Below are 121,447 nucleotides of genomic sequence, written 5' to 3' on the forward strand. Positions count from 1 at the left end.
GCTGCACATTAAGTGCTCAGCCTGTACACCAGAAGATCATTTATTATTGTTTGAGAGTCTGCTTTTCTAGGTGACGGAGAAGATGTAACCTACTTCTTAACCTCTAGAGTGGTTTTCGTGGCAGAGGCCTGGGGAGGCATACTCTGGTTGGAGCAATTGTTTTAGTTGTGAAGGTCAATGCCGGGTTGTGACATGCCCGTTCTTGTCTGTGCTGATATTAGTCTACTCAACCTGGCTCTGTCCTTTTCCAGAGATTTCAAGCGAATGAATCATGCTTGGCTGCCATTAAAAGGGGAACGAGATAACTGCTGGATGTGAGGGGGGATATTTGCAGAGTCTGGAGTAAGGTGTCTTTACAGATAGACAGGATGTGAATTTAGCACCTGAAGAGCCCCTATGGTAGAGAACTAGACACAAAATCCCCCCATGCACACAGGTGATGCTGAATGTCAAGGTTTGGACCTCTGAGCAATAATGCTAGCTTTGCCCTTCTTCAGTGCAGGGGTATTAAGTCAGTTTTTCAACCAGCACAAGTCAATGGCTGGTGCATTCCAGGAAAATGGGTGCAAGAGAGAGAAACACATCCACAGATCCAGGAAATGTTTAACTTTTATTCCTGCCTCATATACAGCATATTGTCTGCCAAAATTAGGAGTTAAATATAATTTAATGGAGATAAAATACTGAAATATCATTGGGACAATTAAAAAAAATGTTATCATGAATACAGAAAGAAAAAGAGCCAGTAAACAAAGCTGAAACAGGTGAAATAAGAACAAAATCTCTCCAGCTCTGAGATAGTGCATATTCATTTCTCTTCTTTCCCAGGTTGAAGTTTCCTGGAGCAGCTATTGAGATCAGGCTGCAGAGTAGAAGGTAATTATTGCACTGAGAGCGTACGTGATTCACAGAAGCAAGCCTATGTCCCAGACAGGGAAGCCGAGGCTATTGGAGACTGCATCTAAGTCTTCTTCTGCTTTACTGAGGTCTCAGAGAAGCGGAAGCTTCGGGACACTTGTGGTCATTGCCCCAGGTGTGGCCGGACTTAGTCTTGCCTGAGTCCTTAGCTCTTACCGAGGTTTAAAAATGGGTGCTCTCATTGTCTGTGGTGTTCAGCTGCAAATACTCCAGGGTGCCCTTCTTGTAGCTGGCCACCCGGGTTGGTTTTCGGTTCCTTATCCCCAAGGCCTGTCTTTTCTGTAAAGAGCTGGCGATCATGTCAGCAAACTCAGCTTGCAAGCGCTGTTGATTCTCCCTGGAGAGACAGAGTATGGAGGGAAAAGGGAACTTCTCAGCCATTCAAATAGACTAGCCCTCAGCTCCAGAACCGCCTGTTTCGTTCACTGATATCTTGTTGAATGCCTACTCTGTGCTGCACGCAGGAAGTCCAGAGAACACAGAACGACCCTTGGCTTCCACCAATCCACCAATGAGCCTAAAGAACTGTCACCCTTGCTCTGTGTAGTTGTAGGGAAAGCAGAATATACTTCAAGCAGGAAATTATATTTCAATTTCCAAGTGAGACACCACAATGTGGAATTCAGAGGTGAGGTTAGGTTTACACATACCACTGGAGCGAGAGGAACAGAAGCCAAGAGGGTGCTAAGCCCTAGTGTGTGTGCTACGTAGCTTCAGTCGTGTCCGACTCTTTGCGACCCCATGGACAGTAGCCTGCCAGACTCCTCTGTCCATGGGGTTCTCCAGGCAAGAATACTGGAGTGGATAGCCATTTCCTACTCCAGGGGATCTTCCTGACCAGGGATCGAACCCGCATCTCTTATGTCTCCTGCATTGGCAGGCAGTGCCACCTGGGAAGGCCACTGAAGTGTCAGTCGCTCTACTAACACTTGGAGAGTTGTGTTCTACTCTTTGCAACCCCATGGACTGTAGCCTGCCAGGGTGCTCTGTCCCTGGAATTCTCCAGGCAAGAATACTGGAGTGGATTGCCATTCCCTTCTCCAGGGGCGCTTTCTGACCCAGGGATCAAACCTGGGTCTCCTGCATTGCAGGCAGATTCTTTACCATCTGAGTCACCAGTCTCCACAAAACTCTGAAACGTGGTCCCACACTTTCCTAGGAATGTGAGTCTTGTCTGGGGAGGGCTCTGAATGAGTGGAGGGTTTTAAGAGATTAGAATGGACCTGGGGTGCTCTTAGTAAGGGGCCAGGTCCCCCCATGCCATACGGATGGTCTGCATTGTTTTGGCATCTCTATGGTGTTGCCATCTGTCTGGGTCCCGCATCCAGGTGTCTGCACGACAGGGTTTCTCCAGGTTTCTCACAGCAAAAGCCATTCCAATGGCCACATGACTCACTGCAGTGGCCCAAATGCAACTGGAAGACCATTTGAGTCACCTTTAGGGAAACTGAAACCGGTTAATTAGACCTGCAGCCTGTTTTACTCATCTCAGGGAGAACACACTCCGTGTGGAGATCCCAAACCACAGTCCTGGTGCTGGGAGTTCCTGTTTCATCAGGTGACTCAGCAGAGAGCTGAGAGCAGGGGTGGAAATGCACTGGTCTCTTGTCCCTAGGGTGCTCTACTCTTGACCACATGTGCAGGGGGTGAGCCCTAAACTTTCCTCTGGTCTCCCGAGCGAGCCTGAAACACTCCAGCAGCCAGAGAAGAGGGTTTCCAAGCCTTTCAATGTGTGTTGTCTCTCACCTTGGATTCAATGCCTCATTGCCACTGGCAAAGCCCTCGCCAACAGTTAAACCGCCTGCACACAGTATAAGATACAAAGCCAAGACCTCCACTTCCCGGCTCCTCCCCGCCCAGCCAGCAGCTTACGCGGTTGGAGGGGTCGGCAGGTTGTACTCCTGGTCCTTCACCCCGGTCAGCCAGTAGGTGGTCTCAGTTCCTCTCCCCTAGAGAGACAAGAAAGGTGTGGACCGTGGAGGCCAACGAGGCAGTCGGCTCTAACCCACCGTTCTGACAAGTATCAGCTTCCAAGAGACGTTTCCCCTCTGAGTTTGTCATCAGAGCCTATATTTCAATACAGCACCTGTTCCTGGTATCATCTGTGTTATCTCCAGACCAATCTCTATTTCTAAGCATCTTCAAAAAAGTATCTCATCCACCAGACTTTTTTTTTTTTCAAACTAGAATTTTCTTTTATTCCCCAGAAGACATTTCCAAATATCACCTTAGCAACAGCACAAAAACTCTAAATGAAGAAGGAAGAAAATTCATTTATGATCCTGCTACTCCAATGAATCCAACTGGTTTCACAGCTGGAAATGTCACATTTTATTCTGGCTGTTTTTGCCACGAAACTTTTGCCACAGTTTCCCCACCTGAAGTGTGTAAATTACAAACATACGTGCCTCATAATAAAACACTCACTAACTGACATTTGCTGGGTACATCTGCAGGCTGTAAAATAAATGGCAGCAACAGGAAATTCAGTTTTTGGCTGTAGGTTGTGTTTGAAAAGCAGACTGGATAGTTATATTTTTAAAAACCACTCATTCAAAAAAAATTAGTGATTTGGGGCTGTGTTTGGACTGAAATATTTGAACTTCCCAAGTGGCGCCAATGGTAAAGAACCTGCTTGCCAATGGAGGATATGCAAGAGGCTTGAGTTCAATCCCAGGGTTCAATCCCCAGAAGTAGGAAATGGCAACCCACTCCAGTATTCTTGACTAGAAAACCCCACGGACAGAGGAACCCGGCGGGTTACAGTCATGGGGTTGCAGAGCCAGACACCACTGAGCCCATACGCCTAACCACTTGCACTGTAATAATCCACACACCACTTCTGTTTTGGGGGGAACACTGCAGAGAATGTGTTCACAGAGAATTAAAATAGCCAGCGTGTTGTTCGGACACAACTACCTATAGGAGGCTCTTTCAAGTTGCCGTCAGTGTAAGGGCCAGTGCTGCTATGGCTGGTGGGGACAGATGGTCTTAGCCGATCACTGGCTTCATATCAGTTGTGAGTTTGGTCACCTTCAACAGACAGCCTGGGGGCCACCTGGTGGCTCCGAAAGGCGGTTGCTCTAAATGTGTGGGATGGCAAGGCGTGTCTATAACAGGGACTCCCACTCTTCTCTATGCATCACAGTCACTTGATTTAAATACAGATCTCTGATCTATACCCAGAGACAGTTGGACTCAGCAGGTCTGGTGGGGCGTCTGTGCTTAACTGCTAAGTCATGTCCAACTCTTTGCAATCCTGTGAACTGTAGCCCGCCAGAGTCCTCTGTCCATGGGATTTTCCAGGCAAGAATACTGGAGTGGGTTGCCATGCCCTCCTCCAGGGGATCTTCCCAACCCAGGAATCGAACCCACGTCTCTTATGTCCCATGCATTGGCAGGCAGGTTCTTTACCACTAGCGCCACCCGGTGGCGCTATTAGGTGGCACTATTAATCTCGATGGGTTCCTTACCTTTAAGTAGGTTTCTCCTCTTACTTCATAGAGAAACTGGCACTCCGTCCTCTTCAGGATGGCTATGGTGGAGCCGCTGACATGGATTCTCAAAGCTGGAAATGCAAAATAGATCAATGAAAACCGTGTCCGTTTTGAATGCTATCATAGGGCCCCGTTTGTTTCCCCTTGAGCCAGAATATTTATTATGGGTGCTCTTGACAGCTTAGATATTGTCATTAAAAAAAAAAAAAAAACTTTAGAATAGCATCAGTGAGATGAGAACTATTACCAGACACGGGGAGAGGGTCTGGTGCTGGTTTTCAGGGTCCTGAGTAAGGAGGCTCTCTAGATTAAGCCCTGGAGCTTCTCATTCCAGCTCAGAGAGGGGAGCCCCGGGGCCTGGGTTTGGATTTTACTTTGTGGTGCTGAGCTAAAAAGCTGAAATTTGGTTTGGGGTCTCCATGTAAATGGCAACCCACTCCAGTATTCTTGCCTGGAGAATTCCATGGACCAAGGAGCCTGGTGGGCTATAGTCCGTGGGGTTGCAAAGAGTTGGAATAAGCAGCTAACACTTTCTCTTTTACATGGATCTAAGAGTATTCCGGGTAGAACATGCCTGAATGCACTGCAAACGAACCCAGACTAATAAGAACAGTCAAACTGAGCCATAAAGGAAGAAAAAAATTATGATCAGTAAATGGCAATATGTAGCAAGGACTGGACTGACCCAGGCTCACAGTCAGTCAATGTGAAGAGTCATGCTTCACCTCACTGGCAGTATTATGCATTTTTATCCTACAGTTCCCCTTGGTTGGGAGACAGAATCTTTGTCCTCTACGAAAAGTCCTCTCCTTTCTTACGGAGGCCAGTGGATTCCATCCGAGAGGCTGTGTTGACTGTATCTCCGAACAGGCAATAACGAGGCATCTTGATCCCCACGACTCCAGCAGCGCAGGGACCTGTGAGGGACAGAAAGCAAGAAGGTGGAGGCCACGGAAGTCATAGAGTGGTGTTAAGGTGGGTGAGCCTCTTCTCAAGATCACAACTCTCAATGCCTCATTAGATGGGAGAAGTGGTTTAAGGGGTAAAATGTGAGCTGTGACCTTGGCTCTAACTGAATGTATTTGTTAGGGGATAGCATCATTATCCAAATCACACTTTCAGGAAGTGTTTTGCTCTAGCATAGAAAAGCACATTTTCGAGAAACAAGAAGACATATTGAGATCAGCATGCAAAGGTGAAAAATGTTCCTTAATACATTACACAGAAGGCTCTCAAGAAGAATGGAGACCATCTCACCACCACCTTGCTGTGCCAGCCACACAGCCCAGAGCTCGGAACCATTGGTGGGCATAGTGCACTTGAAGGCTCAATGGCCCGTCTGTTTTATTTTTGGGCTTCCTTGGTAGCTCAGCTGGTAAAGAATCCGCCTGCAATGCAGGAGACCCCCAGTTTGATTTCTGGGTCGAGAAGAACCCCTGAAGAAGGGATAGGCTACCCTCTCCACTATTCTTGGGCTTCGCTGGTGGCTCAGACAGCAAAGAATCTGCCTGCAATGTGGGAGACCTGGGTTTGACCCTGGGTTGGGACGATCCCCTGGAGAAGGGTATGGCAACCCCTCTAGTACTCTTGCCCGGAGAATCCCCATGGACAGAGGACTCTGGCAAACTGCAGTCCATGAGGTTGCAAAGAGTCCCACATGACTGAGTGACTAAGCATGGCACAGCGCAGCATTTTAGGGATTTGTGGCCTGATGATGGAAGACCCAGATGACAAGGACTTGGAATCTTATTCCCTGTGCTTTTCATGTACCACGTGAATACAGCAGGAAAGGGGAGCCTACAACACAAGGATACCCCAAAAGGCAGAACAAAAGCCAAGGCCAGATGATGCACAGGGACATATTAGATCGGGAAGAAGGGCTGCTCAAGCAAGTATTTGTGTGGAAAGACTGAATGCAAGGAGTTAAAATTTGTAGAAGTTAAAGATTAACTCAGAAACTGCAAAACCAGGTTTTGTGTAGAGGCAACTACTGATTTTCTGGTTTGTTTATCAGGTTTTGATCTATATGAGTTTCTTTATAGATTTGTCCTTTGAACACTGTGTTTACAGACACTGAAAAAATAGAACATTAAGTTGTACATTGCTTATGTACACTTGAAAAAAAAATACTGAGTAATGAATCTTCCCTGTTAGACTCAATGCAAAAATACAAAACAGAAACAAACAGAAGCAGCAGCAGCTACTTGATTAGATCTCTGAGGAAGCTAAAATATGACACAGATAAACTTATCTACAAAACATATTCACAGACATAGAGAAAAGACTTGTGGTTACCAGGGGGTAAGGGAGGGAGTGATTGGGAGTTTGAGATTAGCAGATGCAAGCTATTTTATATATATGTATAACCAAATCACTCTGCTGTACACCAGAAACTAACACAATATTGTAAATCAGCTACACTCCAATTTTTTTAAAAAAGTCTCTAAAACTTCTCAATCACATCAGAAAGATAATAAAATCCATTTAAAATACTGTAATATTTTACTGAAAAAAAATTTACAGAAGTCAGAGATGGGGAGAGGGAGGGAATGGGGAAGAGATAAATAGTAAATGTGCTGCGCTGTGCTTAGTCGCTCATTTGCGTCCAACTTTGGAGAAGGAAATGGCAACCCGCTCCAGTGTTCTTGCCTGGAGAATCCCAGGGACGGCGGAGCCTGATGAGCTGCCGTCTATGAGGTTGCACAGAGTCGGACACGGCTGAAGTGACTTAGCAGCAGCAGCAGCTTTGCTACCACATAGAATGTAGCCTGCCAGGCTCCTCTGTCCATGGGGATTCTCCAGGCAAGCATACTGAAGTGGGTTGCCATGCCCTCCTCCAGGGGATCTTCCCAACTCAGGGATGGAAGGCAAGTCTCCTGCATTGCAGGCGGATTCTTTACCATCTGAGCCACCAGGGAATAGGGTGACTTAAATAGGAGGTCTGGAGCTTGTTATTTCAGTTTGTGGTTGGTGTTTATCATTCCATGAGTGCTGTCGTGACTGTTGTTTCCTAGAACTCTCCAGACACTTATTTAGGTCTAATTATGTCAGGATGTGTAACTGGACCTCGTATTTGGCAGGCGGATTCAAGAGTAAGCCTCATGTGAAAACTGATCTCGTCTGAGGATCCTTCAACCTTTCTAATTTAGTTGGTGTGCAGAGGGACACACGGTTCCCGACTGCTACAGTGCTCAGCTGCGTACCAGAGTGAATTCCAATCCGAATCCATATTGGGAGGCCAGGAAGATGCTCCAGCTCAAAGGTCCCCACGAAGCTGAGGAGGTCCAAGGCCATCTTGGCAATGTCTATTGCATGCCGGTTGCCGTTTCTCTTAGGCAAACCGCTGGCCACCATGTAGGCATCACCAATGGTTTCCACCTGTGGAAGTAGTTTCTCATCAGTGAATCTGTCCCTTCTAAAGGCACCAGAAAGTAAACAGAAGCAGTTCATTGCACATCAAATTCAGAAATGTTCGAGAACTCATATGTGCATAGCCCTGCACACTTATGCTGAGACTAGTTCAAGACCAGTACTATGCTAATTTCTTCAGGGTTTTTATAGCTTAGTTAGGATGTGGTGTGTGCATGCTCAGCCATGTCCAATTCTCTGTGACCCTATGGACTGTAGCCTGCCAGGCTGTGTGGTTGAAATTTTCCATGAAATTTCCAAGCAAGAATACAGGAGCAGATTGTCATTTCCTTCTCTAGAGGATCTTCCCGACCCAGGGATCAAACCCACATCACCTGCGTCTCCTGCATGGGCAGGCAGATTCTTTACCACTTCGCCACCTAGAAAGCCATAGCCTAGTTAAAAAGTTGATAAAACAACTATAAAGGATTTTAACTGAGTGAAGTACTTTATAATAATGTAAGTCATGCAGATATGGTGACAATTCTATAGTGTTGAAACAATCTGAATGGCTTTATGGAATTTTAGGAAACCATCTCTAATTACCAGAAAAGTCATGTTTAGCACTTTACTTTTCAAAAACCATTTGATAAAAAAATAATTGTAGGTTCCTCTAGACATAAAGGGGCTTCCCTGGTGGCTCAGGTGGTAAAAAATCTGCCTGCAAGGCAGAAGACCTGGGTTTGACCCCTGGGTTGGGAAGATCTCCTGGAGAAGGGCATGGAAAGCCACTCCAGTATTCTAGCCTGGAGAGTCCCATGGACAGAGGAGCCTGGTGGATTACAGTCCTGCTGCTGTTGCTGCTAAGTCACTTCAGTCATGTCCGACTCTGTGCGATCCCATAGACAGCAGCCCACCAGGCTCCCCCGTCCCTGGGATTCTCCAGGCAAGAACACTGGAGTGGGTTGCCATTTCCTTCTCCAATGCAGGAAAGTGAAAAGTGAAAGTGAAGTCGCTCAGTCGTGTCCGACTCTGTGCAACCCCATAGACGGCAGCCCACCAAGCTCCTCCGTCCATGGGATCTTCCAGGCAAGAGTACTGGAGTGGGGTGCCATTGCCTTCTCCAGGACTACAGTCCACAGGGTTGCAAAGAGTGGGATATGACTGAGCGATTTTTGTTTTCACTTCACTAAAGACATAATACACATTCTTGTACCGGATGCTTCTGAACACTTTTCTTGTAATAGGAAGTAGACTTCTATTAACATTATTCTTTGATATTCTCCCTTTTAATTTCATTTTCATAATCATATGCATGGTTCAAATGTGTTGGTTAGTTAATTTCTTCTTTCTCAATATCTCTAAAATGCATAATCACTTTCTATTCGACCGGAACTCTTGTTAGTAAGACTTTCTGATCTACACAGGGTGAGAATTTCAACTTCTGACCACTCTTACTCTCCCACTTCACTTGTCGCTCAGACTCAACCACTAATTTACTAACTCTTAAATGACAAAGGAAAAGAACTGAGTAAAGTCAGCTCTCTGAATCTATAGGTTCCACACTGTGGATTCAATGAACCATGATTCAAAAATATTTAAACAAAACTGTCGAAAGTTCCAAAAAGTAAAACTTGAATTTGCCACAACTCCAGCAACTATTTTACTTAGCCTTTACATTGTATTAGGTATATAAGTAATCTAGAAATGATTTAAGAGTACAAGGGTATGTAGGTTCTATACAAATACTGTATTATTTTACACCAAGGACTTGAGCACCTGGGGATTTGGGGATCCATGACAATCCTGGAAGCATCCTGAGGCAGAGGTGGTAGGGGCAGCGAAGGAGAACTGTAGTAACAGAAACAGCCAATTCTGGCTCTGCTGACCTGGGCCAAACCATCATTCAGCCAGTTAGGTGGAGCGGTTACCTTGTACACGTCGTGGTGGTCCAGAATGTGGTCAAAGTTCTTGTAGATGTCATTGAGCATGTCCACCACTTCCATGGGGGTACTGTACTTACAGATGGTAGTGAACCCGACAATGTCACTGAAGTAGACAGTGACTTCCTCGTAGAGCTCAGGCTCCACGAAGCCTTTCTCCTTCAGAGACTTGACCACCAGCCTGGATGAGGAAGGAAAAAACAGGGCCTTCAATTTCAGTAAATTCCTTCTTCCTCTACGGAAATCTTTGAGACAGTACTAACTGTTCACCAGGAATTCTAGAACTGAGGATTTCCAGTGAGTCGTGTGGCGAGAAACCAAAGACAGCTTGCAAATACCAAGTCTAGGAACATAGCACACACACAGAGCACATGTATGTGGCCTCAGATGAATAGGACGTTCAGTATTAATTTAATACCTGATTATAACTCTAATAAAGGTGAGTGTTCAGTTGTTCAGTCGTGTCTGACTCTACGCGACCCCATGGACTGCAGCCTGCCAGGCTCCTCTGTCCATGGAGTTTTCCAGGCAAGAATACTGGAGTGGGTTGCCATTTCCTCCTCTAGGGGATCTTCCCCACCCAGGGATTGAATCCGGTCTCCCACATTGCAGGTGGATTCTTTACCATCTGAGCCACCAGGGAAGCCTTCCTCCACTAAAGATGGCTCTTATTTTATTTTTAATTAATTTTTACGGGAGCATAGTTGCTTTATTAATAAATATAATGTGTTAGCTTCTACTGTATAGCAAAGTGAATCAGCTGTACATATATGTATATCCCCTCCACTTTGGACTTCCTTCCAGTTTAGGTCACCACAGAGCAGTAAATAGAGTTCCCTGTGCTATTCAGTCGATTCTCAGTAGTTACCTATTTTATGTGTGTGAGTACATGTTAGTCGTTAAGTTGTGTCCAACTCTTCTGTGACACAGTGGACTGCAGCCCAACAAGCTCCTCTGTCCATGGGATTTCACAAGGAGGAATACTGGAGTCAGTAGCAATTCCCCTCCCTAGGGGATCTTCCCAGTGCAGGGACCAAACCTGGGTCTCCTGCATTGCAGGCAGATTCTTTACCGTCTGAATCACCAGGGAAGCCCCAGCATCTATTTTATACATCATTGTATCAACAGTGTGAATCTGCCAATCCCAATCTCCCTATTTCTCCCACCCACCCCTTTCCCACTCTCTGTCCATACATTTGTTTTCTATATCTTTGTCTCTCTTTCTGCTTTGCAAATAAGCTCATCTATATCATTTCTTGTAATAGGGCCTCTACTATGAGGCTGAAAGAAGATGGCAAAGAAATTAATGCTTTAATTTTCATTTTTATATGAAGGAGAGACAGTGACTGGCCTAAGGTCTCAGACTCAGTAACAGTGGCCAACAGGTGCTGGAACATAGGTGACTCTAACTCTGCCATCCATGCTCCTCCCATGGCACTGGAAAACAATCTCTTTCTTTTAGCAATTTAGACAGTGCAAACCAGGACAAAGCTTAGCAAGAACATGCATCTTTAAACACAATGATCTGATAAAGAAAATGCAAAATGGAACAATCCTATATAAATGTAGAGAAGGGACTTCCCTGGCAGTCCAGTAACTAAGACTCTGCACTCCCAATGCAGGGGACCCAGGTTCGATCCCTGCTCTGGGAACTAGATGTCACATGCCCTAACTAAAATTTCACATGCTGCAAATAAAGATCCCCTGTGCCGCAACTAAGATCCAGCACAGCCAAATAAATACATAAAAATAAATAAAGTAAGAAAAGTACAGAGAAAACCAATGCTAGACAAATATGCTTTGGCTTTCCGCCTTAAGGGCTGAGACACAACCTGGAGTCCTGTATAGTCACATCCGTAGAAGGACTTCCTTACCTTGGGAGCAACATGAAATTAAGTTGGTCAGCCCTGTCCCTCTCTGCTTTGTACAGCTGTGTCCTTTCCTCCACCAGATGTTCCAGGTTCCGGGAATACAGCTGTAGACGTCGGATTAAGGTATCCATGTAACTTTCATTTTTTTGGTCATGGAAAAGGCTGTAGGTAGAAACAGATAAAGAGCTCTCCATATTATTAAGAAAACATAAATATTTATTAAAGCAATAGGCATACATTATGAACAGGTAATTAAATAAAGAATAAAAATGGCCAACAAATATGGCAAAAAAATTTAATCTCAGGAAGGATCAAAGAAATAGAAAAGACATTAAAAACAAAGAAAAACAAATGTTAGCACAATGGCAATCAATGTAAGATGGAGGAAAAAATACATTATAGTCTTCCTGGCGGAAATACGGCAAAACGCGTGATAAATCTTAAGAATGCTTATGTGGACCAGCCTCTCAATTCTACTTAGAATTATTCAAAGGAAACTATCACGAATGTGCTGTAAGTGAACTATAAAGAAAGTAGCAGTTATTCCTCACAAACAATCATTTAAAAATTACCCTAAATGTGTAACAAAAAGTAATCAAATTATTATGAAATGATGGACTATCAAATACAAATTAAAATCGCAAAGTACACAGAAAGATACTTCCTTTACATTATTTAAGTGAAAAAAGCCAGTTTATGTAACAGCAAACATTACCATCTCATTTTTAATTTTTGAAAACTGGTCATTACCTGTTGAAAAATAGGTGATGTTTTTACTTTTTTGTTTGCTTACGAGACTGCAAAAGAGACACCGATGTATAGATCAGTCTTATGGACTCTGTGGGAGAGGGAGAGGGTGGGGAGATTTGGGAGAATAGCATTGAAACATGTATAATATCATGTATGAAACGAGTCGCCAGTCCAGGTTCGATGCACGGTACTGGATGCTTGGGGCTGGTGCACTGGGATGACCCAGAGGGAGGGTAGGGGAGGGAAGAGGGAGGAGGGTTCAGGATGGGGAACTCGGGTATACCTGTGGCGGATTCATTTCGATATTTGGCAAAACTAATACAATATTGTAAAATTTAAAAATAAAATAAAATAAAAAAGAATCAACCTGCAATGCAGGACACCCAAGTTTGATTCCTGGGTCAGGAAGATCCCCTGGAGAAGGAAATGGCAACCCACTCTGGTATTCTTGCCTGGAGAATCCCATGGACAGAGGAGCCTGGAGGGCTACAGTCCATGGGGCTGCAGGAATTGGGCACAGCTGAGCGACTAAAGCACCACCACCACCACAGTATTATTAATTAATGTATAGATTTTGTTCAAATTTCAAAAAATTTTATGCTAGTATCCATTATTTGTTTTTATACCTTATTCAAGATTTCACATTGTATTTAGCTGCAGTGAGCAGCTTCAGCAGCATGCAACAAATTCTGGTAAATTCTCTCTTGTTTTTATTCTAAGTATTCTCCAATTTTCCTTGTTATACCTTCTTAGAAACACCCATCATTTAAAAGTGGACATTTAATTTCCAAATACATGGGGTTTTTAAAATATCTTTGATTTTAATTTCTCATTTAAATGATTTCTTCTCTGCAATCACTGTGTTTTTTCATTTTTCTGACTTTATTGAGGCTTTCGATGGCTATGTCTCTCTTGGTAAATGCCACATTTGGACTTGAAAATATGTGGGTATCTTCAAGTATCTTTTGATATTGATTTCTAACATAATTTCACAATGATAAGAAAACATACTTTGTATGATTTCAATATTAGATCATGAAAGGGAAGGCAATGGCACCCCACTCCACTACTGTTGCCTAGAGAGTCCCATGGATGGAGGAACCTGGTGGGCTGCAGTTCACAGGGTCTCAAAGAGTCGGACACGACTGAGCGACTTCACTTTCACTTTTCACTTTCATGCATTGGAGAAGGAAATGGCAACTCACTCCAGTGTTCTTGCCTGGAGAATCCCAGGAACAGAGGAGCCTGGTGGGCTGCCGTCTATGGGGTCGCACAGAGTCAGACACGACTGAAGCGACTTATCAGTAGCAGCAGCAGACCATGAAATGTTTGCACCTTGTTTTATGTCCCTGGATATGTTCCAGAGACTCCTAGTTTATAGTCTATGGGAACCTGAAAAGAATTTGTATCCTACTGTTGTATGAAAATTGTATAAATCTTAATTGTATTGAATTGGTTCATGGTGCTTTTCAGGTCTACTATATCCTTCTACTTTTCTGTATGTTCATTCTATTAACTTTTGAGAGTTTGACATTGAAATTCCAACTAAAAATCTTAATTTATCTGCTTAAAAAATAATTGTACTATATAGTGGAACTGTATGTAACTTTGTTCTGTATTTTCCAAGTCTCCTGTAAATGTGTTATCGTACTTTCATAATTTAAAAAAATAAAAAAGAAAGAGAAAAAAATCATACATTTCTGAGTTCTATCACAGACCTGTTACAACTGGAAACTGCTAGCTTTGGGAAGAAGAGAAATTTTTAACAAGGTCCCCAGGAAATTCTCACCAGAAACCATAAAGAAATCTAGCTGGGTAGAAAGAATGAGGGAGCAGGTGGAAAGGATGAAGATGGATAATCTGATTTCATGATGAATTGATTCAATTAAAACAGTTTCCTCAACCTTGGCTGTGTATTTTAATCACCTGAGGAGCTTATTTAAACTCCTGATGACACCCTGCACCCAGATCAATTACATCAGACTCTCTCGGGTAGGACTTCAGCATCACTAGCTTGCAAAAATCCCCAGGTGATTTCAATGTGCAGCCAAGTAGAGAACCACCACATTAAAGGCTAAATACCAGGGGCCTAGTTTTATCTTCATGAGCTCACATTTCATCTGTCACACATACAGTTTCATCTGCTCTTAGTAATAGATCTGGGAAGGAATGAAAAAGGGCAAGATTGAAATCATTTATTATTTCCTGCTCTTTTCCCACATTGGCTGGTTTAGATCAAGCAATCAGTGGCCACACTTTCATTATCTTCACTCTACCCCAGAGGTCCCCAACATTTTTGGCACCAGGGACTGGTTTCATGGAAGATAACTTTTCCATGGACTGGGCGGGGGTGGGGGTGGGGGAGGGTATGGTTTCGAGATGATTCAACAACGGTACATTTACTGTGCACTGTATTTCTATTTCGGAGAAGGCAATGGCACCTCCGTCCATGGGAAAATCCCATGGACCGAGGAGCCTGGTGGGCTGCAATCCATGGGGTCTCGAAGAGTCGGGCACGACTGAGCAACTTCACTTTCACTTTTCATTTTCATGCATTGGAGAAGGAAATGGCAACCCACTCCAGTGTTCTTGCCTGGAGAATCCCAGGGACGGGGGAGCCTGGTGGGCTGCCGTCTATGGGGTCACACAGAGTCGGACACGACTGAAGCAACTTAGCAGCATATTTCTATTTTGTGGCAATCTCAGGATACTCTGCCCTGACTTTAGGGTTAGGGTTCACGCTTCTATGAGAATTGAACGCTGCTGCGGATTTGAAAGGAGGCAGAACTTGGGTGGTAACGTGAGCAAGGAGGAACGGCTGATGAAGCTTTGCTAGCTGCCCCCCAACCCTGCCTCACCTCCTGCTGTGTGGCCTGGTGTGGGGGGTTTGGGACCACTACTCCACCCCATCTTAGTCCTGGGTTTTATTTAGCCTCACTAAGTGTCTGAGTCCTCGACTTAACGAAACTACAGAAAGAGCTAGAAGGAACTTCAGGAATCATCTACAGAAAATTCATTCCAATTTTACGAGCAACAAAATTGGTAACCATAACTAGCTATTATTAGATCCTAGCCTAGAAACTGGATCTCCGAGAGCTATTTTTCTCACTCCGCATTGTATCTACCTCCAAACATGGGAAATCTAAAATTCAATCTTACTGGGTAACTGTATGTTACTTTTCTCTTGATCCTGAATTATACTCTGATTTAGCCAAAGTTCATGATCTTATGATTTTTAAAACTCTAAGGAACTTGCTGATGTTAAGAATTATCCAGGGGTTTTAAGATCCTCAGGATTCTCCTAGACTTCTAAATCCTAATTACCTGCAGAAGAGTACAGGAACTATATTTTTTTAACAGATATGATCAGTCAGAATCTATTTTCTAATCAGGCTCGTTTTGCCCTTGAACACAGTACTTAGCTTTTCAAATTGATTATTTCTCGAAAAAATGGCCTGTTCATCTCCATATCATTTTAATTTTTTGGAGTCAGGTATTATAGTCTGTGATTTTTCATTAGAAAAGGCATTCTCATACTTAGCTACCACTGAATGTCAACTATTATTAGAAAAAACTGAAGTTAGTGGGGAAAAGTAAAAATGTCCGCCATACCCAAATATCTTGGCCAGCGTATTCTCAATTTTCTTGAAATCTGGCCTCTTTTCTGGATCTTCCTCCCAGCAGCTTTTGACAAGTAGATAGACCTGGAAGAAAGAAGAGAGCAAACTGAAGTAACTCAGCAAAAGACAAATGCCATATGGTGTCACTCATATGTGAAGTCTAAAATATGACACAATGAACCTATCTATGAAAGAGGAAGACTCACGGGCTTAGAGGACACAGCTGTGGTTGCCAAAGGAGCAGGGAGAGGGAAGGACTGGGAGTGTGGGGTTGGTAGATGCAAACTATTACCTTTAAAACAGATAAAAACAAGGTCTTATATAGATAGCAGAGGGAACTATAGCCAATCCCCTTGGGATAAACTATAATAGAAAAGAATATGAAAAAGAATGTATAAATGAGTCACTTTGTTGTACAGCAGAGATTGGCACAAGATTGCAGATCAGCTGTACTTCAAATAAGTAAATAAGAGGTGGATTAGCTTAGAGGGTGGTATCCTATACTATTCTGTTCCGTGATGTAAGCAACTGAAGCAGGGAATATTTTTAAAACATCTCAACTCTCACGAGTATGAAATGGCCCAGTTCCCTGCGGTCATCATTGCCTACACTACTTGGCCACACCCTTTCTTTCCATACTAGGCTAAGGAAAAACGGCACTATTGATTTGGAGGAGGTGGGATGGGAGAGACAAAACGCCTTACAGACATTTGCGGGGTTTGTGCTAGGGACGGGGATAAATAGCTGGGCTTGGTGAGTAGGAGGCGACTCTAAAATGAGAGTGAAGCTCTATGACATTAGTTTTCAACTGTGCCTGACCGTGGGATTGTCTGGGGAGCATTCACAAAATTTCTTAGGACTTCAGGAGCTTCTGAATTAATTGGTTTGTGAAGGGACCTTTTAGGGTTCTCAGATATAGCAAGAAAAAAAAAAGTTTAACAGGACACCCAGCTAAACTTGAATTTCAGATTTAAAAAATAAATAATTTTCTTAGCACAAGTATGTCCCAGGTATGACATGGGCAGAGGACATTAATGTATGAACGTTTGTAAGTTTCCCAGCTGCAGTGAAGAGAAACGAGGAAGGGGGGTGGTGGGGGTGGGGAGGTGGGGATGGGAGGTGGGAGGATGGGAGGGATGGGAGGGTGTGTGTGGGGGGGATGGGAGGGTGTGTGTGGGGGGGATGGGAGGGTGTGTGTGGGGGGGATGGGAGGGTGTGTGTGGGGGGGATGGGAGGGTGTGTGTGGGGGGGATGGGAGGGTGTGTGTGTGGGGGATGAGAGGGTGTGTGTGGGGGGGATGGGAGGGTGTGTGTGGGGGGGATGGGAGGGTGTGTGTGTGGGGGATGGGAGGGTGTGTGTGGGGGGATGGGAGGGTGTGTGTGGGGGGGATGGGAGGGTGTGTGTGGGGGGGATGGATACAGAGGAAGAGGGAAAGGACAGGAAACCCATGGAACCGTCATCTCATTTGATACCGCTTGTTTGCAGCTTTTGTGGAATCAAAAAGCATGCTGAAGACCATTTGCTTTAAGTTTGTTCTTCACTCTGAACACAAACAGGATCACAAATGGTACTAGATGCAGTCCCTGTCTGCATTCTTTTGCTTTACCGAAGAGTCCCCGGGGAAGGAGAGGACCACGGTATAGAACTGTAGTTGTCCGTATTCACCACTAGGTGGTACCCCTGCCTGGGAAAAAGATCCGCTGGCTGACTGCCTTAGAGGAAGGGACATAAGCGCCGACAAGGGAGCTGATACAGCGTGCATGCGTGCCCAGTTGCTTCAGTCGTGTCCGACTCTGCAATCCCATGGACCGTAGCCCACCAGGCTCCTCGGTCAACAGCACATGCTCTTTAGGCCAAGTCTTGGAGTTTCAGACCTGTATTCTATTGGAACCAGCTACTAGAAGACGGAATCGAATTCCTCATTTCCAATTCCAGAACCATCCAGTCGCACGAGTCAATGGACAAGGAGGCAGCTTTGGTGAAAGCTGTTTTAAACATGAGGATATACTCAGACTAGAAAAGAGGGTTTGAGAGGAGAGATGCTGATGTGCGGAGAGGAATTCCAGGATCCAGAAAAGCAGCAGGAAGGGAAGCGATGAGGACAAGGCAAGATAGGAGTGGGTGTAGCTCAGAACACCTTGGGGTACAACCTGCCTTTCATGTTGAAAAAACAGAAAGAAATAAAAAAGGCCCGTTCATGCTCAGTAGACTCTGACCATAAACCTCATCTAGCAGGTCACTTGCAAACTGAAACAAAATGTTTTTATCTTTATCCTGCAAGGAACAAAAGTTTTTAAAAATTTCTTTAACAACCATAAATATTTAACATTTACTTACCATATGCTGGATTATAAAAGCTCAGATAAAATTCTAAAGAAAAAATTAGAAATTTTTTCCCCCACAAGCCTTAAAGGCCTTTGTGAGGGATTATAAAACAAGCAAATACAGAACGTCTCCATTTTCTTTGGAGGAAGGATAGAAAGAGTGAATGTACATTTCTTTATTGTTTCTAGATATTGACATATTTATTTTATAATCAGGAGGTAGTTTTATAAGCCTAATAACTGTATCACACAGACATCTGCTCTTCTAGCTCCTAAATACTGAGAACGTGCTGTGTGCTGGAGGAGCTCTTTTGTGAGGTGGGAGGATGACAGGCTGATAATGGCTCCCAAGGATGTGTCCCAACCCCTGGAACCAGTGACTGCTACCTTACTTGGAAAAAGTCTTTAATCACACCTGCAAAAACCTGTCTTTGCAGGTGTGATTAAGGATCTTGCAATGGGAAGATAATTCTGGATTATCCTTTTAAATAAAGTTTTTTTAAAAACCCAAGATTCCTTAGAAAACTGGAAATAGAACTGCCTTATGACCCAGCAATCCCACTGCTGGGCATACACACTGAGGAAACCAGAATTGAAAGAGACACATGTACCCCAATGTTCATCACAGCACTGTTTATAATAGCCAGGACATGGAAGCAACCTAGATGTCCATCAGCAGATGAATGGATAAGAAAGCTGTGGTACATATACACAATGGAGTATTATTCAACCATTAAAAAGAATACATTTGAATCAGTACTAATGAGGTGGATGAAACTGGAGCCTATTATACAAAGTGAAGTAAGCCAGTAAGAAAAACACCAATACAGTATACTAACGCATATATATGTAATTTAGAAAGATGGTAACGATAACCCTGTATGTGTGACAGCAAAAGAGACACAGATGTATAGAACAGTCTTTTGGACGCTGGGAGAGGATGATTTGGGAGAATGGCATTGAAACATGTATAATATCATATAAGAAATGAATCACCAGTCCAGGTTCAACGCAGGATACAGGATGCTTGGGGCTGGCGCACTGGGATGACCCAGAGGGATGGTATGGGGAGGGAGGTGGGAGGGGGGTTCAGGATGGGGAACACGTGTACACCCGTGGTGGATTCATGTTGATGTATGGCAAAACCAATACAATATTGAAAGTAATTAGCCTCCAATTAAAATAAATTTAAATTAAAAAAATAAAAATTCAATTTTATTTTATTTTTTTAAACCTTTTTGGCTACATGGTATGTGGTATCTTAGTTCCCTGAGAAGGGACTGAACCATGCCTCCTGCATTGGAAGCACGTAGTCTTAAACACTGAACCACCAGGGAAGTCCCTGGACTGAAACTTCAGTACTTTGGCCACCTGATGTGAAGAGCCGGCTCATCGGAAAAGACTCTGATTCTGGGACAGATTGAGGACAAAAGGAGAAGAGCGTGGCAGAGGATGACATGGTTAGATCCCATCACTGACTCAATGGCCATGAATGAGTTTCAGCAAACTTTGGGAGACAGTAGTGAAGGACAGGGAAGCCTGGAGTCCTGCAGTCCATGGGGTCACAAAGAACTGGACACGACTTAGCAACTAAATGAGAGCAACAGTCACATGTATCCTCATATAGGAGAGAAGTAGAAGGAGATTAGACAGAAATGGAGAATGTGGCCTGGAGGCAGAGATTAGAGTGTTGTGGCCACAAGCCAAGGCATGTCAAGAGCCACCAGAAGCTCCTGGGAGAAGTGAGGAATGGATTCTCCTGTAGAGCCTCTGGAGGAGGCATGGCCTCTGACTGCCGGGAGCCGGCATATTGCATATTGAGTGCATATTGCATATTGAGTGCAGCACTTTCCACAGCATCATCTTTCAGGATCTGGAATAGCTCAACTGGAATTCTACCACTGCCGGTAGCCAGTGTGAGGAACTCCGCCCATGACAAAGGTCATAAGGAAGGAGGCTCGACATACGCAAAGGTGGGATCGAGCCTCAGGAGTCCCCCTGGAAATCCTCAAGCGTCTACCCCCATAACCAGAGCCTACCTACTTTACTACCTTGTGCTCTTACCTACACCTCTGACTTTATGGGGGGCTGTCCCCCACGACCTCTTTCGGAGAAGGAGTTAACCTAGAGCTCCAGTTAATAATAATTCCTGGGCGTGATAAGAGTGTTTTAACCTACAAACTCCTCTGAAGGTTCTCTAGCCTGCCTGACAGGCTTGTCCGGCCACATGTGATTGCTCACAGCCTCCCAACCGTGAGAGGCACGAGATGCTTTAAACCTTCTAAAAACAGGTTCCTTAGAAAAGTTAGAAAACCATTAGTATAAGTATAGTGGGCTGATTAGAAATTGTATTGGTGAAGGGTTTTTCATTTGTTGAGCCAATGTTTGTTGCTAAGTCTCCACATCCCCTGCCCTTACACACATTAATGAATATATAGAAGAAATAAGTATTAACCTTTGATATTAATCACGTTAGACCTTAGGCTAAGTAAATTCTTTCCTTAACTAAAACCCACTACACCCTCACCCTATAGGAATGTAATTTTATTTGGGTGGTGTCTGTTTTAAGAATAATCACCCCTGGAGAAATAAGTGTCCTGGTTGACTGACCGTTGTCACAAGGAGAGGGTCATAAATTGTCAGCAGGCCCCCCTGGCCAGAAGATGATGTAACACCCCTAAGACCTCTGTATATATTTGTATGAAGCACCTGACTTTGATAAAAGTCAGGACTGCTGACCCCACGTGACTTTTGCATAACATCTCAGTGTATAAAAGTAGACCATGGAAAATAAAGAATTGGGATCAGTTTCTCGAAATACTGGTCTCCCCATGTCGCTCTCTCTCCCACTCTGGCTGAGTCTCCATCAGGAGCGCGGAACCCACCATGCTTACTAATTATGCCTGGGCTTCTAAGATCCGACCGGAGAGGCCTCAGTGTCTCCTCTCCTTCGGGAGAACGGAAGGACGCCTGTGGCCTACGTAAGTGGTGCAAACTTCTTGTCTTGAAGTTTTATTGGTCTCCCGCGTAAACCAAGCCACTCAGCCTCTTTTCTCCACTGAATTTTCCTACTGAGCTATCCTCATTCTATTACTCTTTATATCCTTAATTAACATTTAATTAAGCAATTGTTTCCTGATCTTCGCCTACGCCGTCTCTCCTTCGAATACCCTGGATCAGCCGGGGCTGGTCCTCGGCATCTGACAACTCATTTCAGACTTTTGGCCTGCAGAACTATAAGTGGATACATTTCCTTGGTGTTCATCCACCGAGTCTGTGCTCCTTTGCTGCTGCAACCCCAAAGAAACTCATGTGGGAGACATACTCACTTCCAGCTCTTTTTCCTCTGCTGTTTCCAGGAACAGATCGGGGCGGAAGGGTTTCACTCCATTGCAATTCTCCACTCTGAAAATCTTCTCTGATGGGACGAGAACCATTCGAATTACAAGAAAGAATGCAGTGTGAAGAAATTTAGGCAGCAGCCTTCAGACTGAATGGGTTCCCAGACCTGGATGGGGAGCCGGTGGGAGTGTGGCAGAGCCTAGGCTAGCACTCAACAAACAGATGTGAATGAATGGATGAGCCACCAGGGGAAGGGGGCTTAGGCCCTCTTACACCCAGGGAGTACTTCAATTAAAGCTACAGACCTTTTAAAACTTAACTCAAAGACCACTGTCTTAGGGAGGTTTCCTCTGACCGAGATGCTAGCCTGTCCTCCCTACACCCTTCAGCTATCTTCATCCTCCATACTGGTAAGAGCTGGTGCACAGTAAGTACTCAGTGAATCAAGAATTGGATAAATGGAATGAAACATTTCCCCCTAACAAGGACCTACTGTATAGCACAGAGAACTCTGCTCAACGTTATGTGGCAGCCTGGATGGGAGGGGAGTCTGGGAGAGAATGGATACATGTATGTGGATGGCTTAGTCACTTCGCTGTCCACCTAAAACTATCACAACATTGTTAATCGGCTATACTCCAATACAAAATACAAAGTTTAAAAAAAGAATAGTCAAGTTTAATATTCCATGGGGAGTCAGTATAATCTCCAAATCAAAATTTAATAATTAAAAAAAGAACAGTCAAGTTTAATATTCCATGGGGAGTCAGTATAATCTCCAAATCAACTTTCTAGAATTTGATAAACTATGCTACCCCCCAACACACACACACACATACATATACACATGAGATGGATAGCATCACGGACTCAATGGACATGAACTTGAGCAAACTCTGGGAGACAGTGGAGGATGGGGAGAGCTCGGCATGCTGCAGTCCACGGGGGTCACAGAGTTAGACACGATAGCGACTGAACAACAGCAACAAACCCCCCAACATACACACAAGAGGACATGTGACAAAACTACTATAGATACTCTCTTAGTAAGACCTCAAGGATGTATGCGGTCCTGTTAGTGATCTAGTTCAGGTGTTAAAGACGCATATCTCTTAACGGAATCAGAGGGAAAGCAGGAAATTTTAAGGCCCAGCCCTTTAACTCAGTATTGCTGAGTGGTGGCGGCTGGCAGTAGGGTGTTGTCCTGTGCTTTTCAGAGCCCTCTGACATTCATACCGTCACTGAATCCCTCCAACCACCCTGTGCAGTGTGGAGCGCGGGAGTGACACTGCTCTCGCTGACAAGGGGACTGAGACGTGGTCACAGAATTCCTGCTGGCTCCCAGAGAAGGTCCTCACCTTTCTGGTCCCGACAGCTGAGCGTGTAGAAGGTTTCTCTTCGCTGGATGATCTCCTGGGCGATGATGCCGTAGCTGTACACGTCTCCTTTCTGCGAAACGCTGGCTACTCGGAGATGCTCTGGGGCCGTCCACAAGTCTGTGGGTTCAGCATTGAGACTTTGACTTTAAGGGGTTGAGTAGCCCAGAGATCCCCGACGCGCTTTTAAGTCCCTCCACCACACTAATGCTGGTGATGGGGGCAGAATACACACTTGCCTTCCAAGCTGACTAGGTAATGCCAGGATCTGGGTGAGGAAACACAGAATGCCTTCCCTAAAACTGCCTGGGTCATAGTCCTGAAAACCCTCAAGGTCTACCTAGAACAGCGCCTAGGGTTCAGGGAGTGCTCAGTAAATATTTGTGGGGTGAATTCAGTAGAATGTAAGAGGCCGAGGATTCAATAGTTTATGGAACATGCAACATAAAACTATGAAAGCCTTTATAAATATTTTAAAATTATATATTTAATGTAATATAAAACATTGTGTGCATGCTCAGTCACTCAGTCATATCTGACTCTTTGTGACGCCATGGACTGCTGCCCACCAGGCTCCTCTGTCCATGGGCTCTCCCAGGCAAGAATACTGGCATGGGTTGCCATTTCCTTGTCCAGGGGATCTTCCTGGTCCAGAAATCAAACCCAGGTCTCTTGCACTGCAGGCAGATTCTTTATCACTAAGCCACCTGGGAAGCCCATATAAAACACTGCTGCTGCTGCTGCTGCTGCTAAGTCGCTTCAGTCATGTCCGACTCTGTGCGACCCCATAGACGGCAGCCCACCAGGCTCCCCCATCCCTGGGATTCTCCAGGCAAGAACACTGGAGTGGGTTGCCATTTCCTTCTCCAATGCATGAAAGTGAAAAAGTGAAAGTGAAGTCACTCAGTCATGTCTGACTCTTAGCGACCCCATGGACTGCAGCCCACCAGGCTCCTCCATCCATGGGGTTTTCCAGTCAAGAGTACTGGAGTGGGGTGCCATTGCCTTCTCCATATAAAACACTACATATATATAAATATTTAATAAATATATACTTACAAATTTTATGTAATATAAAACATGTTTCTTTTAGTAAATATAAATGTATTTACTATATATATGTTTGGTGGTGGTGGTTTAGTCCCTAAGTCACGTTTGATCCTTTTGCAATGTAGTGGACTGTAGCCCACCAGGCTCCTCTGTCCATGGGATTCTCCAGCCAAGAATACTGGAGTGGGTAGCCATTCCCTTCTTCAGGGGATCGAACCCCTCCTGCATTGCAGGTGAATTCTTTACTGACTGAGCCACCAGGGGATCGCCATATATGTATAGTTACTAAAAGGAAATAATGGGCTTTCCAGGTAGCTCAGATGGTAACGAATCTGCCTGCAGTGCAGGAGACATGGGCTCAATCCCTGGGTAGGAAAGATCCCCTGGAGAAGTGAATGGCAACCCACAACAGTATTTTTACTAAAAGAAAATAAAGACAGCACACTTAAACAGAGAGACAGTCACTGATAGTTTCCAGATGTGATACAGTAGCAGCCACGAGGTCAGCTATTACACAGATGCGCTTTCTTTGGTTTCTGTGGTATTCTTTTTTAAAAAAAGCATCGGTTTACTCACATTTTGCTAGCATGCAAGCTATTACTAGTGCTTCGCATCAAGTTTATTTCAAGAGTGAAGCACTCCTGTGTCTGGCTCCTACAGCCACTTGGGTTTGGGACCCCCCCATTACATATCTTATTTTTAATAATGGGGGCATACAATTAATTATTCTCCAACATCCCTTGGGAGTTTTCCAGGATCACCTAGCACCCTGTAGACTTCTTAAGATTTCTACCTTAAGCAGTTTCAATTAAATAAATCAACAGATTCATGTGTTTAGGTATAGTGAGATGCTTATGATAAAGCACACTTTCCTCATTTGGCTTTCCATCCAAGTGTTCACTGCCTTTTCAGATTTATGTCTTGTGAATTGATGTGGCTTGTGATTCATTAAAAATGGATCCTAATGGTTGGGCTTGTAGGAGAGGGAAGTAAATTTACTTATGCTAAGATTTCAGGTAACCGACCCCACAGATAGGCTCATATAACTGGATGTTCAGGAGGGTAGGCTGGGATCTGCAAGTCATCTGATTTTGTGTCCTGGTGAGTCATTTCACGAAGGGGCTTTGCTCACTCCACGATGAACCTGGGCACACGGCAGGTTCTCAGTAAGCACTAACTGGATTTAGTCTAATGTCTTAGCATCCCTGACATAGCTAAAGAAGTGGGTGCAGGATTGTAATTTTTTGTCTATTATGGAAAACTAAAAGGAGTGCAAAAATAGGATTAGAGGTAGAATTTAGTTTTTGAGGAATTTAGTGGTATTTTGAGGCATATATGAGTCCTAGCCCTCTAAGGCTGTTTAACCCTGAGCTCTAATAAAGGACGGCAAACGTTCAACATGAAAAGCCCTTGATACTTTACAAATAGTTTTTTTTGACCCCCATCACCACTCCTGAAAGGGATAAATAAGAATATATTTTACTGATAAGACTTTTTTCTAAGCATCATCATTTCTTATCATTATCACAGATAAATGAATGATGTCTAGAATTTGGAAAGGGGTCTTCAGTCTTATACTCTACTTTTTTGGGCAATTCTCTTAGCCTTTCTGAACTTTAGTTCTGTCTTCTATAAAAGAGGAGGGTTCAATAAGGGGATTTCTGAGGTCTCCTATGGCTCTAACTTTCTGTATTTTTCCATACAGTCCTGCCTCCACAAGCCAATAACTCCTTCATGATTTCTCCCTTAAATCAAGGGACACACAGATGAAGGAAACCCACAGAGGAGATCTGTTCAACTTGACAAGCACACGCTGAACACGACAACGGGGTAATGCTGGGAAATGAGCCAGCTACTGCCTCTTACGGAAGTGTTTTTTCTGGTCAGTATCACCATTTCCTGAACACTTTACATGGACTTTTGCAAAAATTAAAAAAGAAAAGTGTTTAAGTGGGAAACTAGTGAAAATTTCATTCATGACAGACCTTTTCTTGGAGGCAAAATGGAATTGCAGCCAAAATCGGTGATCTTCACCACCATTCTACTGTCCACCACGCAGTTGGTCGATTTCAGACGGCCGTGGACTTCTGTCTTACTGGAGTGCAGATATGACATTCCCTGTAGTTTTTCAGATGACAGGAAAACAAAGAGATATGACATTGCTCAGCTGCTCTGTCCTTTTCAGGAAAGAGATGGCTTGGTGAAATCATTTCGACATGTGGACAGAATCACCGTCGAGTTTTAAATTTAACTCCATTAACTTTATAAAATACTGTTAAAGCCCTAATATTTGCCTAAGTACTGCATACAGTTTTGAAGGTCTAAAGACTCTGGTTAAGTAGCTGCAGACAATATGAAGCAAAGATTGATCGTTTTTTTTTTTTTTTAAAGTGTTTTTGCTTACCACTTATTCAGTCTGTGACCTTGGGTATGTCTCTGGTTCTCTGCTACCTCAATATGAATATGAAAATAATATGAATAATAAGGCTTTGCCTTCCTGAAGGGAGAGGTTAGGTTAGATTATTTCTTAAAATCTAATTGCTTTCAATCTATTTTGAAACAATTTTTCATTCAGTTTTGAAAGAGGAAGTTCTTTTTTGGCTGTTGTGTCTCCCCCTGGCGGCCAGAGGTGGTGGTACTGCAGACACTAGTGTTCAGCCTTGGTCCTGGGAGTGAACTGAGGCAAATAACATATAGTACTACGTTTTCTTCCCCAACTGATTCCGATGCTATGTGTCTTTCAGATGATTTAAGACTGTATCAGATACCTCACTCCTGGGACTGGTTTTTCTTCATTGTTGAATGGGGCCCTAGTTACTGGTATCCACTTCCTTTTCATAGCATGTCTAGGAAATATACATGTCCAAATCTTTTATTACCTCATGCAAGATGAATGCCTGCCCTTATATTTTCTCTTACATTAAGGTGAAGATTCAGTTATCTTCCCTGAAACTTTATGTGATTTTTTTTTTTTTTTACTTCCAGCATCTATGAAAGTGTGTGCCTGCAACTCAGTGTAGAAAGAATTTAATAATAAAAATAATAAGTCAGTATATATATATTGAGTACTTGCTTGTCAGGCCTTATACAAAGCCCATGTGTTGTTTCGTAAAATCTTCCCCAAAACCCCATGACACAGGCACTCTTTCATTATCATTTTACAGATGAAGAAACCGATGCGATACCTGGCTAGGTCTGTTTTCCAGATTTAACTTTCATAAATATCTTTCGTGTCTGTGGGTCTCTTACCTTAGCAATGTCATACAAGACAGAGATCTTAAACTCCCAGTCCATGAATGTACCATCAGGGTAAGAAATTGTGTCATTTAAAACTTCCTGAGCAGGAGAAAAAGAAAAGGAAGATGAGTCGTCTAAAGGATACCACTGTGGAGAGATTCTTACAGGCAAATAATGATCTTCTTTTGTTTTTTATTTTTTAACATTTTGATCACACCCCAAGGCATGTGGGATCTTAGTTGCCCAACCAGGGACTGAACTCATGCCCGCTGTGGTAGAAGCGTGAAGTATTAACTAGTGGGCCACCAGGGAAGTTCCAATAATGATCTTCTAATCATGAATTCTTGGGCTCAGGAACAAGCTGGAACTCCATTCTCCTGGTTTTCTTGAACATATGTTTCTTTTCTCTCTAAGAAACACTGGGTGGTTCTTTATCACAAGGAGATGAGCACGAGATGCCCACAGATCCCAAATCCTGGTTCTTCACCAGAGAGCGGTAAAGGAATGAGCAGGTACCTGCCAGGAGAGTGGGCTGGTGAGCCTGATTCACAAGTGCCTGGGTTGCAGGCTCTGTATCATCAAAATTACACTAGTGTTTTCCAACAAGGAATTGCTATCAGAAAATCCCTTAGGCAGGATTTCATTTTTACTTAGAAGGCCAATTGCATCAATTGGTTTAATAGCTCTAAGTGTTCCGTCCGTTTATCAAGTCCTCTGTCATTAAGACAGAGCTCTTGAATTTCTGCATTAACTATATGACCTAGAGTTTTGAACTCATAGTATTAACATGGTGATGGTTGTATCAAGATGCAGGGTATTTAAACTAAGCTAATTGTTCACAGTAAAACTCTAAGCAGGACCCTAACTGAAAACCTAACAACAGTTTCTTGTCTGGGGAAAAAGCCCAGTTTTAACTTAGGTTCTGTACCAGTAATTTCCAAAAAAGGGCCCAAAGTCATTGTTGTTTCAGATGAGGTTGCTGCAGCAGTGGGTAACCAGTCAGTTTAAGGGAGGGGAGTTATAAGCAGACAGACTCTTCCCTTAGCACCTGATATATGGCTTTTGTTTATTTGTTTATCTCTTCTCCTTATGAAAATGTCCTCTGTGATAATCTTCACTTACTGGTGTATCTAAATATTTTGTCACGTTGAAACCAAATGATTCAGATATGGTCTAGCCCTCATATAGAAAGTATTTCTAATTTTGAGAGACTTGAAATTATTATTATTAGGAATGTGTGTTTGTTTTATTGTATCAGCAGCAATTTAAATGAACATTTTCAGCACCAATTAAAATGATCTTATATAGCCTTTCTTCAAAGACCTTTTGATATGATGCATTAGAGTAATATTTTTTCCATTCATAGAACTAACCACATCTAACTGTATTATGCTTTTCGTATATGACTTGGCTTAGAGTTACCTGTATTGTGTTTATAATTTTTCCATTTATATTGATAAATGACATTAGTCTTTAATCACATTTTAGTATCAACTTTATGCTAGCCTTGTTGAATGTTAAATGAATTTAGAAGATGTTCATGTTTTTCTTTAACGTTAGAACAGTGTTTATATAGACAATGAGAATTATTCTTGAAGTTTAGAAAAATTAAACTGAATCTGGTTTTCTTTGTAATGGAAAGTTAATGTCTTCTACCATTATTGACGTCCTTAAGTTTTTACTTGAGTCAAGTTTTCATAATTATATTGTTTCTGAAATTTTTCCCTTTTTTAGACTTTATAATTTAATAGTCATGATATATTCTTTCATAATTGAAAGCATCTTTTTCATAGCTTTATTTTTTATTTTCATTTTATTTTTATGCTTGCTTTAAAGATTTAATTAGAAGTATAAGAGGCTTGTACATTTTGTAGTTTTTAAAAAATAACTCAAGAATGCACTTTAAAATTTTATCAGTTTTATAATAATTGAATTGTGGTTTCCTTTCCTTTAGGCCATAGTCATATTTAGATTAGTTTTTAAAAGAGAGAACAGCATTTAAGGCTATGATTTTTTTCCCTTGAGGATACATTTGAGTTTATGCCATACATACATTTTTAAATCTACATTTTTTTTCTAATAACCATCCAGTTTTCTCTTAATACAAAAGCAAATATGCAAGTAAAATAAAATGAATGGAGAGGCAATCACTTTTCCACATTTCCACATTTGTTCTTTGTTTTTTCAAGTCTACACTCCTGAATATTTTTTAGCTAGTTAGCTCAGCTGGTAAAGAATCCGCCTGCAATGCAGGAGACCCCAGTTCAATTCCTGGGTCAAGAAGATGCCCTGGAGAAGGGACAGGCTACCCACTCTGGTATTCTTGAGCTTCCCTGGTAGCTCAGCTGGTAAAGAATCCGCCTGTAATGTGAGAGTCCTGGGTTCGATCCCTAGGTTGGGAAGATCCCCTGGAGAAGGGAACAGCTACCGACTCCAGTATTCTGGCCTAGAGAATTCCATGGACAGAGGAGCCTGGCAGGCTACAGTCCACTGGGTCCCAAAGAGTTGGACACAACTGAGTGACTTTCATTTCACTTATAATGATATAATAGGGATAAATGGACAAAATCTGAGTGATCTAGTTTGATAAGCATATGGGCCCATACATTTTTCCTGATAACTCTCTGCTGTTATTATTTCACTGAGTGAGCATTTAAAATTTCTACTACACATTTTTTTTTTTTTTTTTGCACATGGTTGGCTGGCTAGGAAATTGGAAATGATTCTGGTTTCTTACCCTGAGGGATCCTCTCTCGCAGTACTCAGTCACCCCAAAGATCGTGGAATCAAGCTTCACTGTGCCGTAGAACTTGGTTAGGTTGTAATAGTCAATCTGAAGCAACTAAGACATAACACACTCATTTACAAAGCAGCTCAGCCAGAAAAGAGCACCTGGTTAAAAACTAATAATATACTAATAAAACATGCTGTGTCTCAGATCTCTGGGAAGATATACTACTGCTCTTGATGCAATGAAGCATCGGTGCATCTCCTTCTGCACTTGGCATTAATCTGACTTCATGGCCTTTCTTTTGTCAGCAAGAGGACCTGGATACAAACCTTTGACTACTCTCCCATCACATCAGGACCACTTTCTAGGATATGCCAGCATGTTCTGTACCATCAAACATCTTTGACAAAATTTGGGGGGAGGATTTTCAACAAGAAGTATGGTCACTCATTCCTGGTCAGCAGGTTTCTCTGTCAGGACTCCCTAATAACACCTTGCTCCACCAGGGACCTCAATGCTTGGGGAAAACAGAGTAAAGTTATTTCTCACTTAAAGGTCTTAAGTAAGCATACCTTGTTCAATTCTATCTTCTGTTTCTCAGTGAAGTTGCCATCATTGTGCTTGAGATCCTTTAGAATCACTCGCTGCAAAGATCAATTGAATTAAGGAGATAGTGTAGGATGACCGCTGTATGCATGTTATAATCATCTGCTCACATGACTATCTTCCCACTCTACTGTAAGCTCCTGAAAGTGGTAACATTCTTTTACTGCTGCTTATATCCCTGGTGCCTAGTGCCTGGGATGTGGCAGGCTCACATGAGAATGTTTCTTTAAAATAATTAAGTGAAAAAAGGAGGAAGGAAGGCAGGAAAGAAGGGAGGGAAGGAGGAAGGAGGGGAGACACAAAACCCTGCTATGGGATTGTCACATCCCCACCGCAGTGATTCAAAATACAAAACAGGGTTGCCTGGACTGCTCTGAATCTATTCTTTTTCCTTTTCCTTCCTACACTCTCCCCCTCTTAAAAATTTTATTTTTTCTTCAGTATACCCAGGACTTGAAAATATTGTAAGCGGTGAAGCAGAGCCCTACCCAGCCCTGTGAAAGGCTCTAATAGCACCCCTTGGGTCAGCTCCGGGACCCCGGCCATCACACCGCCGACATCAGAGCTGGGGCCACAACGAGTCAGAAGGCCCAGCACGTATCCCTGATTGGCTCTTCAGAAAAGCAAAGGAGACTAGTCACCTTTTTGTCGTATTTGCACTGTCGCAGTCTCTGGATTGTGTCTCGCCTCTTGTCATCATCGATCTGGCACAAGAACAAGCTAATTATTCCAGAGGCTCCACGTCTTGGCTCCCCACCTGCCAGTCAAAGGCTGAGAGAGACTGCCTGTGTCTACTGCAGTTGGTTCACAGCATGCCAGGCAGGCTCAGAAAAACTGTTATAATTGTCCTGTGTCCCCTCTCATGCTCCCCTCCCCCCTCCAACGGTACCTTCCTTCCAAGTATCCACCAGCCCAACACTTAACTCGGTTTTCTCCCCCTTCTTCTCGTAGCCTATTTCAGCCAGAACTTCCTTTGCTTCCTTCCTGCCCAGCCTCCCAGACTACTGGGAACCATTGCCTGTAGCTATGGACAGATGCTCTCAGGGAATCATGTTTGGCATCTGAGTTGTGAACTCATGCCTCAAGGCCCAAGTAGCAGTGCAAGTGAGGACACCTTGCTGGGGCTTAAGGAGGCAGCCACATCAGCTCGGGGTTCAGCCTGGAGTTGCGAGATCAGCTGGTTTGTCAACAGAAGCCAGTCATTTATTTGGTGGTGCTGGGTCTTAGTTGCAGCATGGGGGATCTAGTTCTAGGCGTGGCCTGTGGGATCTAGTTCTCTGGCCAGGTATTGAACCTGGGCCCCCTGTATTGGGAGCTCAGAGTCTTAGCCCCCGGACCATCAGGGAAATCCCAGTAATTAATTTGAAAAGAAGTTAAATATTGACTGAAACACAACACACACACACACACACACACACACACACACACTTGAGGCTCTTGGTCTGCTACTCGAAAGGCAAAAAAGATTATGAACCATTGCATCTTTCCATTCAATTCTTATAAAAACCTGTGATGTATTTTATTTGTTAAAAGTTACCTCATAGGGACATTTTGAAAATGTGAGTGAAATAAATAATATCCAATTCCATGCATGATGCCTGGCACAGCACAGATTAATAAACATCACTTGTCTCCCCTTCTCCTGTTTCTCATTTTATTTGTGAGGTACAAAGGGTTACATGGCACCATGTGTCACCCGAGAATGTATGGAACCTGAGTGTGACTTCTCGTCCAGTGTTCTTTTTACCCTCTCAAGCCTTGATTGTGTCATTTAAACCATTTGAACCTCAGTCCCTTATTTGGGCAATCCTAACTTACAGGGATACTTCGGGATCAAATGAGACCAAGGTGGTGACACTTTCTTACAAGCAAAGGTGTTTTATCCTCAAATGAATCCTCTGCATCTTTATCACTATTTTCTGTCTGCTGCCTTCCCCTCGAACTTTGCTGACATCTCTCCCTCTGGCTGCTTGGTTTGCTGACCCTCTCCATTCTAGCTTGGGATACGTTCTTCATGATCTCGCCCCTGACTCTTGCTTCCTGACCCAGAGCTCGAACCATTGCCTGTCCAGTCACGTGGCATTTTCCCCTCTCCTGACTCTGGTCGATCCCTGTGGGTCTTCTTCCAGTCCTGTCTTATTCTCAGCACTGGTAAACCTCTTCTTACAGCTAATCCCTGGTCGCCTGCTCCCCAGCTGGTCTGTAACTCGGCATAACAATGACTCCCCATGCTCTGAATCACTTCTAACCTTCCTCCTCATGGCAACTTGTCCCAAAGACCTCCTCCTTAGCCAGGTGAGTGGCTAATGATGAATTAACTCATAAAAATTCTGTCATATCCAACAAGGGGTAGATGAGTTATACTCTTAGGAGTATATTTACATTTTAATAAAACACATAGCAACACAATGTTTTAGGCTTAACTCAAAAGAACAAAGTGTAGTACAGGGTTCTAAGGCGGTGGGGGAGGCTTGTGAGGGGTGGAGCCGTGGTGGCACCTGGGCAGAAGTGGGTGGGAGCCCAAACTGGAGTCACACCAGAGACGGGGACCGTTCACTCCTTCTAGAGGTCTCCTCCTCCCTTCCTAGGGTACTGCCATTAAGTCATTCAGGTCGATGAATTCTCTCTTTGAAAATCCAATGATCTTACAATCGTTTACAATTACAGTCATAGGTTTTGATGAGAATCAAATGGAAAGATGCAATGTGAAATGTAAATGACTGTAAGATTATTGGATTTTCAAAGAGAGTATTCATTGATTTCTTCCTGACACGTGCCTGAAATAGATCTTTTCTTAATTTTAAAATTTTAAAAAATTAATTATTTTTTTGGTCACACTGCAAAGCATGGGGGAATCTTAGTTTCCTGACTGGGACCCAAACCTGTGCCCACTGCAGTGGAAGTGTGGAGTCCTAACCACTGGACTGCTGGGGAAGTTCCTGGTCCTTGTCAATAGCATTTTTATTTTTGTGGCTCAGGATGTAATAGGAGTGTTACTTTGGTGCATGGACCATTTCTGGAGGAAAGGGAGGCCTAGTCCTCACCCAAATCCGTGTGCAGGATTTGGGGTGGGGTGCCCAGAGAGGTGGTGGAAAGGCTCCAAACACAAACCTGACTCATGTGGCAATTTTATTTTTGCGATTCTAAGGAGGGAGGTGTCTCAGTCATGCTGTCCTGTCGGCTTGGCCCTATTCCAAGGGACCCCGCTCATTCCTTCATGGGGAGGTTCTGGGACTCCACCCCCTAGTTTGCTTTGGTATAAAACCACTGGGATTTCCCTGGTGGTCCAGTAGTTGAGAATCTGCCCTGCCAATGCAGGGAACACGGGTTTGATGCCTGGTCTGGGAGGATCTCACATGCCATGGAGCAACTAAGCCTGGGTGCCCCAACTACTGAGCCTGTGCCTGAGAGCCTGTGCTCTGTGACAAGAGAAGCCACCGCAATGAGAAGCCCGAGCACCGCAACTAGAGGGTAGCCCTCGCTCGCTGCAACTAGAAAAAGCCCGGGAGCAGCAGCGAAGACCCAGGGCGGTCAAAAATAAATTAAAATCCGAAAAAAACCCAGAAAAACCTCTGATGGTTAAGTGTTAGTGTCACACTTACAGAGGGTGGGTTCAGACTGTGCCCCATTCTTGAAATTCTAGCCCCGTTGCCTCAAAGAGCTCAGAAAAAATGAAACAGGTCCAGGCATCAGGCACATGAGAAATGCTCAGAAGAGCTGGCGGGTTACATCTGCAGTAACCTGATTCCCTAGTGTGTGTGACCGGGCCGCGCTGCTCGACTCTTTGTCCTTCATTTTCCTCATCAGCAAAGTTAGGGTGATAAAGTTCATCTCCTGAGGTCCTGGTGAGGAGGAGATAAGTCCACTCAGGTCCTGAATTAACCGCCGCCCATGGGAGGCAGTGTTGCTGGTGGCTGCTGAGCCTTCCTGGCTGAGCGCAAGTGTGGGCAAAGGATTCTTTCTTCAGCAGGGAGAAAGTGAGTCACATGTCCTGAGTGTGAGAGAGTAGTTCCCCAAGGTTTAGGGGAACTCAGATGCCCTACCCATTCCTACATCCCTTCCATGACAAATCCTCCCTGTCTGCACTCCTATTCTGGGTCACATACAAAAAACGAGTAACACACCATACCACAGCCTCCACCAAAGTGTTCACTGGATCAAGTAGCACCATGAAGAATCAAGGGAAAGGCAGGAAGCTGAGGATTCTAACATCTAGGTCTTGGATTCTGAAACAAATGACCCTGCCTGGCACGTTCTGTACCATGGACCAAAGTCTCCTCAGATCCCTGGGGAGTTGCGCCAGCCCGCGCATTCTTGCCCAGGTCAGGGGCGCCTTACCTTTAGGCTAACGTGGTTGGTCTCGTTGGACTCCAGGGGAAAAATGTCTTCAGGAGGAATGTGGGACCACTTCTTCTGACGAAGCGCGTGTTCTCTCTTATATTTTCTGTGAAAGGAACACAACCAACCCACAGGCTTTTATGATGCTCTTTTATTATGCCATTCCATTTCTGACCATTAGTTGACATCTACAGCTCTGATGGGGGGGCTTCCCTGATGGCCCAGCAGATAAAGAATCTGCCTGCAATGCAGGAAACATGGGAGACTCAGTTTGATTCCTGGGTTGGGAAGATCCCCTGGAGGAGAACATGCAACCCACTCCAGTATTCTTGCCTGGAAAATCCCACAGCCAGAGGAGCCTGGTGGACTACAGTCCACGGGGTTGCAAAAAGATTCAGTCAGGACTTAACAACACAGCTTCTTCAGCCTGAAAGTATGTAATACTTAACTAAATGCTTAACAACAACAACACTTAAATATTTAACTAAACAATGACAACAATACTTAACTAAATACTTAACTAAACAACAACAACAAAGCCTCTTCAGCCTGAAAGTATATAATAGAGCGACTTTGAAATTTCCCATAATGTATTAATAAAAGAGCAGAAATAGCCATTTCCACCTACAGAATGCCAATTCTATGGTCATTATACAGACTTTATTTCAATTCCCCACAACAGTTCAGATGAGGATACTGAAGCCAAGTAACATGTTTAAGTTGCCAATAACACAGTTAAGACTGCACAACTGGTTAATCTCAGAACTGAGATTTGAGTTCATGTGTCTCAGGAAGACTCCCTGGAGGAGGGCATGGCAACCCACTCCAGTATTCCTGCTTGGAGAAACCCATGGACAGACAAGCCTGGTGGGCTACAGTCCATAGGGACGCAAGGAGTTGGACATGACTCAAGCAACTTAGCACAAACACATGCATGTCTCTGATGGCAAGCTCTAATTCATCCGCTCAGTAGTCATCTGCCTTAGATAGACTTTTCGATGCAGAATGCCTTTGTAATCTTAGCTCTGTCCAGAGACCTTCCTGTGAATGTATACTATCAACAGGCATCAGATGCCCCGCTCTCACCCACCCCTCCGCCTGAGAGATGAGCACCACAGGTTAGCCGGCAGGTACCTGAGCACCAGGAGAGCGATGAGAAGCAGCAGGACCACTGTCCCCGCGAGCGTGAAGACGGCAATCATCAGCATTTGAGGGCCTGTGGCAGAAAAGACGGTGAAAACTACGCTAGGAAGGACCCCTGAAAAGAGAACAAATGCATTTCACAAGATTCTAGTTGTATAAGACAATTTCAGCAAGTGGAAAGGGAGAGATCTTTTAAGATACCTGTTTCTTAGAGAAAGACAAATGTCATATGATAACACTTGTATTTGTAATCTAAAAAAGCCAAAATGATACACGGACTTCCACTGGTGAAGTGGAAGACTTCACCTTCCAATGTAGGGGATGTGGGTTTGATCCCTGGTCGGAGAGCTAAGATCCCATATGCCTCGTGGCCAAAACCCAAAACATAAAACTTAAGTAATATATTAAAAAATTCAATAAAGACTTTAAAAATGGTCCACATCAAAATGATCTTGAGAAAAAAATTTTTTAAATGATACAAATGAACTTATTTACAAAATAGAAACAGACTCACAGACCCAGAAAGCAAACTTACAGTTACCAAAGGGGAAAGGTGGGAGGGAAGGATAAATGAGAATGAACATATACACAATACTATATATAAAACAGATAATCAACAAGGACCTACTGTATAACACAGAGAACTCAATGTTCTGTAATAACCTACATGGGTGAAGAATCTGAAGAAGAATGGATATATGTATATGTACAACTGAATCATTTTACTGCACACCTGAAACTAACACAATATTGTAAATCAACTATATGCCAGTATAAAATAAAAATTAAATTTAGGGGTGGGTTGGGATAGGGTGTGGGAAGGAGGTTCAAGATGGGTGGCACATATATCTACTTATGGCTGATTCACTTTGTTGTGTGGCAAGAACCAATACAACACTGTAAAGCAATTATCCGCCAATTAAAAATGAAAAATTTTTAAAAAGTAGGAAAAGTAGGAAGTACTTCAAAAGTAGGAAGTCAAGACATACCTGGAGTAACAGGCAAATTTGGCCTTGGAGTACAAAACGAAGCAAGTCAAAGGCTAACAGAGTTTTGCCAAGAGAATGCACTGGTCATAGCAAACACCCTCTTCCAACAATACAAGAGAAGACTCTACACATGGACATCACCAGATGGTCAATACCAAAATCAGACTGATTATATTCTTTGCAGCCAAAGATGAAGAAGCTCTATACAGTCAGCAAAAACAAGACTGGGAGTGGACTGTGGCTCAGATCATGAACTCTTTATTGTCAAATTCAGACTTAAATTGAAGAAAGTAGGGAAAAACACTAGACCATTCAGCTATGCAAGCTGCACAGTTAGTCACTCAGTCGTGTCTGACTCTTGCGACCCCATAGAAGGTAGCCTGCCAGGCTCCTCTGTCCATGGGATTCTCCAGGCAAGAATACTGAAGTGGGTGGCCATCTCCTTCTCCAGGGGATCTTCCCAACCCAAGGATCGAACCCAGGTCCCCTGCATTGCAGTCAGACTCTCCAACTGAGCTACCAGGGAAGCCCCCATTCTGGTATGACCTAAATCAAATCCCTTACAATTATACAATGGAAGTGACAAATAGATTCAAGGGATTAGGTCTGAAGGACAGACTGCCTGAAGAACTATGGACGGAGGTTTGTGACATTGTACAGGAGGCAGGGATCAAGACCATCCCCAAGAAAAATAAATGCAAAAAGGCAAAATGGTTGCCTCAGGAGGCCTTACAAATAGCTAAGAAAAGAAGAAAAGCTGAAGGCAAAGGAGAAAAGGAAAGATATACTCATTCGAATGCAGAGTTCCAAAGAATAGCAAGGAGAGATAAGAAAGCCTTCTTCAGTGATCAGTGTAAAGAAATAGAGGAAAACAACAGAATGGGAAAGACTAGAGATCACTTCAAGAAAATTAGAGATACCAAGGGAACATTTCATGCAAAGATGGGCACAATTAAGGACAGAAATGGTATAGACCTAACAGAAGCAGAAGATTTTAAGAGCTGGCAAGACTACACAGAAGAACTATACAAAAAAGATCTTCATGACCCAGATAACCACGATGGTGTGATCACTCACCTAGAGCCAGACATCCTGGAATGCAAAGTCAAGTGGGCCTTAGGAAGCATCACCATGAACAAAGCTATGGAGGTGATGGAATTCCAGTTGAGCTATTTCAAATCCTAAAAGATGATGCTGTGAAAGTGCTGCACTCAATATGCCAGCAAATTTGGAAAACTCAGCAGTGGTCACAGGACTGGAAAAAGTCAGTGTTCATTCCAATCCCAAAGAAAAGTAATGCCAAAGAATGCTCAAACTACCACACAATTGCACTCATCTAATATGCTAGCAAAGTGATGCTAAAAATTCTCCAAGCCAGGCTTCGATAGTATGTTAACTGTGAACTTCCAAGTGTTCAAGCTGGTTTTAGAAAAGGCAGAGGAATCGGAGATCAAATTGCCAACATCTGCTGGATCATCAAAAAAGCAAGAGAACTCCAGAAAAACATCTACTTCTGCTTTATTGACTATGCCAAAGCCTTTGACTATGTGGATCACAACGAACTGTGGAAAATTCTGAAAGAGATGGGCATACCGGACCACCTGACCTGCCTCCTGAGAAATCTTTATGCAGGTCAAGAAGCAACAGTTAGAACTGGACATGGAACAACAGACTGGTTCCAAATTGGTAAAGGAGTATGTCAAGGCTGTATATTGTCACCCTGCTTATTTAACTTATATGAAGAGTACATATGTGAAATGCCAGGCTGAATTAAATACAAGCTGGAATCAAGATTGAATGGAGAAGTATCAATAACCTCAGATATGCAGATGACACCACTCTCATGCCAGAAAGCGAAGAAGAACTAAAGAGCCTCTTGATAAAAGTGAAAGAGGAGAGTGAAAAAGCTGGCTTAAAACTCAACATTCAGAAAACTAAGATCATGGCATCCGGTCCCATCACTTCCTGGCAAACAGATAGGGAAACAATGGAAACAGTGGCTGACTTGATTTTTGGGGGGCTCCAAAATCACTGCAGATGGTGATTGCACCCATGAAATTAAAAGATGCTTGCTCCTTGGAAGAAAAGCTATGACCAACCTAACAGCATATTAAAAAGCAGAGACATTACTTTGCAACAAAGGTCTGTCTAGTCAAAGCTATGGTTTTTCCAATAGTCATGCATGGATGTAAGAGTTGGACTATAAAGAAAGCCGGGCACTAAAGAATTGATGCTTTTGAACTGTGGTGTTGGAGACAACTCTTGAGAGTCCCTTGGACTGCAAGGAGATCCAACCAGTCCATCCTAAAGGAAATCAGTCCTGAATATTCATTGGAAGGACTGATGCTAAAGCTGAAACTCCAATAATTTGGCCACCTGATGCGAAGAACTAACTCACTTGAAAAGACCCTGATGCTGGGAAAGACTGACAACAGAGGGTGAGATGGTTGGATGGCATCACCGACTTGATGGACATGAGTTTGAGTAAGCTCTGGGAGTTGGTCATGAACAGGGAATCCTGGCATGCTGCAGTCCATGGGGTCACAAAGAGTCGGACACGACTGAGTGACTGAACTGAACTGATGGAAAAATGAAAATAAATTTTAAAAATTAAATTTAGAAAAGATATCCTTCTTTTTTAATTTCTTCATTGGTAATAGAGATGCTGCATCTTTGTTCTGTGAAGAAAATTGTTTGGAATGTGCCTCCAAAGCGGCATTATTTCAGTTACTCTTATAGTTTATACATTTTTTTCTTATGGGAGGGCTTCACTGGTGGCTCAGATGGTAAAGAATCTGCCTGCAATGCAGGAGACCAGGGTTCGATCCCTGGGTTGGGAAGAACTACTGGAGATGAGAATGGCAACCCACTCTAGCATTCTTGCCTGGAGAATGCCATGGACAGAGGAGCCTGGTGGGCTATAGTCCATGGGGTCGCAAAGAGTTGGAAATGACTGAGCAACTGACACTTTCTAATGGGAATCATCGAATGTTAGAAGATAAAATAGTTTCCAGCACAGAATTTGGATGGGAAGACTATCTGATGTCTTTGAAACTGATATACCTAAGGAGGATTCATAAAGGAAGAAACTGACAACTGGTTTTCAATTCAGAGAACAAATCAGAGGAAAAGTAGGTCAGTGTGGAATGCACAGTAAATGACAGAGTTGCCTGCTGGTCCTTTCCAAGCTCAACCCCGTCATTGAGGGAAGTTAATGGGAAGTGTAAGGAATTTGATTTTTCAGTATGTAGGTGAAGCTGTATAGATGAAGGAGTTTGAGAGATTCACAGAAGAGTAAGTAAATTCAGGAAAATGTGGATTCAACCCAATGAAGCATTGAAGCAGAGTTCTGCATGGGCAGAGGACTAGAATGAGAAGGACAACAATAATAAAACTGTACAAGAAGGTCATTGTTCACACATGCCTCACAGGCTGCCTCTTGAATCCTCTAACTTCCTATTCTATTCAGAAGGCAGAGGGTTCAAGAAGAAGAAATAGGATGGACTCCAAGCAATAGACAGTGTATAAGAAGCTAGACGATAATAGCAATATGGTGAAGAAGACAGGTATTTTTCTTATAGCAAAAATATGAAAGATAGTCAAACTCTAAGGATAAATGTTCAAGGAAGGTGTAATCTAAAAATAAAACTGTAAAATATTTCGAGAATTTGGCATTTAAAAAATCCATTTGTGTGCACGTGTGTCACAAAGGAGAGACATTGGAGCTACACAGAGAAATGTTATTCTGACACACTGTTGGGCCTTAGAAAAATAATAATAATGAAAATATTTAATGATTTTCAATTTAAAGAATCAACTTACAGGTAAATGACAGAAGGCTTCCTGTGGCTAGCAAATAAATATTATCAGCCCTGACAAATAAAAGAAAAATACAGGAGAATTTGGGAGGTGAGAAGGAGGTAGAAGGAAGGATAGAGACATGAACATCTTCATCTTACAACTTTGGGAAGCAAGAAGCTTTATACATGTTTGATAGAACTCCAGGCTTACGCATATTAATTAAAATTACAAATGTAAAATTATAAACACTAAATGTATTGACAAAAAGACAGAACTATATTGAGAAAAGCTTAGAGAAAAGTATGCCTAATGAAAATGAACTAAATTTTAATTTATCAATACAAGAAATAGGTAACATCTAAATCTCATAAATCAAGAAACACATGCATATAATTTAGAAATATGCAAAAAACTAAGCAGAACGGACAAGACCAGGGATGCACAGAGGTGGGACTAGGTACACTCACTTTCTGTTATGAATATTTCTACTCTCAGATTTTAAAATCATGTGCATGAATTTTTCTACAATAAAAATAAAACGAAAAAAGTCATCTTATTAGTAGTGTTTACACCTTTTTTTTTTTGCATCTTTGAACATAAATATTTGTTCAAATTTAAACTTTTTTCCCTAAAAATTGATTAGTAATGTGGAATTACTTACTATTCATTGCAGAAAGCCTTGGCCAAGCCAGCCGAGGGCAGAGCGTCCTGAGACTGTCGCTCAGGAGACACTTGGCTGGCCTGTCTAGTGATAGTCAGGGTTATACACAGTTGTACTTCAAGTTGCACGGATGAAGGTCTGGCCCTGTCAGGGCTTTCATGACATGATGGGACCTCACCTCAGGTAGGTAGGTAACCATCGTTATGACCCAAGCATGTGTGCTCTAAGGCAAAAGGGGAGAATTTAGAGGTCAAGCTCACTGACCACCCCTCAGCCTGATGACATCAAGTATTCCTTGCTTGAAACACACTGAATACATTCCTTGAGTTTCCTGTAGTAAAATGTAAATGGAATAAGACTATTGTCTCTGTGTTCATTCTGCCAATTGCCAAACCTAGTTTTCTATAGGAAAATTTATGTCAAAGGGTGGATAGAACACATATTAAGGATAGGTGTAGCTAAAATAGAATGGAATATTTTCAGTGTTTTATCAGAACTGTAATACCATTCACTGGGCAGAGAAGTAAAGTCCGTATTTACAAATCTGGCACATCTTATTCAGACAATAAGTAAAACAAAACTAAACTAAACTAAACAAAACCACAAGCTAATTGCATAAACCATAGAATTTACTCTCCTCCAAAAAACAACTTCAGGGAAAGGAAATTCACGAAGGATCTCTTACCCTGGCCTGGAATATCATTAGGAAGTTTGTGGTTCTTCCAGATGAACGTGGGGCTCTTATCCACAGGGCTAGTCTGGTTCACACGGGTGTCATAGGTCAAAAGAACCTTGTACTGTGTCGGGGCATGAAAGAGAAGAAGGATGAACAGATAAAGACACTTTAGAATGACTTCTGATGAGATTCACCATCCTTCCCAGTGACATTTGAATTTTTTTTAATTAATTTTTATTGAAGCATAGTTGCTTCACAATGGCGTATTAGTTTCCACTGTACAACACAGTGAATCTGCCATATCTATTTCTCAGTGAAACAAGACAAATGATACACAGCTGGGAACTAGTTAGGATCTACTTGGTTCTCATCATGAACACTATTAGGCCAAATAGTTTTCTGTTTTTAATGACCATACATTATGCTTGTCCAATAGACATTCTCTGGGTCTTTAGAGAATTCAAGTCTTTCATTTTACTAATGTGGAAACAGAGGCAAGAAAAATTAAATGGCTAGCTCTAAGTCACATGACAAGGGAGGCACCAGTGTTTTCCACAATATTAAACTGCTATTAAAAATGATGGCTTGAGAAAATACACCATAGTTAAAATTCATTATATTTATACATGTCAAGGGGCTGCTAGAGAATTCTACATTTCTTAAGTTCTATCAATTACATGATTTTTGAATCTCTTCTATCTCTATGCTGTAATGTGCTTTCTTATAAAAAGTCTCTTTTTGAAGCAATGTGACAATAGAAATATTAATATATCCTTAAATTACTGCTGCATATATTGAGTCAGTTTTGTAAGAGACATCTCCAAAATGATCATCCTTCTAAAATTCACCACCACCAAAACATGCTGGACCAAAGTTTTACATTCTCAAAACTACACTCTTAACTTGACAGCAGAATATAAACTAATATTACATAGTAATATAATAATATGTATTACAGTCACACACAATACTATACCAGGTGTATATATAGTGTGTGAATATAAAGCTTAACATTACACGGCTATTTTTATGTGCCTGAAGGATCAAACAATTAATGATTCTCATGAGATTGCAGAGGGAGAGAACAGGGAATGTTTCATTGAAATTTTTAGTTTTGGAAATGAATAAACAATTCTTAGAAAAAAAAAAACAACCACCAAAAAGAAAACCTGTAATTTTCTCATTGGTACCCCATCAATAGTCTGGTCTTCATATCAGTGTTTTCTGGGTGGGTATGTTTTATATAGTAAATAGAGTGGATATTCTGAATAAGAAGTTCTACGGGAGAAAATGTTTAAGGAATATGGCCCCAAGAGGGGCATAATTGTAAATCTGAAATTAACTTGTAGATTCTAAATATAACTTCTCCTAGTCCTTCTCTATGACTTGCCTTTCAGGATAACCCTCCTCACCCAGTCACCTAATCCCAAGTTCTTGATAAGAACATACTTTGCTGGTGTCCACAGAGGTGTACAGAAGGTACATGGTATTGTCAATATCCCCACAGGCATCCAGAGTCACAGGACCCACATGCCCTAAGGCAAAATCAGAAACAGTTAGAGACCATCACTGACGTCCTGACTGAAAGACCAGTTACATCCTGACACGGGGCATAAAGCAGATTCCGAGTGTTCTATTTTACTGAAAAATTGTTGACCTTAATGATGTAATTAGAAGGCATTGGTTCTTGGCTCTGAGATCACTGAAGGATATTTCTATGAGAGACGCTATTTAGAGAGAAGGAAAACTCTCTTTCACTGTTTTTAGGATGATGACACTAAATGTAATTAGTCAGGAGATTTCTCCTGATGATTCGAGACAAGTTTTTGCTGAGAGTATTAACTAGTGGCACCGCGTTTAAGTCATTGCACAACCTAAAGTAGATTGCCAAAAGGTCAAAATCCCTTCACTATCACTTAGCTGAACACGCTGAGAAAATTAAGTTCTTGGAGCCTCAGTTTTCTCATCTATGAAATTTTAGCCACATAGCATGAGTCTAAGAAATGGTCGGTTAGGTTAAAAAAAAATTACCAAGTATCAACAATTTCACATGGTTCAAAATAAGAGCTAGTATTGTTTACTGTACCAGGCTCTGTGCTAAGTGCCTTATATGCACTGATCATTTTAATCCTCCTAAAACACCACGACACACAAATTGTTATTATCTCCATTTTACTGATGAGAAATCTGAGGTCAGGGATATTATTTAATTGCTCCAGGTTATAGGTACAGCTAGCAGGTGGCTAATTACTACTAATGATCACAGAGGTGCAAGTAAAAAGGTGGGGGCCGCTGTCTTTGCATCTTCTCACCCCCGGCCATTGCTGATATGACTGTCCCCCACTGCCGACGTGACTTTCTAGGAATGTAAAGGGTTGGTGCCCTCTTTGTTTCTCTCTTTTCCCCCTGGAGAGCCAGGCCTTGAAGACTGCAACGTTCAATCAACTTCATACATGGGGGAAACTAGAAAGTGACTGGGGGGAAGTCAGAGACTCAGAAAACCTGAGAAGACCTCAGGTTTCCATGTCAGGCTGATCCTCAGCAGAGATGGCCTACAACAATAAAAACAAAAAGCAAAACCAAGTAACAGGAAACCCTGAGAAGGAGAAAATTCACCATTCCCCAGATGATTTTCAGGATTACCACATTATTAGATTTGAATGTCCAGTTTTCAACCAAAATTATAAGTCATATGAAGAAACAGGAAAATATGATTTACTCAATAGAAAAAAATAAATAAACCAATGGAAGCTATCCCTGAGAAAGTGATGGTGGGTCTACTAGAAAAAAGGTTTTAAAACAACTACCTTAATGCTCAAATACCTAAAGGAAGACATGGGAAAAGTCAAGGCAGTGATGTATGAACAAAATGGAAATATTAGCAAAAAGATAGAAATCATAAAAAAATAAATTCTGGAACTGAAAAGTATAGAGGCTAAAATGAAAAATTCAAAGGCATATTTGAGAAGGCAGAAGAATAATTAGTGAACTTGAAGATGAAAAAGAAAGTGAAAGTGTTAGTCACTCAATTGTGTCCGACTCTTTATGACCCCATGGACTATAGCCCAACAGGCTCCCCTGTCCATGGAATTCTCCAGGTTAAAATACTGGAATGGGTAGCCAGTCCTTTCTTTAGGGATCTTCCCAACCCAGTGACTGAATCCGGGTCTCCCTTGTTGTGCACAGCTTCTTTGCTGTCTGAGCCCCAGGGAAGCTGGAACTAGAAGAAAGGACAATGGAAATCACCAAATCTGAAGAAAAGAAATAAAAAAGATTGCAGAAAAGTGAACAGACCTTAAAGGACCTGTGGAATACCACTAAGCAGACCAACACATGCATTGTGGAAGCCCCAGAGGGAGAAGAGAAAGAGAGAGAAAATGGTAGGGAAATAATGGCTGAAAATGTCCCAAATCTGATAAAAGATATGAATATAAACATCCAAGAAGCTCAACAAATGCCAAGTAGAATGAATTTAAAGAAATCCATGCCAAGACACATCATAATCAAATCGTCCACAGCCAAAGACACAGAATTTTGAAAGCAGCAGGGAGAGAAGTAATTGATAACATATAAGGCAATGGCACCCCACTCTAGTACTCTTGCCTGGAAAATCCCATGGGTGGAGGAGCCTGGTAGGCTGCAGTCCACGGGGTTTCGAAGAGTTGGACACGACTGAGCAACTTTACTTTCACTTTTCACTTTAATGCTTTGGAGAAGGAAATGGCAACCCACTCCAGTGTTCTTGCCTGGAGAATCCCAGGGACGGGGGAGCTGGTGGGCTGCCGTCTATGGGGTTGCACAGAGTCGGACACAACTGAAGCGACTTAGCAGCAGCAAGAGATATTTAGTAAGATTATAAAGCAGATTTCTCACTGTATATTCTGAAGGTTAGAAGGCAGTGGGCTGATATATTCAAAATGCTAAAAGAAAAAAATATCAACTAAGAATCTGTTATTCAACAAAGCTGTCCTTCAGAAGTGAAAGGAGAGTAAGATATTCTGAAATAAATAAAAGCTGAGAGATTTTTTACCAACCAATCTTCCCTGCAAGAAATTCTCAAGGGAGTCTAGGAGGTTAAAATGAAAGAACACTAGATGGTAGCTTGAAGCCATAGGAAGAAATAAACATTTCAGTAAAGGTAAATCAGCAAGCGATTACAAAAACTAGTATTATTATAAAAACAATGTGTTATTCCACTTTTTCTTTTCTATATTACTTAAGAAATGAATATGTTTAAAAAAATTAGTCTAAAACTTGTATTATTGTAACTTTGATTTGTAACTCTACCTTTTGTTTTTGACAATCTAGGAGACTAATACTTAAAAAATAATTAGTTTACTATTTGGACACAAAGTATAAGGATGTAGTTCTGCAACACCAATGTCTGAGAGGGATGGGAATGGAGCTATTAAAAGAGCAGAGTTTTTGTATTTATTGAGGTTAAGCCAGTATAAATTCAAATTAGAGGGTTATAATTTTAGGATCTAATCCCCATGGTAACCACAAAGAAAACAGCTAAAGAACACACATGAAAAAAATTTAAACATTTCAGTGTAAAGAAATAAATACAAAAGAAGACAGTAATGGATAAAATGGGGATGAAAAAGCTATGCAGTATATAAAAAATAAATAGCAAAATAACAGAATAAATCTCTCTTTATCATCAAGGAGATCCAACCAGTCCATCCTAAAGGAAATCAGTCCTGAATATTCATTGGAAGGACTGATGTTGAAGCTGAAACTCCAATACTTTGGCCACCTGATACAAAGAGCTGACTCATTTGAAAAGACCCTGATGCTGGGAAAGACTGAAGGTGGGAGGAGAAGGAGACAACAGAGGATGAGACGGTTGGATGGCATCACTGACTCAATGGACATGAGCTTGAGTAAATCCTGGTAGTTGGTGATGGACAGGGAGGCCTGGCGTGCTGCAGTCCATGGGGTCGCAAAGAGTGGGACACAACTGAGTGACTGAACTGATCAGTAATTATTTCAAATGTAAATCGATTAAATTCTCCAACCAAAGATAGAAATTGGAAAATTATGAAAAAGTGATCCAACTATTTGATGTCTATTAAGAGATTCACTTTTGATCCCAAGACACAAATAGTTTGAAAGCAAGAGGATGGAGAAGGATATGCCATGCAAGTATTAACCAAGAGAGCAGAGGTGGATATACTGACATCAGATAAAACTGATCAGACTTTTAATCAAAAAAGTTTATAAGAAACAAAGATTTTCACTGTATATATTAATAAAACACTCAATAGAGCAAAAATATATAAACAAGTACAAACATTTATGTACCTAATAACAGACCAACAAAATATATGAAGCAAAAATTGGCACAAAACTGTTCTACAATAGTGGTGCCAGTGGTCACGAATCTGCCTGTCAATGCAAGAGATGCAGGAGACCCAGGTTTGATCCCTGGGTCGGGAAGAGCCCTCAGAGTAGGCAATGGCAACCCACTCCAGTATTCTTGCCTAGAAAATTCCATGGACAGAGGAGCCTGGTGGGCTACAGGCCATGGGATAGCAAAGAGTTGGACACAACTGACCACACATGCACTGCTTTATACAATAATAGTTGGGAGATTTTAACACTCCACTTTCTCCAATGAATAGGATAACAAGATAGAAAATATGTTAAAAAATATAGAGGACTTGAACATAACAAGAAACCAACTAGACATAATGACAAATATAGAACATTCTACCCAACAACTGAACTTCTGCACATTTGTTGGCTCCAGTTAAGTTAAAGGTATTTAACGGTTGACCCATCTATTGCCATACCCTCTCTTTACTGTCTACAGGGCGCATATTTGGAGAAACTGTAAGTAAAGTGTAGTTTGCTCTTAGGCAACTGGTACCTTCAAAAGTGATGTTCCTGAAAGCATGAGCAAATTTAGAGGTGGTAACATCTTCTCCATTTTCAAGAAATATCTTCAGCATATGTCCAAAAAGCAAGACTCCATCCAGGTAGGCAGCAGCAAAATCATTTTTTGCCTAAATTAGAAAGGAAAAATCTTAAAATGAGTTCCAAAAAAAAAACAAGATTCTGGTCTTGAACTCCACTCATGTGGAGTCATCCCAACATTGTTGGGGTCAAGCAGGATAACTGGAAAGGTAAAAGAATATTAATGGAACTGCAAGGATGGGATTAAAGGAAATTTTGGAAAAACTTTCCTTGGACCAGGGCTCTTTCTCATCCCCTTATCACAATTCTGTCTTCTCTTGGGATCAATAAACTGTGAACACTGCCTTTAGGGAAGGAACTAAAAGTGGCCGTGCTTCCTCCTTCCCATGATGGTAAAATATTTTATTTCAACCAGGAAGAACAACATACAGCATTTCTCATACACAATTATGAGAATTTTCAATTCTCATAAGGTTCTATATAGAAATAACGTTTTCATTTAAGAATAAAAGAGAATGGCAACAAAAACAACCCCACTGCCTTTGAGTAGCGTGATGCGATAGGAAGAGTTTTGATCGGCTGATACCACTGTATTTGCTTTGGAGAGAGTCCTGGTTGGGTGTTAAGGGCAGACACAAATGTCTGCCCTGGTGAACATAAGAAGGGGTCGGGACTCCTCTGCCTCTGTGGCAGTTGTGTGGTGGTCTTTACAGAATTGGGCTGGATTGAAAGCTCAGTGCCCCTGAGACCGAATGAACTCAGACAGTTTGGCCCACCCACCTGTAAAGAATCAGACTTTTGCCTAAGCCTAGCAGCTGTGCAAGTGAAATCTGAACATGACACCCAGAAGTATATTTGTTAGAAAACATGAAAAGGGAAAAAGGAAAACATCTCTCATTGGCTTCAGTGACTTTTGCTGAAATCATCTTTTCACGAAATGAAAAGCATCAGTTAAGACCCAGCCCCTGAAGGGGTACAGCCCCAAATTTTGGCAGGGTTGCAAAACAGAGGGCTTAGAATTGCCAGTCTAGGCAAAATGGTGATTTTCTCAAAGGTCCCCAACTTTCCTTGCTGCTCTTTGGGCCTCGTCATCCTAAAGTTGTTTGAGGGCTTTGGGACTGACCACCCCTTACTCCCTCCCTTCTCCAAACCTGCTCTCAACCGTGTGTGAGGCCAGAAAACATCCAGTGACTTTAGCTGCGTTAAAGTGCAGTGACCATCAAAATCCAATGTGGTATTAGAGTCTGGGGTTTTGCATTTAATCAAGACATTAATCATTTAATGTCCAATTGGAGGCTCTTTTTCTGGGACAAATGCTAAACCAGATGGGATGCTGGAATAAAAGAAATAAACCAGGCCTCTCCTGTACAAATTCGGATGATAATCAACCTAATGACAATAAAGGACTGCATCTTAACCCGGGAATGTGTATCTTTAGAGGTAGAGCTCTGATACCAGGGCCAGGGACGTGGGGAACTTCATCCATTCTACATTGTCTAATATGTACCTCCCCTAAGTTAGCAGGGCTGCTTCCTATCATACCGCAATGTAGCTTCTGTTTGGATGTTATAGCAGCCTGCAGTGTGGTGCTGGACTACAGCCTAGCACAGTGACATATAGAAAGAGTTTGATTTTTTGCAAATTTATTGATTTATTTTGGGCTGTGCTGGGTGGGTCTTCATTGCTGTGTGTGGGCTTTCTCTAGTTCTGACACTCGGGAGTGACTCTCTTGTGGCTGTGTGTGGGCTTTCCACTGCGGTGGCTTCTGAGCACGGGCTCTAGAATTGCTGGCTCAGTAGCTGTGGTGCACCTGCCTAGCTTCCCCCATGGCATGTGGAGTCATCCTGGGGCAGGGACTGAACCCGTGTCTCCTGCACGGGTGGCCAGAGTCTTAACCACTGGACCACCAGGGAAGTCCTGGAGTTTTAATAGCAAGAATCCTGCTATTACACATAATTGGCTCAGTTAACATTTGCTGAGTAAACTGGAACCAGTGGAGGAACAATTTGCTCATTTTAGAATCTGGGTCCTAAATGGAAGAATGGTATCTTACCCCTGCCAGAAGAATAAGAGTATATATGTGTATGAAATTTACCAGTGATAGATTTTTGGAGGAGGAACTATTTGAGACGGAGTTTTCCGGAGGCAGGGTCAAAACAAGAACATTTTTCATGTAGTCAGGGGCTGTGACATTGTCCATGAAGTAGTGGTCACTGGAATAAAAAGCACAAGTTTCTCATGAAAATCAGATTGCTGCAAAAAATGGAAATGGAACTCCTACCGATTCGTACATCAGCTTTGAGATAGTTTAAAACATTTTTTTTCCCCTGCAAAACTTTCTACTTTCCCCAGATAAGTTTATTTTTTTATACACCTGCTGCCTTGAATAGCAGAACTTAGATGCTGTGGTTAACAAACATAAATGGAAATGGAAGATCATAATACAGATACTTGTTTTTTTTATAAAGTTTATATGAATTTTAATATTTTTAAAATAAATATTTTGATAGGTTATTCTGAAATTAAAATAAACATGAAGGATCTAGAATATACTAACAAACAGAGGTTCATTTGTTTCTTTAGCAATTCACTGCAGATAATTCTTTAAAAAGAAAGAAGATTTTGGGGGAGCCCTGGATATGTAAGCTTGTTTTTCAAGGTTTAATGACTCTTGGCTGATACCTGCACTTTCTCTGACACTGTATGCTTCTTAACATTAGCTAACTGGTCCTTGTATTCTCAATTCCTGGGCTTCCCAGTTGGCACTAGTAGTAAAGAAGCCACCTGCCAATGCAGGAGACATAACGTGCTCTTGCAATGTGGGAGACCTGGGTTTGATCCCTGGGTTGTGAAGATCCACTGGAGAAGGGAAAGGCTACCCACTCCAGTATTCTGGCCTGGAGAATTTCATGGACTGTATAGTCCATGGGGTTGCAAAGAGTTGGACACAACTGAGCGACTTTCACTTTCACGTTTGTTATTTGGGTTAGGAAGATCCCCTGGAGATCTGGCAACCCACTCTAGTATTCTTGCCTGGAGAATTTCATGAACAGAGGAGCCTGGCAGGCTACAGTCTATGGGGTCATAAAGAGCTGGACACGACTGAAGCAATGCAACAGTACACATCCTCAATTCCTAGACACATCTGGCACATTGAGGACCCTCGATGCTGTATCTATTTATTTTTAAGAAATTTATTTATTCGGCTGTGTTGGGTCTTAGTTGAAGCATGAGGGATCCTCATTGCATCACATGGATCTCTTGCTGTGAAGCACTGGTTTAGCTGGTCTGAGGCATGTGGGATCTTAGTTCCCAGATCAGAGATCGAACTCGTCTCCCCTGTATTGCAAGGTGGATTCTTAACCACTGGACCACCAGGGAAGTACCTGCTAATCATTTTAATGTTTTAATCTGCAAATAATATAACACACTTGAACTGCTGTTAGCCAGGATGACCATCATTTAATATTCAAACGTAGGTGAATATATCTATGTGCTGAGGACTGTGATGAAGAGTTTGTTTATATTACCACACCTCATCCTAAAGGACCCTTATAGATATTTTTATTCTCACTTGATAAATGAGAAGACTTAATCTCAAAATGCTAAGTAATACCCAAGAGGCAAACGAACTGAAAGTGTCAGAATTATAATTTGAAATCACAAGTTATGTCTAGTTTCAAATGAATCTCATATGATCTTCCCGAAACACAGCCAGGTGTCCTTAGGGAATAGTGATAAAAGGAGGCCAACACTTTGGCAGTAGATAAGGAGTTTCTAAAAATAAAGTTACACCAAACTGGTTCCACTGAGGCCTCCTTCCAGGAGGCAAAGCAGTCATTGAAAGAGGCTATCAATGTGGTTGCAGGAATAAAGTGTTGATAATTCTGCCCTCTTTCTTGTCTTCTGCAGCTAAAAGGCTCAGCTGACTATATTATCTTCAGAAACTAGATATGCCTGCAGTTCCCATGCTTCATCTTTCTCAACACTGAGACAAGTACATTCAAGGTGTCTGAAATGACTAATCAGATATGATACACTGCGGTAATAGCTTCTGCTCTGAATACAGACAGCAAATGATCAATGATCCAGACAGGTAAGTGAAGTCATATGATTCAGCCGATGGAGCAAGAGACACAAGATATACCAGCAACACCTTTTTAAAGCTTAATCTGACTCAGATATTACCTTGGCACTTTTTTTTTTAATGGGTTCTCCATAAAACTGTAACTACATTAGAAGATGAGTGGTAAAAAAGCAGGGATGTGATAAAAGATGCTTTCTGTTCTCCAGAATTTTCTCCCCTTAGTGCCAGTGAAGTGCAGGGGAAAATTACCACCCAGTGACTACACTGCAGAGGGCAAAGAATAATCGCGTCAGTCAAATTCACTTAATGGGAACTTCCCTCTTACCAAAGGTGGCTGAAGGAAAATAATCTAGGACCAAAGGCCACTAGCAATCAAAGGCACAGATACAGCCCATGTTCCCAGACATATGACTGGGATATTAGCTGATTTATTGCTGCCTGGGAAAAAGACCTTATGATCAGGCTGGAGACCAGGATCTTTGTTGAATGGGCATGTGGGTTTAATGTTTTGGTTTGTTTTGTTTTTAAATAAAACTTTTGTATTTATTTACTTATTTTTTAGTTTTTAAAATTTTATATTGGAGTACAGTTGATTAACAACGTTGCGTTAGCCTCAGGTGTACAGCAGTGATTCAGTTATACATACACATGTATCTGTGCTCAGTCGTGTTAGACTCTTTTGTGATCCCAAGACTGCAGCCCACCAGGCTCCTCTGGCCATGGAATTTTTTCAGACAAGAATACTGGAGTGGGCTGCCATTTCCTCCTCCAGGGGATCTTCCCGACCCAGGAATCGAAACAGTCTCTTGTGTCTCCTGCCTTGGCGGGTGGATTCTTTACCACTGCGCCACCTGGGAAGCCCATACGTGTATCTATTCTTCTTCAAATTCCTTTCCCATGTAGGTTGTCACATAATATTGAGCAGAGTTTCCTGTGCCACATGGTAGAAACCTTTCATATGGTCCTTAGACATGATAGCGATATCAAAGGTATACATCTCTGCTAAGGCTATACTGAATTAAATAAGAATGATAAAGAAGAAATTAAACATTGGTTAAAATATTATCTTTATACTGAATCCCATTTAAGGCTATGAAAAACACGAGAAAAGAGAATATCTTTTGGAAATCCTTATTTTCTTTCTGAAAGGAGAGGTCTTCCAAATATTATACCTACTTGAATAAATCCACTAGAATAATGACGATGTCTTCAGCCACTGCCCGGTTACCCCTGAGGTTTTGGATGGTTTCCGGTCTACCACACATAACAATCACTGCAGGAGACAGAGCAAGACAGAGAGAAAAATATACAATAATCTGTTCCCAAGCAAGAAGGGAACCATGTGATTGAATCTGAACCCAGTAAGTCTATGCTACATTCATGTTTTAAGATTAACACCAATTCCTCAAATTTATTTCCCCCCACATTTTTTTTTTTTTAACGGAGTCAGAGTAGAGCTGCATGGGATCTTAAAAAGGATCATCTAGTCCAGGCTTCCTTGGTGGTCCAGTGGTGAAGAATCTGTCTGCCAACTCAGGGGACACAGGTTTGATCCCTGCTCTGGGAAGATCCCACATGCTGCAAGGCAACTAAGCCAAAGGGCTACAACCCCTGAGCCAACGCCCCAGAGGCTGCGAGCCACAACTACTGAAGACTAAGTGTCTACAGCCCGCGCTCTGCAACGAAAGGAATCACCGCAATGAGAAGCCTGTGCCCTGCAACTAGGGAGTAGCTCCTGCTTGCCCCAACTAGAGAAAGCCCATGTACAGCAGTAAAGACCCAAGACAGCCAAAAAATAAACAAATATTAATACATGTATCTTTAAAAAAGAATCATCTAGTCCATTTCCTTAATTTTACTGATTTAAGGAAACTATAGCCAAGACGCCAATGATATAAAAAAAAAACTGGTAGATGACAGAAACAGCTCTGAAAATCAAGTATTTGCGTCTGTTTAGTGCTTACTCCACTACATAAGGCTGGAGTAGTTACAAAAACTATTTTCATTAATAAATGAAATGCACTACCCACATGTAGGGCTTCCCTGGTGGCTAAGAGGTTAAAGCGTCTGCCTGCAACTCGGGAGACCTGGGTTCGATTCCTGGGTCGGGAAGATCCCCTGGAAAAGGAAATGGCAACCCACTCCAGTATTCTTGCCTGGAGAATCCCATGGACGGAGGAGCTTGGTGGGCTACAGTCCATGGCGTCGCAGAGTCGGACACGACTGAGCACTTCACTTTCACTTTCACCCACATATAAGGTTGTTGGAAAATATATGTTAGTGTGAGCATTAATAAAATCTTCCTAAGCACCTTTCCTTGGGTTTTGCTTGCAGCTTCTTAACTCAGAACTCAGTGACAGAGTTCCAATCTGACTCTCTAAGCTCTCCAACGCATTGTAACCAGATTTCCGAAATGCATGGCTTGATGCTAAGATGAGTGAGTTGGGAGACACTTCATTAGATCTTTTCCTACATTGTGTTGTCCAGTTGAATTGAAAACATTTTAGGGACATGAATCATTTTATATTTCTTTTTTCCCATGTCTTGTTCAATGTTTTGCAAATGGTAGGTTCTTAATATGGCAAATGCTTGATAATGACAGCAAATGATATTTTGAGGGATACCAGGAAATCCTGCCAAGCAAGAACCTTTCCTGGTAGAAAATTTGACAGTTGATTCCTGATATATCCTTATTTGTAAAAAGAATCCTTAACACATAAGTATTCTGATATATTCTTATTTGTAAAAAGATTTCTGTGGAGGGTGAAATAAATCACTGAATTACTTGGTGAGAATGATTTTATACCATTCACTTTTCATACTTGGTCTATAAATGAGAGATCACTGAGCAAGTGAAATAAAGAGAGAATAAATCCAAGTGAAACAGTCTTGGCCTATCTTATAATTTTGCCTAAGGCTAAATATCAATAAATACGTCCTCTTGGTCACCGGGGAAACAGGATTCAGAATATTTGAGGATTCGTCACAGATTCAACAGTATATTAGATTGTGGCGAACTTTTTTTTTTTAATTTTATTTTTTAACTTTACAATATTGTATTGGTTTTGCCATATATCAACATGAATCTGCCACAGGTATACACGAAGCAGTTTATTGGGACTTCCCTGGTGGTCCAGGGGCTAAGACTCCACGCTCCCAACGCAGGGGCCCTGGGTTTGATCCCTGGTCAGGGAACTAGATCTCAAATGCCACAACTAAGATCTGCTGCTGCTGCTGCTAAGTCGCTTGAATCATGTCCGACTCTGTGTGACCCCATAGACGGCAGCCCATCAGGCTCCCTTGACCCTGGGATTCTCCAGGCAAGAACACTGGAGTGGGTTGCCATTTTCTTCTCCAATGCATGAAAGTGAGAAGTGAAAGTGAAGTCGCTCAGTCGTGTTTGACTCTTAGCGACCCCATGGACTGCAGCCTACCAGACTCCTCCATCCGTGGGCGTTTCCAGGCAAGAGTACTGGAGTGGGTTGCCATTGCCTTCTCCAATTAAGACCAGGCACAGCCAAATAAATAAATGTATTTTTAAAAAGCAGTTCACTGATAGTGTGGATTGTGATATCATTTTGGTTCATAAAAGCTGGCTTTTAGCCTTATCATTACCTTCAAGAAGCTGATATATTTTAAAAATTTATTTATTTATTTATGGCTGCACTGGGTCTTCCACATGGGCTTTCTCTGGTTGTGGTGCAAGGGCTTCTCATTCTGGCAGCTTCTTTTGTTGCATAGCCCAGGCTCTAAGAAGCGTGGGCTTCAGTAGCTGTGGTGCTTGGGCTTAGCTGCCCCACGGCATGTGGAATCTTCCTGGACCAGGGATCGAACCTGTGTCTCCTGTTTTAGCAGGCAGACCCCCAACTCCTGGACCACAAAGGCAGTCCCATGTTAATATACTACTTTTGCTAATTTCTCCAAGGATAAGGTTTGAATCTGCAAAAGGAACCATATAATGGAGTTGCAAGCAGCTACAGACCTTCCCAAACACACAAAATATACAGTATGATGACAGCTCTGGGGGTAGATTTGTCCAAATCACTCATAGGGAGGCGATGGTTGTGAGGAAGTAGCCGGCAAAAAAACGATCTTGCTTCATGTCCTCTTACCATTGCTTTTCCTGTTCTGATCCATTAAGATGTCCTGAAACTCGGTATCTCCTCTCAACATCTCCTTGAAGCCTAGTTTCTGAGAAAAATAGGAAACTCCAGCCTCCAGAGCATTGAGGTACCTAGAACAGAAACAAAGAGAAACTCTAAGCAATCAGCTTAGTTTCTTCATGGCTTTCCATGTCGTTTGCTCACTGCTTACAGATGTCTCCAGGGGACTTGTTCATCTAAAATCCATTGCCTCTGTTAACACAATGGACAATACACATCACGATCCCAAGGGTTAGGATGAATGTCTAATTTAGGAGGAGTATAGGGACAGTTTCAGGGGATCTTTGTGTATTCATACAAACAGGAGGTATTTCCCAGATCCCTTCTAAAGGCTTCTTGCTATTTGCTGAAGGAAGGCTACTCTGTTCTCATCCCATTATCACACAGAAATTGAAACTTTTGAATCTATAGTACAAAAATTCAGAGCTGATAGGAGTCATTTTTCCTCCTGTGTGAAACTGACTTCTGTTCAGCCTGAAGTTTCTAAGATGATGCCTTAGTATTGATTCTTACAGTTCCCTAGATGTGTGTTCTCAGGGGTACCCTATTTTAGTCCTCCGCATGCTTTGGTGGAGAGAGACTTCAGGTTCCTTCAAGTCATTCTTTCTGCCACCTTTGCTGGAGATGTGTGAGCTCTGTAGTTTCATTTTAGCAATGGTGCCTGATACTCTGTTCTCTCCAACAGTCTGATTCCTCTGAAAAGCTGTGAGAGAAATGATTTCTAACCTGTTGTGTAGGACAGGCAGAATGCATATTCTCTATCATGTCTGATTTCCATGCTCCTTAAACAGAGATCATGGTACTTGTCCTCTTTTCTACAGAGAGTTTACTGTGGGGAATTGATAAAACTAACATGAAAATACTTTCAAAACTGCAAAGAGTGTCACACATGCAATGTATGTCGATTATATTAATGACATCATGTTTCTTTCGGCCCCTTTGCCTTTACTTCATCAAAGCTGTATTTATTGCTACTTCACTTATGCCATTTGGAAAGAATTATGAAAATATTTAGTCAATGTATTTACCATTACATAGACACACTTTATGTCAATCACACTGAGGCAAGGAAAACAGATCATTGTTAACTAACAGACTCTATAAGAAAAGGCAACTTTTCAAAAATATGTTCAAAAAACATCTATTCAGAGTTCTCAAGACATATAATACACTCTATACAATTCCTTTTTATTATAATGAAACATTAGCTGTTGCTGTTGATTTATTTCTAAGTGAAATTTCAATTTGACCTGAAGTTAAGGGGTACCTACTTCAGAGAACTGTGTTTAATAGATCTAGTTCAAACAGGAGTAACAAACAGCCTTATCTCAATATATTTATAGCTTAGGAATGAAATCAGTTAAACATAAACTATGTACCAGTTGCATGTAAGAAAGTGGGTTGGTTTCCATTCCCAACGCTGTTACTTCATGGAACGAGCATCTGATAATAACTAGGGGTCTGCTGAGAGTTTATGGTTTCTCTCCATGGTTTATGGCTAAATGTCAGAAGGATATTAATGGTCTTGCTTACCAGAAACAGTCCTCAGTCTCTGTACTATTCTTGAAAACATACGCAGTGTTCCAGGAAAAAGGTTTGAATTGAAATTTGACTTTCCAAAACTCAACCAAAAAGTACATCAGCTTCCGAGCTGGAGACATCATCCTGGTTAAGGTTTCTTTGTAGTCACATGACAATCCAAAACTCCCAGCTGAAATCATGGGATAGTTTAAATCTGTGTCAAGGCTGTGCCAAGAGGTGAGAAATAAACCAATATCAGGATTAACTTAAGTAGCACAAGTAAGATCCTTCTTTAAGCTGTTTCAGCATGTGGGTGGAAATGACAAAAATGAAATAGGGTCATTCAAGCAGGTATTCGACTTACAATAGGTCCCTCTCACACAAGTGAATTTAAAGAATATTTACTGAACATATGCTACATTCTAAGCATACTCTGGAAGTTGTCTTATATATGTGGCTTGGTTTCCAGGTGGTGCTAGTGGTCACCTCCCAATGCAGGAGACATGAGAGACGTAGGTTCCATCCCTGGTCCCTGGAGGAGGGCATGGCAACTCGCTCCAGAATTCTTGCCTGGAGAATCCCATGGATAGAGGAGACTGGTGGGCTACACTCCATAGGCTTGCAAAGAGTCAGATACGACTGAAGCGACTTAGCCTGCACACACGCACTGCCTTCTCTGGGCTTCCCTGGTGGCTCAGATGGTAAAGAATCTATCTGCAATGAGGGAGACTAGGTTCGATCCCTGGGTCAGAAGATCTCCTGGAGGGTGTGGTAACCCACTTCAGAATTCTTGCCTGGAGAATCCTATGGACAGAGGAGGCTGGTGGGCTACAGTTCATAGAAATGCAGAGTCAGACATGACTGAAGTGACAGCATGCACAGGCACTCACACATGTGGCTTGGTTACTTTGATTTATTCTAAGATGAGTTTCATCAGGTTGCCCTAACATCTAGGCTAGGACATATGGACTTTGGGGCATAGGACTAAGAAAAACAGAAAATGGGCCACCACAGCTACTATAAATGTTGTGAAGCCAAAAAGATGTCCCTGAAATTCCCTTCCATGCACTGCTTTATTTTCAGCTCTTATATCCACTTCAGTATTCCTGCCTGGAAAAATCCCATGCACAAAGGAGCCTGGTGGGCCACAGTCCTCAGGGCCCCAAAGAGTTGGACACAACTTAGCAACTGAGCATGCAGGTGCTTCGGACCACCTTTGAGATAGGCTTCACCGGAGGACTTTATGGTTTTCCTTCTCCTGTTCGGCACATGGATCTACTCGTGGTTCCTTAAACATCAAGTCAGTTCAGTTCAGTCACTCCGTCGTGTCCAATTCCTTGGAACCCCATGGACTGCAGCACACCAGGCCTCCCTGTCCATCACCAACTCCCGGAGTTTACCCAGACTCATCTCCATTGAGTTGGTGACGCCCTTCAACCATCTCATCCCCTGTCGTCCCCTTCTCCTCCTGCCCTCAATCTTTCCCAGCATCAGGGTCTTTTCAAATGAGTCAGCTCTTTGCAGCAGGTGGCCAAAGATTTGGAGTTTCAGGTTCAACATCAGTCCTTCCAGTGAACATTCAGGACTGATCTCCTTTAGGATGGACTGGTTGGATTTCCCTGGAGTCCAAGGGACTCTCAAGAGTCTTCTTCAACACCACAGTTCAAAAGCATCAATTCTTCAGTGCTCAACTTTCTTTATAGTCCAACTCTCACATTCATACATGACTACTGGAAAAACCATAGCCTTAGGAGGAGAAGGGGACGAGAGAGGATGAGATGCTGGTTGGCATCACTGACTCGATGGATGTGAGTCTGAGTGAACTCCGGGAGTTGGTGATGGACAGGGAGGCCTGGCGTGCTGCGATTCATGGGGTCGCAAAGAGTCGGACACGACTGAGCAACTGAACTGAACTGAACTGAACTGACTAGGTGGACCTTTATTGGCAAAGTAATGTCTCTGCTTTCTAATATGCTGTCTAGCTTGGTCATAGCTTTTCTTCCAAGGAGCAAGCGTCTTTTAATTTCATGGCTGCAGTCATGCCTTAAACATATCAAGCTTTATTTTCTATCAGGGTCTTTACAAATGCCAGAAATGCTGTGCCCCTACCTCTTTGCCTGGTTGATTTTTACTGATCCATCAGGTCCTAGATTAAATCTCTTTATCCATCGGGAGAACTTTCTTTGATACCTGACACCAGGTAATCATTTGAGAGAGAATCTGTTTAATCTCTGTCTCCTCCACTAGACTGCAAGCACCATGAAGGTGAGGATCACACCTGGCTCATTCACCTCAGTATCTCTGGGCTGCCAAGTTTGTATGAAGATGTTTAATATGTATTTGAGAAAGGAAAACAACATCCCCTTCCATCTTTGGTGGTCTATTAAAGGTTTTCTCTGTGTAGACAAAGAGTGATCTTGATTCAGGGGGAGATGGAACAGAAAGAAAGGCATGTGGGAGGGATTTTTATTGGGGAAGGGTGATTTGGCAGAACGAAGTATTTTGTGGTGGTGAGAATTACACTGCATGAGACGAACAAGAGGGATGGGGGCGATTTTCCAGAAGCCAGAGAAGTACTTTCCCTCTAAAACATACTGGAAGATTTTTTCTTCTAAGTTGGGCACTGTGTAAAGTACTTTAGTATGTTATTCATGTAATCCTCAAATAGCACTATGAAATAAGAATCCTACCACTGTTCCTGTTCTTACAGACCTAAGGATGGAACAGCGCCCTGCCAAGGCCCTAGGGTGCTTTCCTTTGTGTTCGTGCCTGGGAATATTTCATTTATTCAATTTTCAAATTATCCAAGTTCATTATCTTCCCTGTATCTTGCCAGGAGTCTAACTTCATCTCTCATGCTAAGTCAGTTCAGTCATGCCTCTTTGTGACCCCATGGACTCTAGGCTCCTCTGCTCATGGGCTTCTCCAGGCAAGAACACTGGAGTGGGTTGCCATGCCCCTCTCCAGGAGATCTTCCTGACCCAGGGATCAAAACCAGGTCTCCTGCACTGCAGGCAGATTCTTTACAGACTGAACCACCAGGGAAGCTACAACCTCATCTCTACGGTTTTGCTTCTCATACTCAGATGTTAGTAACTGAACTGGAACAGCTACTGTCATTCGCCCCACATTGAACAAAGGCAGTTACCTGGATGAGGGCATGACAGTTATTAGAGAGGCTGCAGAATACAAGGGCCCCAAACTGCTGACTGTATTATCTGAACTAGACTGCTGTTTGATAAATCACTTAAATATTGATGATTTCGTCCTGACTTCAAGTCACAGGGGCGTGAAAACAACAACAAACCAAGCTACTTACTACATTTGGAAGGTGGAATAGGTACACGAGGGCCCCATGAGGACACAGCCCATCTGTTTTTTACTCTGTAGGAGAAAAAAACAAACAAACAACTAATCCCTAAAAATAAAACATGAATCAGTGCACAGGAAAGAAGCGGGCAAGGGGGAGGCATCGAGAAGGCTGGAAAGTGGGCCTTTCTCTCTCATTCTAACATCTCTGGGATGTCTGAGCTGGGAGAGGCTGTGGAAGGAGGCAAGAGAATCCTGCTGAAGGTGTGCTGCCCAAACATGAACCTGGACTCTCTTATCAAGGGGAGGATATCCAGTGGCTGAAGAGGCACCGGCAGACTGTAACATCAGCAGTGTCTGTAGGCCACATGGTGAACAGACTAGATTTGGAGGGGCTGTGGAGAGAGAGGGCAAGTTCCGGTTTTAGGGGAAGCGACAAGCAGGGCTGCAGAGAACAAACTGCAGTGTAACTGCTTTGAAGTCTACAGATATATTCCACCCTTTCTCAAGGGGCACCCGACTAGGAATATTCCATCGACGGTGTTGGAGAACCAGGTTACATCTTCCTCTGGAGAGGTAGAAAGAGGAGACACACCTTCGCAGAACTGCAAAGTGGAGTGTATTCAACTCCTCTTGCTCACTCCACATCCTCCACGATTTAAAATGGCGACTGTAATGAGCCATGCCCCCTGACATGAGTGTGGCCAATCAGGTTGATTCTATGTTATTGATTAGAGCTTCAGAACCATGCTCTGTGCCCACACTCTGCTTTATGAAGGGCTTTTTCTTAGGTTTCTGTCGTAGAGGGGCATCTCACAGCCTACTTGCCTCCAGAGAGCTTGGAACACTCTTCAGCTCCGTAAAGCTCTGGTTGGGGTTAGGGCTGGGGTTGGGAGGAGCAAGTAGGCAAGGATATCTCTCTTCCTATTTCTAGATTTTGACATTACAATTACTACTTTAAAGTTAGGTTTCAGATTCTGCTCTTAAACAATCCATCTGTGACCATGTATACGGTGATGACTTGCAATAGGTTTCTGGTGTAGGGTTTTGGGGGCCTCCCCAGTCGCTCAGCAGTAAAGAATTCGCCTGCAAGGCAGGAGCCACATGTTCAATCCCTGGGTTGGGAAGATCCCCTAGAGGAGGGCATGGTAACCCAGTCCAGTATTCTTGCCTGGAGAACTCCATGGACAGAGGGGCCTGGCAGGCTACAGCCCATGGGGCCCCAGAGAGTTGGCCATGACTGAGCACACATGTTGGAACATATTTTTGTAATAGGGCACCTCTGGTATTTCTTGAGGGGACACAAAGGCATATCAGTTAATACCAACACTGAAATTTTTTTTAGACTTTTGAAAACAAAATAATCCCCCTCCATACCACTGACTGTGTACAGACAACATAGCTAAGGTGCTCCCTACCTTTCTGGGTTCCTGGAGGGCTCTCTCACTTGGAAAATAGATGGGGAGAGAGTCAGAGCACCCCATCTCCAAATCACTCAGCTGGGTAGCTGGAGGCAACGAGGGAGATGCTGGTGGACAGATGGGATGCTGGCGGACAGGGGAGATGCCGGTGGACAGGGGAGATGCTGTTGGACAGCGGAGAAGCTGGCAGACAGGTGGGATGCTGACAGACAGCTGGGGTGCTGGCGGACAGGTTGGGGAGCCCAGCCACCATCCCCCCAAGGCAGGAGGGTGAAAGCTGACCCCGCAGAGGCAGGCACTCACTGAAATAGTCCTGAGGAGGTCGAGGCCTTCACAGGTACTGCTCCGGCAGTCACTGGACTTATAAATCACACCTTCTGAATAGATGAAGGTAGCATTCACGGTCACATTGAGGCCTGTTATCCAGAATGAGGGAAAAGAGAAGACTAGTGTTATTTCTCAGTAAGTTTATACTGGCTGTGAGATTTATCTTTTGCCAACTGATCTGGTAGTGGGGGGGAGGTGGAATTGTATATCCAGTTTTAAGCCTAGAAATATTTGAGTTCTGAGTTCTTATGTCACTCCCTGTCACTTCTTTATTATTATTACTTTAATGACTTTAGCATATTGTTTTTATTTTTATTTTGGGGCCACGCTGTGTAGCATGTGGGATCTTAGTACCCTGACCAAGGACCGAACTTACATCCCCTGCAGTGGAAGTGTGGAGTCTTTAACCATGGGACCATCAGGGAGGCCTCCAATAAACACTTTTTAGACAATGGGATGGGGACTTCAAATTAAAGCTTAACTTATAAGCAGTTCCTCGGGTGTCGTTTCAACCCTATCCTGCTTGCCATCTGCACACCATACCATGAGATCTCAGTGCTGGGAGGGTGAGGGGGATGTTATAGAATACAGGGTGATCTCAGATGCTTTCTCTCCTATAGAGAGCTTTGAGGATGGGATGGGACCAAAGTGAATCTGGATATGGGCTCTGGAGTCTAAGAAAGGGACCCCCTCAGCAGATGAGAGCATGTGGAGGGTATGGACCAGGGCGGGGGTATGGACCAGGTGGGGGACATATGGAGGGTATGGACCAGGTTGGGGGTATGGACCAGGCGGAGGATATGGACCAGGTGGGGGACATGGACACGTGGAAGGTATGGACCAGGTGAGGGGTATGGACCAGGTTGAGGCCATGGCACATACAACCTTGGGAAGTTGATTTCCTAAGACTGAAGGAATCTTATTTTCAAGTTTTTGACCAAGTCCTGTATATTCTTCCAAACCCACAAAGCTTTCCTAAGTACTTGGGGAAAATATTGCTCTCTTCCACTTGGACATCACCAACATTTGAAATCTTTCTATTGTTCAAGTTAGTCCTTAAGTATATTGTCTTAAATTTTTCCCGAGCATCAGTGCTTAATAAGCTTAGACCATGAATCCGTCTTCCCTTCACAAGCTGCATTTCTTGGGTTTACTATGCATGACCATTCATCTGACAAAATGCATCATCAGATGCAGAAATCTGGGCCTCAGTTTACTCTTTCACTTCCCCCTCCTTCAGATCCTCCTCTTACTGAGTCCATGCAAAGGCCTCTCACCATTATTGACTCTATTTTACAAATGAGATGACTGAACTTAGAATCAACAACTTACTCAGTGTCATTCAACTAGTAAATGATGGAGCAGAAGTGCAAATTCGGGTAATATGAGTTCAGAGATCAACATCTGAACAACACACTCTGCTGTTTACTTTATGTGCAGGGTAACTTGTTCTGCTAACAGCAGCAAGGACGCAGCAGCAACAACATCAACGTCCTTGACAAGAACAACAGTAAGAGCGGCCACAATAAACACAACGGCCATTCAGTGAGTGCACAGTACGGATCAGTCAGTGAATTAAGTGCTTTATGCGAATCTCTTCATTTAATTCACACCATACTCACCGGAGGAAACTATTTACTATGATTTTATAGGTGAAGGAATTGAAGCTCAGAAAATTTAAGTATAACTTGCTCAAGGTCACAGGTTGGATAAAAGGCTGGAACGTGAACCGGCCTCTGTCTGACTCCAAACCTCTACTTCTAACCACAATGTTCCACCACTTTATTTTAATGAGCAAGTTAGTTCATGGTGGGTAAAGCTCTTACAGTGGTGACATGCTACACTCTGTGGAATCAGACAGATACAGATTTGACTCCTACTTCAAACAGACAACTTGTATGACTTCAGCAAAATTATTAAGCCTCTGCTGTGAAACAGTGTCAGCAATGCTGATTGCACAGAGCTGTGGTGAGTAAAAAGATGATATATCTTACCTAGCACCTATGTGTGTGTGCTAAGTTGCTTCAGTCGTGTCTGACTCTTTGAGACCCCATGGACTGTAGCCTGCCAGGCTCCTCTGTCCATGGAATTCTCCAGGCAAGAATACTGGAGTGCGTTTGCCGTGCCTTCCTCCAGGGGATCCTCCTGACCCAGGGATCGAACCTGCATCTCTTACATCTCCTGCTTTGGCATACAGGTTCTTTACCACTAGAGCCACTTGGGAAGGCCCACCAAGCACCTGACAGGTACTTAAAAAACAAGAACACCGAGCTCAGGTAGATCAAGAGAAATAGGTCACAAAGAGAGAAAGCTCTGGAAAACGGACACCAATTTGGGTCCTCGGATTTCAAATCAAATGTTCTTTCTACTACACCACACTGCCCATAGAAGGGGGTTTTATTAAATGACCTCCTAGTTACATTATGGCTCTAGATAAGATCCATCCATTTATATATGAATCTGGACTCAGACAGTGTTGAAGCAAAGTATATTGTACAGAAGACAGTTATCACACATGCATGATATATGACAACTACTGCTGCTATTGACACAGAATTTTAAATAAAGAAAATTGAGACATTCTCTCCTTAGAGGATGTATCCTCATCCATAAATAACCATTAAGTTCTATGAAACAGTCACTGACTCAGTAATTACACTTACGGCAATCTCGTCTCAAAGCACGGGAGGACGGTGAAACAACGTATGTGAAAATGTTTATTGTTGTGAGTGCTAAGTCGCTTCAGTTGTGTCCAACTGTGTGTGACCTTATGGACTGCAGCCCACCAGGCTCCTTGGTCTGTGGGATTCTCCAACTGGAGTGGGTTGCCATGCCCTCCTCCAGGGGATCTTCCCAAACCAGGGAGGGAACCCACGTCTCTTACCTCTCCTGCATTGGCAGGCGGGTTGTTTACCACTGAGCCACCTGGGAAGTTATTGCAGTAGCTTTAAAATAATCATAAGAAACCAAAAAACAATGGAAGATCCCACTGTAGGGAATTACCAGATGATCTGGAAAGGTATCTAAGAGATACAGGACATCCATTCATATGATATACGAAGATTAAGCAACTCCAGGAAAGCCACTTGTAGAATAATGTGAAATGAAGGTCAGAAAAGTGTTTCTGTGCTGTAGTGACTCCAACGATGTTCTTAACAACAAAAACTTGGAAGCACATGAAAAGAATCTGGAAATGTCCAGGTGACTGGAAATTATCAGGGGTGATGACTTTCTCTTTATCATACATGTTTTACCTAATGTTATAATTTATTTTAAGAATTAAGAGATACACACAACTAGTATAGATAGGATGGATTAATAACATGGTCCTGCTGTATAGCACAAGGAACTATATTCAGTATCCTCTGACAAACCACAATGGAAAAGAATACGAGAAAGAATATATATATATGAACAACTGAATCATTCTGCTGTACACCAGAAATTAATACAACACTGTAAATCAACTATACTTCAATAAAACATAAAAAATAATTTTCCCATCCCCCTAAAACAGCAGTAAAATAAAGGACTGTTACACTGAATTTGGGGCTTCCCTGGTGGCTCAGATAATAAAGAATATGCCTACAATGCAGGAGACCCAGCTTCAGTCCCTGAGTGGGGAAGATCCCCTGGAGAAGGGCATGGAAACCCACTTAAGTATTCTTGCCTGGAGAATCCCCATGGACAGAGGAGCCTGGAAGGCTATAGTCCATGGGGTCACACCAGTCAGACAAACTGAAGGGATTTAGCATGCATACACTCACTTTGCAAATTTATTACATCGACTGCATCTTATAAGAATCACCACCAGAAATGCAGAGAGAGAATAGATGGATTAAAAATCTTCATCAAAGACTGAGCATCTGTAGGAATTTTACTTGATTCATCTTCTTGATAGACAACCCTGTGAAATCTCAAGTCCAGACCAAATTCTGTCTCTGAGATGATGCAGAAGGAAACACAAGGCCCTGACACTCAGTAGTAAATCCAGTTTTATTTGGAGGCATTTCACTGCTGCAAACACCTGGGTTGGACCCATTATTAGAGCAGAGTGTATCATGAGTGAACTCACTGAGGTAGGGCTCAAATCCTTCTTTCTGAAGATCTACTGCCTTGAAAGAGAGAAGGGCCCTTAGAGGACGTTGGGTGATCAAGCAAAGAACGTGAGGTCTTCACTTAGCAGCCCTCTGGCTGCAGAGGAGGTAACAGGGAGGAGAATTCTGTTACCGTATTCTTACCAGCTTCAAGCAGACGCTGGCTCACGATTTTCACTCCCTCCTTCACCACCTCTTCCAAGCTGTCCAGGGACTCTGGGAAGGCCGAGTTGTTCATCATCAGGACGCTGATCTCGTAGCTGCCATCCTGGCAGTTTCGACTCACGTGGGAGGTCCAGAACGGCAGCCCTGGCCGGAGGATCAGTGACCACAAAGCCAAGGCCAACAGTGGCGTCTTCATGACCTCCCTCACCTCAGCACCATGCTCCTTGGGCTCGCTGGCTTCACTCGGGACTCTCAAGGAGGCAGGAGCTCCAGCCCGACAGCCTGTCGCTGGGTCCCTCAGACTATTCTTCCCCACGATTCTCTCTGGTCACCCCACCGGTCACGTGGACCGTAGGAGACAGCCTGCCTGCCGGTAATTAGCAGCTACATTATAGTGGGAGATAAACCAAAGTTCACTCTGTGTGTTTGCTCACAGAAAGGTCAGAGTTATAAACGGGGAGATTACCTGTGCCTCACCCAATTAAAAAACATCAATCGGTGACACATCACTGAGAAAAGGGGAAAAGAGGAAGAGGGCGGTATTGTACACACCAAAAACGCTTTGGAAATGGAAAATAAAGGTCAAAGTGTTTAAGGCAAGCACAAATATGATGGGTTATTAGCTTTTAGGTTACAGCTGCGCACTGAAACCAAACTAGGACGATCTGTGTTTCAATCACCTAAGTCAGCAACTATTATTGAGACCTGACTCTCTGTGAGGCATTTTGGCAGGGCACTGGGTGTACAGCCATGAATGATATGGACACATTAATGTCTTCATGGAACCTGCATTCTGGTGGGGAAGACAAACACTAAATAAATCATTATGAATAACTAAACTCGATAATCAAAAACAGTGCAGAGTGCCATGGGAGCACATGACCAGGTGTTGTTGATGTTGTTCAGTCCCTAAGTCCTGTCTGACTTTTTCCATCCCCATGCCAGGCTTCCCTGTCCTTCATTATATCCTGGAGTATGCTCAAACTCATGTCCATTGAGTTGGTGATGCCATCCAACCATCTCATCTTCTGTCACACCCTTCTCCTTCTGACCTCAATCTTTCCCAGCATCAGAGTCTTTTCCAATGAGTCAGCTCTTCGAATCAGGTGGCCAAAGTACTGGAGCTTCAGCATCAGTCCTTCCAATCAATATTCGTGGTTGATTTCCTTTAGGATTGCCTGATTGATCTCCTTGCTGTCCAAAGGACTCTCAAGAATCTTCTCCAGCACTACAGTTTGAAAGCATCAATTCCTTGGTGCTCAGCCTTCTTTATGGTTCAACTCTCACAAGTAGTACAAGACTACTGGAAAAACCATAGCTTTGACTACACGGACCTTTGTTGGCAAAGTGATATCTCTGCTTTTTAATACACTGTCTAGGCTTGTCATAGCTTTCCTTCCAAGGAGCATCTTTTAATTTCATGGCCGCATGACAGATTAACCTAATCTATTCTGGAGAGTCAAGGATGCTTCCCTGAGGAGGTGTCCTTTGAGCTGAGCCTTGAAGGGTGAACAGGAGTTAGTTGTTCAGGAAGAGATGGAGAGAATGTGGGCAGGGGCAGAACTTGTGCAAAGACCCAGAAGCAAGATGTGGCATGGATGTTTGAGGAACTGAAAGAGATACAGTATGACTGGAGTGAAGAAAGCTAGTCCCGTGCAATAAAGAATGCCAGAGGAGTAGGCAAGGGTAAGCCAGGGAGTTTTCTGTAAACCATTAAGACTTTGGAACTTTAATCAACAAGGGAATGGATAAAAAAGAGGTGGTACATATACACAATGGAATGCTACTCAGCCATAAAAAGAAATGAAATTGTATCATTTGTAGAAACATGGATGAACCCAGAGTCCATCATACAGAGTGAAGTTAAGTCAGAAAGAGAAAAACAAATATCATATATTAATGCATACATGTGGAATCTAGAAAAATGGTATGTACTCAGTTGTTTCAGCCGTGTCCAATTCTTTGTAACCCTATGGACTGTAGCCCGCCAGGCTCCTCTGTCCATGGGATTCTCCAGGCAAGAACACTGGAGTGGGTTGCCATTTCCTCCTCCAGGGGATCTTCCTGACCCAGAGCACAAACTCTAATCTCTTGCATTTCCTGCATTGGCAGGCGGGTTCTTTACCAATACCTCCACCTGGGAAGCTTGAGAAAAACAATACAGATGAACTTATTTGCAAAGCAGAAACAGACACCCAGACATAGAAAACAAACATATGGATACCAAGGAGGGAAGACAGGTAGCAAAGCCAGTCTCAGACAGTGGGTTGTGGTGAAGGAAAATACAGTGTTTTATTACAGGTGCCATGCAAGAACAATAAGCAGCTAATGCTCAAAGACCAAAACTGCCCGATGGTCTTCAGGGAAAGGATTTTAAAGACAGTGTTGGGGTGAGGGTTGCAGGGTGTGTGATTAGCTCATGGACACTTTTCTGATGGGTAGAAGGTGAGGTGACATGGTGGCATTTCAGGAATCTCAATCATGCATTTTCCAGCTCCAACCAGGCTAGGATCTATATGTTTTGGGTCAGCAGTTTCCACCTAAGTCGGGGGGTGGTCTGGTTTCTCTAAAAAATAACTTAAGGACGTGTGTCAGACACTGTTACATGTTTTTCTAGAGAAGAACTAGGACTTTATGATCCCATGCTTCAGTTTTACTTATTGCTCAAGTTGTTATCACCTTCCTCTCTTGACTGACTCTTCTTAGCTCCCGCTTTTGCCCCTTCTTCAATGATTAGTTGCTTGAGTCTGTTTTCTAAACAGGCCAGGGAAACTAAGGTTTTTTTTTTCTAAAGGTAGGAAAGGGGAACACAGAAGGGTCTGCAATGAGGAAGGCGCTGCAAGGCTCTGCTCAGAGTCATATATTCAAGTATATTTCTAGACTTGTGTCTGGAAGATGAGATTGTTTATGTATGATTGTTTAATAATTCTGAAGGAGGTGAGTCATCGGCTGAGAATGAAAGGCGAGCTGGGCTAGTCCCAGGCTTGAGAAGGGAGGGACTTGAAAAGTTACTATGATGAGTGACAGAAGGGACTGATAAGAGGTGTGTCCTAAGGTTGGCTGGCGGTGGTGAGTAGGGAGATGAGGAGCTGAGTGACCAAATCTATGGTGGTCCTACTCAGCCTAGATTTATGATTTTCTCCAGCCATGCTGAGCTGCTCTAGAACAGGCATAGCAAAGTGAATGGCGGGGCTTACTTGGGTCTGGAGTTTTTCCAGGTACGTGCAATGAAAGAACTGCTGCTGCTGCTGCTAAGTCGCTTCAGTCGTCTGACTCTGTGTGACCCCATAGACAGAAGTCCACCAGGCTCCCCCGTCCCTGGGATTCTCCAGGCAAGAACACTGGAGTGGGTTGCCATTTCCTTCTCCAATGCATGAAAGTGAAAAGTGAAAGGGAAGTCGCTCAGTCGTGTCCAACTCTTAGCGACCCCATGGACTGCAGCCCACCAGGCTCCTCCATCCATGGGATTTTCCAGGCAAGAGTACTGGAGTGGGGTGCCATTGCCTTCTCTGGCATGCCATGAGGCAAAGCCAAAAAAAAAAAAACAGAGAGAGAGAGAGAAGGGGCTTGAAGGGTACAGTAGTGAGGAGTGAGGCAGAAGAACAGGTGAAAAGGGGACAACTGAAACAAACATCTGGAAGGGTACAGTCTGCCATTAAAGGGCAGACTTTCTGCATTAAAGGGTGGGTTTTCTGCATTACTGATTGGAGCAGTTCAAGGTGGCTGAGAGCAGGGGAGGGAAACTGTCTCTAAACAGAGGATCTCAAGGAACTCAGAGTCCAGTCTGTTAGACAGTCACCTCCTGGGTATGAAAATCAGCCAGATTGATGGCAGGCCCTTACTGGAGAGGAATCCTCGAGGGAGAACAACCAGGACTTCAGTAACTGACAGTGGTTGACAAAAAGGGAGAGTGTGTGTTGTGGCTGATGATACGGGCCTCAGGGGAACAGAGGTAGGTTTTATTTTTAATTTTAAATTATGAAGTATATCATATATGTAAAGGCATATCTGCAATAAACATACACCAATTAAAAGAACAATAAAATGAACTCACTTATATACATTATAGCCTATAAAACATTACTAGAGTCTTTGTACCGCTCTGCACCCCATTCCTAACACATTACCCTCCTTCTCTCAATCTAGCCTGGACATGTACAGAAGACTTTATGAAGCGATAAAGGGTATTGGGGCACTTATTGATGATGGTGTAGCAATATGGGGATGACAAAATGCTAGGGAAGGTAGGACACCAGGGCTTCCCTGGTGGTCCAGTGGGTAAGAGTCCGCCTTGCAATGCAAGGGACACTGGTTCTATTCCTGGTCCTGGAAGATCCCGCATCTGAGCCCACATGCCATAAGTACTGAAGCCGAGTGCTTAGAGTCCATGCTCTGTAACAAGAGAGGCCACCGCAGTGAGAAGCCCCCGCTTGCTGCAACTAGAGGAAGCCTGCATGCAGCAACCAAGACCCAGTGCAGCCAAAAATAACCAAATACATAAAAGTTAAGATGCCACACCAGGTGTCCACGTTTGAGGGGATGACTGATGTGGAATAAGGTGGGTTCAATCCTAGTGTCTCCTGGAGGGAGGACAGCAGATGCTCAGACTTCAGAGGAGTCAGCTTTGATTCAGAAGGAAGGCACTGGGGTTGTTTTATAAGGTGGGTGGAGCAGGTGGTAATGAGTGACTGACAGTGGTCAGGAGTAGGCACCCCTGGAGACTTTAAGTGGACCTCAGGAAGAATGGAACAGGAGGCTGCAGAGAGGGCCATCACAAGGCTGATTAACCTTTGCTACAGATAACAATTTTATGTGTTGCACATTGGGTGGCCAAGCATGGACTCAAACCTGGTTGTCTAACTGTTAATATGTTGCTATTCCCATTTCCTGGGGTAGGAGAAAAAGTAGACTGATTTTTTCTATTTCATCCGCAAATTGCAAATATGAAAAAAAAGCCATGTCGAGGGATGGAGGAAGTAGTAACTGTCAGGTGCTTTTAATTCAGATGTGAAGACAAAAGGCAGATGCAGTTCTGGGAATCCTCTGATTAGAGCATGAAACCAGGAAAACATTTTCAAAAGGGAAGGAACAAGATAACATTCCTTCCTGGATCCTTTAAGGTAAAAACTGTATGTCTTCTCTACATTGCAAAACTACTAGCATGTAGATCATGATTAAAGGGAGGGAGGTTCTGCTGGGAAAGTTTCAAGGGTCAAAAGCAAATATTGAACACCGAGTTGGCAGATTTATGAGATGCACTTTACAGTAGAACACAAAAGCCCTAAAGATATGAGAAAAAAAAAGGGGGGGAAACTATTTCACGTGGGAAGGAGCAGCTGAGCAGGTCACCGGCATGTGCCACTCTTTGATTTCTGACAACACTTTGGGGCTCTTTTGTATGTTTCCCATTAAGAGCCCCTGCTCACTCTTGGAACCCTTAGCATCTCTACATTCAGTAGCAGTCCTAGGCTTCCTCTGTCCCTTATTTTAGTGGAGATGCAAAAGTGAGTTGTTCAAAAGGGATTTTACGAGCTAATGTAACTGATGGAACCAAAACATGAAAGCTTTTTTAAAAATAAGCACAAAAGTAAACATTCTGATTTGAACTTGTTGAGGAAAACTGGCTACAGTAAAGTACTTCTCTTTTTTCCAGTGTTATTGAGAAATACTTCACATACATCACTATATAAGTTTAAGGCATACAGCATGATGGTTTGCTTTATGTATGTTGTGAAATGATTATAGTAGGTTTAACTAATACCCATCTTGTCATATACAGACAATGAAAAGAGTAAAATAATGAAAACATTCTCCTCGTGACGAGAACCCTTAGAATTTACTCTCTTAACAGCCTTCCTGTACATCATACAGCAGTGGTAGCTGTGGTCATCAAGTTGTACATGAGAGCATTTCTGAACCTATGATTTAACAGACTCACCAGATTAGCTGAAATACACCCCGAATGCCTGCAGCGACTGGACATGTGTACTTCTGCTTCCTCCAATCAAGTCATTTGTTTACCAAGGGTCCGTTGTGTTTGTGCCCAAATTTGCCAAAGTGATAAAGACTCCACCTGCTAATGCAGGAGACATGGGTTTGATCCCTGGGTCAGGAAAATCTCCTGGAGTAGGAAATGGCAACCCACTCCAGTATTCTTGCCTGGGAAATCCCATGGACAGAGGAGCCTGGCAGGTTACAGTCCATGGGGTTGCAAAACAGTGGGATGTGACCTATCGACAACAACAACAAACCTGATAAAATAATTTAAAAACTGTTGAAAATTTTAAACAAAGACAAAGTACTAAGAAGACAGCTGTGGAAAGACTGCTATAAAACACTGTTATTTATAAAATAACAAAGAAACCTAACAAACACTTTGTCCTTGGAGAGCTTGTCAATTACCTTAAAACATGTAATACCAAAAGTAGTATTAAGATGCATTTTGCTTAAGAAATCTGATATCGCGGGGAGGGAAAAATTGGGAATTTGAGATTAACAGATACATACTATTATATATGAAATAAAACAACGAGGACCCACTGTATAGTACAGGGAACTACATTCAATATCTTACAATAACATAATGGAAAAGAATCTGAAAAAAATATATATATACACACACATATATATACATACACACATAACTGAATCACTTTTCTGCAAAGCTACTACACTTTAATTAAAAAAAAAAAAGCAAGAAAGCTGATACAGAGGTTCAATCTAAGTACTAATGTTCAAAGAAAATTACCTGGCCTATATCAACCAGTGGGAGAATAAATAAACATGAATATGTTTTGAGATTTAAAAAAAAACAACTTTTAAGGTATAAATAAACAATTTTAAATGATTTCTACTTTACTGTCTTTCCTGTGGAGGAAATACTTACTGGTCCTATTCACACAGGATAACATGATGCCAGATGGGTTCAGGTAACTAAAAGTCTACATGGTTTTGTTGAGGACTCAAGAGTTAAGGTAGCTCAGATGGTAAAGGATCTGCCTGCCATGCAGGAGACCTGGGTTTGACCCCTGGTTTCGGAAGATCCCTTGGAGAAGTGAATGGCAATCCACTCCAGTATTCTTGCCTGGAGAATTCCATGGACAGAGGAGCCTGACAGTCCACAGGGTTGCAAAGAGTTGGACACGATAGAGAGACTAACATTTCCACTTAAGTGTGTTTGGTTATGCAAACCTTCTGAGTTAGGCACAGAGAAACATAAACTGCTTGATATAATAAAATAAGGAAATGTGAAGTTCCCAGGGCTAACCCAGGAACAAGGGAATGAGGAGGAGAGATGGAAAGAGATAAAAGGAAAGAAATGGGAGTTATGCATTGCATTGGCCAAAAAGTTCATTTGGGTTTTAAGTAACACTGTACAGAAAAATCTGAACAAAACTTTTGGTCAATAGAAAGAACTGGCCAACGTGATGGGGACTGAAGACTCTTGAGAACAAGGATATATAAAATACATAAGAGGTGGCAGGTTGCTTGTCTTTTCCTTGAGGAAAAGATGCCTAACTCCATCCATACGATAGATTATTGAGCCCCCTAAACCGTCTCAGCATTGGAGTTACACAAATGAACCCCAAATTCCCTAGAGGGAATGTAAAACTGGGTGAAAGTTCCTCAGTTATGTCTGACTCTTTGGGACCCACGGCCTGTAGCCTGCCAGGCTCCTCTGTCCATGGTATTTTCCAGGCAAGAATACTGGAGTGATTTGCCATGCCCTCCTCCAGGGGATCTTCCCAACCCAGGGATCGAACTCAGGTATCCCACATTGTAGGCAGATTCTTTACCATCTGAGCCACCAGGCAAGCCCACTGGGTAACTCTTCCCAAACCTTCAGTCAAGTCTGTGGCAGATACCACTTGCCTAACCTCTGGGAATTATGGACAAGTGCTCACATCTGTGTCTAGATGGATGGGGCAAGAACAGGAACGGGATGGCTAGGTGATTCTCAGAAGTAGCAGTCTCAAGTCAGAGATGATCATGGTAGTTTAAATCTTCAGGGCTTGATGAAATACCGGGGAGTGTTTTTGGACTTTCTACAAGGATGAGATGAGAAGTCATCTTATGTAGATTTCCAGGTCGGGTAACCCAACTGACACTCAAATCACTACTGTACACTAGGGCTGAATAGCTAAATTCAGCACCAGTGCCTGGGCGCTTCAGGCTGATAAATTTGTTTTTTCCTGGTTCCCGTTCCAAAAGAAACTCTATTTAATCCTTGAACAGTGTTTTCCTCGGGGCTTCCCAGGTGGTGCTAGTGGTAAAGAGCCCACCTGCCAATGTAGGTAGACGTAAGAGACACTAGTTCCATCCCTGGGTCGGGAAGATCTCCTGGAGGAGAGCACGGCAACCTACTCTAGTATTCTTGTCTGGAGAATCCCACGGACAGAGGAGCCTGGAGGGCTACAGTCTACAGGGTCACAGTCAGACACGACTGAGCAACTTAGCACAGTCTTCTTCTCCCTCCTTCCCCAGCCCATTTTGTACAGTCTTCTTATATGCTCAGGAAAGGCTGGAGTAGATAATTGTTATATATATGCAGGGGCAGCTGGAATTCTGTTCAGTTTCCCAGCGACTCTTGCATTACCTCCTGGGTCCAGGTGGCTATGTTTACATACTAAGGGAAATATGCGTTGGAGACAGCAGTAATGCATTTCAACTGTCATAAAGATCCCCGTGCTCTGGAAATAAATTTGTTTATTTTCTCTTACCTCCAACACACGGAAGGAAACAGACCCTAGGCTGCCAAAGAGTGGATATGGGGTTGACAAGTCAATTCTGAAAAAGGAACTCTGTATTCTCCTGTAGAGAAGTCAGAGGTTACTCTTCCCCACCCCTACCCACCCCCTACTCCCTCCCTTCAAGGGCAGCTGAAGAATTACTTCCTCATAATTATATGGGTTAAAACAATAGCTTGGGAAAGAAGGAAAAAAAAAAAAAAAACTGATCAGTTCCTTGAAGTGTAAACTTCTTACAAATAGAGTAATTGCCAGTTTTGTTTACTGATGCTTCTCTAGGTAGTAGGAAATGTCGGGCAAGCATTTAAACAACAGAATTGTGTATCTAGAGGTAAAGAATAGTTTCTTTGAGTCTCAGGAGGCAGTTTGATATTCTTAAACAAAAAATCCAAACCCAAAAAACTTGAAGCTGGATTTGAATCATGTCTCAGACCTTTGTTAAGCATATGAACTTGGGCAGACTACTTACATTTGCTTATCTTCAGTTTTCTTTATTATAAGATAAATTTTATTTCTATTCTAGCCAAGAAGCCTGAGCTGTGACCCTTGGTGGCATCTGGACGTGGATAGGTGTGCCAGGTGATGGATGGGATTTATCCAGACAATATTCACTCACCTGGAGTTCAACAGTCACACTATAGGTGATTCATTCTCAGGGAAACAGCCAAACTACAGTTGCCAGATTATTCAAGACCATCTTCAATCCAGTCCGTACATGCAGACCTTAGTTCAGAAGAGAAAAAGACCTGGAATACAAAACTAAAACCACCTGATACACAGCTCAGTAGAATACTCAGTCACAGATATAACTGCTCAGGGGCTCTCTAACAGACTCCTTCACACAAAGCAGAGGAATGTTGTTCTTCACTTGATCAAAAGTTGGCAGCCTATTCTGGAGCTTTGCGAATCCTCGAGGAATGCCTGGGGCTATGGGAGCTGTTGCTGCACCCACTGGGGGACTTCAGTGAATGAGCAGACTGTAGCCACCAGGGGGCAGAGTCCGCTGCAGACCCTCATGTCCATAGGACAAATAGACTTACTGGATAAAATTCAGGACATGCCTGGCAAGTTCCAGAAATACTCACAAGAGCTCCAACAAATGAAAATTAAGTTTCTACTAACTATTCTGTTAAGTTTCTAGTAACTACTGTTATTATGAACTTTGCAGATTCTTGTATGGGGAAGTTTGGTTTAATTAAAGCAGAAAATGATGTTATAAAGTTCCTGGCACCTAGTTGGCTTCCCTGGTGGCTTAGCTGGTCAAGAATCTGCCTGCAATGCAGGAGACCCCAGTTCAATTCCTGGGTTGGGAAGGTTCCCTGGAGAAGGGATAGGCTACCCACCCCAGTATTCTTGGGCCTCCCTGGTAACTCAGAGGGTAACCTAGTTAGTGATTGTTATTCCTGGATGCCATTCTATAAACGGCAGGATCAACGGCTTCTTCCTTTGTGTTATTTTTGTGTATAGTAGGTATATCTTCTCTAATTTTAACTGAAATTAATTGAAATGAAAAAGCTAAGAATATGACAACTTCACTTTATTAGAAAAGAGCAGTAGTGGAAAGAAATTTAAGTTGTATTCAGGAAATAACTGTGTAACTAGATGTGATCAAAACATTATCCCAAAACAAATATTTGGAATCTACCACAGGAACAAAAGTTTATGTTTATTTAGATAAACTTTTTTATTATTTGAAATATATTTACACTGCATTAGCAGGATATATTTGAGAGAAAGAACAAATTCTGAAATGTAGAATGGCAGATATTCCTTTTCACGTTATGTATCAGATTAGGAAAAGCAAATCTGTTGAATGTTTAAAACTTGGCAAAATTATTTGAAGAAGGAGCAAGTGCCTGGCGAAACAGGATTAGATGGAAAGGGATAAGAAGGTCAAGGGGAGAAAACTTAGTAATCCTTCAAGATTGAAGAAACTGGTTGCCTAAAGACATATCATATCAAATGTATCAGACATGGCTACATTTAACACATTCCATTTAAAAAAAGGTCTGTAAAAAATTGAAAGGAGTCTTACAGTTTTGCTACTGGATTTGAGCAAACTCTGGGAGATAGTGGAGGACAGAGGAGCCTGGTATGTCCTGTAGTCCATGGGGTCGCAAAAGGTCAGACACAAATCAACTAAATGACAACAAGTTGGAATAATATACCAGTTTTTTGTTTTTTGTGTTCTTTTTTTTTTTTTTGTATTTGGAGCCAAGACTTCTTTCTTTTAGGTCTCAAACACCTTTATAGACTTTTGAGATCTAGACAGTGATAGACTGTCCTTAACAAGTAAGAATGTAAAAACAGACTGTGAGAAAGAAACCAAACCCATTTACAGCTGGCACTCATAACATCCCTGTGAAATAGAAGGAGAGTATTTAAATTAAGGTGTGTGTCAGAGAAATGGAGGCCAAGAGCCAACAAGACAGAGTACAAAACTGTAAATTTGTCAGGGAAGAAAATATAGTCATATGAGGATGTGACTGTAGGGACGAGTAAGAATTTCTGGCATAAATTTCAAGAGCAAGCTCCATGAGCAGTCTGAAACACAAACCTGAAATCAGCAGGAACGATAATGATGCCGGTTTGGATTTTGCTATTGAACCAAACTCGGGTCCACCCCTACCCACATATGGCCACTGACTGGGTTGTGATGAAGGAAAGTGCAGTTTTTATTACAGGCACCAGACAAAAAGTCTGGGACAGCTAAGGCTCTAAAAACCCAGATTCCCAATGGGTTTCAGGGAGGCATTCTTAAAGACCAAGGGAGGCAGGGGAGTCCCAGGGTATGTGACCCGCTCCTGCAGTTCTCTGATTGGTTGGTGATGAGGTGACAGTGCAGTGCACAGGGGTTAATACCATCAAGGCTCAGGCTCCACTATGTCTGACAGCTCATGGTCATCAAATAGTTCATTTCTTCCATTTGGTGGGGATTTTAGCTTCTGTAAAACAACTCAGGAAATGTGCATCAGATACTGTCAGCTAGGTACTTCACAGAGGAGGTAGAGCAGAGGACCTGGGGATGGGGTCCATCCCTGGATGGCTCCATATGGTCCTGCTATATTACAACTTTATCATGAAAAAATGGAGGAAGTTGGATCAAGAAATTCCTGGTATCGAATATCTTGTGTATGGTTGCTAAGTATGCTTAGTCACTCAGTCGTGTCCAACCTTTGTGACCCCACAGACTGTAGCCTGCCAGGCTCCTCTGTCCACAGGGTTCTCCTGGCAAGAATACTGGAGTGGGTTGCCATTTCCTCCTGCAGTTTATGCTTGCTACTCAGGGTATACAGTGCTACTGATGGAGAATTTCTGCATGATTACAGAAGAACTAGAGGCTTAAAAAACAACAACAATAAAAAACAGGCTATGTGTTTCCTCCTGAAAGAAGGATGGTTAAGACAGATGGTTAGGAATAACAAAACATTTTCACAGCTTGGTTTTAAGTTGAATAAAGTAGGACAAAGTAGACAAAAATTGAGATAAATTTCAAATTCCCTCTTTCAAGTAGAGGACTTCTAGAAAAGGCATCTTCAGATGAAGAGAAAACAATCCCTAAATCAGAACATGCAAAAAGCATGGAATAATAGACTGGTTCAAAACTGGGAAAGGAGTTGGACAAGGTTGTATATTTTCACCCTGCTTATTACTTAGCTCACATGCAGAGTACATCATGAGAAATGCTGGACTGGATGACTCACAAGCTGGAATCAAGATTGCCAGGAGATGCTGCAGAAAAGTCGGCACGACTCTCCTCTTGGTCCTGAGGACTGAGGTCCTGAGGTTCCAAATGGTCCAAGGGACTCTACATATTGCCAGCCCATGTTTGGCCTTGACAGTTCATGCACAGTTCCAGCTAAATTCCTCTTACCAGTGTCAAGGTTTGCTTGTTCCAGAGATCAAGCCCTGAGCCTTTGGAGTGGAAGCACTGACTCCAAGACCCTAGACTACCAGAGAACTAACCTTAGGGAGTATCAAATAGTGAGAACTCACAAAAAGGAAACCACTTGAATACAAGACCAGGCATCGCCCAACCACCAGTAGCACCCTGTGTAGGACACCTCATCTAAAAAACAAACAAAACAAAAATACAAACCAAATCATCAGCAGACAGGATTACCACCTCACTCAGCCTTGCCCATCAGAGGAAAAACAAACAAACAAAAAACTCAGCACAAATCTCACTCTATAGGAAACTTATACAAATCACTGGACTAAACTTAGGAAAGCAGAAAGGAAGAAAGGAAGGTAGATTTCAACCTTGAAGCCTGGGGAAAGGAGACCTCAAACACAGTAAGTTAAAAAAAATTTTTTTTAAGGCAGAGAAATACTGTACAAATGAAGGAACAAACTAGAAACAAAGAAGTCAAAATAAATGAACAGGAAATACTCAAACTACATGAAAAAAAAAATTCAGAATAATGATAGTAAAGATGATTAAAAATATTGAAAACAAAATGGAAAAAAATGCAAGAATAAATTAAAGACTTAGAAGAATTAAAGAATAAACATAAAAACAACACAGTTACTGAAATTAAAAATACTCTAGAAGGAATCAATAGCAGAATATCTGAAACAGAGGAACGAATCGGTGAGCTGGAAGATATAATGGTGGAAATAACTTCTGAAGAGCAGAAAAAAGTAAAAAGAATGAAAAGAACTGAGAATAGTCTCAGAGACCTCTGGGACAATATCAAATGCACCAACATTCGAATCATAGGGATCCCAGAAGAGGAAGAGAAAAAGAAAGGGTATGAGAAAATTTTTGAAGAGCTTATAGCTGAAAATTTCCCCAACATGGAAAAGGAAATAGTCAATCAAGTCCAAGAGGTGCAAAGAGTCCCACACAGGATAAACCCAAGGAGAAACACGCCAAGAAACATAATATTCAAACTAACAAAGACTAAACACAAAGAGAGAATATTAAAAGCAGCAAGGCAAAAGCAACAAGTAACATACAAGTGAAACCCCATATGCTTAACAGCTGATCTTTCAGCAGAAACTCTGCAGGCCAGAGGGGAATGGAGGGTTATATTTAAAGTACTGAAAGGGAAAAATCTATAACCAAGATCACTGTACCTCGTAAGGATCTCATTCAAAACTGATGGAGAAATAAAAAGCATTTCAGACAAGCAAAAGTTAAGTGAATTCAATACCACCAAACCAGCTTTATAATAAATGGTAAAGGGACTTATATAGTCAAGAAATACAAGAGAAGAAAAAAGATCTAAAAAATCAACCCCAAACAATTAAGAAAATGGCAATAAGAACATGTGTATCAATAATTACTTTAAATGTACATGGATTAAATGTTCCACCCGAAAGACAGACTGACTGAATGGATAAAAGAACAAAAAGTACCATATATATGCTGTCTACAAGAAATCCACTTCAGACCTAAAGACACATATGGACTGAAAGTGAAAGGATAGAAAAGTATATTCCATGCAAATGGGAAGCAAAAGAAAGCTGGAGTAGCAATCCTCATATCAAACAAAACAGACCTTAAAATAAAGAATATTACAAGAGATAAGGAAGGACACTACATAATGATCAAGGGATCAGTCCAAGAGGAAGACATAACAATTGTAAATATCTATGTACCCAACATAGGAACACTTCAGTTCATAAGACAAATGCTAACAGACATAAAAGGAGAAATTGACAGTAACACAATAATAGTAGGGGCCTTTAACAACCCACTCACACCAATGGAAAGATCATCAAAACAGAAAATTAATAAGAAAACACAAGTCCTAAATGATACACCAGATGAGACAGATCTCATTGATATCTTCAGGACATTCCATCCAAATGCAGAAGAATATACCTTCTTCTCAAGTGCACATGGAACATTCTCCAGGATAGATCACATCTTGGGTCACAAATCAAACCTCAGTAAATTTAACAAAATTGAAATCATATTAAGCATCTTCTCTGACCACAGTGCTATAAGACTAGATATCAATTACAAGAAAAAAACTGCAAAAAACACAAACACATGGAGATTAAACAATACATTTCTAAATAACCAACAGGTTATTGAAGAAATCAAAAGGGAAATAAAAAAATTTCTAGAAACAAATGACAATGAAAACATGACAACTCAAAACCTATGCAATGCAGCAAAAACAGTTTTAAGAGGTAAGTTTATAGCAATACAATCCTGCCTCAAGAAACAAGAAAAGCATTGAATAGACAACCTAACTTTAAACCCGAAACAGCTGGAAAAAGAGAACAAAAAAACCCCAAAATTAGTGAAGGAAAGAAATCATAAAGATCACAGCAGAGATAAGTGAAAAAGAAATGAAAGAAATGATAGTAAAGATTAATAAAACCAAAAGCTGGTTCTTTGAGAATATAAACAAAATCAACAAGCCTTTAGCCAGACTCACCAAGGAAAATAAGAGAAAAGAATCAAATCAACAAAATTAGAAATGAAAAAGAAGAGGTTACAACAGACAATGCAGAAATACAAAGGATTATAAGATACTATTATGAACAACTATATGGCAATAAAATAGATTACCTGGAAGAAATGAACAGATTCTTAGAAAAGTTTAATCTTCCAAGACTGAATCAGGAAAAAATAGAAATTATGAACAACCCCATTACAAGCACTGAAATTGAAGCTGCAATCAAAAAACTCCCAAAAAACAAAAGCCCAGGACCAGATGGCTTCACAGAATTCTATCAAACATTTAGAGAGGAGCTAATGTCTATCCTTCAGCAAAATGTGAACCGTGAAATTCCAGATGTTCAAGCTGGTTTTAGAAAAGTCAGAGGAACCAGAGAGCAAATTGCCAACATCTGCTGGATCATCGAAAAAGCAAGAGAATTCCAGAAAAACATCTATTTCTGCCTTACTGACTATGCCAAAGCCTTTGACTGTGTGGATCACAATAAACTGTGGAAAATTCTGAAAGAGAAGGGAATACCAGACCACTGGACCTGCCTCTTGAGAAATCTGTATGCAGGTCAGGAAGCAACAGTTAGAACTGGACATGAAACAACAGACTGGTTCCAAATTGGGAAAGGAGTTCGTCAAGGCTGTATATTGTCACTCTGCTTAGTTAACTTATATGGAGAGTACATCATGAGAAATGCTGGGCTGGATGAAGCACAAGCTGGAATCAAGATTACTGGGAGAACTAACAATAACTTGAGACATGCAGATGACACCACCCTTATGGCAGAAAGTGAAGAAGAATTAAAGAGCCTCTTGATGAAAGTGAAAGAGGAGATGAGAAAGTTGGCTTAAAGCTCAACATTCAGAAAACTAAGATCATGGCATCCTCTCCCATCACTTCAAGGCAAATAGATGGGGAAACAGTGGAAGACTTTATTTTTGGGGGCTCCAAAATCACTGCAGATGGTGACTGCAGCCATGAAATTAAAAGATGCTTACTCCTTGGAAAGAAAGTTATAACCAACCTAGATAGCATATTCAAAAGCAGAGACATTACTTTGCCAACAAAGGTCTGTCTAGTCAAGGCTATGGTTTTTCCAGTAGTCATGTATGGATGTGAGAGTTGGACTACAAAGAAACCTGAGCACCGAAGACTTGATGCTTTTGAACTGTGGTGTTGGAGAAGACTTTTGAGAGTCCCTTGGATGCAAGGAGATCCAACCAGTCCATCCTAAAGGAGATCATATCTGAGTGTTCATTGGAATGACTGATGTTGAAGCTGGAACTCCAATACTTTGGCCACCTGATGCAAAGAGCTGACTCATTTGAAAAGACTCTGATGCTGGGAAAGATTTAAGGCAGGAGGAGAAGGGGACAACAGAGGATGAGATGGCTGGATGACATCACTGAGTCAATGGACATGAGTTTGGGTAAACTCTGGGAGCTGGCGATGGACAGGGAGGCCTGGCATGCTGCAATCCATGGGGTTGCAAAGAGTCGGACACGACTGAGAGACTGAACTGAACTGGATATCTATCCTTCTAAAACTCTTTCAAAAAACTTCCCAGGAAGGAACACTTCCAAACTGATTCCATGAGGCCACCATCACCCAGATACCAAAAGCAGACAAAGAAAACACAAAAAAAGAAAACTACACGACAATATCACTGATGAATATAGATGCAAAACTCCTCAACATTCTTCGGCATTGTCCTTCTTTGGGAATGGAATGAAAACTGACCTTTTCCAGTCTTGTGGCCACTGCTGAATTTTCCAAATTTGTGACATATTGAGTGCAGCACTTTCACAGCATCATCTTTTAGGATTTGAAAAAGTTCAGCTGGAACTCCATCACCTCCACTAGCTTTGTAGTGATGCTTCCTAAGGCCCACTTGACTTCACACTCCAAAATGTCTAGCTTTAGGTGAGTGACCAACCACATCATCATGGTTTTCTGGGTCATTAAGACCTTTTTTTTGTATAGTTCTTCTTTGTTTTCTTGCCACCTCTTTCTTAATCTCTTCTGCTTCTGTTATACACACTTAGTCACTCAGTCATGTCTGACTCTTTGCAACCTCATGGACTGTAGCCTGCCATGCTCTTCTATCCATGGAATATTCCAGGCAAAAATATTGGAGTGGGTAGCCGTTCCCTTTTCCAGGCGATCTTAGCGACCCAGTGATCAAACCAATGTCTCCTGCATTGCAGGCAGATTCTTTACCATCTGGATCTTCCTTTGTGGCTCAGCTGGTAAAGAATCTGCCTGCATTGAGGTTGACCTAGGTTCAATCCCTGGGTTGGGAAAATCCCCTGGAGAAGGGAAAGGCTACCCACTCCAGTATTCTGGCCTGGAGAATTCCATGGACTGTATAGTCCAGGGGATTGCAAAGAGTCGGACACGATTGAGTGACTTTCAGTTTTCCACTTTCTTTACCATCTGAGCCACAAGGGATGCCCCTGCTTCTGTTAGGTCCTTACCATTTTTGTCCTTTATCATGTCCATCTTTGCATGAAATGTTCCCTTAATGTCTCCAATTTTCTTGAAGACATCTGTGGTCTTTCCCATTCCTCTATTCTTTGCGTTGTTCAAGTAAGAAGGCTTTCTTATCTCTCCTTGCTATTCTCTGGAACTTTGCATTTAGTCAGGTATATTTTTCCCTTTCTCCCTTACCTTTTGCTTCTCTTTTCTCATCTATTTGTAAAGGCAAATATCATGCTAGTATTCTGAAAGTAGTTTAACTCTGCTGACCCTTTAAAGTGTCTTGAGGACCTTCACCTGAGGAGTCTACAGACTATGCTTTGAGAACTACTACTTTACATGGTAGTTATCTTATCACGTTGTAGGTCTCCTCACCTATCCTTCTCTGCCTTGCTAAACTGCACTTACTTAAGGACGGTTGCATCAACTGTTCCCCGGCTGGGAACGCTCTACCACTGGTATCTTTATTACCAGTTTTCAACTCAATGGCACCTCCTAGAGACACCAGTTGTGGTTAACCAGTTTAAAGAACACCTCTCTCCCCTAGTCACTCTCTATTATGTTACTTCACATTACTTTATGAGAGTTATCATCATTTGATACTATCTTGTTTGTTAATTAATATGCCTCCCTTATTAGAATTTAAGTGTGGTAATTCGAGGAACTGAGTTGTCTTATTTCTGTACCTCCAGCTCCCAGAAGACTGCAGTCAAAATTCAATAAATATTTTAAAAGACCTTGAGGAATTAAAAGAAAAAGTAGATACTGCAGCAATTTGAAAGGCACAAAGCCTTATAAGGCAGTTTATTATAGTTTTCAGTATTAATATTCCAAGGACTACTATCTCATGACATTTCTTCATTGTTCTCTCCACAACAGTATAGAACTTGCATTGTTCTGTTTTCCATTTCCCATTATTACACTTGGATGGAATGTAAAATACTTTAGGGCATAGACAAAGAAGCTAGAAAGGCACATAAAATATCCTTCTACTTAAAAAAAAGTAATTTTTTTCCATAGTATTTTTAGAGTATAGTGTATGTAAAGGTTAACATTTATGAGCAGGATCAATCTGGGATATTTGACATCTTTAGTGTTTTGAGTTTTCTTATTCAGGAACATGGTCTGTCCCTTTACTCACATCTTTATTGATGCATCTAAATGAAGTTTTACTATTTTCTATATAAGTATACTGTATATTATTTATTAGAATTATTCGTAACTATGTATTAACACTTTTGTTGTTCTTGTAAGTCAATTGTAAGTTGTATTTTTAAAATCTTACTGTTTATGTATAGAAATTTAAAACTTTTTGTATTGATCTTGTATCTGGCAATCTTGCTAAGCTTTTATTGCACACTAACAATTTGTACGGAGAAGGCAATGGCACCCCACTCCAGTACTCTTGCCTGGAAAACCCCATGGACAGAGGAGCCTGGTAGGCTGCAGTCCATGGGGTCACTAGGAGTCAGACACAACTGAGCAACTTCACTTTCACTTTTTACTTTCATGCATTGGAGAAGGAAATGGCAACCCACTCCAGTGTTCTTGCCTGGAGGATCCCAGGGATGGGGGAGCCGGTGGGCTGCCGTCTATGGGGTCGCACAGGGTCGGACATGACTGAAGTGACTTAGCAGCAGCAGCAGCAGCAATAATTTGTAAATCAGTTTTTTTGTATATAAAAGCACATCATTTACTAAGTGACATTTTTTTTTCTCTTTTTATTATATCGCTCCAAATAGAAACCAGGAGACTACGCATCTTAATTTGCCTAGGTGGGTTGGTAAGATTGCTTTTATATCCTTATTTTCCCCTTTTCTAACGTACTGCTTTCACCTAACAGTATCTATCTTGCTGTATTTCCTATTTTAAAGATAATGACATCTAACATTTCACCAAGAAATTCACTGTAGGAATTCAGTTTCTATTTTTTTAGATTATTTTATCATGTTAATGACATTTCCTTCAATTTGTAGGTCCCAAGTTTCTAAACATAAACAATGTTTTAGTTGTATTGTTTTCTCTACCTATTGATATGATCAAACGTTTTTTCTACTTTTATTTTTTCATGAGGAAATGATATCAGTATATTTATCATACTGAACTATTGCTGGAATAGTTGCATCCTGAAATAAACTCCACTTGGTCATGATATATACTTATTTTCTTATTTATACATTGCTAGATTTGGTTTGCTATTATTTTATTTGGACTTTTACATCTATGTCTTGAGTGATATTTATCCATAATGTATATTTATAACATGAGAAAGTACTGCCTATGTCAGGCTTTGGGGTCAAGGTTGTACCAATCTCATAATATATGTTGGGGAGCATTGTTTCTTTTTTCTATTCTTTGGAAGAGTCTGTATAAGATTAGAATAATCTGCTGAATATTCAGGGAGGGTGAGATAAAGTGAAAATCACAAAGGAAAAGCTAGGGTTTTTTTCTCCTACATTAGAATTATGAACTTCTATTCATCAAGTGCACTATAAAAAATGAAAATACAAGAGAAAATTGTAGTATGAACAACACCAAAGGGTTAATATACACATATTACCGTAAGACACCTACAAGTCAGTAAGAAACAATCAAATGTAAAAATGATGTACGTAATTTCATTCTAATCACTGTCCCCTGTATCCTGTTCTTCCGACCTTATGTAGGTAACAGTTTTTATTAATTTCATTTTAAATCATTCCAGCTTTTTGAAAGCATAGAGGAATATATATTCTTTAACTTTCTTTCTTGTCTACTGACATCATTTAAAGGCAAAAGTTCCTAGAACTATGCTCACATCTGTACAGAGATTTTCATTCTTATTTTTCAAATAACTGCACAATATTTCATCATGCAGCTGTTTTTTATTGTTTATTTAGGCAGTCTTATTTTATTGAACATGAATTTTTCCCAATCCTTGGGTACAAAGATTGCTCCAATGGGTAATCTGTGCATGATTTATACTTGGGATTTAATGTGGCATGATTTTGAAATTAACCTCCAACTAGAACCATAGCCCTCCATTGGTTTTTCCGGGCAACAATCTTTTTGGTTGGTGACTACAACAAATTTTACTGAAAATCCCAAACCCACCATACACCAGGAATTAGTGTGGGTCTGAATATATATGGCTTAACCAGAGACAAGGGCTTTTTGATAAGACATAAAGAGACTGAAGTTTCTGTACTGGGTTGTGTCTCTCCCACTGGAGATAATAAGTGAAAGTTGCTCAGTCGTGTCCAACTCTTTGTGACCCCATGGAGTACACAGTCCATGGAATTCTCCAGGCCAGAATACTGGAGTGGATAGCCGCTCCCTTCTCCAGGGGATCTTTCCAACCCAGGGATTGAACCCAGGTCTCCCGTATTGCAGATGAATTCTTTACTAGCTGGGCCACAAAGATACTGAAATATTAATATGCACTGGTAGACATAATTAAATGACCAAGAAGAAATTACAATTCCTTGTAAACAGTTTACAGACAACAATAAAAGGGAGATGTTAATGCTTCAGGCTAATTACAATATTAATCTCACTCAAATTATAAATTGCTGTTTCTCAAAATGGATCTTAAAAAAAATTTTAAAAAGTAATATAAGTGAATGATATCAAATCAAATAGAAAAAAATCTTATGATGTCCTTACAGATATGTCAGCCCCACTTCACATAGGAAATTTTAAGTCTGACTCCTGGTTTTTTAAGTTTGAATATTATTGCTTCTATCAATTGCCTCTATGGTTCCTGCATATCTTTCACTTCAACAGTGTAAAAGTTTTATTGCCAGATTGCTAACATTTACTTTCTACTCTGCAAAGATAAAGCAAAAATAGCCTGCCTTGTTACTAGCATAAGAATCTAGGTTTTCTCTTCATTTCTCATGAAATTATCTACCTTATGAATATAATTTTAATTAGCTACATTCTTATAAAGGCTTTCCTGGTGACTCAGAGGTAAAGAATCTGCTCGATCCTCTGAGTCAGAAAGATCCCCTGGAGAAGGAATGGCAACCCATTCCAGTATTCTCGCCTGGGAGATCCCATGGACAGTGGAGCCTAGCAGGCTACAGTCCACGGGGTCACAAAAGACCTGGACACAACACAGTAACTATACAACACCACCACATTCCTATCAGACTAGACACTGTTACAGAGTCCAAGATACATGAAAAGGCAAATTCTATGGTTGATAAAACTAAATGGGGTTGTCAATATCTAGCTTACACCTACAGCTGGTATTACATATTTATTTCATAATTCCAGAAAAAGATACATTATTTAATAGCAGGGTATCAACTGCATGATGATTTTGACTGAATTGATTAGTTATTTAAATCAAATTACCAGTACATTTTTTTAAATGCCCATGTTAACTTAATTGTTTCACTGCAAAGAGTAGGCTCCATTTTAGCAAATTAAAAGACCAATTTGATAAATATATTAAATGTTCATCTGAGAATAACAGAAGTATTTCTACATGTCTCAGTTCAGTTCGGTCACTCAGTTGTGTCTGACTCCTTGTGACCCCATGGACTGCAGCACACCAGGCCTCCCTGTCCATTACCAACTCCCGGAGTTTACTCAAAACTCGTGCACCTACATGTCTAGATGATACAAATATCAAGAAACTGTCTACAGTTAATTATACAACTAAAAGTGGAGATAGGAATGATCACACTGGGGCATAAAGAAATATAAAAGCTTAATGAGTTATTTAGCAGTTGTTTTTAAAGCTAAAAGTTTCATTCCTCACCTGGTATTTGTCTTGCTACCCCGAGCAGGTAAGTACCCAGTCAAAACCACAGCTCCATCTATCTGTGCGTGACAACAGTCTTCTTGGTTGGTTGTAACATAACAACATCCACAGTCCATGGGTAACCGAGATCCATGATTCACAAGGGTCATTACCTTTGTGGGGTTGAATACAAAAGTCTTTATCAAAGTCCTTCACTAAAGACCACTGGTACCTCAGTGAGGACATATCAGAAGATCATGGATATTGGATCATGTGGATTTTTTCTTCTGAACAGTACCTGACTTGAAACACCAAATTAAATGATAGTCAAAGTGAGCTAGGCAAAAGCAAAGTGCAGAATGGGAAGCTGATTTTTGTATGGGCAGTAGTAGAGAAAGTTTTCTCATTTCTTGAAGCATTTATATATAAACTACATCTCACATCTACTGGTCTAGCTAAAATGTACCATTTTACTATTAAGAATTCAACCACCAATTGTCTGCTGATTCTCTACAAATGGCTTCATGCAAAGGAGTCAATCTGTAATGATTCACATTTATGTTCCAAGTTTTAAATTAATTCTGTTGTCAGGATATGGCCTGGAATGAATGACAATTCTAATGGTTATTCTCACTGCTTCTGACTCTGTCCTATTTATAGCTATAGCATAAGTAAAGGAGAAAAAGATGATGTTTTGTGTAATCTTTATTTTTGTCATCTTCCTCACATATATTTTTTCTGATCATTACCACACAATCAAAGATTATTTAAATTTAGTGAAAGGAACAAAATTATTATGTTAAAAAGGAAGTTACTTCACTGAGTTTTTTTTTTAATCCTAAAACAATTTTGGACCTCTAGGAATAAGAAATGGAAGAGACAAAAAAAAGTCAATTACCAGATGAGAGGTTTGGATCTTGCTAGGAAAAGAAGTGAGACCTTTCATGCAAGTAAGACAAAAATGAGTTAATTACTTTTTAAAACTTTCCATAATTTTAAATTAAAATTATTATATAAACACACCATTTATGGATTAAAAAGCAAAAACGACTTTTGTGAATGTTTTACTCCTTTCCTAATAACACTGCTCTCCCAAAATAATGACTGGCAGTTTAATTCTTTCAGACCTTTTCATATTTATATGTATTTTTCTATTGTCCTCATTTCCCTTTTCTACCTTTAATTTCTTTTCATCTAATTATGCCAAGAAACTTTTCTTCCCAGAAGGAACAGTATCATATCTAAAGCCCTGATAGCATATTTACATGGCAAGCAGATGTATTAGATGGATGCTACCTTTGCATAAAACAAAAAATATTCAAGTTACCTAGCCATAGTAGTGTCATATATACATAACTGACTATATATATAGGTTTCTCTGGTGGCTCAGATAGTAAAAAATTTGCCTGCAATGCAGGAGACATGGGTTCTATCCTTGGATCGGGAAGATTCCCTGGAGAAGGGAATAGAAACCCACTCCAGTATTCTTGTCTGGAAAACTCCATGGACGGAGGAACCTGGTGGACTGTAGTTCATGGGGTCACAAAGAGTCAGACATGACTGAGCGACTAATATATAAGCACAATAAATGAAGAAGGTATTTTAGATCATTTTGAAGTGTACTAGTAAATTACTGGCTTGCCAAAATAATGAATCTATGTTAAAAACAAGTTCATAATTTAAAAAAGGAAGATAACAATGATAATGACTCAAAAAAATGTTTCAAGAAAAGCCAAATAGTTAACAATAAGCAAAATATACTTTTGCTTTTTAAGACATAGTTTAAGCAAAACATCATTATCAATTATATTAGATTTTATAATAACATACTGATTTATAGGTTTCTGTTAAGTAATTTATAAAGTCTGCTTTCACAGTGTCTTTAATATGAACTGTAAGCATGAACAGTAAGCATCTGCTATACTTTGACATTTAAGTAACATAAAAATCAAAATGTCTTAAACTAATACAAGTCTGTAAGACAGTTTTCCCTTCACTCAAATTTGAGAAAGGGCTTCCTCAGTGGTTCACGGGTAAAGAACCTGCCTGCAATGCAGGAGACGATCCCTGGGTGGAGAAGATCCCCTAGTGGAGAACACCGTAGCCCACTCCAGTATTTTTGCCTGGAGAATCCCATGGACAGAGGATCCTGGTGGGCTACAGTTCATGGGGTTGCAAAGAGTCGGGCATAACTGAGCAACTAACACACAGAACAGGCTGGTATAGTTTTTAACAAAAATAAAGAGACAAGTGGATGATCAGAAACAAGAAGGAAAAGCTTGAATGAAGATCAAGAAATATCTCAAGTCAACAACCTAACTTTAAAGCTCAAGAACCTAGAAAAAGGAACTAGATTGCTGGTGTATTAAGAATTGCAGGTGACAAAACAGCACATCAGATGAGGCAAAATAATAATAAATAAATGGAATTCAAGTTCATTGATACCCAAAGGCCAAAAAAATAAAATTAAACCAAAAGAGTTACTCAGAGGGATAAAAGGTAACAACCTATAAAGAAGGTATGGCAGTCATGAAGTTTAAATACCAAATCAGAAAAAAGAATTCTATAAAATAAATACTATTCAAAATATGAGGATAAATTGAAAGAAACAGAAACATAGGTGACAAGAAGATACTATCAGGAGCAATATGTATTGAGTAGATAAAAATAGCCATAGAGTCTATTTTGAAAATATAATAATTAGCAATATTGAATAAATAGATATAAACTGAGTTGTCATATGTTAAAACACATGTTATGCCTCCTTGTCCAAGATCCAGAAAACATTGTCAAAACTGGTCATATATGAAATTTCAATAATTTCCAAAAAGAAGAAATTACAGAGCTCACAAATTTCTAGTCCAAATTAATAACTAGAAATTAATACTGATAACTAAAACAGGAAAACATTACAACTATGGGTAAAATTTTAACCTCTTTAATAATTAGGTTAGGATGAGATGATATAAAAGTAAAACTTTATTATTATGACAAATAATAAAATATACTATAACATTTCAAAAGTTTGATATTTGTCCAAAGCTGTAACAGAAATAAATCCAAAGTCATAACTTACACCTTTATTTTAATAATTAAAAATCTAAAATGCACTGGGAATAACAGGTTTTGGAGAAGTGGTAAAAAATGATATTAAGGAAATTACAAAACATAATATAAGTAAAAGTTGTTTAAAGTTTTTAAAAAGATAAATTATTTTTGAAGAAGATAACAATAAACAGATTTCTGAAAAATATCAGAAAAAAGATAACACAAAGTCAATGTGTTGACTTTAACATGAATGTGTTGACTTTAAAATGAAGTGGTCTCCTTGCTTATTACTCCATCATCTTGGGAAGAAGTGAACGTGAAGTCGCTCAGTCGTGTCCGACTCTTTGCAATCCCATGGACTGTAGCCTACCAGGCTCCTCTGTCCATGGGATTTTCCAGGCAATAGTACTGGAGTGGGTTGCCATTTCCTTCTCCAAGGGATCTTCCCAACCTAGGGATCGAACCCGGGTCTCCCGCATCGTAGACAGACACTTTACCATCTGAGCCACGGAAGACACATGTACCTTAATGTCCACTTCAGAGCTATTTACAATAGCTAGGACATGGAAGAAACCTAGATGGCCATTGGCAGATGAATGGATAAGGAAGTTGTGGTACATATACACAATGGAATATTCAGTTCAGTTCAGTTGCTCAGTCGTGTCCGACTCTTTGCGACACCATGAATTGCAGCACGCCAGGCCTCCCTGTCCATCACCAACTCCCGGAGTGCACTCAAACTCAAGTCCATCGAGTCGGTGATGCTATCCAGCCATCTCATCCTCTGTCGTCCCCTTCTCCTCCTGCCTCCAATCTCTCCCAGCATCAGAGTCTTTTCCAATGAGTCAACTCTTTGCATGAGGCGGCCAAAGTACTGGAGTTTCAGCTTTAGCATCATTCCTTCCAAAGAACACCCAGGACTGATCTCCTTTAGGATGGACTGGCTGGATCTCCTTGCAGTCCAAAGGACTCTCAAGAGTCTTCTCCAACACCACAGTTCAAAAGTATCAATTCTTCGGCACTCAGCTTTCTTCACAGTCCAACTCTCACATCCATACATGACTACTGGAAAAACCATAGCCTTTACTAGATGGACCTTTGTTGGCAAAGTAATGTCTCTGCTTTTGCATATGCTATCTAGGTTGGTCATAACTTTCCTTCCAAGGAGTAAGTGTCTTTTAATTTCATGGCTGCAGTCACCATCTGCAGTGATTTTGGAGCCCCCAAAAATAAAGTCTGTCACTGTTTCCCCATCTATTTCCCATGAAGTGATGGGACCGGATGCCATGATCTTAGTTTTCTGAATGTTGAGCTTTAAGCCAACTTTTTCACTCTCCTCTTTCACTTTCATCAAGAGGCTTTTTAGTTCCTCTTCACTTTCTGCCATAAAGATGGTGTCATCTGCATATCTGAGGTTATTGATACTTCTCCCGGCAATCTTGATTCCAACTTGTGCTTCTTCTAGCCCAGCATTTCTCATGATGTACTCTGCATGTAAGTTAAATAAGCAGGGTGACAATATACAGCCTTGACATACTCCTTTTCCTATTTGGAACCAGTCTGTTGTTCAATGTCCAGTTCTAACTGTTGCTTCCTGACCTGCATATAGGTTTCTCAAGAGGCAGGTCAGGTGGTCTGGTATTCCCATCTCTTTCAGAATTTTCCACAGCTTATTGTGATGTACACAGTCAAAGGCTTTGGCATAGTCAATAAAGGAGAAATAGATGTTTTTCTGGAACTCTCTTGCTTTTTTGATGATCCAGCGGATGTTGGCAATTTGATCTCTGGTTCCTCTGCCTTTTCTAAAACCGGCTTGAACATCTGGAAGTTCACGTTTCACATATTGTTGAAGCCTGCTGCTAAGTCGCTTCAGTCATGTCTGACTCTGTGCGACCCCATAGATGGCAGCCCACCAGGCTCCCCCGTCCCTGGGATTCTCCAGGCAAGAACACTGGAGTGGGTTGCCATTTCCTTCTCCAATGCATGAAAGTGAAAAGTGAAAGTGAAGTTGCTCAGTCATATCCTACTCTTCGCAACCCCATGGACTGCAGCCTACCAGGCTCCTCCGTCCGTGGGATTTTCCAGGCAAGAGTGCTGGAGTGGGGTGCCATTGCCTTCTCCGTTGTTGAAGCCTACTCAGCTACAAAAATGAACACAGTTGAGTCAGTTCTAATGAGGTGGATGGTCCTAGAGCTTATTATACAGAATGAAGTAAGTCAGAAAGAGAAAGACAAATATCATGTATTAATGCATATATATGGATCTATAAAGATGGTACTGACAACCTTACGTACAGGGCAGCAAAGGAGACATAGATGTAAAGAATAGACTTTTGGTCTCAGTGGGAGGAAAGTATTCTTACCTTGAGAACCTCATGAACAGTATGAAAAGGCAAAAAGGTATGACACTGAAAGATGAACTCCCCAGGTTGGTACGTGCCCAATGTTACTGGAGAAGAGTGGAGAAATAACTCCAGAAAGACTGAAGAGATGGAGCCAAAGCAAAAACAACGCCCAGTTGTAAATGTGACGGGTGATGGAAGTAGTCTGATGCTGCGAAGAGCAATACTGCATAGGAACCTGGAATGTTAGGTCCACAAATCAAGGCAAATTGGGAGGTCAAATAGGAAATGGCAAGAGTGAACGTTGACATTTTAGGAATCGGTGAACTAAAATGGACTGGAATGGGTGAATGTAACTCAGATGACCATTATATCTACTACTGTGGGCAGGAATCCCTTAGAAGAAGTGAAGTAGCCATCATAGGCAATAAAGAGTCTGAAATGCAGTACTTGAATGCAATCTCAAAAACGACAGGATGATCTCTGTTCATTTTCAAGGCAAACCATTCGATATCACAGTAATCCAGGTCTATGCCACAACCAGTAATGCTGAAGAAGCTAAAATTGAACACCTCTATGAAGACCTACAAGACCTTCTAGAACTAACACCAAAAAAGATGTCCTCTTCATTGTAGGAGACTGGAATCCAAAAGTAGGAAGTCAAGAAACACCTGGAGTAACAGGCAAATTTGGCCTTGGAGTACAAAACAAAGATCAAAGACTAATAGAGTTTTGCTAAGAGAACGCACTGGTCATAGCAAACACCCTCTTCCAACAACACAAGAGAAGACTCTACACATGGACATCACCAGATGGCCAACACCAAATCAGATTGATTATATTCCTTGCAGCCAAAGATGGAGAAGCTGTATACTGTCAGCAAAAAATAAGACCAGGAGCTGACTGTGGCTCGGATCATGAACTCCTTATTGCCAAATTCAGACTTAAATTGATGAAAGTAGGGAAAACCACTAGATCATTCAAGTATGACCTAAATCAAATACCTTACAATTATACAGTGGAAGTGACAAATAGATTGAAGGGATTATATCTGATAAAGTGCCTGAAGAACTATGGATGGAGGTTCATGACATTGTATAGGAAGCAGTGATCAAGACCATCCCCAAGGAAAACAAATGGAAAAAGGGAAAATGGTTACCTGTGGAGGCCTTACAAATAGCTGAGAAAAGAAGAGAAGCTAAAGGCAAAGGAGAAAAGGAAAGATATACCCATTTGAATGCAGAGTTCAGAGAATAGCAAGGATCGATAAGAAAGCCCTCCTCAGTGATCAGTGCAAAGAAATAGAGGAAAATAATAGACTGGGAAAGACTAGAGATCTCAAGAAAACTGACATACCAAGGGAACATTTCATGCAAAGATGGGCATAATTAAGGACAGAAAGGTATGGACCTAAAAGCAGCAGAAGATGTTAAGAATAGGTGGCAAGAATACACAAGAGAACTATACAAAAAAGATCTTCCCGACCCAGATAATCATGATGGTATGATCACTCACCTAGAGTCAGACATCCTGGAATGTGAAGTCAAGTGGGCCTTACAAAGCATCACTACGTACAAAGCTAGTGGAGATGATAGAATTCCAGTTGAGCTATTCCAAATCCTGAAAGATGATGCTGTGAAAGTGCTGCACTCAATATGCCAGCAAATTTGGAAAACTCAGCAGTGGCCACAGGACTGGAAAAGGTCAGTTTTCATTCCAATCCCAGAGAAAGGCAATGCCAAAGAATGCTCAAACTACCGCATAACTGCACTCCTTCCACACGCTAGTAAAGTAATGCTCAAAATTCTCCAAGCCAGGCTTCAGCAATACTGAACTGTGAACTTCCAGATGTTCATGCCGGTTTTAGAAAAGGCAGAGGAACCAGAGATCAAATTGCCAACATCCGCTGGATCATTGAAAAAGCAAAAGAGTTCCAGAAAAACATCTATTTCTGCTTTATTGACTATGCCAAAGCCTTTGACTGCGTGGATCACAACAAACTGTGGAAAATTCTGAAAGAGATGGGAATACAAGACCACCTGACACACCTCATGAGAAATCTGTATGCAGGTCAGGAAGCAACCGTTGGAACTGGACATGGAACAACAGACTGGTTCCAAATAGAGAAAGGAGTACGACAAGGCTGTATATTATCACCCTGTTTAACTTATATGAAGAGTATATCCTGGGAAATGCTGGGCTGGAGGAAGCACAAGCTGGAATCAAGATTGCCAGGAGAAACATCAATAACCTCAGATATGCAAATGCCACCATCCTTATGGCAGAAAGTGAAGAACTAAAGAGCCTCTTGATGAAAATGAAAGAGGAGAGTGAAAAAGTTGGCTTAAAGCTCAACATTCAAAAAACTAAGATCATGGTATCCGGTCCCATCACTTCATGGCAAATAGATAGAGCAACAGTGGAAACAGTGGCAGACTTTATTTGGGGGGGCTCCAAAATCACTGCAGATGGTGACTGCAGCCATGAAATTAAAAGACGCTTACTCCTTGAAGGAAAGTTATGACCAACCTAGATAGCATATTAAAAAGCAGAGACATTACTTTGCCAACAAAGGTCTGTCTAGTCAAGGCTATGGTTTTTCCAGCAGTCATGTATGGATGTGAGTTGGATTATAAAGAAAGCTGAGTGCCGAAGAATTGATGCTTTTGAACTGTGGTGTTGGAGAAGACTCTTGAGAGTCCCTTGGACTGCAAGGAGATCCAACCAGTCCATCCTAAAGGAAATCAGTCCTGAATATTCATTGGAAGGACTGATGTTGAAACTGAAACTCCAGTACTTTGGCCACCTGATGTGAAGAACTGACTCATTTGAAAAGACCCTGATGCTGGGAAAGACTGAAGGCCGGAGGAGAAGGGGACAACAGAGGATGAGATGGTTGGATGGCATCACCGCCTGACATGAATTTCAGTAAGTTCCGGGAGTTGGTGATGGACAGGGAGGCCTGGCATGCTGTAGTCCATGGGGTTGCAAAGAGTCAGACACAACTGAGCAACTGAACTCAACTGATGGCTTATTTATCTCTGAATCTTCAAGTTAACAGTTCTTGGGATAAAAGAGGCATTAAATGTTCAAACTAGAAGAGATCTAGTTTGCTACAGGATCTAATTTCAACAGGACTTCATTCCATATTGCAAGAAAAGCATTTTGGAAGCAGTTTAAATTCTTTATTTAACAAACATGTATAGTAATGCATTCTACATTTTCTGAAGTTAACTCCCGAAAATCTCAGTTCTAATTTCAGATAACTTGTGTTCTCAAATTATGTGACCCCCTTTTGGTTTGGAAAATCATTTCTTCAGGACTGGATACTACCATGGGACTCAAACAGAAACAAAGACTTCTCATGTTCAAATAATTTGGTATTATTTTATAAAATACATAAAACATAAACAAAAATATGCTGTGCTTACAAGGGAAAATTTAGTTCTACTCAGTTCAGTTCAGTCATTCCGTCTTGTTCGACTCTTTGCCACCCCATGAATCGCAGCATGCCAGGCCTCCCTGTCCATCACTAACTCCCGGAGTTCACTCAGACTCACGTCCATCAAGTCGGTGATGCCATCCAGCCATCTCATCCTCTGTCGTCCCCTTCTCTTCCTGCCCCCAATCCCTCCCAGCATCAGGGTGTTTTCCAATGAGTCAACTCTTCGCATGAGGTGGCCAAAGTACTGGAGTTTCAGCTTCAGCATCATTCCTTCCAAAGAACACCCAGCCCTTTAGAATGGACTGGCTGGATCTCTTTGCAGTCCAAAGGACTCTCAAGAGTCTTCTTCAACACCACAGTTCAAAAGTTCTACTAGACAGGTTCAAAAAATATTGATGCTACCATCAAAAATATAAACAAAAAATAATCCCAAGTAACTTAAATACTTAAGGAATAGATATTTTAAATTACCATACGAATACTTATTTTCATGCTCCACTGCAGTCCCACCTTCATTCTCAATAATCTGATTCACACTAAATTTGGGGTTTAATAGGTACATTAACTATCTATTCAAATTCACACATTCACTCCCTCAACAAATATAAACGTACTCAAGTGTGCCATACCCTGATGCTTCTTTTTAGGTAACTTAAGGGTTTTCTTCACTTGAACTAAAGAAAGTTGAGCTTCTGGAACTGTCTCACTGCCTAGAAATTTAATACATAACCAGCACCACAGATACGTTTGAGTATGGAGAAGAAAGTACCAAGAAGTGAAATGTCAGCAAATGGGGGATGGGGGCTCCCTGGAAGCGGCAGTGGCACATAAGGGTTAAGAACAGTGCTGGGTTCAAATCCTGATTCCAGTACTTTCCCCCTGTATCCGTTACCTCGTCTATAAAATGGTAATTAATAATAAATAATTCACAGATTTGCTGGAGAATCGAATGCAAAAATGGAATACAATGTGTTCCAAAGTGGCTGATATTCATTAAACGGTATGATGCCAGTCTCTGCTGCGGGAACAAGGGAAATGTTTTCCTGGCTAGAGTTCATCTCGGATATATACGGCTTAAAATGAAATGTACATACATCACTGTCAAGGCTGGGAAACTACCCCACAGCCAATCCAGACAACCAGTCCATGAAGCTAAGTGATTTCACGATGTCCAGACAAGCCAGAGCTAGGAGAGATTTGTCAGGGTTCATGGGATCACACTGCATTTTGGTGTTCTAAGCCCCTTCCCAATTTCCATCACACAGACAAGCTGGTGAGGAAGGACACAGCCAGAAGTCGAGCACGGCCCTTAAAGGACTTCGGCTCCAGCCTCGCCCTTGCCGGCAGCACGCAGGTGGAGCCCCCTGTCTTCAGTCCCGCCTTTGACACCAGGAAAAGCCTGCAAACCGGCCCTCCTTACTCGGCCTCCTGGGCAGGACAAATGGGTAGGACTTCATGACTATACAGCTCTCTCGCTACATCATTTTCACCGAACTCTTTAGACTACAACCCGCCGCCCCACTCCTTCCCGCAGCCCCGGGCCGGGCGGTTCTGAACAGGACCGTCACTTAGAAAGCCAGGGTTTATCTCCTAGGGGCGACCGGGTCACAAGACCCTCTCTCTCCCGGGCAACAGTACTGCCTGAGCCCTGGCAGCGCTGCCGGTTAACTCCTGGATTCCCACGCCCCGGGGCTTGAGCACCGCCGCTGGGCAGTCGGGGGTTGGGATGCTCACCTGCTCGGCGCGACCACCTTTGTGCAGCCGACCCACGAGTAGCGCAGGTGCCGACGGTTTAGGCCTGGCCTTGCACTCGCCCACACGCGGCCGCCCTACATTCCGCGTCGGAGTTGGATTAATTCTCACTCAAACATTCCGTCAATATATAAAATATTAACGCTTGGCAAGACCCCTGCGCGCAACTCTAGGCCTGCACCTCGCGCTTTCCTATTGGACACTACAATAGGTCTCAGAGGTGGGGCCGGCCCCATCGGCGAGAACCACTCCCTCTGATACCTCCCGTCCAATCGGAGGCAGGGAGCCGCACTTGCCTTATTTGCATACAAGTTACTCTACATAAGCTCAGATCCCGAGGCATTCGCTCCCAAAACACCTATTTCTAAGTTGACGATACCTGTTTCCCAAACGGAGTCCAAACTCAGCACTTCAGCGTCTGAAACAAAGGGAAAGATCACTTACTGCCCTGCGATGCATTTCCCAAGCTACGTCCCTAGCGCGGGCCCCGGGCTCCCCACTTCGAGCTTTGCTGCTCACACCTCCCCCAGCCTCAAGCCTAACCCCGAATCATCCGTCCGAACAACTGCAATTGTAAAGCTTCCTCTGAAGCACCTATTAGCACATTCACCATGGAACTTAAGCGTGATCAACCCTTTTTTTGAGGTTTTGGTGGCCCTAAAAAGGGCCTTTTGGAATCTGATAAGCCGCAGGCAGAGCTCAGCCACCGAAGCCGTAGAGGGTGCGGCCCTGGCGTTTTAGAGCGTACACCACATCCATGGCCGTGACCGTCTTGCGTTTGGCGTGCTCCGTGTACGTCACTGCATCGCGGATCACGTTTTCCAAGAACACTTTGAGCACTCCACGGGTCTCCTCGTAGATGAGCCCTGAGATGCGCTTGACACCACCACGGCGGGCAAGACGGCGAATTGCGGGCTTCGTAATGCCCTGGATGTTGTCCCGTAAGACCTTCCGGTGACGCTTGGCACCTCCCTTACCTAGCCCTTTCCCTCCTTTGCCCCTGCCAGACATTTTCAACAAGAAAGAGAGGACAATCGTATTAAGCAAGCTCCTAACACTTCGGGACGCTAAGAACCTGAGCTAATATATCCTTATAGCGGACCTGGTTGAAAACCTCAAGATAGTGGGCGGAGCTAAGTCCCCAAAAGGGTGTTTTTTTTTTTTAATCCCCTCCCTACAAAATTTTTCGGTTGCTTATTTGGGAAAACTTCTTGTTATTTTTGCCATGAAATTGAGAAAAGACTAGACAGAAGTTATATTGCCGTTTCTCCATACTTAAAAAACGGTAGGCCAGATCCAGTGAGCGCTGAGTTTTCCTTGTCTCTTTCCTCCACCTTGTGCGCCCCCGCCTCTCTCTAGCGCGGGAATTCTAATTTTATAGTTTTCCAACGAAATGCACACTTTTATAATACTATTCTTAGACTAATTTGAAACTGAGTAGGAAGTGGGAATGCTTTACTACTTTTAAATTTCAAAGCAGTTGCTTTACACCTGTGGGTCTTTTTAAGTCACCAGTTGGGGTAGAGGAAATCTTTCAATCGTTCTTTTTCTCTTTTGTGGCCCCGCGAAGAAAAAATTAAATTTTCAAAAAGAGTCTAACCTTACCCCTTCCTCCCCGCCCCCACCCCCGACTTTTCTCTTGCAGCTTCTTCTGCACAATTTGTAGATTTTACTGCTTCCTCCGTCCCCCACCCCCAGCCCAAGCACGGGGTTTTGCTTCTCAAACGACAATTTCTGTGATTCGTTAAAATAATGTAACATTCTTATTTCATTAAAACTCTAAGTTCTTGTGAAATTCCAGTATTCTTGCCTAGAGAATCCCAGGGATGGGGGAGCCTGGTGGGCTGTCGTCTATGGGGTCGCACAGGGTCGGACACGACTGAAGCGACTTGGCAGCAGCAGCATGATCATGGCTTTAAATCAGACGGTTCTCATTTAAGAAATTCCTTGAGAAAAACGGAACTTTGAGTAGTGTCACCACTGTAGGAGACAGGACTGTTTCCCCAAAAGGTTCATACTACGAAAAAAGGCAGCAGTAACACCATGAGGAATGAATATTTTGGTAAATTGTGCTTCCTGTACCTAGTCCTGACGAATAAGCCTTTCCAGTAAGAAAGCTTTATGGCAAATATTTGCTTATTATGTACCTATCCTCATCCATCTCTATAGCACAAAAAAGATAGTTATTTTTGTTGTTAAAGCATAATTAAAAGAACCCTCAGAACACTGGATGACTGGAGCTGGGGTGGGGAGTGCTAAATAGTCACATTGTACCGCATGCTTTTAATGCTTGATTCCAAAGAAAGTTTGGAAGAATCAGGATTCTTGTAATGGCAAAATAGGGGTGTGTGTGTGTGTGTGTGTGTGTGTGTGTGTGTGTGTGTGTGTGTGTGTGTTTTGTTTGTTTTTTAGTATTTACTAAAAAATCAAGGTTAGAATATTTTCAAGTTAGAGATCTCTTTTGCTTACAAGGATTTTTTTTTTTAGTGTCAATAATAAAGGTAATGTGTCAAAAATTTCAGGCATACTCAACCAGAACTGCTAGAGGCATTTCTTGCTTGAGTGCTTAGTATTTGTTGACTAAGTTAACTAAGGAGAAGGGGTAACTCTCTTTCCTGATTTTTCTGTTTCTTACCTCGGTTCCTTAATTCTTAAGACATTCTTTTCCTGAGAGCGAAAGAGGACGTTGAAATCTCAGAATCTGCCAAATTCAACCGAACTCAATATATTCAACAGAACCCCAACCGCGGAGCAAGCGCACCTAGATATTCATATGAGCGGTTATGTAAATGAGGACTTAGCAGTTTGCTCTTTTGATTGGAGAGAGTTGGAGAAGGCCGTCCTTCTGCCAGCGTGCTAATTGGGAGCAGAGCCTGCCTGTCATTGGTCACTGGAGCCAAGGATGTTGCGGAGCCCAATGGGAAGGCGCTGCCTAGTGTCAGCAAAGTGTTGGTAGAGGCAGTTCCGGTGTGGTACGTTGCATTCTTGTACTAGGAACCGGATCGCTGGGTTTTTCCTTCTCGCTGGAGTTGTAAGCGAGAGACAAACATGTCTGGTCGCGGAAAGCAGGGCGGCAAAGTGCGGGCAAAGGCCAAGTCCAGGTCCTCCCGCGCGGGCCTGCAGTTCCCAGTGGGCCGAGTGCACAGACTGCTGCGCAAGGGTAACTACGCGGAGCGAGTGGGCGCCGGGGCGCCGGTGTACCTGGCGGCGGTGTTGGAATACCTGACGGCGGAGATCCTGGAGTTGGCTGGCAACGCCGCGCGGGACAACAAGAAGACCAGGATAATCCCTCGCCACCTGCAGCTCGCCATCCGCAACGACGAAGAACTAAACAAGCTTCTGGGGAAAGTGACCATCGCTCAGGGCGGCGTCCTGCCCAACATCCAGGCCGTGCTGCTGCCCAAGAAGACGGAGAGTCAGAAGACGAAGAGCAAATGACCCTGATGCTACCACAGGGGATCCGGCTTCCCCAGCAAGGGCTGTCTCCAGAGCCGCCCCGCCCGCAGTGTTTTTGAATATGCTTGATGTTATGGAGGGCCGGAGCCATCTAGTGGGGAGGTGGGCGGCGAGGAGACCAACTGGGTCGCGGGCCCAATAAAGTCGGTGAAAATCGTCTGGTCGAGAGAGCTGTGTAGTCGCGGGGCCCTACCGGGAGACCCAGGGGCGTCCGGGAGACCTTTGGAAGAGGTACTGGTGGGTCGGCTTGAGCCACTTTCTGGGCAGGTTTGTTCCGCAATCAGCCTCGAGGCGCTACGGGCGGATAAAGGGAGACCAGAAGGGACCCACTGGCGTGAAGGTGGGCAGAGTCGGGGGCTCTCCCTGCTCGCCCGGAAGCAGAGGCGACGCAGAGTAGGTGCGGATGAGGCTGGGCGAGTTGTTTTTACATCCGCCTTCTAGGGCCTGTGCTCCCCTGCCCTATTAGGGCAGTTCCGGAACCAGTTCTAGGAAAGAGATAGTGATGACGTTGTGGTCTTGGGCAGGAGGTTGTCTGTCCGGCCACACTTTTCAGAAGGGAGAATAACTTTACATCTTGGAAGGGTAGCTTTGACGACACAGTGTCAATTTAACAGATTTTTCTTGGCCTGACAGCTGTTGTGTTTTCTTGTTTGGGGTGTCAGATATTTTTGTGTGCACGCTTATGTTCACATTTCTTTAAAATGAAGGAACCATCCAGTAATATGTGTAGCACAGAAGCCTGAGTCATGAAGTTGGAAATTTGTTGCGCTGACACTCATGTTGTGTAATAGTGCAGGGCCTTTAATCATGAGTTACCTATACCTCAGTAGCTTTTAAAATGACTTTCTCAAGTTTCTAGCTTCATAGTGGTATTATCTCCACAATATCATAGCCCTTTGGAAAGGTAATTGATTTGATTTTGCTTTATAACAACAAATCCCCCTCTTAAGGTCCCTTACGTTCTACCACTGGGCCTGAGGTAATGACTGCATTCCAACAACACCTATTGTGTTTGTGTTGCTTAATGGCACAGTAAGGCTTTCATAAATATGTGAGATGTGAGAAAAGGCAAGGACAGATGGTATGGAGAGAAACATTTCTGCTCAGGAGTTTACGTTTAAAAGTTACACAGTAACAACCTTGGTCTGTCCTAGATTGACCCTTCCATTTCCCCCTTTTCTACAAGTTTCCTCCTGTCCTACAAAAAAGATCCTCGTTTATTTAGATTTCACATATTTGCATTCACCTTTTCCTTAAGTCAGAGTTGATGTCATTCTAGGGAAAAGAAAAGGATATGCCTTCCACCATCAATGGCAGGAGTTGGCCTGTTTTCTCAGCATGGACTTTTATTTTTTCCCCAGTATTTACTGAGAACCTCTTGTATGCTATGCACAGTACTGTGTAATGGGCTGCTGTGGCCAGAACAGCAAGTAGGGATCGAAAGTGGTCAACCGCATAGTTTGGGAAAAAGAAACTAGAGACAGAATTAAAGTTTTAAAGATGGGACTGGGGGACTCAAGACCTCTTGGGTCAACAGCCCTGTTCCTCAGAGCCACATCACTTTTATTTAGTGTCTTGGCAAGCAGAAAGTATCTGTTGTGCTACGATGAAGTCAGCCTCCTGTGTCCCCAGTCACGTCTCCCATTTTATTGATTACTTTAAACTATCTTTGTTATTTTCTTCTACAAAGGCTGTCACCTAGCTGGAGGTCATAGACCCGTATATGCCTTGGGAAAACATCTTAGTGTGTGCACAAGCAGCGTTCTGAACTTGCGCTGGCCCAGTGTTCCAAGGTCCACACTATGTTTTTCCTTAGCTTAGCAGGGCATGACAACCCCAACTGATCAACCCAATGTACTTTTATTTAGGTTGTGCTGCATTGCTATACTTTGCTTTTATTCTTTTCCCGTGGTGATTTTCTCATGGCTTAGCCAGAGCAATAGGTGGCTATTAACCCCTGCAGCAGGTGATGAGGATACCCTGGCCTATGAGACCAACTAGATTTCCACTCCTGAAACTCACTTTTTTTTTCTGGGTAACTGAAGACCGGAAAATAAACAAATAAGTGACCATCAAAGAAAGGATTCCCTTTCAGCTTCTGCTATTACTAGTGTCTCTCTATTGCTTGTGGAATGGATGTCAGGATTACTTCTCCCATGTGATCAAGTTTGAAGTATATACAAAGGTCAGGCCTCAAGTACCCCTTTTAGGAGGCAGATTATTGCCCCCTATGTCCTAAAGAGAATAGACCCCAAGGGTACGTACCTTGGGCAGTTTCCAAGACGTCCGACTGTTAATTCCACTTCCCGCCTATTCAGAAGTCTTCCTTGTGTAAAATAGTCACAATAGTTATTTTGATAACCGAGATTGTTCCTTTATTCCATGCCAGCTATTGTTCAGTTCAGTCACTCAGTTGTGTCCGACTCTTTGCGACCTCCATGAACCGCAGCATGCCAGGCCTCCCTGTCCATCACCCACTCCCGGAGTCTACCCAAACCCATGTCCATTGAGTCGATGATGCCATCCAACCATCTCATCCTCTGTCGTCCCGTTCTCCTCCTGCCCTTAATATTTCCCAGCATCAGGGTCTTTTCCAATGAATCAGCTCTTCGCATCAGGTGGCCAAAGTATTGGAGTTTCAGCTTCAACATCAGTCCGTCCAATGAACACCCAGGACTGATCTTTAGGATGGACTAGTTGGATCTCCTTGCAGTCCAAGGGACTCTCAAGAGTCTTCAACACCAGAGTTCAAAAGCATCAATTCTACGCTCAGCTTTCTTTATAATCCAACTCTCACATCCATACACAACCACTGGAAAAACCATAGCCTTGACTAGACGGATCTTTGTTGGCAAAGTAATGTCTCTGTTTTTTAATATGCTGTCTAGGTTGGTCATAAAAGTTTCCTTCCAAGAAGTAAGCGTCTTTTAATTTCATGGCTGCAATCACCATCTGTAGTGATTTTGGAGCCCAGAAGAATAAAGTCAGCCACTGTTTCCACTGTTTCTATTTTCCATGAAGTGATAGGACCAGATGCCATGATGTTAGTTTCCTGAATGTTGAGCTTTAAGCCAACGTTTTCCACTCTCCTCTTTCACTTTCATCAAGAGGCTCTTTAGTGCTTCTTCACTTTCTGCCATAAGGATGGTGTCATCTGCATATCTGAGGTTATTGATATTTCTCCCAGCAATCTTGATTCCAGCTTGTGCTTCTTCCAGCCCAGCGTTTCTCATGATGTACTCTGCATATAAGTTAAATAAGCAGGGTGACAGTATACAGCCTTGACGAACTCCTTTACCTATTTGGAACCAGTCTGTTGTTCAATGTCCAGTTCTAACTGTTGCTTCCTGAACTGTATACAAGTTTCTCAAGAGGCAGTTCAAGTGATCTGGTATTCCCATCTTTTTCAGAATTTTCCAGTTTATTGTGATCCACACAGTCAAAGGCTTAGGAATAGTCAATAAAACAGAAATAGATGTTTTTCTGGAACTCTCTTGCTTTTTCGATGCCAGCTATTGTATGCTCAGTAAATAGAATTACCAGTTTCTACGGGGATATGGGCTTACCTTTATAGGTTAAAGTAGAGGTAACTAATGAATATTTTGTTGTTTTTAATGCCCAGTTGTTAGGAATAGTTCTCGTTATTACTGCCTTGTGGCATGGTGAGCAGTGGAGAAGAAAAAAGTGTATCAGTTGCTGGTTTTGACATATTCGTCTTAATTTCCTAAATAATTTGAGGCATCTCAAAGGTTAAAACCAAACGGTAAGGAAATAAGGGTATGACATTTATAAAAAAAAAAACAAAAAAAAAAAACACCTTTTCTCTCTAAAGTTTCACAGGAGTCTAACCCTGTTACCTGAAGATAAAAACAGGCAAGATTCACAGATGTCAGTACACTGATGACCCCAATCTCACCCTATCTCAACCACCACTGTCCCAGAGATTCATAGGCTCCCCTCAAATACTTGCCCTGCTACAAGATTCAGTCAGTCCATTTTAACCTCACCATTTCCGTTTTTTGAGAGCTTTTTAAACCTGAATACTTTATTAGCAGTTAAAAATGCATTTGTTGTTTTTGTTCAGTTGCCCAGTCATGTCTGGCTCTTTAGGACCCATGGACTGAAGTGTGCCAGGCCTCCCTGTCCCTCACCATCTCCTGGAGCTTGCCCAGGTTCATGTCCATTTCATTAGTGATGCCATCCACCCATCTCATCCTCTGAGGAGGATACCCCTTGCCAAATCAATTCAGCTTGTGAATCTTCTATACACAAACAGTTCTTGCCAATATATGATTATTAACTTAAAAGGTCCATGTTTTTTTCAAGCATGAGACCCAATAGAAAAAGATTCAGGATAGAAACTGGTGAGACCTGAATTCTGGTCTTCAGTAGATTTCTAATCCATAGCTGTGTGTGTAGACACACACGTGCTTTCCCATGGAGATAAGCCATACAGTGTGGCATGTTGTGACTTGGCCAGGATTTGTTCCTTCTTTGCTTTTCCTGCAGGGCCAAGTCTTGTCTTTGTGTCTCTGAGAACTGGTCTGCTTAGTTTTATCTGCCTGGAATCAAAAGGTTTAGTCTGGCCCCATAATTGGTGATGACTATATGCAAACTCTTCACAAATTTATTTCCAATGGTTGAAAGGTCATATACAACAACATTTAAGAACTTACTCTCTTGGGATGAGACTTGGGTTCAAATCCACTCATCTCCTCAGTAGCTGAATGATTTTAAATGCTATTCAATTTCTTTAAAGGTCAGTTTCATCTGTTAACTGGGCATAATAGTAGAGTTACATCAGTAAGTTTGGAGGAAGATTAGAGATAATGTGAACGAAGGCACTGAGTTTCCCATATAGAAATGCACTCAACGAATAGTAACTAACAGTATGTGAAACTGGATTTAGAGCAAGTGGCAGTCGTGATGGGACCTACTGAAGTTAGTAAACATCTGGAATTCTAGTAATTCTGTGATTTTTCAGATCAAATCAGATCAGTCGCTCAGTCGTGTCCGACTCTTTGCGACCCTATGAATCACAGCACGCCAGGCCTCCCTGTCCGTCACCAACTCCTGGAGTTCACTCAGACTCACGTCCATTGAGTCAGTGATGCCATCCAGCCATCTCATCTTCTGTCGTCCCCTTCTCCTCCTGCCCCCAATCCCTCCCAACATCAGAGTCTTTTCCAATGAGTCAACTCTTCGCATGAGGTGGCCAAAGTACTGGAGTTTCAGCTTGAGCATCGTTCCTTCCAAAGAAATCCCAGGGCTGATCTCCTTCAGAATGGACTGGTTGGATCTCCTTGCAGTCCAAGGGACTCTCAAGAGTCTTCTCCAACACCACAGTTCAAAAGCATCAATTCTTCGGCGCTCAGCCTTCTTCACAGTCCAACTCTCACATCCATACATGACCACAGGAAAAACCATAGCCTTGACTAGACAGACCTTTGTTGGCAAAGTAATGTCTGCTTTTGAATATGCTATCTAGGTTGGTCATAACTTTCCTTCCAAGGAGTAAGCGTCTTTTAGTTTCATGGCTGCAGTCACCATCTGCAGTGATTTTGGAGCCCCCCAAAATAAAGTCTGCCACTGTTTCCACTGTTTCCCCATCTATTTCCCATGAAGTGATGGGACCAGATGCCATGATCTTCGTTTTCTGAATATTGAGCTTTAAGCCCACTTTTTCACTCTCCACTTTCACTTTCATCAAGAGGTTTTTAGTTCCTCTTCACTTTCTGCCGTAAGGGTGGTGTCATCTGCATATCTGAGGTTATTGATATTTCTCCCGGCAATCTCGATTCCCGCTTGTGTTTCTTCCAGTCCAGCGTTTCTCATGATGTACTCTGCATAGAAGTTAAATAAGCAGGTTGACAATATACAGCCTGGACGAACTCCTTTTCCTATTTGGAACCAGTCTGTTGTTCCATGTCCAGTTCTAACTGTTGCTCCCTGACCTGCATACAAATTTCTCAAGAGGCAGATCAGGTGGTCTGGTATTCCCATCTCTTGAAGAATTTTCCACAGTTTATTGTGATCCACAGAGTCAAAGGCTTTGGCATAGTCATCTCACCATAAAAACTAACTTAGTTCAGTTCAGTTGCTCAGTCGTGTCCAACTCTTTGCAACCCCATGAATTGCAGCACACCAGGCCTCCTTATCCATCACCAACTCCCGGAGTTCACCCAAACTCATGTCCATCGAGTCGGTAATGCCATCCAGCCATCTCATCCTCTGTCATCCGCTTCTCCTCCTGCCCCCAATCCCTCCCAGCATCAGAGTGTTTTCCAATGAGTCAACTCTTTGCATGAGGTAGCCAAAGTATTGGAGTTTCAGCTTTAGCATCAGTCCTTCCAAAGAACATCCAGGGCTGATCTCTTTTAGAATGAACTGGTTGGATCTCCTTGCAGTCCAAGGGACTCTCAAGAGTCTTCTCCAACACCACAGTTCAAAAGCATCAATTCTTTGGCGCTCAGCTTTCTTTACAGTCCAACTCTCACATCCATACACGACCACTGGAAAAACCATAGCCTTGACTAGATGGACCTTTGTTGGCAAAGTAATGTCTCTGCTTTTGAATATGCTATCTAGGTTGATCATAACTTTCCTTCCAAGGAGTAAGCATCTTTTAATTTCATGGCTGCAATCACCATCTGCAGTGATATTGGAGCCCCCCAGAATAAAGTCTGACACAGTTTCTATTGTTTCCCCATCTATTTCCCATGAAGTGATGGGACCAGATGCCATGATCTTAGTTTTCTGAATATTGAGCTTTAAGCCAACTTTTTCAACTAGCTTAGTGGCTGTTTACTAATTATAGAACATCTAGAACTCAGTCTAGAACAGAAAAGAGTCATAAATAGCAAAATTAACTTTGTGAACCTGAATTTGTATCTCCTGCTCCAAAGACAACCTAGTTTGGAATTAATAGGTTAAGTCTACTCACTCAGATTAAAAACGGAACCCATTTGTTCAACAGTTTATTGAGTGTAGATTACATGTTATACCCATGATTGATAATCCACTGTCAAGAAAAATGATGACAGTGTAATCAGAAAGATGATCTAGCAGACCACATGTTAAGAAAAGGAGATGCTCAGGGTGTTACAGGTACAGGGAAGAGGCACCTGTGTCCCTCAGCCTGGTAGGGAGGGTGGTGCCTGAGATGGGTCCAGTACAAGAGTGTGTCTGACGTGACGGTGTGCTAGGAAGACAGCATGCACGGAAGTACAGGAGTCAACAGAGAGTACCTGTGGCCAGATGTAAGCGTAACCAGAGGAAAAGTTCTGGCCTGGAGATAAGAATATGGGAATCATAATTAACAATGATCTGCGTGGGTAAAATCATCCAGAAGGAATATAGATCTAGAGAGTATATGTAGCGAGATGTATCAGTGAATCTCTAGGAAACAGCAGACAGGGCAAGTGAGGATGGGTGAGGTCTAATCCATTGTCAAGGAAGAGGAGCCATTCAGAGATGAGAGGACGTGGCCTGGAGAAAGCATCAAGGGACAGAGATTTTTCACAATTTGGATCTATCACTGTGCTCCCCAACTCTACCTAAGTTGCCTTTACTTTTACATATAACTGGGATATGTTCTATAAAAGTTACTACATTTTCCTACCCAGGAGCTTCCCTGGTGACTCAGCAATAAAGAATCCACCTGCCAATGCAAGAGATGTGGGTTTGATTCCTGGGTCAGGGAGATCCCCTGGAGGAGGAAATGGCAACCTGCTCCCCTCTTCTTGTCTGGGAAATTCCATGAACAGAGGAGCCTTGGCCAAGGGCTACAGTCCATGAGGTCACAAAAGAGTCGGACATGACTTAGAGACTAAACAAGAATTACCCAGTGAATGCTGGCCAGTTGGCTTACTTTACCAGTGGCCCTGGAATGGCAATGTACTTTTCCCCTTTGCATTTTCACACTGCACATACAGAAATTAAAGGTATATATCTGTGGTGACAAAAAACCATTTTTTTAAAAAAAAGCCCAGAAGAATATTGGCAAAGAAGCATTACAAAATACATCTTTTGTTATCATCCCATTTATTTAAATAGCTTTTTACATATTTTAACTTTAATCAGTGTTTTAATTGTTTTCATCTTAAAGAAGTTATAGTAACAGTGGCAACTTATTTTTTTATTGATGTAGTTGATTTACAGTATTATGTTAGAGCAACTTATTAATTCATAAAGCCAGTGTAGGTATTTTAGAATGATTAAAGCGTGAGAAATTTGACCCTGACAAACTTAATTCGTTGATGTTTAAATGTTTAGTTTGCCATGAGAGGGAAATGGAGAGTAAGAGAAAAAAAACAAAACTTAAAAAAGGAAACCAGCTGGCTTCAGGAAGATATGAAATTATCACTGTAAGGCTGTATTTTGCTTTCTCTACAAGGAGAGAAAAAAGAGTTTATAGGTGTTGAAAAAAACATTTTAATATATGTGTGCATGTTGGTCGCTCAGTAGCGTCCAATTCTTTGCAACTCCATGGACTGTAGCCTGCCAGTCTCCTCTGTCCATGGAGATTTTCCAGCAAGAATGCTGGAGTAGGTTAGGAAGTTAGGGGATCTTCGTAACCCAGGGATCAAATCCTGGTCTCCTGCATTGCAGGCAGATTCTTTACCATCTGAACCACCAGGGAAGCCCCATTTTAACATGTGTGTGTGTGTGTGTGTCTGTGTGTGTGTATATATATATGTATATACATGTATATATATTTTATGTTTGTGTGTGTATATATATATATATATATATATATATATATACAGGGAAAATTCTTAAAGAGATGGGAATACCAGACCACCTTACCTATCTTCTGAAAAACCTGTATGCAGGATAAGAAGCAATAGTAGTAACTGGGGTCTTTGATAATTTTATCAAGCCATGCAATTAAAAAGTCAGCACTACTTAGCTCCAAATTATGGAAACAAAGGAGGGATAAGCCCTACATTAAACAAAATTATCTTTCTTTTAGGCAAACCAGACAAGCAATCTGCCTATGAAGGTTTATTTGCTTTCTGTCTTAAAGTATTAATGCATCTCAAATGAGCTATCTTCATGTCAAAAGTCCAAGTGGTCACTGCTGCTCTAAAATATTCCTGATGAAATTGAGTCTATTAGAGAGGTCAGTGTACAAATTATTCTTACTAATGAGAAGACACAAAAGAAGCAGGTGTATGGCCTGGAGGAGGTGCGGTTTTGGATTGTGACAACGGACAAGGAGGAATAGAATGGTTTGTAAATATGTGTAACTTCTGATCCCCAGAACCTGACCAATGGCCAGTCATTACCAGTTGTGGGTCCAGGCAGACAAAACTAAATGGAACAGCTCTCAGACACACAAAAACAAGAATGAAGAAGTCTTCATCCGACTTAGAAATGCTGACCCGAAGCAAAATTGGTCCGAAGGTCATGATCTGAGGAGAACTTCTGAACTCAGCCAGCCCTCAGAGGTTCAGCTCCAAAACAGACTTATTAAGCCTCTAACCCTATGGACTGTGCCTCTTACACACAACACTGATTATTAAGCAAACTAACAATAATGAAAACAGGAAATAGAAGACTAAAAACAATTTTACTAAAGAACACTAATCAGTCAAATTCTAAGAGCTCTTATTCCCCGGTAAATAAAACAGACTCAACACTGCAGTGTTTCAGCAAACTATAGGAACTCACTTGCACATGAACTTATCAGCCCTGGCATCTCCTACAGAGGGAATCACAAGGTGTCCCAGATGTTCACAATATTGCTGAATTGAGGGTCCTGGTCCAAGTATGAGCCCTTTAGCTGAGTCTGTATTTTTGTCTTTACCCTCCAGCCAAAGCCCACCAAGAACAAACCTGTATTTTAACAAGTTGGGTTTATTGCTCTTTGTAGCAGGGAGCACACATACTGGGAAGGTGTGAGGTGTTTCGTTAAAATATTGGAAAGAGTTATAGGGCTGGAGTTTGTGTATAGGTTATAGGGCTGGGACTTTGCCCAGGATTCCATACTGTTGGAAACAGGAGATAAGTCTTAGATTTGGTGTCTTAAAACAGCTAATCAGGTACAAGGAAGGAAATGAGGCTAAAGGTCTAGTAGGTAAAGATGCTAATGCATATGGGCCTGCCAGGAGTCTCTGGTCATTTTGGGGGTTTGGACAATGCTCGTGTTTTTGTGATTTGGACAATGCTCATGTTTTTGTGTGTGTGTGTGTGTGTGTATTCAGCTATGATACAGAGGGACTTCCCTGATGGCTCAGATGGTAAAGAATCCGCATGCAATGCAAGTGACCCAGGTTTGATCCCTGGGTTGGAAAGATCCCCTGGAGAAGGGAATGGCAACCCACTCCAGTATTCTTGCCTGGAGAATCCCATGAACACAGGAGCTTGGAGGGCTACAGTTTGTGGGGTCGCAGAGTCAGACACGACTGAATAACTAACACAAACATGATACAGAGAGAGGGCTTCCCTGATGGGCTTAGCAGTGAAGAGTCTGCCTGCAGGAGACGTAGGAAACTTGGGTTCTGTCCCTGAGTCAGGAGGATCCCCTGGAGGAGGAGCTGGCAGCCCACTCCAGTATTCTTACCTGGAGAATCTCATGGACAGAGGAGCCTGGCGGGCCACAGTCCATGGAGTCGTAGAGTCAGACACAACTGAGCGACAAAGCAACAGTGTGATACAGAGAACTCTTGTTGTCATTTCAGTTTTTCATGGCAGAATGGCCATGTGTGGTGTTGGTGTGGTGTGAAATGGTTCTGTTCCACAGAATACCATGGCGCAGCTATGTCAGGCCAACTCCTAGCAACACCAAGATCTAGCTGATGGTCCAGGCCAGTTTCGAGCTATGATGGGCTGCTTGCCCCTCTCTCAAAGCTGAAGAGGAAAAAAAAACTGTGACCCAGAGAAGAGGGCTTGCTGACCAGCACAAGTAGACAGAGATATCCAGGGTAGATGTTGGCAGTGTCCAAGCACCACTTGAAAGAGGGAACTACTGACTGTGTGTGTTTCAGTCCCATGTTTAAGTACTTTAAACTTTAAAAGTCTCACTTTATGTACTTCAGATCCTCTGACACCATCCTCCTGTTTGTCAAGGAACTTTTTTTCTTGAATTTATCTTTTTGTGTGTTCATATAGGGGACACAAGGTCCTGCTGTTTTTCACACGGTGATCCATGTACTTCTAACAATAAATTGTTTTCAATTTAAATTACATTTATATATACTTTATATACATAAAATTGTGCATAATTTTTCTGTATTGGGTTGGCCAAAAAATTCGTTCGGATTTTTCCATCAGATGGTACGAAAAACCTGAACAAACTTTCTTTGGCCAACCCAACGTTTAAATAAACATATAAAGTAAATACCATAACCGCTCACTTTTCTCCCCTCTTCCAATATCCTTCTTCCCATTTTCCAGCCCAAATAGAAACCAGTAAGTTATTTTCATTTGAACTCATGCCAGCAAAAAAAAAAAAAAAGCATTCACACCAGTAGAAATATAGGCATTTATTTATAAGCTTGCTACGTCTTGGTTTTCTCATGTATAAAAGTGGAGTAAAACTCTGTCTTCCTTATCATAAGGCTTTTAGTGTCTAGTATGGTAAGAGCTCAATAAGTTATTGCTATTGTTGTATTAGCTTAGATTTTTCTCCTTCAACTTTTCCCTTCCCTTTTGTATTTATGGTGTATAACCCCCACCTGCCTCCTGAGCATCGTACTTCACCTGCCTACTTAAGATCACCACAGGTTATCTCCCTGGGGTTTCGTCCCCAGCTCTTCCACCCTAGACCAATTCCCGTCATTCCTCACCGCCCTCCCCAGCCCACTGCTGAGGTTTGAGTTTCTGCTCCCTTAGTTGTGTAACCCCGAACAAGTTATCAAATCATTCTTTACCTCAGTGGGCACATCTGTAAAATGACAGTAGCTGCCTCACGGGGCTGTTGTAAGGATTAAATAAATGAGTACAAGTAAAGCAGTTCCGAGCTTCCCAGGTGGCACTAGTGGTAAAGAGCCCACCTGCCAACGCAGGAGACAAGAGAGCCAGGTTTTATTTCTGGGCCAGGAAAATGCCCTGGAGGAAGGCATGCAACTCACTCCAGTATCCTTGCCTGGAGAATCTCATGGACAGAGGAGTCCAGCAGGCTACAGCCCATGGGGTCACAACGCATTGGATACGATTGAGCAACTAAGCACAGCAAACACTATTCTGAGAGTTTTATAACATTAGCACATTTGTTATCTGTATTCAATGACTTCTCTCTCTTGTATACTATTATTCAATACATCCTATATTTATTCAGATGCTAAGTCAGCCAGGATCCTGCCAGGAAACAGATGGCATGCCCAAATGTGGTGATTTGAGGACAATGTAATAAAAGGACTGCTTACAGTGATATAAGCAGCATGCAAGGAAAGCACATGGAAGGAATGGTGACAGCTGGGCTCCGCTCTCACCCTGTGGCTGATGGAGTGAAGGGAATGGCCGACAGACCTGGCAGGAGTAGGTAGGAGTAGGTAGTGTGAGGGGCCTGAGTGACAGGGAGAGTCAGGAAAAGTTAACCCATGGCAGCCATGCGGGGAGGGGCCAGGGGATTATCTATTCCATGACCTCATATTCCTCCCTCCCTCCCATACCCTGTTTATCCCCCAGCCTAAAAGGATGCCAAAAGCTAAGAAAACCCGTTGAGGCAGTCTCTACAGTTCAGCCTCCTGGGGACATAGAACACAGTGGAATTATGTAGACAGGGAATCTGGAGTGCAGACCCTTATTTGTTCAAGTATAACGTGAGCCGGCACCCTCTGCCATGGGCAATGTCACCCGAGCTTTCAGGAGACAAAGGTTACCCGAAAGTTTAAACAAAACCCTTGATACACAGTGTTCTAGTAAGAGCAAACAGGATAGATTGAATTCCCGTGTTCCTGAAGTTTCCAGCATAAGTAGCCCTTAAATGAAGTCCGTAACATTTATAGATGGCAGCCTGTTCTTCTGTTTTCATAGATATGCCAGTTGCCAGCCCTGCAGCAGTCCTTTCTGTCTCTTCCACCAGCACCGGGTTGGAGTACAGGGAACTCACACCCACCCTACTTTGCTTCAGCAAAGAACTAGTTCATGCTTAATCTCACCGCAAAGAAACCTGGAAAATGCAGAAGAGCACAGGAATTTTTTTAGTGCGTACCACTGTCTCTGTCAGAGTTTCTGAGTATTTATATTTTTTGCTTATTTCTCAGTTTTTAGCTTTGTTCTGTTTAACAACCCCCTAACAGAGTTGGCCAGTCAACTGCAGTTCTCTTGAGATTTTTTGAGAACAAAAATGACACACACACACACAGATTCTATCATTAGCTAATACCTGTAAGCTAATATGATTGCCAAGGGGTAAAGACGGGGAGGGATAAATTTGGAGACTGGAATTGATGTATACACACTACTATAATAAGGACCTGCTGTATAGCACAGGGAACTCTACTCAATACTCGGTAATGACCTATATGAGAAAAGAATCTAAAAAAGAATGGATATATGTATACCCATAACTGAAGCACTTTGCTGTACACCTGAAACTAACACAACATTGTAAATCAACTATACTCCAATAAATTTCTTTTAAAAAAGAACAAAAGTGACACACATAAATCTTATCATCAGCTAATACACCTACACTAGTGGCTAACTACCTGATAGAAAGAGCTGGAGCGATATTATATATATTTTCACGAAAGGAGGTTTGTGCTGACAATTTTATAACTAGGTTGTGGTAGTGGAAGTAAAAAGATTGAGTTTTCTTTATGCTCTCCGTGCCAGTTTTAAATGTATTGCCTCTGAGCCCCAAATTCCAATGTCAGTGTGGGCTCAGTAATAATAGTTGGCGTTCTTCTGGGCCAGTCTTCCTAACAGAAGCGCGATGCTAGGCTCTGTTGGAAGAGGGCACCGAGGGCCTTTGCAGGCGGGAAGGGTGACTCTCACTGGCTCAGGCTGCTGTGTGGTGCTGGTGGGTAAGCACTGAGGGGGAGAGGATATCCAATGGCCTCTGCTCCAGCCATGCGCCCAGAATGCACACTGTCTCCACAACCTGCAGCCCTGACTCGCCCTGGGGACCACCTTTCAAGACCCTGCCAACAGGAAAACTGAGCATGCTTGACGTCCAGCTGTCAGAGGTCCCCTGACTCCCTCGCAAGTCAACTTGCTCACGTTTCTCTCCTGGGTCCCTTTGTACGTGGCCGTGGAGTACAACTGGTCACCTGCCTGTACTACAGGTTTCACACTGCAAAGGCAGGTTCGTGGCAGCAACTCTGTAGCTCCTGGAGCCCCAAATTTCTATGGAAATTTTGCTGATCCCTGTTCTGCTTTATTGGTGGAAACAAAAATAAGAAGTAATAAACATAAAGCATCTTTTTAAACAACTTCTGTTGCTCTATTTGGTTTTTCTCTCCATAAAAGTGATATTTTCATGTCATACTTTACTTTCATATGTTACCCCTCAAGTTTTTTAAATGAACATGTATTTTATGGGTAAACTCAGTACAAATAAGGATTTAAAAGGACCTCCTCTGTGATCTGGGTTACTCTGCAAGAAGAGTGGTCCTAGAAACAGATGTTGGATTTGTTCTCTATACCTATATTTTAATTCCCTCCTCACATAAGGAAGTCAATAGATACTATTTGAAGGTATGGGTTTGCTTTATAGTAAGTTCTTAAATATGGCAACCTTTATCAACTCACTGTAAAAAGCCAGGCCTTTGTGAAAATAATAAGCCCTTTTCATTTGTCGGTGGTATATTTCATGAAACCAGGCAAGATTTCAGAAATAAACTAAAATTCTTTTTTTCCCCTCAACCTGCCGTAACTTTGGCTGTCACCTTCCTTGTTCCTTTACCTCACTCCCCAGTTTATTGGGGCACGGTTGCCGGGTGCAGTGATAATGAATAGTGTAGTTAACTCTTCTTTTTTGGACTGTAATTTTTCCTGAGATTCAGTGAATATAAACACTATACCATTCTATTTTTCCTTGCAAAATATTGTTACAAAAGATCCTTAAATCATTTTTTGCATCTCACAGTATTTTTTTTTTTAATTAAAAACATTTTTTTTGGTCCGTTGAGATCTTAGGTTCCCCAACCAGGGATCAAACCAGCATCCTCAGCAGTGAACGTTTGGATCCTAACTACTGGAACTCCAGGGAATTCCCTCACAGCATTTTTATAGCGTTAAATCTCCTACATATCAGTTACTTATCTCCTGCACATGTGGTATGATTCTGTGGATTCATTATGGTAACAATAGAAAACACCTTATTTTTAGGCTTCAGATGGTTAACAAGGGAAAATACTCTGTATAAGATAACAGGTCAAAGAAAAACATATATTTGGGGATCCATGGTTTTTTCTTTGAAAACTTTTAAGAAAAATGTTTTCTCTATTTGGTTGTAGCACCATGAAGGTAATCAGTTGATATTTAGTATTTTTAAACATTCAGAGAAACATTTTCAATAGCTTCTCTATAAAAAAGTAACATAAAAATCTTAAAGTTCTGATGAATATGTCTTTACCAGCACACAGCACACAGCACACAGCCCTCAGATTATTTTTTTCCAGATTGTTTACTAATGCAGGTTAAAAAAATAATTTAAAAAAAAAAAAATTTTTTTTTTTAAATTGGCACTGGTAAATACCATATGGTATTTACTGTTTCATACTGTAGGCGTGACTCAGAAGCAGTATAGACATTTGTTTATCTCCTGAAATTTCTTGAAGGCCCATGATAGTAGAGACATTATCCGATTTTCTTACTACTTCTTTCCCAGCAAGTGCCTAGCTCCCAGCAGGTTCTCAGTAACAATATGGAACAAAGAGTTTGTACTCCTACGTGCCTCCCCAGACTCTTAGGTACCTCAAACTATCAATTATCTCAATTATCTCATTCGCCAACCTCTCTCTCTACTGGTTATTCATCCTTAGTAAAATGAACAGGTTGATTAAGGAAAACCCCTCTGCTCACCCAGGCCTGGCCACTTGTCCTGTCCTGACTTTTCCTTCACAGCCAAGTATAAGCCTGTGCATGCGTGTATTTTGTTAAGTCACTTGTCATGTCCAACTCTTTGTGACCCTATGGACTGAAGCCCGCCAGGCTCCTCTGTCCATGGGATTCTCCAGGCAAGAATACTGGATCAAACCTGTCTCCTGCAGCTCATGAACTGCAGGCAGATTATTTATCGCTGAGCCACCCGGGAAGCCAACTACAGGCCTTCTTAGAGATAAAAGACCTGGAGTAGTTACTTTGGTTTCACAGAAGTCCCAATTCCCATCTTCGCCAAAAGTCCTTATTATCCAGGAACATAAAGATTCCCCACCTCACCCAGGACCTGGGAATGAAGTTATCCATAGCTCTGCTCAGGAACAGCTTTGAGCTCCACAAGTCCTGCCATCGGGTCTCTCCTCCAAACTGGTTCTGGCTGAGGAATACTGCCAGGTGATAGACCTGCTCATTTTAAGTTCAGGACAAAACAGAAACGTGCAGTTATCCATGGAGTGGTGACTGGGTATCTTCTGTGTCTGAAGAATTGCTTGAATGCAGCAAAAAATAGTTTAATAAAAGTCTCCCTGCTAAATAGGGAGATATTTTAATAAAGAGCACAAACTAGAATATACAAAATGAGAATTCAAAGAGAAACTTAGATGTCAACTCAGGCTTTATACTGATTCCATGCCATGTGGTGATCCTTAATTCACACCTTACAGTACCTTAAAGGAACTTCAAAATGGTGTTAAGGAGCAATTAATGTGTAATAAAGTGACACTTTATGATAAAGAATCAATATTTATCCGTATACCTGACTGAAAACTTGTATCAGACTTATGTTTCATAGCAGTGATTTAACTAGAGCAAACATTTTTAAAAAACCAGCAAAGTTGAGTCTTGCTCAGTTATGTCTGAGTGACCCCATGGACTGTAGCCCACCAGGCTCCTCTGTCCATGGCATTCTCCAGGCAAGAATACTGGAATGGGTAGCCATTCCCTTCTCCAGGGGATCTTCGTGACCCAGGGATCAAACCTGGGTCTCCATGATGTCAGTGACAAAAACCTACCCAGAATTGACCGATTTCTCCTTTCCTGCAGATGCAGCTAACATATGAAACGTGCCAGATTTCACCAACTGGAAGAATTTTCAGAAGGTAAAACTAGCAAATTAGAAAATGACTTTTAAGATAAACCATATAGCTTCCTTAATGTGAAACAGAAATCTCACCCAGAAAAAATAGGAACTTCAAGCCAGGACAATAAAAATGTTGCAAACCAAATACCATTATTTACACTTAAAATATTGATCTGAGGATGTAACTGTGTTCTACCTTTGTACCTATACAAAGATTCACCTGTGGACCCACAATGATTATACTAAAAAATAATAATCCCAAAGTGCTTCTGTAGACTGCTCTGGCAGGATCTGCTTTAATTTGAAATAACAACTTCTCAGTCACATACAGAAAAGATCTCAGGACAAATATTTTAAATCTATCAAAGAACTCAGTTGTAAAAAGTCTTATTATTCTTCTACCTTTTTTAGGATACAACCAATTTTTGATGAGATACACATGAAAGACATTTACCATACTATGCAAAGAATCAGGTATGCCTCGCCTAAACACAATGCGTACATTGTCTCACATGTGTATATATATGGCGTGTGTCTCCTTGTGTATAAGACACACTTCGGGTCTCTGGACATGAGTCCTTTAACACCAATACCTTCACCAGTAAAATGGGGAAAATATCCGTGGAAGTCATTCCCCAGTATTACTGGATAGATATTAGCACTTTGTA

At 42.0% G+C, this 121,447-nt stretch overlaps 3 protein-coding genes across 4 annotated transcripts; 1 reads left to right on the forward strand and 2 right to left on the reverse strand.

Moving 5' to 3' along the window:
- Positions 1 to 591: 591 nt before the first annotated feature.
- Positions 592 to 67,871, reverse strand: GUCY2C (guanylate cyclase 2C). The gene is made up of 27 exons (XM_027541402.1): positions 67,213 to 67,871; positions 62,948 to 63,060; positions 61,234 to 61,298; positions 57,927 to 58,139; positions 56,343 to 56,464; positions 53,407 to 53,503; positions 50,239 to 50,356; positions 48,097 to 48,232; positions 43,671 to 43,756; positions 42,231 to 42,342; positions 36,086 to 36,167; positions 34,952 to 35,057; positions 31,255 to 31,317; positions 30,580 to 30,651; positions 30,014 to 30,118; positions 27,289 to 27,375; positions 26,025 to 26,157; positions 22,972 to 23,109; positions 21,601 to 21,689; positions 15,940 to 16,031; positions 11,581 to 11,739; positions 9,695 to 9,887; positions 7,619 to 7,793; positions 5,234 to 5,332; positions 4,392 to 4,486; positions 2,791 to 2,867; positions 592 to 1,255 (listed from the first exon to the last, which is right to left on the reverse strand). Exons 1-27 carry the CDS (start codon positions 67,427 to 67,429, stop codon positions 1,081 to 1,083), a joined length of 3,219 nt encoding a protein of 1,072 aa, XP_027397203.1. The 5' UTR covers positions 67,430 to 67,871; the 3' UTR covers positions 592 to 1,080.
- Positions 62,977 to 101,339, reverse strand: LOC113892518 (histone H4). Of its 2 annotated transcripts, XR_003511073.1 has the most exons (3): positions 100,172 to 101,256; positions 76,597 to 76,703; positions 62,977 to 63,060 (listed from the first exon to the last, which is right to left on the reverse strand). XR_003511073.1 is itself a non-coding variant. In XM_027541409.1 (1 exon), exon 1 carries the CDS (start codon positions 101,198 to 101,200, stop codon positions 100,889 to 100,891), a length of 312 nt encoding a protein of 103 aa, XP_027397210.1. In that variant the 5' UTR covers positions 101,201 to 101,339; the 3' UTR covers positions 100,836 to 100,888. The 2 variants fall into 2 exon arrangements, 1 of the variants encoding a protein (XP_027397210.1); XM_027541409.1 differs by lacking the exons at positions 62,977 to 63,060; positions 76,597 to 76,703 and having other exon boundaries at positions 100,836 to 101,339.
- Positions 101,340 to 103,086: 1,747 nt separating this feature from the next.
- LOC113892517 (histone H2A.J) lies at positions 103,087 to 103,804 on the forward strand. The gene has a single exon (XM_027541407.1). The coding sequence runs from the start codon at positions 103,238 to 103,240 to the stop codon at positions 103,625 to 103,627; it is 390 nt and encodes a 129-aa protein (XP_027397208.1). The 5' UTR covers positions 103,087 to 103,237; the 3' UTR covers positions 103,628 to 103,804.
- The last annotated feature ends 17,643 nt before the right edge of the window (positions 103,805 to 121,447 follow it).

Source organism: Bos indicus x Bos taurus, chromosome 5, assembly GCF_003369695.1.
Source record: "Bos indicus x Bos taurus breed Angus x Brahman F1 hybrid chromosome 5, Bos_hybrid_MaternalHap_v2.0, whole genome shotgun sequence".
Classification (NCBI taxonomy): Eukaryota; Metazoa; Chordata; class Mammalia; order Artiodactyla; family Bovidae; genus Bos; species Bos indicus x Bos taurus.

Coding starts and splice junctions, on each gene's coding strand:
- LOC113892517 (XM_027541407.1), top strand. CDS start 103,238: ATGTCTGGTCGCGGAAAGCAGGGCGGCAAAGTGCGGGCAAAGGCCAAG.
- LOC113892518 (XM_027541409.1), bottom strand. CDS start 101,200: ATGTCTGGCAGGGGCAAAGGAGGGAAAGGGCTAGGTAAGGGAGGTGCC.
- GUCY2C (XM_027541402.1), bottom strand. CDS start 67,429: ATGAAGACGCCACTGTTGGCCTTGGCTTTGTGGTCACTGATCCTCCGG. Junction 36,168..42,230: donor TAATGATATTCCAGGCCAGG/GTAAGAGATCCT, acceptor TTTCTGCCACAG/GCCCTCAAATGCTGATGATT. Junction 16,032..21,600: donor CAGAGGAAAAAGAGCTGGAA/GTGAGTATGTCT, acceptor TCTTTCTTCCAG/GTCTATCTACTTGTCAAAAG.